The sequence below is a fragment of the Sorex fumeus genome, unplaced genomic scaffold (genome assembly GCF_029834395.1).
Source record: "Sorex fumeus unplaced genomic scaffold, SorFum_2.1 ptg000098l, whole genome shotgun sequence".
In the NCBI taxonomy this organism is placed as follows: domain Eukaryota; kingdom Metazoa; phylum Chordata; class Mammalia; order Eulipotyphla; family Soricidae; genus Sorex; species Sorex fumeus.
The window spans coordinates 88,256,547-88,359,246 of record NW_026606155.1 but is presented as its reverse complement, the minus strand read 5'-3'; the positions used below and the strand labels follow the sequence as shown (position 1 = coordinate 88,359,246).

Genomic DNA, 102,700 nt, shown 5'->3' with positions numbered 1-102,700 from the left:
CGCTGCTAACGGAACTGCTCAGGCAGAACCGGGAGGGGGAGCGCGCCCGCACCCCGGAGGCGGGGCTTACAAGTGCGCCGCTGGCCCGGGCGCCGGGGTGGAGCCGCCTGGCGCGCCGGGTGGGTGGAGCCGAGCGGGACGGGGTGGGGCTAACGGCTTGGCGCGCCGGCGGGGAGAGGAGTGCGGGGCGCTCGCCGAGGCGCGGTCGGGCTTTGCCCGGGATCCTCGTCGCCTCGGCGCCACCGCTTCCCAGCTCCTTGCCTGCACGTGGGAGCTGTCGCCGCCGGATCCGTCATCCAAACCCGCGCTCTTCTGGTTCCCGGCGTAGTCGGCGGCGGTTCTACGGGGGAAAGTCAGATTAAACAGGTTCCAACCCGGAGGGTGAAAGGGATCCATCCGTCCGGTCCCAGTGGAGTACCAAACTCCCAAAATTTCTACCACTGTTCAATCGAGGAATGTTGAAAAATGACGTGTTCGGAGCGTCCTAGAAGCTAGGAGTACACAGTAAACAAGTAGTTATGGACCCTGCGCTTCTGAGAGTCTGTTGAAGGAGATAAATTTATTGTGATACGGTGACTAGGAGTGTGTGGGTGTGTCTGTGTGTATGGTTGTGTGTGTATGATTGAGGGGAAGGAAAGGTCACCCAAGAAGATAAATATAGATGTATTGTGGGCTGGAATGATAGCATAGCGGCTAGGGCGTTTGACTTGCCGTGGTGGACTGGGGTTCGATTCCTTCCCTCTCCGAAAGCCGGGCAAGCTACAGAGAGTATCCAGCCCGCAGGGCAAAACTTGGCAAGCTCCCCATGGCATATTCGATATGCCAAAAACAGTGACAATAAGTCTCACAATAGAGACGTTACTGATGCCGGTTTGAACAAATCAATGAACAACGGGAGGACAGTGCTATACAGTGATATAACAACAAGGGTTGAGTGTGTGTGTGAGTGAGTGTGTGAGAGAGAGAGAGAGAGAGAGAGAGAGACTGAAGGGAAAGAAAGGTCATCCAGGCAGTGCTCAGCGCCACCCTGTGCTTGGAGCAACATGCAGTTTTGGAAATGGAACCCGGGGTCCACAGAGCCTCTCAGCTGTCTCCCTAACTCTCAAGTTTTTGGCAGACATAAGAGCACTTGAGGGTGCTAGTGAAGGTAGCCTGGGAAGGCTTCCACGAGATGACTAATTGAAGAGTAAAACAATATTGCAAAGAAGGAAGGGTGTCTAGGAAGTAAGATGGAAGAATCCTGAAGGAGAGACTTCATTGAGTGGAAGAATTTCTGCAAGCCAGGACTAGAAAAGTTAGGAGGAAATAGTGGAGAGAATCTGTGAGGTAAGAAAGAGAACCCCTGTGAATATGGCTTTTCAGTTTGAGTCAGGTTGGTTGTCTTCTGAAAGCATTACATACCAGAAATCCTGTTAGAACTGTAGTGAGTTGATTTATATCCTAACCTAAAACTTACTAGTGCAAGAATATAGTAATGCAGTATTTATTAAGTTTCCCCAGGTATATATTTTTGTAGCTCAGGGAATAAAAGAATCCAAAAATACTATTTGTAAATCAACAGTTACTAATTACCCAGTTACGGGGGCTGGAGTGATAGTACAGTGGGTAGCAGGTTTGCCTTGCTCAAGGCCAACCAGGATTTGATTCCCAGCATCCCTTATGGTCCCCCAGCACCGCCAGGAGTAATTCCTGAGTGCATGAGCCAGGAGTAACCCCTGTGCATTGCAGGGTGTGACCCAAAAAGCAATATATAATATATATATGTATATATATTATATATAACTGTGAGTTTCCAAGAAAAAAGCGTAAGGGCAAGAGAGACTCGAGCATTCAGTGGCCAAGAGCCGCCTCCTGAGGCTGGATCCCAGGCTGGTTGGTAGTCAATTTATTTCTCTCTCCTCCCAAGCGTAGTCTGATCAATCCCTTATAGCACAATTGTAGTCGTTATATATAGTATATAGTCCCACTAATCATAGTTCCTTTATCCCAGCCTACTTGTAGACTTCAAAGCCCTCTCCTTCTTTATCTGCTTCCTAGTCTCATCGTAGTCTCATAGTCCTCTCCCCTCTAGTCACCATCATCATCTAGTCCTCCTCCTCATCCTCACAGACCCTCTAGTCCTCAAAGTCCCAAAGTCTCAGTTCTCATCCTCCCCTTTCCCCTTATAGCATACTTTATATAGGAGTCATGAAGGGTGGGGGTACACGTAAGTGGGGTTGAACATTGTCATAACAACAAACAAAGGTAAAGCCACTCCTTCAGAGGAAATTCTAGGAGATTAATTCAAGGACAAAATCTCATCGAAGGGTTCAGCACTCCAGTTTACTAGGAGTTCCACTCAAGGACAGGGTTTCATCCAGCGTATATTGCTTTCTCCTTTCTTCCCCTAGTATGAACACAGTAAGAGATATATTAAGCTTAAAGATTGTCTCTTCCTGGGGACATCTCGCTATATATTCCAGACCATAGTCCTCAAGTCAGGTTTCCTAACCCCAGCAGGGTTCTTATCCAGTTAATTTCTTTTTAGATCATGACAGAATTTGTCCCATGACCATGCTCTTAACTTATGACACTTACCTTGTCTCCTTTTGATGTGAGAGTAGCTCTCAGCTTGCCCTGTGTGCATCCAGTACTTTTGTTGGGATCCTGCTTTTAGAGTGCTAGGAACTAAGGGCAACTAAGGCTTAAAAAGTAAATATGGATGCCCCGGAGTAAATATTATTTTGGACTCAATGAACTCCTATGTTACAAAAGCATAGCTATAGCATAGCATAGCACATATTCCTGTGACTATACAAAAAGGACATTGCTAAATAAACCATACAAATGACATAAAGGAAAGAGAAAAGCAATATGGGATTATTAATGCTTGAATGGAATTGGGTGTCCCTCAAGGGCACTGTTGTGGGAGTAACTCAATAAACATAAGCTCCCTGAGGGAGGAGCAAGGACAACCCAATGCTATCCAACATTACATCATTTGATTTTGTGTATGGGGGGTGGGGGGTAATGTACAGTATAGGGACCACGCCTGGGGCCTCACACATGCAAAACAAATGCTCTATTCCCAGTCTCCCCATCAATATGAAAAAATATCCCCAACCCTAAAAATCTATCTTGGCATCACACCCAGCTCAAGAGCTATCCCCTTTCCTTTGGGGAAACATTGTAATGTGAACTCTGGCCTCCTGTATGTAAAACAGCCTTTGAATTTTCCCTGTCCCTCCTCCCTCGAATGATTATTAGAATAACTTTCAAATCAAGTGAAAATTAGAAATATTTCTGGATGGGGCTAGAGAGATAGTACAGCTGGTAAGCTGTCTTGCACACAGCTGACCAGGGTTCCATCCCCAGCATCCAAACCAGATTATTCCTATTCAAACACTTAATCTCAAATCAGCAAATAAGATATACGTTAGGATTCAAGCTCTGTTCTGTATTTTACATCCCAGTATTTTACTGTCTCCTATGTGCAATCTAATTGTTAGGTGTTAAGTTTAGAAAGGCCTAAATGTTTTTGCAATTTAACATTTTAGCACTGTTTTTCAAAGATGTTAATCTTATGTTCTGTTTTTCACCTTAGTCATTGATGTTCAATGGTCTTTATTAGTCTCTTCAGCAATATAGTGGACTATTGTGAAGATAAATGAGATTATTTAGTGGAATCATTTAGCAAGGTGTTTTCCTTGATCCTTAAATGGTAGTTATTGTGATTAAGCTTTAGTAAAAACCCCATCTGAGATTTTAAAAAATCAAAGTCTTAAGAATATTAATGTAGCACTAGAGAGTTAGTACAGTGGGTGAGGTGCTTGTCTTGCATGTGCCTGACCCAGATTCCATCCCTGATCCCTGCCTCCCTGCCAGGAGAGTTTTCTGAGCTAAAAACCAACTGTCCAAGCAATGCTGGGTATGTGACCCCCCAAAAAAAATTTTAAAAAGACCAAAAATTAACAAAATAAAGAATGACTATCCACTTAAACTTTTCATTTAAAGTTTTTTTTCTTCTCTTTTGGTTTTTGGGCCAGAACTGGTGTCACCCAGTATTTAACCAGGGTCAGCCACTTGAGAGCATGTGCCCTACCTGCTATACAATCTTTCTAGCCCCATTTAAAATATTCTTTAGGGGGTTGAAGATAGTGTTAAGTAGCAGAGGACATGCCTTTCATGTGTAAGGCCCTGGGTTGGTTTGTTTGAGTGCCATATCTGGAGGTGCTGAGGGCTTACTCCTGGTTCTGCACTCAGGGATCACTCCTAGTGGGCTCAGGGAACTAGATGGGATTCTGGGGATCAAACCCATGTAAGCTGCATGCTAGGGAAGCACCCTTCCCACTGTAATATCACTCTGGTCTCAAGGTCCTAGGTTTTATCTCTGGAACTGCACAAATTCCTAGGTGTGAGCCTGGTGGTGCTGGACTATTGAGCCCAATCACTGCTAGGAGTGACACCTATTTCAAAAAACAGAAAAAAGAAAAACTATAGATTTACAGCTAGGGGGAAAAAAGAAAAACTATAGATTTACAGCTAGGGACGTGATTTAGTTGTAAAGCACATGCCTCACAAGCTTCAGGTTCTGGGTTGCATCTCTGGTACTATTGCCAGAGTTCAGACTTGGGGAAGGTACAGGAAGTCTCCCTGTCAATCCTAGAAATGTCTGTCAGGCCACACCAAGGTCTGTATAATCTGGAAATTAAATCCCTGTCATCCTCAGTCTCAGGGTAGCCAAGGAACCTAAGCTGGGATGATATTTAACTCTTTTGAGTCCTGAAAGAGATATGTGACCTTAACTGAATAGATACTGCCAGTCAAAATTTCTGGGAAGGTTACTAGCAGAGAAGAAATGGGCTGGACAGGGAGTACAGTAGGTAAAATGCTTTCCTTGCATGTGGCTGACCTGGGTTTGATCCCCAGTACCTCATATACACCTCCAGGAATGACCCCTGAGCACAGAGCCAAGAGTAAATCCTGACCACAGCTGGGTGTGACCCCAAAATAAAGCAAGAAGAACTAGAATAAATACCTGACAGCCCTTCTGAAGAACACAAGTTGCTTAGATAGCACACAATTTCCACTTGATCTGCCAAGAATAAGTATTGAAGGGGCAGAGGATAGTATAGCACATAGAGCATTTGCCTTGCATGCGGCCAACCTGGGGCCAATCCCCAGCACCATATATGGTTCCCAGAGCTTGCCAGAAATGATCACTGAGCACAGAGCCAGGAATAAACTTTGAGAGCACAGTTGGGTATGACTTAAAAATCAAAAACAAAAATAGGGAGTCTCTGCCACCCAATGTTTGGGAGCTGTGGATCTCATAGGACAGTTCTTTATCTTTGCAGAGGCAAGAAATGAAAGAAATGCTATTCTCATCCGAAGCCCAGGCGCTTGTTTTTGTCCTGAGAAATTGTTTAAGAGGATATTGTATAGCCAAAATCTGGAAACAAACCAAGTGCCCTAGAACAGATGACTGGTTAAAGAAACTTTGGTACATTTACACAATGGAATACTATGCAGCTGTCAGGAGAGATGAAGTCATGAACTTTGCTTATAAATGGATAGACATGGAGAGTATCATGCTAAGTGAAATGAACCAGAGCCGGATAGACATAGAAGGACTGCACTCATTTGTGGAGTGTGGAGTACAAAACAACATAACATGAGGATAGTAGATACACAGGACAGATAGATTGCTCCATGGCTGGAAGCCTGCTTCATGAGCAAAGGGGAGAAGGCAGCTGGAATAGAGAAGGGATCACTAAGAAAATGATGGCTAGAGGAATCAGTTGGGATCAGAGATGTGTGCAGAAAGTATATAAAGGGCCAAACATGATAACCTGTCAGTGTCTGTATTGCAAACCATAATGCCCAAAAGTAAAGAGAGATTATGTGGAATAATGTCTGCTATGGATACAGGGGGAGGGTGGAGAGGGGGGTATACCGGGGATATTGATGATGGGGAATTTGCACTGGTAGAGGGATGGGTGTTTGATCATTGTGTGATTGTAACCCAAACATGAAAGCTTATAACTAAATTTAAAAAAAAAAGGAATAGGATATTGTGGATAAATATCCACATATATAAATATCCACATATCGGGCTGGAGCGATAGCACAGCGGTAGGGCGTTTGCCTTGCACGCAGCCAACATGGCCGACCCGAGTTCGATTCCTCCGCCCCTCTCGGAGAGCCCGGCAAGCTACCGAGAGTATCTCACCCGCACGGCAGAGCCTGGCAAGCTCCCTGTGACGTATTCGATATGCCAGACACAGTAACAACAAAGTCTCCAATGGAGACGTTAGTGGGCCCGCTCGAGCAAATCAATGATCAACGGGAGGGACTTTTTTTTTATTGTAGATAAAAGAAGATAGATTATTGAACTACTAGTAAGCATCCAAGGTGTGAATGTGGGTGTTCTCAAAGGAAATTCAGCACAAGGTTGTGAAGCAAAGGTTTTTAAGGAGTGAGTTAACTATGGGATTGAAATAATGCATGAGGATGATTTGAGTGGCACTAAAGCTGCACATATGAGATCTACATGTTTGCTTAAAGGTGGCCTATATTATTAGCATCTGATGCAGTTAAGGTATAAGTAAGTGAATAGATATTTAGGACATAAAGGAGAAAAAGTGAAATTAGAGTCAAAAATCTGTTCTTTGCACACACTTCAGTAATCTACTAGAACTGGTTTTCAGAGTCCTCTCTTTTGGTAACTTCAAGATTGTTGATCTTGGAATAGGAGCAATAGTATAGCAGTTAGGGCATTTGCCTTACACAAGGCCAACTCAGGCTTTATCCCCAGCACTTGTATGGTCCCCTGAGCCCACCAGGAGTGATCCCTCAGTGAAAAGCCAGGAAAAAGATCTGAACACCGCTGGGTGTGGCCACCAAAATAAAAACCGTGTGTGTGTGTGTGTGTGTGTGTGGGCGTGTGTGTGTGTGTGGGCGTGTGTGTGTGCACGCGCGTGTGTGTGTGCACGCACGCGTGTGAGTACTTGGACTCCTAAATTATTATTTTTTGTTTTATGGGGAGGGATGTTTTGGGGGGGGGTTGTTTGTGTTTGGTTTGGTTTCTGGGCTGTGCCCAGTGAGACTTACTCCTGGCTCTGAGCTCAAAGACTCCTTGAAGGGCTTGGGAAACATTACAGGGTGTCAGGGATCAAACTTATATCAGCTATATGCCAAGTAAACACTCTACCCACTGTACTATCCCTTCAGTCCCAAGTTTCCTATGTTCTAACTTCGTAAAATAATCTCTCTACAGTCTTTGCCAATTTTGTTAAAAGCTCACTAGGCCTGATCTAGAGTAGTGCAACCTTTCTAGTGTATTTGAAACTGGATGCCAAAGTTGTTGAGATTTCCACTCTTGCAGGGCAAGCTCTTTGCACTGCATTTTTTTCACTTTTTAATTTTTTTTAACATTGTTTTGCTCTTTTTAATTTTTTGTGCTTGGGTTTCGATTATACAATGATCAGATACCCATCCCTCCACCAGTGCCCATTTTCCACCACCATGGATAATATCCCCCCACCCCCATCCCCCTATCCCCCCCCGTCTCTGTGGCAGGGCAATCCCCTGTGTTCTCTCTCTCCTCTTGGGTGTTGTGGTCTGCAAAAGAGGCATTGAGTGGCAAACATGTTCAGTCCATAGTCTACTTTCGACATGCATCTCCCCTCCTGGGAGGATCCTCCAAACACCCTTTCTTTGGTGCTCCCTTCTCTATCTGAACTGCCCTTTCCTCTAGGATACCCGGCTGGCCTCTAAGTTATGGAGTAATCCTCCTGGTGCTGATCTCAGCTATTCTTGGGTATTAATCTCATACTTTGTTATTTTATATCCCCCAGATGAATGCAATCTTTCTATGTCTATCCCTCTCTTTCTGACTCATTTCGCTTAGCATGATACTTTCCATGTTGTACCACGTGTATGTAAAGTTCATGACTTCATCTTTTCTAAGAGCTACATAGTACTCCATTGTGTAGATGTACCAAAGTTTCTTTAACCAGTCATCTGTTCTTGGGCACTCAGGTCTCTTCCAGTTTCTGGCTACTGTAAAGAGTGCTGCAATGAACAAACAAGTGCAGATGTCATTTCGACTATACATTTTTGCCTCTCTGGGATATATTCCCAGGAGTGGTATTGCTGGGTCAAATGGGAGCTCAATTTCTAATTTTTTGAGAATCGTCCATACTGTTTTCCAGAAGGGCTGAACCAGTGGACATTCCCACCAACAGTGAAGGAGTGTCCCTTTCTTGCCACATCCACGCCAGCATCGGTTGCTTTTGTTCTTTTGAATGTGGGCCAGTCTCTGAGGTGTGAGATGGTATCTCATTGTGGTTTTGATCTGCATCTTCCTGATGATTAATGATGTAGAGCATTTTCTCATGTGCTTTTTTGCCATTCGGATTTCTTCTTTGAGAAAGTTTCTGTTCATTTCATTGCCCCATTTTTGGATGGGGTTGGATATTTTCTTCCTGTGGAGTTCAACCAGTACTTTGTATATCCTTGATATCAACCCCTTGTCAGATGTGTATTCGGTGAATATCCTTTCCCATTCTGTAGACTGTCTTTGTATTTTGGTCACTGATTCTTTGGAGGTGCAGAAGCTTCTTAGTTTAAGATAGTCCCATTTATCTATCTCTGTTTTCACTTGCTCGGCCAGTGGCGTGGCATCTTTGAAGATACCATTAGCTTCAATGTCATGGAGGGTTTTGCCAACTTTATCTTCAATGTACCTTATGGTTTCTGCTCTGATGTTGAATTCTGAGCCTATTTTTTTGCATGTAGCCGTCCAGTGATGCCAACACAATTTATTAAAGAGGCTTTCCTTACTCCACTTCACATTACTTGCACCTTTATCAAAGATTAGATGAGCATATGATTGAGGGGAGATGTCAGTGTATTCAACCCTGTTCCGTTGGTCTGCAGTTCTGCCTTTGTTCCAGTACCATGCTGTTTTAATTATTACTGCTTTGTAGTACAGTTTGAAGTTAGGGAGGTTGATTCCTCCCATTTTCTTTTTCCCAAGAATTGCTTTAGCTATTCGTGGGGGCTTATTGTTCCATATAAATTTCAGGAGTGTTTGCTCCATTTCTTTGAAGAATGTCATGGGTATCCTTATAGGGATTGCATTGAATTTATACAATGCTTTCAGTAGTATTGCCATTTTGACAATGTTAAGTCTCCCGACCCATGAGCAGGGGATATCTTTCCATTTCCTCATGTCCTCTTTTATTTCCTGAAGTAGAGTTTTGTAGTTTTCTTTGTACAGGTCCTTTACTTCCTTAGTTAAGCTGATTCCTAGGTACTTGATTTTCTGGGGCACAATTGTGAACGGGATTGTTTTTTTCATGTTGCTTTCTTCTCTCTCACTGTTTGCGTATAGGAAAGCCATGGACTTTTGGGTATTGATTTTATAACCTGCAACTTTACTATACGAGTCTATTGTTTCTAGGAGTTTTTTGGTGGAGGTTATTGGGTTCTCTAAGTAGAGTATCATATCATCTGCGAATAGTGAGAGCTTGATTTCTTCCTTTCCTACCTGAATGCCCTTAATATCTTTTTCTTGCCTAATCGCTATTGCAAGTACTTCCAGTACTATATTGAAAAGCAGTGGAGAGAGTGGGCATCCCTGTCTCGTCCCTGATCTTAGAGGGAAGGCTCTCAGTTTTTCCCCATTGAAGATGATGCTTGCTGTAGGCTCGTGGTAAATGGCTTTAATTATGTTGAGGAAGGTCCCCTCTATACCCATTTTGGCTAGGGTTTTCATCATAAAGGGGTGCTGGATCTTGTCAAATGCTTTCTCTGCATCTATTGATATAATCATATGCTGTTTATCTTTTCTTTTGTTGATATGATGGATTATGTTGATTGATTTTCGAATGTTAAACCATCCTTGCATCCCTGGGATGAATCCTACTTGGTCATGGTGTATGATCTTTTTGATGAGTAGTTGGATTCTATTTGCAAGTAGTTTGTTGAGGATCTTTGCATCTGTGTTCATCAGGGATATCGGCCTGTAATTCTCTTTCTTTGTGGTATCTCTGTCTGCTTTTGGTATCAGTGTGATATTTGCTTCGTAGAAACTGTTCGGAAGTGTTTTTGATATTTCAATTTCGTGGAAAAGCTTAAAGAGCATTGGGAGTAAGTCCTCTTTAAAGATTTGGAAGAATTCACTAGAGAATCCATCCGGGCCAGGACTTTTGTGCTTGGGGAGACTTTTTATTAGCATTTCAATTTCCTTGATGGTGATAGGTCTGTTCAGGTATTCCAGGTCTTCTTGGTTCAGCCTTGGGAGCCTGTAGGAGTCTAGGAATTTATCCATTTCCTCGAGATTTTGATGTTCCGTGGCATAAAGCTTCTCAAAGTACTCCCTGAGGATCCTCTGAATTTCTGTAGTTTCTTTTGTAATGACCCCCTTTTCATTTCTGATTCGGTTTCTAAGGGTTTTCTCTCTCCCTTTCTTTGTGAGTTTTGCTAGAGGCTTATCGATCTTGTTAATTTTCTCAAAGAACCAGCTCTTGGTTTCATTGATCTTTCGGATTGTTTTTTGGGTTTCCATCTCGTTAATCTCTGCTCTGAGTTTTATTATTTCCTTTCTCCTGTTCGGGTTGTGCTCCTTTTGTTGGTCCTTCTCCAAGCTCTTAAGCTGTGAGGTTAGGTTACTTATGTGTGCTCGCTCCTCATTCCTGATTAATGCTTGTAGAGCTATAAATTTTCCTCTTAACACAGCCTTTGCTGTGTCCCATAAGTTTTGGTAACTCGTGTTCTCATTTTCATTCGTTTCTAGGAATCTTTTGATTTCCTCTTTGATTTCCTGTCTAATCCACTCGTTGTTCAATAGTGCACTGTTTAATTTCCAGGTGTTTGATTTAGTTTTCTGTTTTTGTGTGTGATTTACTTCTAATTTCAGTGCATTATTGTCTGAGAAGATTGTTGACACAATCTCTATCTTCTTAATTTTATGGAGGCATGTTTTGTGGCTCAGCATGTGGTCTATCTTGGAGAATGTTCCATGTACGCTTGAGAAGAATGTGTATTCAGCTTTTTGTGGATGAAGTATCCTGTATATATCTACTAAGTCCCTTGTTTCCCTCAAATGAAGTATGTCCTTGCTAAGCTTGAGTCTGGTTGATCTATCCAGAGGTGACAAAGCAGTGTTGAAGTCTCCCACTAGTATTGTGTTGCTATTGATGTCTTTTTCCAAATCTATGAGTAGTTGTTTTAAGTACTTTGCTGGTCTCTCATTAGGTGCATGTACATTTATTATTGTAAGTTCTTCCTGTTGTACAGATTCTTTGATCAATAAGAAATGGCCTTCACTGTCTCTTATGATCTTCCTCACTCTGAAATCAATGTGGTCTGATATAAGGATGGCTACCCCAGCTTTTTTATGGGAGCTGTTTGCCTGTAGGATTGTTTTCCAGCCTTTGACTCTGAGTCTGTGTTTGCTTTGACTATTGAGATGCGTTTCTTGCAGGCAGCAGAATGTTGGGTTCAATTTTCTAATCCATCCTGCCACTCTATGTCTTTTAATTGCTGCGTTTAGCCCATTGACATTGAGAGAGATTATTGTTATGGGATTTTGTCCCATTGTTCTGTTAAAATTTGGTGTATTTGAGGGGGCTTTCTTGCCTTAAAGTAGCCCATTTAGTTGTTCTTTTAACCATGGTTTTGAGTCTAAGATGTTCCTGAGCTGTTGTTTGTCTGTGAAACTGTGTGTTGTTCCTTCTATTATGAATGAGAGTCTTGCCGGGAAAAGTATTTTTGGGGAGGCATTTATTTCATTGTGTTTTTTCACTCTGTCCCACCACTGTTTTCGGGCCATGAGGGTTTCATCAGAAAAATCAGCTGTGAATTTTAAGGATGCTCCTTTGTAAGAGATTTCTTTCTTCGATCTTGCTGCTTTCAGAATTTTGTCTCTGTCTAAGGTTTTGGTCATGTTGATCAGAATGTGTCTTGGGGTATTTTTATTCGGATTTCTTCCAGCTGGTACCCTTCGGGCCTCCTGAATGTGGTCACAAGTTTTCTTCTGCTCTGGAAACGTTGTAGCAATGATGTCTTTGACAGTTTCTTCTTGATCAAGGTTTTCTTCCTGTCCCTCTGGGACTCCAATAATTCTTATGTTACCCCTCTTGGCTTCATCACGATCTTCTCTTGCCATCTGTTCTCGAACTGTGAGTCTCTTTTCCATTTTCTGCTCTTTTCTGGAGAGTCTCTGAACTTCATCTTCGAGCTCACTGATTCTGTTCTCAGCAGCTGTTACTCTGCTGCTGAGGCTTTCCACTGAGCTTTTCAATTCGCCTACGAGATTTTTCAGGTCTGACATTTCTGATTGCATTTTCGTCATTTCTGCCTTCAGATCCTCTTGTCTTCTATTGGCATTGCTTTCCATTGTTTCTTTTAATTCCTTAAACATCCTAAGTAGCTCCCTTCTGAATTCCTTGTCAGAGAGGTCGTCTAACACTACAGTACTGTTGGTGTCATCTGGGCTAGACTCTTCAATATGAAAGTTTGGTGGGCTTTTGCGTTGCTTTACCATTGTGAGAGGTGTGATTTAGTCCTTCACGTTCACTGTTACTATTCTGCTTGATATGCAGTGTGAGTTAAGATAGGCTTATGAGTTATTAGCTACTGTGTTTCTAGTGGCTGAGTTAAAATAGAGAAGTTTCCATCTAGGAAGGTAGCTTATGGTTCCTATGGCATACGTAGTGGGAAAATATTTCGCGGCCGCTTTAATGGCCGCGGCTCCGGAAAGAGTCCCTGGCACTGGGCGAGGAGTTGGGAACGTCTCCTGTTTGGAATTGGAGCCGTTCAGCTTTGTTGCCCAGAGCTGGGCCTCCGTGCCTGTCCCGCGCAGATCAGGGGTTGAAAACCGGCTTTCTAGGAGCTGGATCTAGCTGCGCATGCCCAGAGAGGGTCCCAGGCCCTTGGGGGCGGGCTGTACCTGTTTGGAATTGGAGCCGTTCAGCTTTGTTGCCCAAAGCTGGGCCTCCGTGCCCGTCCTGCACAGATCAGCTCACTTTTTAATTTTTAGGTAGGGCGTTCGCCTTACAAGCGGTCAACATGGCCGACCCGAGTTCGATTCCTTCGCCCCTCTTGGAGAGCCCGGCAAGCTACCGAGAGTATTCGATATGCCAGACACAGTAACAACAAAGTCTCCGATGGAGACGTTACTGGGCCCACTCGAGCAAATCGACGATCAACGGGAGGGCCTTTACCTTTACCTATTTTGAAATCATTCATTTTACCAAAGAATATACTACAAGAAGTTCTGTACACTCTTCATCTCATTTGTCATTTTCTTTTTTCCCCTTCTTTGCATTGCATTTATGCCAACATTTAAAAAAATTTTTTTATTAGTGAATCACCGTGAGGTACAGTTACAGACTTACAAATTTTTGTGCTTGGGTTTCATCATACAATGATCGAGTACCCATCCCTCCACCAGTGCCCATTTTTCATCACCAATGGTCCCAGCATCCCTCCCACCACCCCCACCCCATCCCTCCACCCTACCCCGCCTCTGTGGCAGGACATTCCCTTTTGCTCTCTCTCGCTTTTTGTGTGTTGTGGTTTGCAATAGAGGTATTAAGTGGCCATCATGTTCGTTCTTTCAGCCTGCATCTCCTATCCCGAGTGGGCCCTCCTAGCACCCTTTACTTGGTGGTCCCTTCTCTATCTGAACTTCCTTTTCCTCCAGCATGTAAGGCCAGCTTTTAAGCTGTGGAGTAATCCTCCTGGTACTTATCTCTACTATTCTTGGGTGTTAGTCTCCCATTATGTTAGTTTATATTCCACAAATGAGTGCAATCCTTCTATGTCTGTCTCTCTCTGACTCATTTCACTTAACATGATACTTTCCATGTTGATCCACTTACAGGAAAATTTCATGACTTCATCTTTTCTAACAGCTGCATAGTATTCCATTGTGTAGATGTACCAAAGTTTCTTTGACCAGTCTTCTGTTCTCGGGCATTCAGGTTTTTTTTCCAGATTTTGGCTATTGTAAACAGTGCTGCAATGAACATGTAAGTGCAGATGTCATTTCTACTATACTTTTTTGCATCTCTGGGATATATTCCCAGAGGTGATATTGCTGGGTCAAATGGGAGCTTAATTTCTAATTTTTTGAGAAGTGTCCATACTGTTTTCCAAAAGGTATTCCAACAATTCTTGATCGCTGAAATCTCTCTGTTCCATTCTCAGCTGTGCAGTAACTCCTGTCTTATAAGCATCAGTGGTCTTGCTCTGGCTATATTCAGCCCAGCCACTAATCATTCTCTTGTAGGAACCATTATATGGTTTTCTTTTTACTTTTTTTTTTCTTTTGGGACCACACAAAGGAGTACTCAACAGTTTACCCTGGTTTCTGTGTCCAAAGATCTTCCCTGACAATGCTCAGGGGGCCATATTCAATGCTGGGAGTTGAATCAGTATTGGCCCAAGTGAAAGATAAACACTAATGCCCTACTACCTCTTTGAGCCAACATTATATGGTTTTCTGGGGTCACCTCTCTGAATAGCATCCTCTTCTCTGATGCTCCATTTCACAGATTCCAATAACTTTAGTTGCTCAGTAAAGGATCTGTCTTCTTAGTTCAACACTTCAACTTCTTTCTATTAAAGGAAGCAGGCGATTGTGGGGCTAAACTGAATTTCTTTCAGAAATTTTATTTTGAAAACAGTTCGGAGTACTTTATATTTGTTATTACTAATCCAGGCGGGCTAGTCAAATTATTCAGCCATAGCCAGAACCAGAAATTGGCTCTAATATTTTTTGTTTTGGGGACCACACCCAGCAGTGTTGGGGAGCATTGTTTCTAGTAATTGGAGGACCAAGCCATGCTAGGGAATCAAACTTTGGGGCTCCTGGGCCACAATCATAAGATGGGAGGTAGGGCTCTTGCCTAGCACATGGCTGACCCTGGTTGATCCCTGAGCACTGAGTCAGGAGTAAGCCAGAGCACAGCTGAGTATAAACCCAAAACAAACAAACAAAAGGTCTTCTGCATACGAACCATGCACTTCAGCCCTTTGAGTTATCTTCCCAGCCCTGAGAGTTGTATTCCACCCCGCCCCCCATTCCTGTTCCTTTCATGGTAATTGAAGTTGTTTCAGTGACTTGGTTTTGCACATACAGCCGCTGTGCTGCTCATTTTATTGCAGTTCTCACCAGGGTAACATGTCAGGGTGTGGTGCTTGCATACAAGGCCTCGGTGCTCACGGTGGGTTTTATTCCTTCAGCTGTGAAACACTTTTATCCTAGAGCTTGCCAGGGCATGCTGCAGGGTGCCCACACAGGTGCTTGCCATGGTGCTCAAACATCTTTTAGTTGTGCTGCTTGCCGGAGGTTGCATCCTTTCTTATTAGTGTTCACAAATTACCTGGCTGTAGAGTAGCAGGAAACTGACTGCAGTGCTGAGGATTACAGATACAGAGTTGCTAGGCTCACACATGTGGTGGAACTGGTGACAACTAATGACTATGATTTTAATTTGGGCATTCTAAACCAATGAACTATTCATCTGGGTTCTTCTCTCATACTTTTATTATTTTTTTTTTAATTTTTTTGGGCCACACCTGGTGGTCATAAGGGTTACCCCTGACTCTGCACTCAGATTACTCCTGGTGGTGCTCAGGGATGTTCGGGATTTTGCCCTGGTCAGCTGTGTGCAAGGAACTTTCTCTCCCTTCTGACTATCTCATATGTATTTATATTTTGGGTTTGCTTGGTTTTGGGCCGTACCTGGGAGATGTTCAAGAGTTACTCCTGATTCTGCACTCAAGAATCATTTCTGGCGGTGCTTGAAGGACCATATGTGATGTTGGGGATCAAACCAGGGTCAGTTGAATGCAAGGCAAGCATCTTACCTGCTTACAAGCATCTCTCTGGCCCCAGGCTCTCAAGCTTTTATAAATTAAACTGAGTGTTAGAGCTTTGAAGGTTGATTAGAGCTTTGAAGCTTTACTAAAACCTGAGTACAGGGAATGTGTATTTTTATGCAATTAACAGCATCTCTTGTGTAAAACTTGATAATCCTAAATTTCTCCTTACAAGACCTTTTTTTGGTATGAGAGAATAAAGGTAATAGCAGAGGGGCTGGAGCGATAGCACAGCAGGTAGAGTGTTTGTCTTGCACGCGGATGACCCAGGTTCAATTCCCAGCATCCTATATAGTCCCCTGAGCACCGGCAGGAGTAATTACTGCAGAGCCAGGAGTAACCCCTGAACATTGCCAGGTGTGACTTAGATAAAATTAAAGCAAAACAAAAAACATTTACTTACGAGGGAAATCATCACTTGCCATATTGGCTTTTGGCTTATCTTGGAACTTATATCTCCTCACATGTTTCACCCTGGTGTTGTGATAAGTGAAACAATATATTTCCAAGCTTGAGGTTATTGAGTCTTAGACATCATATCTGGGTCATCAATATTCAACTGAACTACATCCAGTTCTAACATTAAAAATGTTTCTTATTTTGAGTTCCAAATAAAATTTCAACCAACTATCCCAGAAATGTAGTAGGTGAGGGAGCATTAATGGTCCAAATTGCATAAAAGTTAATGCAATCAAAACAAATTTAGTGCAATTAAAACAAGTACTTAAGGAATTAGAGATAGTACAGGACTTAAGATGCTTTTCTTGCATGCAGCAGACTCTGATTTGATCCCTGACACAGCACCACCAGAAGTGATCTGAGTAGAACCAGGGGTGAACAAAAAAGCAATAGCTGAAGAGATAGTATAGTAGGTAAGAGACTTACCTACTATACTGCTGTACTATGGCTCTGGCTTCCTTGTTTTTAGTGTCAAGGATCAAACCCAGGGCCTCATACATGCAAGGTATATTCTCTATCACTAGGATATGGTCCAATTATGTTTTTTTTAAACATTATTATCTTCATAATGTAACAAATATGTTACAAATGGGAAACCCAAAAGAAATACAATTTTAAGATTTAGAAAATACTTATTTTTTAAAATTTTTTAAGTCCTAATTACAGACCCTGAAGCACCTCTGGAGAGGTCTCATCCCAAACGAAGTGAAATAAAATTATCTGGTTCAAGTGTTTGCTTATATATTGTCTGAACTATATCTACTTGAATGTAGGTTCCATGTGAGTGGAAATTTTGTCTATCTTATCATTTGTTGTAGTCTCACTACCTGTAACAACAAATCTCAGTATTAGGACCCATTCAATGTTTGCTAAATAAACTAATCCTGTTGTAAACAACCCTAGTGTAAAAGTTTCCCTTTAACTCTAGTTTAGCTTAGCTTTAAATTAATTCCAAAAGTTTTAGTGTTGAAATGTAACTATTTGAATCACATGAGCATGATGTGTTATCAGAAACAGCAAAATAGTGAAACAAGTTTAATCTTTAATTTATTAGAACCCAGTAAGGGATGATTTTAAAACCAGTTTCCATCAAATTAACACTTAATTTAGGGCAAAAATACATTTAAAAAAACCTAAATCTTAAGGCAGAAGTAAAACATTATAAAACCAACATGTTTAATACAGATTGTAGAATGTCAGGATTTTAAGAGATTCACATATTTTATAGCACTAAAATGTTAATACAGTCAGAAATATTATCAATTGGTCCAATATTTTTCAGTTTATAAAATTTCTAGAATGCTAATTAGAGAAATTTTTCTCTAAACCAAATGATTGTTTTTATGACAAAAGAACTTAAGGCAGAAAAGTTTATGGTTTTCATGAAAATATTTTACAGTATTTTATAAAGTATTACTCTAGGAGTACTTTTTAGATTCATCTTCCTGTACTAACACCTGAAAGGTACACTATAATTCCCTTTAACGCAATTTAAAAAAAAAAGAATTAATATACCTATTCAGGGTAGGCCCTATTCTACTGATAGCAAAGGCTTACTTTTATATGGTAGAAAAAACAATTTTAGTAAATTACTTCATCTTTTCCTTGTCACTAAATAATTTCAAATTGTATTCTGAGAATTTTTTGTGCCTCCAAGAGGTGAACAATTGTTCTCACTTCTATACATTTGATTTTTACTAAAACCTGAGTATAGGGAATGTGTATTTATATGCAATTAATAGCATCTCTTCTGTAAAAGAGTTAACAATCCTAAATTTCTCCTTACAATTAAGACCTTTTTTTGGGAGGGGCAATGATAAGATTGAAAATGTTTTAAATTAGAACACAAGGAATTCTAGAAATTTTAGCTAGCTTACACTTTCTACTGAAAAGTGTCAAAAAGACAAATGCATTTAAAATAATTTTGTAAGTCTAGCAAATATGAGGCTTATGGGTTCTTAACTAACATATTAAGTAATTACAAAGATTCTTCATTCTTATTACAAACTTTTAAGCTATTTTAATAAAATGGCTGTAGAACTCACTGTACTTCTATTTATCTGTGCATTAATAAAAATCTGTTAAAACTCCTTATTTAGTACTTCCGAAAGTCTACTCAACACTAAAACTACCAGAGAAACTTTGAAATACTGATTGTAAATTCATTTCAAAGTTGATTTTAGCCTTTAAAAAAAAATCCAGCATTTAAATCATGAACATGTCCACCAATTTGAACTCAAAATATTAATATTTGAGCCAGTTCTCATCATAGTACTGGCATTATGTGAAAAAATAAAAAATCAAAAATATATTGTCAATCATGCATTTCACAACTTCAGGAACTTAAGGTATAACTTATAAATATTGTTATATCTTTGCAGATTATCTCATCCTCCATTAGACCTCACTTGAAAGATTATCTTCCAAAATATATCAGAATTCGTGTCAAATAAAAGCAGGGAAGGAATTCTGCACATGTACAGCCCAGTGTTTGGCAACCTGGTTCTTTTGTTTCTGTGACTATTCTAGGTCTAACTCTTGAATATTATGAGATGGGCGGGGGAGGGGGTGTCAATAATTCCAGTTGGGCTAGTAATAATATATTAGAATATAAAACTTTTTTCAGTGGAGGAACTGTTATCACTGTGGATATTCTATGTGCAATATATAAACTGTACACCCATATTTTCCTGTTTGTCCATCTGTGGAAAGAATTAAGATTTAAAAAATGTAAATTATACATTATTTTGCTTTAAATTCAAAGACTACAGTTTTGCTTACTTTTTTTTTTTGGCTCAACTGTATCATAACCCAAAGACTCTTCTTTGATAATATAATATGAAAAAGTTCACATATGTACATGGGTATTCTCCATCATTAATTTTTTTTCTTAAGTCAATCTCAATGTATCTTTACAATTGATGCAACTGTTCTTTACAACAAAAGTGAAAAACAACAAAGTAGAAATTACTCCATTTTACAGCACTTTCGGTTTTCCGAACTTTTCTTTTTAGACTTAAAGAACATCATTGAAACGTTGCTTTCCATAGTCGGCAGGGTCTATCTGAAGTTCTCGTTCTTCATCATCTGTAAGGAAAATGATTCTGTATCAGAATATTATTTTTAAAGTCACTCAAAGAAACCAAATGATGGCTCATGTTTTTTCTTAGTCTTGAGTAGCTTCTGTGTACTAGTTTATACCTTCTGCAAATGTGTACTATATCTTAGCTCTTGGCTAAAGAGCAAAAAGTCTACAATTTTGGAAGGTTACTTAATTTGAACAAATATTTTTATGATAGGGAAGAAGGAATGGAGGAAGGGAGGATGGAAAGCTAGATACAGTTAGCAAAATGTTAGGAACCTATGAACATTGAATTGATCCTTTTATATAATTTATTTATAAAGATAGGTTAGTCCTTTAGAGGTTAGGTAGAAACCATTCTATGTACATTTTCATGTCTTAAAGAATTAAGTAATATTGTTGCATAGTAAGACCTCTCTCTGTCTGTCTCTGTCTCTGTCTCTGTCTCTGTCTCTCTCTCTCTCTCTCTCTCTCTCTCTTTCCGTTTTTGGGCCTCATCCAGTGGTGTAGGATTACTCTTGGCAGTGCTTGCGGGGGACCATATTGGGTACTGGGGATCGAACCTGGGTCAGCCACTTTTAAGTCTGACCTGCTATACTATCTCTCCAGTTCCAGCAAAGTAAGTCCCTTAAAGTCACCTTCAGTAGCGCTATTAAATGAGCCCACATAATATGCTTAAGTTAGACTTAACTGGCTATAAATCACTTTGCTTTTTCTGTTTTCTTCTTGGTATTAACTGCCACTTGAGAAGTCTGTCTGCCTATAGCAATTATTCTCTTTATAATTTTGCTACAAAATGAAGACTACAAACTAATCAATGTTAAAAATATTAGGACAAACTTGTTTTCTTTGTTTCCTTTATTTGTGATGCTGGGGATCAACACATAGAAGGCAAGTTCTCTACTGTCAGGCTACTTCCCCAGTCTGTTTGACGACCCCGAGCAGTACAGAAGGAGGTCTCTCCCAGCAGTGCTAAGGAGACCAAGAGATGATGGGGATCAAACCCAGGTCTCCAAGTACTCTCTAAGAGGCTCTTTTTTATTGCTGTTGCTTCTTGTTTGTTTGTTTGTTTGTTTCTGGATCACATCTGGATATGCTCAGGGATCATGCCTGGCGGGTTCAGGGGACAGTAAGGTGTTGCCTGAATCCAACACAGGTTGGCTACATGCAAGGCAAGCTTCCTACCCACTCCACAATCTCTCCAGCCTCCTATCTTTGCCTTTAAAAAGGAAAATAATCACTGGCCTCTCTCCAGAAAGTTCTCCTTAGGATTCATGTTATAGGAACTTACCTATGGCTATAGACAAATTTTTGAGGGCTTTCCTAAATTCATTTAATTACTGAACTAAATGATTTACTAAATTAATGTAATCACTAAACTAAACAAATTACTAAATTAATTTAATTACCAAATAATTACTAAATAATTACCAAATTAATTGCACCATGGATGAGTAGAAAAAGTACATATATATATATATTTTTTTTTTTTTTTGGTTTTTGGGTCACACCTGGTGATGCTCAGGGGTTTCTCCTGGCTCTGTGCTCAGAAAACACTCCTGGCGGTGCTCAAGGGACTTTATGGGATGCCAGGGATCAAATTTGGCAAGTGTGCTCCCTGATGTACTGTATCTACAGACCTTACACACTTACATACAAGAATTCATAAAATTTTGTTAGGAAGATTTTTAAAGGAAGAAGTACTATCACTTATTTTAGTTTTTTTTAATTTATTGAAACATTTTGAAAGATGTGAGGGTAGAGAGAGAGAAAGAGAAGTACATATTCTAGAGAGAACACAGGCTTCTCAAGAGTAGAAATAAGCAAAGAAACATTGAGACAAGCAAGTGAGATATGTGTTCAAGGAAGAATATAGACTTTAGCAAGCCTCTAGGGGTTTTTAAATGAGTAATAACAAAGGTTTAAAACAGAAAAACTCAATTCTAGTCCTGTTTAAACAATAAACATGATTTAGTTCCTAAACCTCTTTGGATCTCTATTTTCTCAGTAGAATAACAATGCTTTACTGGTAGAAAAATAAAGTAGTACCTATGCAGGTAGTACTCAAAGTCCTCTACAGAGGCTGGAGCAATAGTATAGCAGATAAGGTTTTAGCCTTGCATGTGGCCAACCCAGGTTTGATCTCTGGCACCCAATATGGTTACCTGAGCACTGTTAGGAGTAATTCCTGAGTACAGAGCCAGGAGTAACCCCTGAGCATTGCCGGGTGTGACCCAAAAACTAAAAAAAAAAAAAAAATTTTTTTTTAAATCCTATACAAACCAAAGTCCTCTATAAACATAAGAGAATTTTACTGTTCACCTCAGCAAAATTTTAATATGGTGACTTCATATAGTTTTTTCAGAATTACAGAGGACTTTGGGGATGTTGCATTAAAAATGCCATTTGTTTTTATTAGTTTTAGGGATTTTTTTTGCAGTGTTGGAAATTTAATTACAAATACATGCAAGGCAAACTTTTAAGTTACATCCTTACCCAGCACAACAATTTCCTTCCTTGTTTATATCATAAACAGAGTCCCATTTTCATTGCATCTACTCTAAACAAAATTCAAATTTCTACCAAGAACCTCTTTGCACTTATCTATTAAGTATAATGAAATTACCTAAAAAAATCTGATGCAGAATAATAGATGATCAACAATTCATATTTTACTTCATTTCATATCACTTTATCACAGTATCACTGTCATCCAGTCGTTCATCGATTTACTTGAGCAGGTGCCAGTAACATCTCCGTTCATCCCAGCCCTGAGATTTTAGCAGCCTCTCCTTACTTGTCTCTCCCAATGATTGGAGGCTCTTTCAGGGTCAGGGGAATGAGACCTGTTATTGTTACTGTTTTTGGCATATCGAATCTGACACGGGGAGCTTGCCAGGCTCTGCCTGTGCACTTCATTTCATAAAGTAGCAAAATTAACATTAAATGAATGAAAGGAAATACAAAGTTTATAACATCAATTCCTAAATCCCCTTTTAAATAAAAGAAAGATCACCTTTATAGAAGCTCTACTAAGGAGCCAGAGTGATAGTACTGCCAGTAGGGTGCTTGCTTTGCACACAGCTGACCTGGGTTCTATCCCCAGAAACCCATATGGTCATCCTGAGCATTGTCAGGTATGATCCCTGAGTGTAGAGCCAAGAGGAACTCTTGAACACTGTTGGTTGTGACCCGAGAACAAAACAAAAAATAAGACAAACAAAAAAATTTCTACCAACTTTTAGGACAATATGACAGTGTGATCTGGGGCCAGAGAGATCATACAGCAGTAGGGCTGTATTAATTCATGAGTCAAAATGCTATTATTCTCTCCGGCAGGAAACCCAGAGACAAAGTTCTAGATTTGCTTTTGTTATTATTTTGTTCAAAAAACAACTATACATTGTTTACAGTGTAACATAGGGCTGAACAAATATTTTAAGTCATGTTCTTACATATAACAATTGTTAGGTAATTATATTTATTCCTATTTGACAGATGAGGAAATTCTGAGGTACAGAGTCAGGTCATTCACAGGGTCAAAGACCTCAGAAGTGCTAAAGCTAAGATTCAAATTGAGGTAATATGACTCCAAATTCTAAGTACTTAAGCACTAGGTTAAGCTTCCTTCCATGTACCTATTTAGTAATATTTTATACATTTCATATTTTAGTAAACAAAGTAGGAACTTCCATGAGATTAAAGGTATGGTTAGGGGGTGCTTGCCTGCCTTGCTTGTGGTCAACCCTGGGTTAGATCCTGATACCACATATGGTCCCTCAAGCACAGTCAAGGGTTGTTTGAGCATAGAGCCAGGAGTAGACTTTGAACACTGCCAGTGTGCCCAAACACTTGCCCCCTTCACACACAACAACAAAAAAGATAGTGAATAGAATTTAAAAAATACCCATCTCCTTATCATAATAAAGAATAAAAAAAATCAAAAGTATAGTAAGTATTGTAGAGTAATTTATTTTTCACACAACAGGAATCAAACTTAGGGCCTCAAACACATAGAGTATGTTATCTACCACTGGGTTACATTCCCAACCCCCAGAGTTAACAGTTAATTATAATAGTTAATCCTTTGACTGGGTTGCTAAGAGAAGCCAGAAAGTTATTTTTCAAGATTTTTATAAAATAATGGGGCTGGAGCAATAGCACAGCGGGTAGGGCGTTTGCCTTGCACACGGCTGACCCGGGTTTGATTCCCAGCATCCCATATGGTCCCCTGAGCACTGCCAGGAGTAATTCCTGAGTGCAGAGCCAGGAGTAACCCCTGTGCATAGCCGGGTCTGACCCAAAAATCAAAAATATGTATATAAAATAATTTCTTAAAAATACAAGAACTAAAAATAGGATTGTAAACATAAGAAAAATACACTTCACTAATCATACAAGAAAACACTATGCAAACATCACTGCTCCAAAAATCTAATTCATACAGACAGACATCAGTAAAATAAAGCATGCCCCTATTGGCAGAGATGTGGCCAAAGCCTCCATTTCATATTCATAATTTCAGAGACCAAAGCTAAAGTGTTCTTAGGTGAGGCCTCAATCTCAGTCCATTGCTGACGTCTCTTGAGACTTGACTTGAGACAGTTTGAGAAAAAGAATCCAAAATGCAGAGAGAACAGAGAAGAACCCCTACTGTTAGGAACCTTGGTAGTACATCTGGAGTGTATGAGCATAGAGCCAGATTCTCCATGGGGGAATCAACAGTAGCAGGAAAGATTCCATTCTCTTTCCTGGGTTTGAGCGAAGATGTGTTTCAGGCATACTGAAATTTGAAATAAGTTTTTCCACAATACTGTGTTATATATAACGATTCCTCTAGTCCACTGTGAATGTGGCCACAGGAATTTAGAACTGAGAAGGATTATCTATTCTTGTTCAGAACTCTCACATTACAGATTTAAAAAATTGTGGCTCAGAATACACAGCTAATTTCCTAATGTTGAGATTAATTTTTTCCCCACTCTATTCTACTGCATGCTTTGGTTACAAGTGCAAATTGGCTTAGGAACCATTATTTCTACATTGAAGCTATGAAGAAATACTTTAAAATTCCAATTATTTAGGGCTGGATTGATATTACAGTGGATATGTGCCTTACACAGGGTTGACCCGGATTCAATCCCTGGCATCCTATATGGTTCCTGAGCCCGCCAGGAGTAATTCCTGAGTGTAGAGCCAGAAGTAACCCCTGAGCATCACTGAGTGTGATCCCCAAAAAGCCATAAATAAATAAGTAAATATTTGGGCAACAATAAACATTTGGAATCCAAACAGTGAATAAGCTGGAGAACAGCCATAACCCTCTTCCCCACATTTTGACAGCTGGTACTATATTTCTGAAGAATTCTTGGGGGAAAATGCCTAAAATAATTTGGACCTTTTGTATTCCTTTTTAGTTCATCCAGACTTAGCCCTCTTTATTTTCAGGAGCTAATGTTCTCACATCTCTCTCTTCTCTGTGAAGAGTCTCCTTATCAGCTGCCCTATCCTTCTGCGACTAACAACTAGTGAACCTCAAACTGGGATTAAAAACCATTCAGTGGTAACCCCCAGCTGAAGTAAGTTTTACTTGTAAATCAGGAAACTCCCAAATATACCAAAACTTTCTTAGGTCACTAAGGATATTATTTTAGGTAATTGTCTTATATTACTTAAATAAAATAATTTATTTTCCTGTGAAAGAAAAGACAAGGAACTAATGAGGGTACTGAGGCTAAAATGAAAACGGACAATGGAAACTTGGGGTGTAGGAAGAAAATGATACAGGGAAGTGAGTGAAAAGTCACTGAAAATAAAAAGTACCCTATTGAAGAGCAAAAACATAATTTTTAAAAATAAAAACACAAAAACTATCGCCAGAGCAATAATATACGGAATAAGGTGCTTGTCTTATTAAGGTGCAGCACTTGGCTGTCCCGGGTTCAATTCCTGGCATCACATTACAGTCCCAAGTCCCAACAGATTGAACCCTGAGTGCAAAGCCAGGAATCAGCCATGAACACCAGTGGCTGTGGCCCAAAAAATAACAAACAAAAAAACACACAAGGAATTTTGGTAAAAGTCAGCAATTTAAGACAGTCAAAAATGGGATCATGGAAGATGGAACAGAGCACATACTTTGCCTGCAGAAGCCCTACATTTAATCTCAAACACTGTTGGAAGCAATACTTGAGAATGAACTGAGAGATTTTAAGCACCACTGTGTGTAGGTCTGGGGTGGGAATGACCAGGGCATTTTTCCAGTAGCTGGGACACTTGCTTTACATCAGCAGTCCTGGGTTCAATCCCCAGGATCCCATATGATCTCCGGCATCCTAAGCACCATCAAGGGTAATTCCCAAGTGCAGAGCCAAGAGTAACCCTGATGGTCGGTTGTGGCCCCCAAACAACAAAAAAAAAAACAAAAGTACCACTGGGTGTGACTCAACCTTCCACTTCCTCAAAAAACAAAAACAAAAATAAATTTTCTTACTGAAATTAATTGATCCAACCAAAATGTTAAAATTATTCAATAAGATGGAAGACACTCTTATGAAAGAAAACTGAAGAATATTTAAAAGTAAACCAAGCAAGCTTTAAGAAGTTAAATACCAACCAAAGCGAGGTGCTTGCTTCGCACATGGCCGACTGGGTTGCACCCCCACCCCCTTAGGAATGAATAACCCCTGAGCACTACCAGGTATGGCCACAAAACAAAACAAAACAAACAAAAAAACTCCCACTCATAAAACAAAAAGGCCAGAGATATAGTACAGGACTTTGGGTGTTGCCTTGCTTACTGCCAATACTGTTTCAAATTCCTGGCACCGCTTATGGTCCCTTGCCCATGGCCAGGGGTCACTCTTCAGCACATAGCCAGGACTTGCCCTCGATCAGGGATTAGAGTATAGAGATAGATCAATGGGCTGAAGTGCCTGCTCTGCACGTGGGAAGCCTGAGTTCACTCCCTTGCACAGACACACGATCTCCTGAACACTGCCAGGAGCAACTCCTGAGCACTGAGCTTGGAGTAGTCCCTGAGCACTGCTGGGTGTGATACAATCACCAAAAAAAAAAAAATTAAGTAATTATTTTCTTAGTCATAGAAGAATAAAAATTCAAAAAGAAAAGCATATATATTTATCAGCTTACAACTTTTACTACAGGCCCTGTGTGTGCTAAATACTAGGAGACAGGGAAATATGGAATAAGGAAAGAACACAAACAAAAGAGAGACCAATAAATGAAAATTTCTGTCCTCCAGAGATTAATTTTTTATATACATACATGAAAGGCCTTAGAATATTTTAAATAATTATAAATATCGTCCAAACAAATCATAGAAGCAATGAAAAATGGTAAGATTTATGAAAGATGGATGAGATTATGGAAAGGATGAATATAATCTATTTAATATGACTAAAACTATTTGGTGATTCTCTTCGTATATTATTATATAAGTCCTAGCATTTATTATCATTCTTCTAATCTAGAATATACTATTAAAACGATGCTGAGGCAGAAGTGGGAGATCTAGTTTCCCTTTTTCTGTTACACATGTAGCATCTTTCCTTCTGAGTTGTATAAAAATAATTCTTATACAAATCTAAATAAAGGTTAATTATTCTAAAAAAAAGGAAGAGATCAACAAATTACATTGAAAAGTATTTCATGCACTGGATTATAAATTGAGTGTAACACATATTAAATATATAAATCAGCTTTTATAAAAGAGAAGAAGCTCCACAAGTACTAGTAAATGATATAAGCAGGCAGAAAACAGGCCCAAAAAATCTGCAATAAAACAACATACTTTGAAAGCATGCATGGGTAGGGCTGCATGCACATAGGTAGATTCTGAACTTTCATGAAGTTAAAAGCTCAGAAATAACAGTTAACAAAGAAAATATGTTGAATCTGTGTATTCCTAAATATAAAATTTAAACCTCTCAGAAGAAAAATTCTAAAACAGTCTTCCTATGCTAACTGAGTAGTGAAATAATCATCTTCATATAGAGAAGAACATTCCCTTTGTGGTTTTCCTTATAATCAAAAGGCTGTCTCTCATTACTTGTACCAAGAATAATGAAATACTGTTAGATGAGAAATAGAGAAAATAATTTCCTGGTAGTATTTGTCTTGGATAAAATCTAGAGGTAGATCAATTCTAAAATTTCTGAAGACTCTTAAGTTTCAAATTTTAAGTGTATCAATTATGAATATAACTACAACAAAAAATTATTTGAAAAATTATTTTCAGATCTGTAGATATTATCATCATAAAATGGTTTCAAAATAAAACTGAAAAACTGCACAGAACCTCTTTGTATTACGATTATAGCTAAGTGGAAAAAAATTCTACACAAATTCAACCAAAAAACTTGGTGAGTTTCACGGTCACAGCATGGAGGCCAGGCCCACGCTCACCTTGGACGTCTTCCTCTCCACCATCACCATCTTCTTCCTCATTGTAAGCCAGCTCAGCCTGCTTGTCTGCCTCATACTCACCTACGTTACCATCATCCCCATTATAATCCGCCAGTTTAGAGCCATGTTGCGGATCAACAGGGGATTCATTCTCATCAAAGAATCGGCCTGTGAAGTAGGTAAAGGATTAATTCAAGAGTAAAGAGAGAAGAAAAGAAGGGACCTAAACTGGAGGCAGACCAGAAAGCAGACAAGTGAAACCTGGCAATTTCGAGGGTACTGGTTACAGAAAAGATAAACTTCACAGATGCAAAGCAAGAAAAAAAATGAAACAAGAAGGAAGACTGAAAATCCTTAAGAATTTCTGTTTTGTGCTAGCTTTAGTACTTATTGTCTATGGTCTGAATGTGTTTTTAAAGAAAGACTACCATTTTCAGGATTTTTTCCCCCTTTTTCAGGATTTCTTTCCCCTTACAGTCGACAACTTTTCACCTTTTTTTGTTTCTTCAGTATTTGGGCTATCCCTAGAGATGCATAGGTTTCACTCCTGGCTCTGCATTCAAGAATTACTCCTGGAGGTGCTCCAGGGATCATAGGGGATACGTGGGATTGAACATGGGGTCGGCTGGAAGCAAGGCAAACTGCCCTACCAGCTGCACTATGGCTCCAGCTCCCACCAACAACTTTTCTGGTATGTTCTTTATCCATTACCAAAAATTTTATTAGATTAATCCCTATTTGAAATTTGCAGTCATTTATTTTCTGAAATGCCATTTTTCATGAATAAATTATAACTTTTTGAAATAAAAATAAACAAGTACTATGCAGGCTAGTTTCTTTTTGGGATATGCTAATATCAGGGACAGAGAGACAGTACACAGGTAGGGCACTTGCCTTGCACACAGCTGACCAGCATTTGGTTTCTGGCATCCAAAATAGTCCCCCAAGCACTGCCAGGAGTAATTCCTGAGTGTCGAGCCAGGATTAACCACTGAGCATTGCCAGGTGGGTACCCCATCCCCAACAACAACAATAAAAATAAACTAATGTATCAGAGGGCTATCTTAAGTTCTTTCAGTAACAGTGTTTCACATAGCATGAATTTCCAAGGAGCGATAGCAGAGAAGATAAGCTATTAAAATTCCTAACAGTATGTGTTTTGAAAAAACACCCTAAATAATTCTTGTATGTTCTTTTCCATTTCCTAGCGCAGACATTTAAAGTCAATGGTATAACCTGCTCAAGAAAGTTGATCTACAGGTTGCTGTTATATTGCACAATTAGAAGTCAAGAAGAGCAACAGTGCAACTTCTATTATAGAATATTATTTAACAACAGGACATGGAATATAAGAAATTTTAGGCACATCTAAGATCTGACTCAAACACAAGTTAAATGAGGGCCAGAGAGATAGTACACATTTTGGAGTATTTGCCTTGTATACAGCCAACCCAGGTTCAATTGCTAGGGTCCCTTGATAACTACCAGGCACAGAGTTGGGAATAACTCCTGACAACCAACAGGTATAGCTCCCAAACATAAAAAGCAAACAAACAAACAAAAAGTAACTGAACTAAACAGTTCAATAGTTGTGTTTTGAACTCACAATAGTGGGTTTTGGCAGTAGAATAAAAAAAAAAAAGAGCACCTTGAATCAGTGACCTCAAGGACAAGGTAGAGAATTATCATCTAAAATAAAGTGGAGAAAGAATTAGAAACAATGAAGACAACATAAGGGATGTATGAGACATCATTAGGAGGAAAAATATGCATATCACTGGGATTCCAGGAGATGAAAGAAAGGTGAGGTATTGGCTGTGGAGGAAATAATAGCCAACAACTTCCCCAATCTAGGAGGAAGACATTTACTATGATCCAGGAATACTAAAGAATTTTAAACAAACAAACAAAAATACTAAGACATACTGTAATCAAAATGGCAAGGCCCACAGAGAGATACACACCTAGAAGCAAAAGCAGCTTTTGCTTTTAGGAGTCTATCTCACTTAAAGGAACCACCAAAAGACTCACATAAGATTCCTCAAATGAAAATCTACAGGCAAAAAGAGAATGGTATCATTAGTCTTAAAAGAAAAGAACCTCCAACCAAGAATCCTCTATCCCAACAGACTATGGCTCAGATTTAAAAGATCTGAAAAAAAAATTTTTCCCAAAAAATACTAAATGGTCTTCAGGTTCAAACAACAAAGCTGCCAGGACCATACTTGACACATATGGCACCAGGGGTTGAATTCATCACATACTTGCAAGACAAGTACTTTACTGACTGAGACATCTACTATCCTCTCCTCTGTCTTTCTCCCCAATTCTCTATTATTTTTCCCCATCTTATCTGTATTGTTTCGGGGCCACAACCAGTCAAGTGTGGGGAGTGGGATGGACATGCAGTATCAAGAGTCAAACCCAGGTACTCCCACATAAAAAGCATATGATCAACCATTGGAGCCACACCCTCCGCACCCTCTGTCCCTCTTTCATTGAACCCAGACTGCTTGGATTCTAATCCTGACTCAAGTATTTACACTAAGTAATCCTGAAAAAGTTATAAAACTTTTTTTTTTGGTCAGTCTTCTCAATAAAATGGAAATGATATCACCAACACCTGGGTTTGTTATGAGTTTAGGACAGCAACTGGCATGTGCATACAAACCGCCTCACGGATATCTATTAGTAGCATCACTATTTGTAGTAATATGACTACTACCACAACTACTATTATTATTACTACTATTTTTGAGTTGAAGTCAACTAACTGCTAATATTTTTTTTCTTCCTGAAGTCTTTTTTTGGGGGGTGGGGGAAGGGAGGGTTAATTCACACCTGGTTGTGCTCAGGGCTTAATCCTGGCTCTGTGCTAAAGAGACTATGTGTGGTACTAGGGATTGAAGCCAGGTTAGCTAGACAAGCAGCTTCACCACTGTACTCTCTCCTGAGAGACTGGAGAGGCTAGAGTATTTTGAAGCCATAAATTTAGTTATAAATACAACTGCAAATGTATTTATCACACATTAATATGCTTAGTTATCTAATATTTGTATGTCATTATAAATTCTTCCCCAAGTTATTGAGAATTAGCCTTTTATGTTCTGGGACCACACCCAGCAGTGTTTAGACCATGTGCTGCTGGGGACCGAACCTGGGCCTCCCATATGTAAAGGATGTACAACAGCCCATTGGACTTTCTCTAGTTCCTGAGGATTGACAGAGTATGAATATATATATACTAAATTACAAACACATACTAAGGAGTATTATGTGAGGATTAAGTTTTAAAATACAAGGATTTTCTATTTTATGTTTTTTTTGGCCACATCCAGTGGTGCTCAGGGAACACCATGTGCAATTCCTGAACCTTTTGTACTATCTATCTGGCCCAATTTCCTCCTCTTAAAGAACTAGTATTTCATTACACATATGTATTACTGCTTGGTGACTATCTAGGCTGTTTTAACCTTTTGATTATCTTCAAAAAATGCTATTACAGGGGCTGGAGTGATAGTACAGTGGGTAGGGCTTTGCCTTGCATGCGGCCAACTCGGGTTTGATTCCTCCGTCCCTCTCAGAGAGCTCAGATACAAGCTACCAAGAGTATCCCGCCCGCACGACAGAGCTCGGCAAGCTACCCGTGATGTATTCGATATACCTTGGGGCACCAGTAATAAGTCTCACAATGGAGACGTTGTTGGTGCCTGCTCCAGCAAATCAATGAACAATGGGAAGACAGTGCTACAGTGCTACACACTTCATTGATTTTTCCTTTTCTTTTTGTTTTTTGGGCCACATTTAGCCGTGTTCAGGGAATACTCCTGGCTCTGTGCTCAGAATCACCCCTGGCAAGGTTTGGGGGACCATATGGATGCCAGGGATCGAACTCAGGTTAACCATATGCAAGGCACATGCCTTATTTACTGAACTATCTCTCCAGATTTTTCTAATATAATCTGAAATCTTCAGTATTCCAGTTCTACTGAACTTTCTGATTTTACCACTGAAATCCCTTCTCTTTTGTTATTGCTTTTATTATATTAACACAATGCATATTCTTAAATTAACAACTAAATTTATCAACCCCTTTGATCACTCCTAAGTTCCCATTTTTGGGTGTAGCTGCAAAACAAAAATAGTAAATAAATTTAATACATAAGTTTAAGTAAATACACATTAAAATTTCTAAGGACTGTCCACAGAATTTGAAAAATAAGTGAAATTCTTCCCTAAATTTTAATTAGTAAAGAGAAATTTTTGCTATATAAAAAATTATGCCATGTTCAAATTCTTATAATGCAGTTTTCAAGTTCATAAATGGTACTATAAATTCATAATAATAAATATAAAATTTGTGCTTATTCCCATTTCTCGGATCGTCCCTCCAAACCAGGTTTCTTTTGTTATGCTAATGAGGCAGTTTCAGGATGTATCTAAGGGGGAAAAGTTGGTTTCCAGGAGAATCAACCATTATGAGAGGATTGGAACTATCAAGGATTTCAGGGGAGGGAAGAGACTACAGTGAATTAATCACTAATGGTCAATGACTTAATCACCTTACATCATGCCATTTAATGAGGCCTTCATTAAAAACCCCAAAACACACTGGGGCTGGAGCGATAGCACAGCGGGTAGGGCATTTGCCTTGCATGCGACAGGCCCGGGTTCAATTCCTAGCATCCCATATGGTCCCCTGAGCACCGCCAGGAGTAATTCCTGAGTGCAGAGCCAGAAGTAACCCCTGTGCATCACCAGGTGTGACCCAAAAAAGCGGGGGGGGGGGGAACCCAAAACACAGACTTCAAAGAGCTTCTAGATTAATGAATATGTGGAGATCTGGGTAAAGGAATGTGCATGGAGAGGACGTGGAAGCTCCTCAAGCTCATATCTTATCCTCTGCAACATCTTCCACTGGATCATTCCTGAGTAATAAGTTTCTATAATACATAAGTAATCTATTAATTGAATTATATTATGCCTTTGAGTTTTGTAAGCTGCTCTAACAGATGAATCAAGTGCAAAAAAAAAAAAGATCTTTGTAACCTCAGATCTACAGTCAGTTGGTCAGAAACACAAACCCTAATCTGGATTTACAATTAGTGACTGAAGTGCAAGGACTGTCTGGGACGACTGGGCCTTTAGCTGGTGAGATCTTAGACTAATAACAAGAACACTGTCAGAACTGAGTTGAATTGGTATCAGAGAATTTCTTAGTGTGAAAAAAAAACATATGAAATGGCTTCAGAATAACTTTAGGAATAAAGATAGGAATCATAAAAAATGAAAATTCTAGACATAGGTTAAAAATGGTGATATAAGGGTTACTACCAGTACAAAGTGAATGCTTAGCATGTATGAGGACTTTGGTTTGATCCCTCCTCCCCATCAGCCCCCCACCAAAACAAAACAAAGGTCAATGAGCAATGTATCAACTAAATGCCACCCAAATAAATAAATAAATATATAAACATGAATGAGAATACTGAGACAAATGTTTATCAGGCTAGAGAAAAATTAATTTGAATTGCCATAATTCAACTTCTGACTTGAAAATAAATACAAATTAGTGATTTCTAGAGAGGTAAATAAGGAGAAAAATAAGTGAAAATTGAGTGATAAACATGCCCAGGGGAAGGAAAGGTTATTTCTAATTTTATTTATTTATCTATCTTTTTGGGTCACACCCAGCAATGCACAGGGGTTACTCCTGGCTCATGCAATAGGAATTGCTCCTGGCGGTGCTCAGGGGACCGTATAGGGTGCTGGAAATTGAACCCAGGTCAGTAGCGTGCAAGGCAAATGCCCTACCTGATGTGCTATTGCTCCAGCCCCTATTTCCAATTTAAAAAAATAAACTTATCATAAGAATCAAGATAGATATATTTTAATAGAAAAAAGTACAATTTATGGCCGAGCGAGCCCCGCCGGAGGACAGCGCGGACCCCAGCCCCCAGCGCGCATCCAGCTCCGGGACTGGCGCGCACAGCAGCCCACCGGCCCCCTCCTCCAGGTGGGTGGGAGGAGCCCATCAGAGCCCCGCCCCTGACCCCAGACGCGCCGCCCACCGAGCTAGCCCCACTGGAGGACAGTGCGAATCCCAGGATCCTGGGAGGGAGTGGCCTGGGACTGACTAGGGGCATGGCCTCTAAGAAGGGGGCGTGGCCTCCTAAAAGTGGGCGTGGCCTGCTTCCGGGCGGGCCGCCACTTACGCGGCCACAGGTATATCACTCACTCCAAGCAATTTGGACCTTCATCCTTTCATCCTTTTCATCAACTTGTTACCTAATCCCAACCAAAATTTCTCACCTCTTCTACTACAATTCAACAAAATCCCACTCGCCTACTCCATTTCCAACAAAAGTTCTGTTTGAAAATAGCTATACAAGCTCAGTAGTAAATAGCAACTCCTCCAAAAGTTTTACTCAATGTCAATTATAAAACAAAGAATAACGCCTGATTGAGAAGAAGGTCAGACTCAGAAAGGTAGAAGAGGCGCATCTAGCAGCAACAAATCTGAACGGCTCCTGGCAGTCTCTCCTCACTCAACCAGAACAGTAGCAGCGAGTGTGAAGGACCAAACCACACTGGTCACAATGGTAAAGCAACGCAAAAGCCCACCAAACTTTCTTATTCACGAGGCTAGCCCAGAAGACACCAACAGTACTATAGCGTTAGACAACCTCTCTGACAAGGAATTCAGAATGGAGCTACTCAGGATGCTTAGGGAACTAAAAGAAACAATGGAAACCAATGCCAATAAAAGACAAGAGGATTTGAAGGCAGAAATAAGGAAAATGCAATCGGAAATGTCGGACATGAAAAACCTGGTAACCGAATTGAAAACCACAGTGGAAGGCCTCAGCAGCAGAGTAACAGCTGCTGAGAACAGAATCAGTGAGCTCGAAGATGAAGTTCAGAGACTCTCCAGAAAAGAGCAGAAAATGGAAAAGAGACTCACAGTTCGAGAATAGATGGCAAGAGAAGATCGTGATGAAGCCAAGAAGGGTAACATAAGAATTATTGGAGTCCCAGAGGGACAGGAAGAAAACCTTGATGAAGAAGAAACTGTCAAAGAAATCATTGCTACAACGTTTCCAGAGCTGAAGAAAACTTGTGACCACATCCAGGAGGCCCGAAGGGTACCGGCTAGAAGAAATCCGAATAAAAATACCCCAAGACACATCCTGATCAAAATGACCAAAACCTTAGACAGAGACAAAATTCTGAAAGCAGCAAGATCGAAGAAAGAAATCTCTTACAAAGGAGCATCCTTAAAATTCACAGCTGATTTTTCTGATGAAACCCTCAGGGCCCGAAAACGGTGGGACAGAGTGAAAACACTCAATGAAATAAATGCTTCTCCAAAAATACTTTACCCAGCGAGACTCTCATTCATAATAGAAGGAACAACACACAGTTTCACAGACAAACAACAGCTCAGGAACTTCATAGACTCAAAACCATGGTTACAAGTACAACTAAATGGGCTACTTTAAGGCAAGACAGGCCCCTCAAATACACCAAATTTCAACAGAACAATGGGACAAAATCCCATGACAATAATCTCTCTCAGTGTCAATGGGCTAAACGCAGCAATTAAAAGACATAGAGTGGCAGGATGGATTAGAAAATTGAACCCAACATTCTGCTGCCTGCAAGAAACACATCTCAATAGTCAAAGCAAACACAGACTCAGAGTCAAAGGCTGGAAAACAATCCTACAGGCAAACAGCTCCCATAAAAAAGCTGGGGTAGCTATCCTAATATCAGACCACATCGATTTCAGAGTGAAGAAGGTCATAAGAGACAGTGAAGGCCATTTCCTATTGACCAAAGGATCTGTACAACAGGAAGAACTTACAATAATAAATGTATATGCACCTAATGAGAGACCAGCAAAGTACTTAAAACAATTACTCATAGATTTGGAAAAAGACATCGATAGCAACACAATACTAGTGGGAGACTTCAACACCGCTTTGTCACCTCTTGATAGATCAACCAGACTCAAGCTTAGCAAGGACATACTTCATCTGAGGGAAACAATGGAAAAAAGGGACTTAGTAGATATATACAGGACACTTCATCCACAAAAAGCTGAATACACATTCTTCTCAAGCGTACATGGAACGTTCTCCAAGATAGACCACATGCTGAGCCACAAAACATGCCTCCATAAAATTAAGAAGATAGAGATTATATCAACAATCTTCTCAGACCATAATGCGCTGAAATTAGAAGTAAATCACACACAAAAACAGAAAACTAAATTAAACACATGGAAATTAAACAGTGCGCTATTAAACAACGAGTGGCTTAGACAGGAAATTAAAGAGGAAATCAAAAGATTCCTAGAAACGAATGAAAATGAGGACACGAGTTACCAAAACTTATGGGACACAGCAAAGGCTGTGTTAAGAGGAAAATTTATAGCTCTACAAGCATTCCTCAGAAAGGAGGAGCGAGCCCACATAAATAAACTAACCTCACAGCTTAAGAACTTGGAGAAGGACCAACAAAAGTAGCACAACCCTAACAGGAGGAAGGAAATAATAAAACTCAGAGCAGAGATTAACGAGATGGAAACCCAGAAAACAATCCGAAAGATCAATGAAACCAAGATCTGGTTCTTTGAGAAAATTAACAAAATCGATAAGCCCCTAGCAAAACTCACAAAGAAAGGGAGAGAGAAAACCCTAATAAACCGAATCAGAAATGAAAAGGGGGTCATTACAACAGAAACTACAGAAATTCAAAGGATCCTCAGGGAGTACTTTGAAAAGCTTTATGCCACGGAACATTAAAACCTCGAGGAAATGGATAAATTCCTAGACTCCTACAGACTCCCAAGGCTGAACCAAGAAGACCTGGAATACCTGAACAGACCTATCACCATCAAGGAAATTGAAATGGTAATAAAAAGTCTCCCCAAGCACAAAAGCCCTGGCCCAGATGGATTCACCAGTGAATTCTTCCAAATCTTTAAAGAAGACTTACTCCCAATCCTCTTTAAGCTTTTCCATGAAATTGAAATATCAAATACACTTCCGAACAGTTTCTATGAAGCAAATATCACACTGATACCAAAAGCAGACAGAGATAACACAAAGAAAGAGAACTACAGGCCGATATCCCTGATGAACACAGATGCAAAGATCCTCAACGAACTACTAGCAAATAGAATCCAACTACTCATCAAAAAGATCATACACCATGACCAAGTAGGATTCATCCCAGGGATGCAAGGATGGTTTAACATTCGGAAATCAATCAACATAATCCATCATATCAACAAAAGAAAAATAAAAAGCATATGATCATATCAATAGATGCAGAGAAAGCATTTGACAAGATCCAGCACCCCTTTATGATGAAAACCCTAGCCAAAATGGGTATAGAGGGGACTTTCCTCAGCATAGTTAAAGCCATCTACCATAAGCCTACAGCAAGCATCATCCGCAATTGGGAAAAACTGAGAGCCTTCCCTCTAAGATCAGGGACGAGACAAGGATGCCCACTCTCTCCACTGCTGTTCAATATAGTACTGGAAGTACTTGCAATAGCAATTAGGCAAGAAAAATATATTAAGGGCATTCAGGTACGAAAGGAAGAAATCAAGCTCTCACTATTCGCAGATGATATGATACTCTACTTAGAGAACCCAATAACCTCCACCAAAAAACTCCTAGAAACAATAGACTTGTATAGTAAAGTTGCAGGCTATAAAATCAATACCCAAAAGTCCATGGCTTTCCTATACGCAAACAGTGAGAGAGAGGAAAGCTATATGAAAAAAACAATCCCGTTCACAATTGTGCCCCAGAAAATCAAGTACCTAGGAATCAGCTTAACTAAGGAAGTAAAGGACCTGTACAAAGAAAACTACAAAACGCTACTTCAGGAAATAAAAGAGGACATGAGGAAATGGAAAGACATCCCCTGCTCATGGGTCGGGAGACTTAACATTGTCAAAATGGCAATACTACCGAAAGCACTGTACAAATTCAATGCAATTCCTATAAGGATACCCAGGACATTCTTCAAAGAAATGGGAGAAAACACTCCTGAAATTTATATGGAACAATAAGCCCCCACGAATAGCTAAAGCAATTCTTGGGAAAAAGAAAATGGGAGGAATCAACCTCCCTAACTTCAAACTTTACTACAAAGCGGTAATAATCAAAACAGCATGGTACTGGAACAAAGGCAGAACTGCAGACCAATGGAACAGAGTTGAATACACTGACATCTCCCCTCAATCATATGATCATCTAATCTTTGATAAAGGTGCAAGAAATGTGAAGTGGAGTAAGGAAAGCCTCTTTAATAAATTGTGCTGGCATCACTGGACGGCTACATGCAAAAAAATGGGCTCAGAACTCTGCCTAACACCATGTACAAAGGTAAGATCAAAATGGATTAAAGACCTCAACATCAGACCAGAAACCATAAGATACATTGAAGACAAAGTTGGCAAAACCCTCCATGACATTGAGGCTAATGGTATTTTCAACGATGACACGCCACTGGCTGAGCAAGTGAAAACAGAGATAGATAAATGGGACTATCTTAAACTAAGAAGCTTCTGTACCTCCAAAGAAACAGTGACCAAAATACAAAGACAGCCTACAGAATGGGAAAGAATATTCGCCGAATACACATCTGACAAGGAGTTGATATCAAGGATATACAAAATACTGGTTGAACTCCACAAGAAGAAAACATCCAACCCCATCCAAAAATGGGGCAATGAAATGAACAGAAACTTTCTCAAAGAAGAAATCCGAATGGCAAAAAAGCACATGAGAAAATGCTCTATATCATTAATCATCAGGGAGATGCAGATCAAAACCACAATGAGATACCATCTCACACCTCAGAGACTGGCCCACATTCAAAAGAACAAAAGCAACCATTGCTGGCACGAATGTGGTGAGAAAGGGACACTCCTTCACTGTTGGTGGGAATGCCGACTGGTTCAGCCCTTTTGGAAAACAGTATGGATGTTCCTCAAAAAATTAGAAATTGAGCTCCCATTTGACCCAGCGATACCACTCCTGGGAATATATCCCAGAGAGGCAAAAATGTGTAGCCGAAGTGACATCTGCACTTGTTTGTTCATTGCAGCACTCTTTACAGTAGCCAGAAACTGGAAGAGACCTGAGTGCCCAAGAACAGATGACTGGTTAAAGAAACTTTGGTACATCTACACAATGGAGTACTATGTAGCTCTTAGAAAAGATGAAGTCATGAACTTTACATACACGTGGTACAACATGGAAAGTATCATGCTAAGCGAAATGAGTCAGAAAGAGAGGGATAGACATAGAAAGATTGCATTCATCTGGGGGATATAAAATAACAAAATATGAGATTAATACCCAAGAATAGCTGAGATCAACCATAACTTAGAGGCCAGCCGGGTATTCTAGGGGAAAGGACAATTCAGATAGAAAGGGGAACACCAAGTGGAGGGTGTTTGGAGGATCCTCCCAGGAGGGGAGATGCAGGTTGAAAGTAGACTGGACTGAAAATGTTCGCCACTCAATGCCTCTTTTGCTGATCACAACACTCAAAAGGAGAGAGAGAACAAAAGGGAATGCCCTGCCACAGTGGCAGGGGGGGATGGGGGGATGGGGGGGAGGGATATTATCCTGGTGGTGGAAAATGGGCACTGGTGGAGGAATGGGTATTTGATCGTGGTATAACCGAGATCCAAGCACAAAAATTTGTAAATCTACAACTGTACCTCATGGTGTTTCACTAATAATAAAAAAATAAAAAAAAATAAAAAATAAAATAAAATAAAATAAAAATTTAAATAAATGAAAAAAAAGTACAATTTATTGCACCAATTTCAGCTCAATTACAAGAATATATGGTCAACATACAAAAATTAAGTTATTGAAGCCCAAGCAATAGTACAGCAAGTCGAGCATTTGTCTTGCATATAGAGGACCTGGGTTTGGTCCCTGGTGCTCCATATGGTCCCCCAAGTGCAACCAGGTATAGTTCTTGAGTACAGAGCCAGAAGTAACCACTGAGCATTGCTGGGTGTGGTCACCCCCCCCCCCCCCAAACAAACCAAACCAAAAATCAAGTCATTAATGGCAGGGATATAACTCAGTGATAGAACTCTTGCTATCTATGTATGGAGTACCTAGGTTCAATCCCTAGCATGGGGGGTGGGGGAAGGAAAGGAAAACACAAGCATTATTTTTACATGCTAACAATAAACAATCTGAAAAGTAAACAGCTGGATTTACACTAACACAAAAAATAATGGTTAGGAACATATTTAACCAAGGAAGCACAAGGAAGCACATACACTGAAAACTACTACAAAATTTTGCTGAAAAAAGATGCTTTACATCAGAAGAATTATTTCATATTGCTTGTTACAACTAAAGGGCTGGCTGATGATGTTACTAAAAAATACTCCAGGAGAAGAAAATTTGTGAAAATTGTTTAATCTAACCATGAGGTCATTAAGTCATTGTCTAAGGGTAGACTAAGTTGTTTGTTGCTAGCTGAGCCTGCTATGTTATTCTATTTGTTGAGCTTAGTTGACTTATATGTTACTTTCTCATCAAATTTGGTGTGTTTCTACTGGTGTGTCAGTATTGTGGAATTTGGAGGTGTAGTTCTGCAGGAGCTCCAGGATCTGTGGAACTGGGTCAAATGAGTTTACATGGTGGTGACTGTGGGATGGAGTTGTGGCTGCTGGGGCTTCTGGAAGTATGGGGAATGTGGGAGGTGGCTGCCTGCCCTCACCCTGAGAAGACTCCTGATTTTTCAGCCTGAAAACTGAAGTACCTAGAATTTTGGACATTTTGGTGTTTCTACAGAAATTATTTGTCAAACAGTGAAGTTTAGCCACTGGCATGACAGCAGCTATGGGGTGGTAGATGTGGCTAGTGGAGCTTTGGCAGAGTGGGGTCTGGGCCTAGCCACCTCCTAAGACTGCCCAAGAGTTTTCAGCTGGATGACTAATGTACCTGCGAATGTTAGCAGCATAGTTTGCATGTATTCTGATATTAGTTGTGAATCTGGGAAACTGGGCTGATGAGTTTACATGGCAGCAGCTGTGTAATGTGGATGTGTCTCCAGAAAAGTACTTTTGACTTATACATGTGAGTAATTAAAGTATGTCACCACAATTGATGTTCCCAAATTATTATATAATAGTTTGAACTAATCCACTGACTAATTAGAAAAGGACTAAGGGACTGGAGCAATAGTGCAATGCAATGGGTAGGGTGTTTACTTTGCATGCGGCTGACCAGGGTTTGGTCCCTGGCATGGCATATGGTACCCTAATGCCCTCTAGGAGTGAACTGGAGCAAAAAGCCAGGAGTGAACCCTGAGCACTACCAAGAGTGGTCCAAAAGCAAAAACAAAAAGGCAAATAAAAAAATAAGGAAAGAAAAGAGAAAGAAAGAAAGAAAGGAAGGAAGGAAGGAAGGAAGGAAGGAAGGAAGGAAGGAAGGAGGGAGGGAGGGAGGGAGGGAGGGAGGGAAAGAAAGAAAGGAAAGAAAGAAAGAAAGAAAGAAAGAAAGAAGGAGAGAAAGAAAGATTTGCATTTCCCTGATGATTAGCAATGTTGAACATTTTTTCGCGTGCCCTTTTGCCATATCTGTTTTGAGGAAGCTTCTGTTTTTTTCTTCTCCCATTTTTTTTTCTTCTCCCATTTTTCTTATTTCTTCTCCCATTTTTTGATGGGGTCAGAGGTTTTTTTCTTGTACAATTCTACTAATGTCTTATATATCCTGGATATTAACCCCTTATCAGGTGGGTATTGGGTCAATATTCTTTTTTTTTAAAATTTATTTATTTATTGAATCACTGTGGGAAAGGTCACAAAGCTTTCAGGTTTATGTCTCAGTCATGCAAATATCAAACACATTTCCCTTTACCAATACTTATTTTTTACCATGAAGAACCCCAATAAACCCCACCCCCCCACCCCTCCCCGTCCCTGTTTCAATAAAAGATTCACCACTATTATTTAGAGTTTACCCCCCCCCCCCCCCCAAATCAGACATGCTGAAAAAGCATTGTGAAGTGATTTGCTTTCTACAGCTGGGTTCAAGAATTAAATGTTGGTTTTGGATTTCTGCTATTTTACCTATTGAGGGTCAATATTCTTTTCCATCCTGTGGGCTCTCTCTGTATTTTGGTCAGAGTTCATATTTTTTGGCAGGTAACTGTCCAGTTTTTCCAGCAACACTTGCTGAAATCTTTCCTTTTTCCACTTTCACTTTTATTGCTCCTTGTCAAAGATGAAGTGAACATATATTTGCGAGCCTGTGACAGTATATTCAACTGTTTTATTGGTTTATTATGGGTCTATTTCTAGTCCAATACCATGCTCTTTTAATTACTACTGCTTTTTAGTACAGTTTGAAGTTGGGGAAGGTGATGCCACCCATCTTTTCCCCAAGGATTGCTTTAGCTATTCGTGGAGGTTTATTGTTCCATATGAAGTTTGGGCTTGTTTTATTTTTGAAGAATGTCATGGGTATCCTTATAGGGACTGCATTAAATGTATCTAGTGCTTTGGGAAGTATTGCCAGGGCGTTTGCCTTGCAAGCAGACAATATGGCCGAACCGAGTTCGATTCCTCCACCCCTCTCGAAAAGCCCGGCAAGCTACTGAGAGTATCTCGCCCGCACGGCAAAGCCTGGCAAGCTACCCGTGACGTACTCAATATGCCAAACACAGTAAACAACAAGTCTCACGATGGAGACGTTACTGGGCCTCCTCGAGCAAATCGATGAATAATGGGAGGACAGGACAGTGACAGTGACATCAGAAATCATCACTTGGATGAATTCAGAGACTTAACACTGTTCACAGGACAATACTCCCCAAAGCAATCTATGGATACAATTCTTACTAAGATACCTGCTTTTTAGAAGTAACAGACAAGCAGATCTTAAAATTCATGTGGAATTGTAAGACATCCCAAATAAAATAAACTTACAGGGGATAAAATTTCTGTGCATTAAAGTATATTTATCAGAAGAACACACATCCAGAGTGAACCCTAGTATTGGCAAAAATATTAGCAAATCAAAGGGTGGAGCAATAGTATAGCAGGCAGGGCACTAGTCTTGCATATGGACAACCCAGGTTCGAACCCTGGTATTCCATATGGTCCCTGAACGTGCCAGGAATAATTCCTGAGCACAGAGCCTGAACTAACCCCTGAGCACTACGGGTGTAGTCCCCAAATAAAACAAATACATGAAAAGATGCTTAAAGTCATCAAGGAAATGTAAACAAAAATTACAATTACCACTTCCCAACTATTAGGATGGCAACAGTTAAAGACGTTGAACACAAATGTTATATTTCATTTATAGAAAGGTAAAGGTAAAGGTAAAGGCCCTCCTGTTGTTCATCGATTTGCTCGAGTGGGCCCAGTAACGTCTCCATTGGAGACTTTGTTGTTACTTTGTCTGGCATATTGAATACATCACAGGGAGCTTGCCAGGCTCTGCCATGTGGGCGAGATACGAGATACTCTCGGTAGCTTGCCAGGCTCTCGAGAAGGGCGGAGGAATCGAACTCGGGTCAGCCATGTTGGCTGCGTGCAAGGCAAACGCCCTACCGCTGTGCTATCGCTCCAGGTACTCCTTTCATATAAAATATCCAGAATAAGTGAATCCATAGAGTCAGAAAGCACATTAGTTTTTTGAAGAATTACAGGTACAAGGAAATAGAGAGTAAGTGCTTACCAGGTAAAGAATTTTCTTTTGGAGAAACAATAATTTTGAATGTACTAAATACTGCTGAATTGTATACTTTGATAAATTTCATTTATGACAAGTATAATTGAAAAATAACTTACTTATAGATGTTGTGAGTTGGAAATGATGGGTTTTCATATGATATTAACCTACATCTTCCAGTCCTAAAAATTAGGTTTTTGGACCATACCTGGAGATGCTCTGGGTTTACTCCTGGCTCTCTCAGGGATTACTCCTGGCAGTGCTTAGGGGCCAAATATGTTGCCAGGGATCAAACCACGATTTGCAGAAGTCATATGCAAGGCAAGTGTCCTACACACTGTGCTGTTTCTCTGGGGTTCAATCCCTGGTATCATATGTAGTTTCTTCCCCAAGCATCACCAGATATGGCTCAAAAAAAAAAAAGACAAAATAAGTCTTTAATAAAAACTTTCTTGCAAAAAAAAGTTTGATACAAACACAAAAGTAATTAATCTCCTAGTTATTTGGCTAAGTGGTTAAAAATGATGTATATTCATGTGGCAAGGTTCTGGGTTCAATCTGGCATTATAAAACTAAAACAAACCAAAAAAAGTACAATAGACTTCATATTTAATTATAGTAAATTCCTACATAAAAATAGACCCTAGTAAAGCAATGACTTGTAATAGTTTTAAAGAATCATTATATTCTTAAAAGGCAAATATGAGCAGATCATAGAGAAATATACATAAGCTTTATTTATTTATTTTTGGATTTTGGGCTACACTGGATTATGCTCGGGGCTTATTCCTGGCTCTGCACTCAGGAATCTCTCCTGGCATGCTCAGAGGATTGACTGTATGGTGCTAAGGACTGAACCCAGGTTGAGAATGTTCAAGGCAAGAATCCTACCTGCTGACCCATCAGTCCAGCCCTATGTAGCTGAATATCTTTAGTAACACTATAAAACTGTTCAAGAAAAAAATCTCATAGTAAGTAATAGGAGCTATAAATGTAGGAAAGTAGAAATTTCAGTCTGGGCATTACACCTTTAAAGGAACATTCGAAGTAGAAGCAGAAGGAAATAATTTTTTGTTTGCTTTGCTTTTTGGGTCACATCTGGTGATGCTCAGGGGTTACTCCTGGCTCTGCACTCAGGAATCATTCCTGGTGGTGTTCGTGGAACCATATGGGATGCTGGGAATCAAACCCGGTCAGCTGTGTGCAAGGCAAACACCCTACCTATTATATTCAATTTGCTATTATATTCAATTTGCCTTACATGCAACCAACCTGGGTTCAATCTCCAGCATCCTATATGGTACCAGAGCACTGCTAGAAATAGTTCTTGAGTGCAGAACCAGGAATGACCCCTGAGCATTGGCAGGTGTGGCCCCACCCCAAAATCTCATGGTCATAATAAAAAAAATAGAAGTAAGGGGAATCCTTATATAATACAAAAGATATAGTTAATTATTATTGCTTAAGTACAATGTAATCTCTATCAGTGAGCAAATATATATGCACAATATGCATACACACAAACACATGTATATAAATATCACTGTCACTGTCACTGTCCTCCCGTTGTTCATCGATTTGCTCGAGCGGGCCCAGTAACATTGTGAGACTTGTTACTGTGTTTGGCATATTGAATACATCATGGGTAGCTTGCCAGGCTGTGCCGGCAAGATAACCTCGGTAGCTTGACGGGCTCTCCGAGAGGACCGGAGGAATCGAACTCGAGTCAGCCATGTTGGCTGCGTGCAAGGCAAATGCCCTACACGCTGTGCTATCGCTCCAGCCTGTATATAAATATATAGATATTATATTAATATACAACAATGGAGCTGGGAGATAGCTCAAGTAGCAGAGCACATGCTTAGCGTGTGTAAGGCATTGAGCTTGATCCCTGGCAATGCAGGTTGCTCCAAATGAGCACAAGCAGGTATAATCCTGGTAGTCCCCAGCACCAGCAAGTATGGCCCGATTAAAATTAAAACAATGTAAATATGATAGATGAAAATGTATGTGAATTAAATACATTTTAAATAAATTACTTTTAAATATGGGCTGGAGCGAGTGATAGCACAGTGGTAGGGCATTTGCCTTGCAGAAGCCAACATAGCTGACCCAAGTTCAATTCCTCCGCCCCTCTCAGAGAGCCCGGCAAGCTACCAAGAGTGTCTCGCCCGCACAGCAAAGCCTGGCAAGCTACCCGTGACGTATTCGATATGCCAAACACAGTAACAAGTCTCACAATGGAGACGTTACTGGGCCCACTTGAGCAAATCGATGATCAACGGGAGGACAGTGACAGTGACAGTGACTTTTAAATATTAAAAAATGTTAATCATGGTCACGTCACAGTCATCCCATTGTTCATCAATTTCCTCGAGCAGGCACCAGCAACGTCTCCATTCGTCCTATCCCTGAGATTTTAGCATGTGCCACATTGGAGACTCTTTTAAGGTCATGGGAATGAGACCCATCATTGTTACTGGGTTTTGGCATATCGAATACGCCATGGGGAGCTTACCAGACTCTGCCATGTAGGCAGGATACTCTCGGTAGCCTGCCAGGTTCTCCAAGAGCAAGAACTATAAACAATAATAGGACAATAACATTTTTTATTAAAAAAGTTAATAAAATACAGAAATTGATTTGATATTTATATATGTAATTTTTTAATGGAATAAGAATGAACCTCAATAGGGTCTTTTAAAAATAAGTTAGAGGGGGCTGGAGTGATAGCACAGCGGGTAGGGCTTTGCCTTGCACGCTGCTGACCCGGGTTCGATTCCCAGCATCCCCAGAGCACAACCAGGAGTAATTCCTGAGTGAAGAGCCAGTAGTAACCGCAGTGTATTGCCGAGTGTGACCCAAAACCCAAAAAGAAAAAAAATTAAGTTAGAGAACAATAATTTTCTCAAAACTATTTTCCAAAATTATTAATAATTACCCAAAGATCAGTATAAACAATATAGTAAAAAGTCATAAAAGTAAATGATACACAATGTAGTACAAACTATGTTTAAAAGAAAATCTTAATTACTAAAAATTATTTTATTTTGTTATGTCCTTACTTTAAACTTCTTGTTGAGAAAAGTTTTTAGCCTAATTGCTTGCTAAGATTTTGAGAAATATTTTTTATTTAAAGACATTATCATTCTTGTAAATGAAAATGTTTCTCATATAATACTTTGGTTAAGATACAGGAACATGTTTAAAAATACCAACGAAGGAAAGTCAATATATATATGCAAATTGATAGTCCTATAGATGCAGAAAAATGAATGGCTTTCATAAGACCAATAAAATAATATTTTGAAAATACTAACAAATGTGACTACTCAGTTCTCATGGTAAAACATCCACTATAAAGTAACTGCCTAAATACTCAATACTGCTGTGAGCAACTGTTGCTACAGAAATCATCACAAAAGGCAAGTAAAGGCAAACTGGACATTGTTTTTTCAGAAGTTAAAGAAAGGAAATCTTGAGTAGCCTTGAAGAAACAATCTTAACTACATATGAAAATTTAAGGGTTTTTTTTTTTTTTTGCATTTTGGGTCTCACCCGGAGATGCTCAGGGGTTACTCCTGGCTCTGCACTCAGGAATTACTCCTGGCGATGCTCAGGGGACCATATGGGATGCTGGGAATTGAACCCGGGTCGGCCACATGCAAGGCAAACGCCCTACCCGCTGTGCTATCACTCCAGTCCCAAAAGTTTAAGTTTTTAAGGAAGCTGACTTAAGAGACACTGTAATAGCTCAAATTCTCTCAACTATCAGAATTTTTCTTACACTTTCTGGGATTCTAACAATTACAGAATTTATAGATTCATACGCATTACCTATTTACCAAAATCAATGTAATTAAGCAGTCAAACTTCATTATACAGTACTCTGAATTTTTTCAGTTTCTTTCACTTCTCACCTAACACCCAAATGAAACAAGCTGCAATTAGAAGTAATGGAAAAGGAAGCAATGCTATGGTGGTCTCATAGGAATATATTTCCCCCAGAATCCATTTATCAAAACGATCTCGTTTCCCTTCTTCCTAATCAACATTTTCATTCGTTTGTCTAACAATCATTATCACTATCACTATCACCCTGTTCATTGATTTGTTCAAGTGGCCACCAGTAATGTCTCCATTCATCCCTGTCACATGCTAGTGTAGCCTGATGGCATATTTGGGCTCTTTCAGGGTCAGGGGAATGAGGACCATCATTGTTGCCGTTTTGGGCATATCGAGTACACCACGGGTAGCTTGCCAGGCTCTGCCATGCGGGCGGGATACTCTCAGTAGCTTGCCGGGCTCTCTGAAAGGGATGGAGGCCTTTGGGGCAGTCTCAAATCACCTTTACAGGTGTTCCCAGTTAGGCATATATGCGGGCGGAATACTCTTGGTAGCCTGCTGGGTTCTCTGAGAGTGAGAAGTAGACAATAAGAGGTCGCGTGAAATGCGGCCATGCTTCCGGGAGCTTGGTTTTATAGTTCCTGGATCTTGGCCGTTGATGGGGTTACATGGCAGTTGATGGGTGTATGTAACTGTCTAGCTACTGGAAGATGGGGGATCTGGGTGGACGAGGCCCAGTCCTGAACTGAGCAGGCTTGGAGATCTCAGCCCGGGTCCCACACACTTGGGTTCCTCTGCCAGTTCCTTCATGTGTGAGGCTTGTCTAATAAAATATATCTTTTTTCACTTCTCCAAAGAATTTTATAGTCATAAGAATAAAACATTAAAAAAATTAACTCACCTGACCTTAATGTTGGAGAACATGAGTAACATTCTGGAGTCTCCTTTAAAATAACTTTACCCATTTATAATATTTTCTTTTAAATTTTACAATAATACTTTCTATGTACGTAACTTTACACTGTGCACAATGTATATAATAAACATCTTAAAATTTTTAAACAAACATTTTGTGAAATCTTTTTAGTGTAATATTCATCAACTGTTTCTTACTTTGCTTCAACTTATGGAAATCACCAACTCTATCCCTGGAAGCATGCTTTAGTATATCTGCTTGAATTCTCGGTTCATTCTCTAACTTTGGGCCTGGAATTAAACGCTGAAGAACATTTGAAGGGTTCTGTTTTGAGGTACCAGGGTTTCCATTGAGGTTTACATGGGAATCTACAAAACAAAGACACCATAATGAAGTCATATTTTATGAAGGAATTTCACAAAACCTACTTTAAAAAAGCTAAGATACATTGTTGTCTCATGTTGGGTAGTCATGCAGACTTTTTCTTTATTCTAATTTTTTCTAATTAAATCTTGTGAAGTTTAATCACTCCCTAGTGTCTCCATTACTAAATATATATCTATTCATCAAAGGGATATGTTGGAGAAAGATCAAAATGAAAATGACACATGTATCTTTTACTTCCTACAGATTCTATACTGCTTTCAAAAAAATTCAAAATCCAGTAAGCCTTCTTAAAATTCTAATATCTGGGGGCTGGAGCGATAGCACAGCGGGTAGAGCGTTTGCCTTGCATACGGCTGACCCAGGTTCAATTCCCAGCATCCGAAATGGTTCCCCTAACACTGCCAGGAGTAATTCCTGAGTGCAGAGCCAAGAATAACCCCTGTGCTGGGTGTGACCCAAAAAGTAAAAACAAAAAAAAAAAATCTAATATCTGTCATTTTTATCTATACAGTGACTCACAAGTGTTAATTCTTTCCACCATGTCCCCACCTTTTTCTTCATGAAAACCTTGCTTTAGATTCTTATTACAATCAATCTAATCATAAAATCTCAATTTTAGGGAAACATTTCTATAAAATATAACAGAAACTTAGTAGAAAAAAAAAGATACACATTCACAAGTATAGAGTGTAATACAAGTGGATTTAATAAATTACATATGGCCTATCTCTGTAAGATAAATTTAAACACTCTTTGTTTGCTTTGTCCACACCAAGGGGTGCTCAGGGTTTACTCCTGCTTCTGCATTCAGGGATCACTCCTGGCAGGACTCTCAGTGGACCATGTAGAGGGAATTGAACCCAGGTTCCTTGAACCTTCAAGGAAACTGCCCTACCTGCTGTACTATGTCTATGACCCAAAATTAAACATAGTTTGAAAAGGAAAATTCTTATAGAGTAGTTGAGGTAAAATGAACTGTAGAGTGGTAAATAAAACTAATTATTCTGCTCTTAATTCTCCAGACAAGGAGCAGTTTAAAAATGACCATTTCTCCCTGAGATCTCATTAGTCACTTGAGACTAATGAGATAACATGAGATAATACAGCATTGACCAAAGAATAATTGCTACTTTACTATATAATATCATATTTTATTAATTATATAACAATGTATGACTACTGAACTGGTTTTCAAGTGGAATTTTAATAAGATACCAGGAGTCAGTTAAATTAGTGAGTAGGTTGGAGTGCATACTTTGCATGCTGAAAGCCCAGGTTTGATCCCTGACACATAAAGTCCCCCAAGAACTAAAAAAGGAATGAGCTTGGAACACCAAGTCAGAGTGATCAAAGAACAAACAACAACAAAAACAAAAAATGAAGGCTTCCTTCATACCTGGAATCAAATTTGAGGAGAGAGATTGTCCAGTTGGAAGATGGGAGATTGCTTGGTTATTTTCATATTGAGAAACAGAAACAGGAGGTTTCTTTAAAGCTAAAAGGGAAAAATAGATCTGTATTTATATTGACAGTAATATATACTAATCCTAAAATACTCTAATTTTACAATCCTTATCGCTGGCATATTGACTAATTTATGGTGACTGATACATTTTTGTGCTCAATAAATCTGGCTAGAATATAAGCTTTAGGGACACGAAAAACTCTGTCCTGTTCACCACTATATCCCCTATCCCCAGAATAATGCCTGACACAAAACAGTAACTCAACAAAGACAGAATGAATGAATGAATGAATCACTTCAGACATAGTGATTTTCAACAGTACAACCTTTAAGCTTATTGTCACTGTCACTGTCCCCCGTTGTTCATTGATTTCCGGGCCCAGTAACATTGTGAGACTTGTTACTGTGTTTGGAATATCGAATATGTCACAGGTAGCTTGCCAAGCTTTGCCGTGCGGGCGAGATACCCTTGGTAGCTTGCCAGGCTCTCGAGAGGGGCAGAGGAATCGAACTCGGGTTGGCCATGTTGGCTGCGTGCAAGGCAAACGCCCTACCCGCTGTGCTTTCGCTCCAGCCCTTAAACTTATTACAGAAGACAAATAAAATTTGACATTTACAGATTAGATGAAGCAACGACAACACACTACTCTATGCTGCTCAGGTTTTAAATATTAAATGTGACATGCTACAAGTTGAAATTTTAGTTCTAAAGAGGAAGAATTTTAAGTTTTGCACAAAAGGCATTACTAACAAAGATGTATTATTATCTTCCTAACAAAAATCAAGGCAAGGGTGGGTTATAGCTCCAGTGATAGAGCACACACATGGCATGTGAAAGGAGTTGTTTCATTTCCAGCATTGCATGTCCCCCTACCCCCTACCTGCTATCCCCTCAGAATCGCCAGAGCAGCCCAGTGGCCCCAGCTGTCTGGCTGGCCATTTCTGATAGTGCCCCATAACCGCTCCTAACACCATTGGGTGTGCCTTCAATTAAAAAATGGGGGACACAGAGAAATCATATAGCAGATAAGGCAATTGTTCTGTTTGAGAGCTATTGGGAGTCTGCAGATGTGGGACCTAGCTCCACATAAAGATTCTATGTTAAATAAAGGATTTCCTTACAGGAATGAAAAAGCAAGAAAAAAGAAGAAGCACTGCCTTGATCATTTGTTCATATAATACCTCTGCTTATTTTATAGGAAACAGCAGAGTTGAGTATTGTCTACAAGCTTAAAATATGCACTATTGGCCGTGTTGAGAAAAAGTTCTCAGGGATGGAGAGATGACTCAAGAGACTGAACATGTGGTGTTCAGTGCTTTCCACAGCATGCTTTCCAGATGCAATGTGGGGGTCCTTCCAGGGAGGGCTGGCACAGTCACACTGACAGTAGCTCAGGATGAATTGGTGATCAGAGTTGTGGGGCAGTGCTTCAGAGATGGTACATTTCAGGAGCAGCAACTTCTTGCACATGTAAGAGAGCATGGAGGAAAACTCAAAAATCTGTCCTTCCCACAAAAGTAATTTTCTAGTTTGCAGATTCTCTTCATAGTTGATGACAGTTTTTCCATTTTCTGTATGACTTGTAATTTGGCCAAATCATTCAGACTTGCCTGCAGTTCTTCAGAAAACACCTTCAGCTCCAGGGTATATTCTGGAAAATGGCATTTCCGCATTTTCAATGGAAACCAGGCTGTCTCCCTCTAATTCTATCTTGTTTTATCCACTAATTTTCAGATTATTATCCCATTTGCTCTAATACCCATCCTTGAGAGTTTCCCATTTTAGAAAGCTTAAGTTACACCAACTGGCAACACTGAAGTCAAATTTTCTTTTTGCTTTGTTTCTGGGACACAATTCACAGTGGTGCTCAGAGGCTACGGCCAATTCTGAAGACTGCTCGCAGTGGTGCTTGGGGAACCATGCAGTGGCCCCAAGATGATCAAACATGGCCTTCGGGCATGTGAAGCATGTGTTTTCCATCCTCTGAGCTTTCTCTTCAGTCCCTCCTTGATTTTTCTTGCTCTCACAGATAAGGCAGATTTTCTGGGCATTTTACTTCCAAGAGTCTTTATTTTCATAATAAAGAGATTCCACCAAGAGATTCCAGGAAAGAGGCTCATAGTAATGATTCAATTAAATTATTTTTTCTTTTGGGCTATCCAAAAGAGCCTTCCAAAATAAAATAAAATAATTCTTAAAAATTAGTAAGAAAAAATAGCAATTCAATTTAAGTACAGGAAAAAAGATGATCAGGTACTTCTGTATTTCAAGAAAGGTAGCAACTGAAACAGCCAATAACTAAATAAAGAGATGCTTAATATCACTAGTCCCAAGGCAAAGTCAAGTTAAAGTAAGACACTATTTCATAAATATTACAATGGCATGGGACTGGAGTGACAGAACAGCAGGTAGGGCGTTTGCCTTGCATGCAAGAATTGAAGACCCAGCTTCAATTTTTGGCATCCTATATAGTTCCCCCAGCACTGCCACAAGTAATTCCTGAATGAGGAGTCAGAAGTAACCCCAGACCACAGCTGAGTGCGCCCCCCCAAGTCTATAAGTAGTATATATATAATATACTATTCATATATTATATAACATACTATGTTATATAATTATGTATAATATATTATGTGGGCTGGAGCGATAGCATAGCTGGTAGGGTGTTTGCCTTGCACATGGCCGACCCAGGTTCGATTCCTCCACCCCTCTTGGAGAGCCCAGCAAGCTACTGAGGGTATTCTGCCTGCAGCAAAGCCTGGCAAGCTACCCGTGATGTATTTGATATGCCAAAAAAAAGAAAAAAAAAAGCAACAAGTCTCACAATGGAGACATTATGGTGCCCGCTCGAGCAAATTGATGAACAACGGGAGGAGAGTGATAGTGATAATATATTATGTATTATATAATATATATGCATATATATATGTATATATATTAGTAAAGTAAGTAAAGGCCCTCCCGTTGATCGTCGATTTGCTCGAGCGGGCCCAGTAACGTCTCCATTGGAGACTTTGTTGTTACTGTGTCTGGCATATCGATTCGATATATATATTACAATGGCAAAAAGTTAAAGTACAGAAAACCTGGATGTAACTGAGAATATAAACAGAAACTAGAGGGCAGAGCAATAGTATAGTGGGTAAGGAATTTGCTTTGCAAGTTCTGGACAAAGTTGGGTTCGATTCCCAGCATCCCTCATGGTCCCCTGAGGACTACTAGGAGTGATTCCTGAGGGTGAAGCCAGGAATATCCCCTGAGCAATCACTGGTATGGCCCCAAAATAAAAGAAAACAGAACCCCAAAAAAACTATCTTATATTACTAGAAGAGTAAACTGATAGAAGTGTGAAGCTGAAGATACTCCGTCAAGCAGGAATCTACTTTCAATTCCATATTGTTGTAGACAGCTTTAGAAATAATGTCCTGAGAATTGTTTATAGGTCATCAGTATGTAGAGTTCAAGATATCCTCAAGATGTGACTCAATAGTAGTATAACTTCCTTGTGTTTGTGTGTGAAGCCCCAGATTTGATTCCTAGTACCACAAAATTTTAAAAAAAAAGAGTTCCTCAAACCTCAAAGACTGGGTGGGTGGGTCTAAGTGAGTGCTAAATCCCTAGTCTCAGCAGCACCCTCACCTTCTCAATAACCTCAAAGAGAAGTTTCTGGAAACTCAGATGTGTAGAAGACATACACAAGAATAGTCAGTAGGGGCCAAAGAAATAGTACAGTGGTTAGGATATTTGTCTCGCACGCAGTTAACTGTTCAATCCCCAGCATCTCATACAATCCACCAAGCACTGCCAGGACTAATTCCTAAGCTCAGAGCCAGGAGTAACCCCTGAGCCTCAATGGGTGTGGACCCAAAACAAAAAACAAAAACAATGAAAGAAGGGTCACTATAGCCTGAGAACAGATGACTGGTTAAAGAAACCTTGGTACATCTACACAATGGAATACTATGCAGCTGTTAGAAAAGATGAAGTCATGAAATTTACATACAAGTGGTTCTACGTGGAAAGTATCATGCTAAGTGAAATGAGCCAGAAAGAAAGCGACAGACATAGAAAGACTGTACTCATCTTATGGGGAATATAAAGTAACATAATGGGAGTTGAACACCCAAGAATAGTTGAGATAAGTACCAGAAGGTCTGCTCCAGGGCTTGTAAGCTGGCAGCACATGCTGGGGAAAAAGGTAGCTCAGATAGAGAAGGGAACACCAAGTAAAGGATGTTTGGAGGACTCACTCGGGATGCGAGATGTGTGCTGAAAGTAGACTATAGACGGAACACGATGACCACTCAATACGTCTATTGCAAACTACAAGGCGCTGCAGGAAAGAGTGAGCAAAAGGGAATGCCCTGCCATAGAGGTGGGGTGGGTTCGGGGTATGGGATTTGGGGATGGGAGGGCTACTAGGATCAGTGGTGGTGGAGAATGGGCACTGGTGGAGGGATGGGTACTCGATCACTGTATAACTGAAATCCAAGCATGAAAGTTTGTAAGTCTACAACTGTATCTCATGGTGTTTCACTAATGAAAATAAACGGGAAAAAATAAGATTAAAAAAAATTAAAAAAAGAAAAAGAAAAAAGGGCCACTATAGTATTATTTGAAACAGCATAAAAATCAGGAAAAGCCTAATTGTTTATTATATATGCACATATGAATTATAGTATATTGAAATAATTGCAAATGTTTAAGAAGTCTCAGGAGCATAATACTGAGGAGGAAAAATTAAGTTCTAAAATAATACACAACAAAACATTATTTAAAGTTTAAAGCAGTATAGAAATCAATACTTTATGGTTTTTTAGCTGCTTACAAATGCAGTAAAAAATCCACAAACATACAGATCAATATAAACCAATCTCAGCACAGTAGTTACCTCTACGGAGGAAAAAGACTAGCATGGTGTTGTCTGGAGACATATGGAGGTTCTAACGTATACAGAATGTTTTATTAATCTAACAATAACATGAGAAACATCTGAAACAAATATGGAAAAATGTTACACTATTTGGGGGTTTTATATTTTGGAGGGGTCAGCAAAACCTCTATGCTTTCCTATCTTTGGAATGTCTCTTCATCTTAAAAGGTTTAAAAGCAAGCAACAGGGGGTATGGTGCCACCAGTAGGTTAATCTGTACCTGTGAGGCGAGTGCATCAACAGCCTGATGGCATCTTCAGACTTCCAGATACCCCAAAATTGCTGCTGTGCCTTTGGCCAGACCACAAAAGCTTGGGGCAAAGTTTACCAAGAAAGTAAACGGCCAAAAGTTAGAGAGGTATGTGGGAGACACACCCACAAACCACCTCCGGCTCAGCTATATAACTGGAGGCATGGCCTCTCTGATTCCTAATCGAACTGCTTAACGGCCATGATCCCAGAGACTCAGAAACAAATCTCAGAACCCAGTGGCTTTTGGCAGAAATGCATCCGGTCCCTGCAGCAGGTTACTGGCACCAGGCCACCCCAGGTGGGAAAAAGTTTCATGCCTTGTCCTATTCCCCCTGGCGGCTCAGTGGCCGTCATCCTCCAGAGGACACTGGACAGTCAGGTTTGGGCCCATAATGATGAGATATGTGGGGCCTCACAGGATGAGGGTGGAGCCAGCCCTTTTCATCCCGTCCCAATGAGACTCCGAGTTGCCGCCCACAAATGGCCACTCTGGCTCCTGATCAGACTGCTTACTGGCCATGATCCCAGAGACTCAGAAACAAATCTTGAAACCCAGCGGCTTTTGGCAGAAATGTGTCCGGACCGCACAGTAGGTTATTGTCGTCTGGCCACCCCAGGGGGGAAAGGGTGCTGTCTCTCCACCTGCTCCCCCTTGGCGGCCAGAGGCCATTAGACAGTCATATGCAGGGTCTCACGGGATGGGGGTGGAGCTGGTCCTTTATTCCCCACCCCAACAAGACCCCGAGTTGCCGCCCATGAACGACCTCTCTGGCTCGTGATCAAACTGCTTAACGGCCATGATCCCAGAGACTCAGAAACAAATCTTGAAACCCAGCGGCTTTTGGCAGAAATGCATCCAGTCCCTGCAGAAGATTACAGGCGCTGGGCCACCCCAGGTGGGAATAGGTTTCGTGCCTTGGCCTGTTCCCCCTGGCAGCCTCGTGGCCGCCATCCTCCAGAGGCCACTAGACAATCAGGTGTGGTTCTGCAGTGATGAGACATGTGGGGCCTCACAGGATGGGGGTGGAGCCAGCCCTTTCCTCCCCACCCTAACGAGACCCCAAGTCGCCGCCCACAAACAGCCTCTCTGGCTCCCAATCAAGCTGCTTAACGGCCATGATCCCAGAGACCCAGAAACAAATCTCAGAACCCAGTGACTTTTGGCAGAAATGATATCTGGACCCGCAGTAGGTTACTGTTGCTGGGCCAGCCCAGGGGGGAAAGAGTGCTGTCCCTCCACCTGCTCCCCCTAGGCAGCTCGGTGGCTGTCATCCTCCAGAGGCCACTGGACAATCAGGTTTGGGCCCTCAGTGACGAGACATACGGGGCCTCACGGGATGAGGGTGGAGCCGGCCCTTTCCTCTCCATCCCAACAAGTCACCACCAGCCCTTTCCTCTCTGTCCCCAAGTCACCGCCCATTAACAGCCTCTCTGGCTCCTGATAAAGCTGCTTAAGGAGTATACTGGGGTTTTTGGGGGTGGAGAATGGGCACTGGTGAAGGTACGGGTGTTTCACTGTATGACCGATACTTAAACCCGAAAGCTTTGTAACTGCTCTGATTCAATAAATGAACTTATAAAAAATGAAAAAAAAAGCAAAAAAAATTAGAACAACACACATTATTATTATTATTTTGGTATTTGGACCATACCCAGGGAAGATAAGGACTTATCTTTCTATGCATTCAGGGATCACTTGTGGTGGGATTTGGGTAACCATATTGTATGCCATGGACTGAACCTAGGTCAGTGATGTGCAACACAAGAGCCTACCCACTGTACTATTGCTCTGGACTGATTTGTGTTTATAATTTCCTTTTTTCTATTTACTTTGGCTTTGTGGTTCTGTTTCTAGTTACTTAGAGGTAAAATTAGGCCGTTTTTTCTTGTTTGATGCTGAAAGTCTGAATTGCTATTAAATTCCCTCAGTATAGTATGTAGCTTTTGTTATATTCCGTGTGTTCCAGCAGCTCATGTCTTCAATCTCATTTGTTCCTAGGAGTCTTAATTTGTTGTTTGATTTCTTCTTTGATCCAGTGGTTGTTCAATAGTATGTTGTTTAGTTTTCAAAAGCTTGTTATTTCCCTCAGCTATATTTTCATAGAAAAAATATTTATAGCATTTTGATCAGATAAGATACTTGATCTGACTTCTATCTTCATCATTTTTTTTTGTTCTTAGGCCAAACCTGGCAGTGCTCAGGACCCACTCCTGGCTGTGCTCGAGGATCAATTCTGGCAGGCTTGGGGGACCATATGGGGTTCCTGGGATCAAATCCACACCGGCTACATGCAAGGCAAATGCCCTACCCACTGTATTATCTCTCTGGTCCCTCTATCTTCATGACTTCTGGATATAATTGTCTCGTATCCGAACATGCTGTCTATCTCTGACAATGTACCATGTGTACTGAAGAAGAAGAATTTGACTTGGCTTTTGTAAAAAATACTATACACGTCAAAAAAGCAAAACTGCTCTATTTCTTAATTTGAGCCCATTTTTTTCATTATTTTTGTTTGTTTGTTTTATCAATTTGTTTAGGGGGAGTGCTAAAATCTATTATTCTGTTAATATATTTCCTCTGTACTTTTAATAGTTGCTTCAATAGAGTAGAGGCCATATACAACAAACCCACAACTAATGTATTCAAAGTGAAAAATCCTTACTTACCCGTGGGAAGATCTTCAACTTTTGCAATGTCATTCTCTTCTATTCCAGGCATTCCTGCATCACCTCCCCGTTTGATCTGATCTACTCAAGCAACAGAAGATAAAATATATTTCTCCTTAGACAAGTTGAAAATTGCTTAAAAAAATCAGCTTCTAAAGTTACTGGCAATGGGAGACCACTTTGGGCATACTTACAACTAAAAGACAACTCACTACTTGGTTTTGCGCCACACCAGGTGAAGCTCAGGGGTTTCTATACTCTGGGATCACTCCTGGTAATGCTCAGGAGTTTCTATACTCTGGGATCACTCCTGGAAATGCTCACGGGACCATAGAGGACGTGACTGGCTGTATGCAATGCAAGCATCTTACCCACAATCTCTCTGGTCTCCCACAATTCACTATGTATCAAAAGCTCCAAATTATAAACAGAACAATATGAGCCTATGGAAATTACATATATATGTATATATACATACATATTTTTCATTCATATTTGTTTCTATATATGTACATATACATATATATTTAGGGGACAATGTAGTGCTGGGGATCAAACCAAGGCCTCACAAATGTAAAGCATGCAATCTAGCCTTCTGAGCTGTCTCACCAGCCTTCAGGCAGTATTTTTTTATGAAAGAAAACTATTTACTTCAAAAGGAGAAAAGGAAAGTCGGTATCTTATTAACACAAAACAAAATCATAGTAATACCTTTCCCTTGTGAAGCATGATTGCTTGAGGGTTCTTCATTCTTATCTGCAACACTCTCAGCTTGTTTTTGAACATTGTTCGGTACTGCATAATTGCTTATGCCCAATTCAATTTCACCTTTTGATTGAACTTTGTGAGCCAGCTGCTGTTAGATAAAGATTTATAATGGTAAATATTTCTCAGTTGAAAACATTCAACCACGGATATGACTATAAATGGAATGTTCAGAAAGTTGTGTGTGTGTGTGTGTGTGTGTGTGTGTGTGTGACACATTTTGGTCCAAATTCCAAGCACATGGAGAAATGGAATATATATATATAAACATATATATATATTTTTAGAATATCTGATATGAAGGGTTTTGTGGGTAATTTTTTTGTTGGGTTTTTTTTTTTTTTGCTTTTTTAGGCCACACTTGGCAATGCTCGGGGGTTACTTCTAGCTCTGCACACAAGAATTACTCCTGGCAGTGCTCAGAGGACCAGTGGGATGCTGGGTTGGCCACTTGAAAGGCAAAATGCCCTACCCACTGTACTATCACTCTAGCCCCTGAGATGCCTGATATGAGGGCTTTTTTTTTTTTAAGTAATACTGTTAAAATTTCTAACTAAACAACCTAAACTATTAGACAGAGGTTATTCTCTTTGGGTGCACTGAGAGGTATAGCAGACAACATGACTGCTGAACACTGAGATTGCTGTGGAAGCCCATCATCAGGCATGTTCTAGGAACTGCAGGTACAGTGGCTCTCTGTAGGCACAGGTTAGGACTGAAGAAGATGGCAGAAAGCAGGAGGCACATGGAGCCACTCCACACACCCCCACCCCAACCACCAAATGTGAGAGATGACAAATGACATTGTCACCCAAGCAGAAACACCAAAAGGAGAAAACAAGCAAACTTCCTCCCATGTACATTGGCACCACTGCATAGTTAGTAAAGGAGATAACATACAGGCCCAGATTTCTTCCAACCTGTTCTAATCACATCAGCTCCTAGGGCAATTCATGGAAACTGAAATGGTTATACCTACCATTCTATTGATGAAGCAGTTTTTTCTTATATTGGTAAGTCATCTCTGGAAAATCGTCAAGGAGATAAGAACTCAAGCGCAGTGCTTGGGTGGCCATATGTGTACTTCTACTTACTATTATTTCATGCATGTATAAATGTCTTGTAGACGCTAAAGCACTATGAAAATTATTAGAAATGTTATAGAAATGATAGTGCTAAAATTTTACTAGAAATCAAAAAAAAAGAAACCAAAGTTTTAAGACGTTGTCACTATAAGACTGGAGAGATAGTTCAATCCTATCCTTTATATACTGGAGGCCCAAGTTCTATCCCTGGCACCATGAGGTCCACCAAGCATTAGCAGTGACCCTGTGCACAATGATCCAGGAGTAGCACAGTCATGAGGGTGGCCCAAATATTAAAAAATACAACAACAGTAACAAAACACTTTTTAATAATTTGTCATACAGGGGCCGAGCCATAATACAGTGGGCAGGGCATTTGCCTTACATACAGCCGACCCAGGTTCGATCCCTGGAATCCCATATGGTCCCCCACTGCCAGGAGTGATTCCTGAGTTCAGAACCAGGAGTAACCCCTGAGCATAGCTGGGTGTGACCCAAAAAGTGAAAAAAAAATTGTCATACACACACTGATGGCAGTATTTTTGACAGACGGGTGGCAATATTTCAATGTACCTGGCAGATAAAATAGACAAACTTTTCTGTGAGTCACAGTTTATAGTTGCCTTCAAAAATATTCTCTTTATAGACAGGTAAACAATTCTGAGGAAAAATAAAATAATACTATTACTTAAAAATACGGCTTTTCCAAGATCACAAAGCTCAAATATTGTGAAGAAAGGATTCAAACAATTGTCATTTTCATTCCCACATTCTCTGAAACCTTAAACTTGACTCAATTCTAAGAATTTTTGTGTGTGGAGAGAGGAGGTTGGTCACTAACCCCAGTTCTCTACTGGTGGTCACTCCTCACTGTGTTTAGGGGACCATACAGTGTCAGGGATTGGACATAGACTCACACATGTAAAGCAAGCATTCAGCCAGTTGAGCTATTTCTCCAGTCCTCTGAGGACTTAAGTGTTGGTTAATGAAAGTAATGGATAGTTAGTATAAAAAACTGACTCACTATAATGAAAGACCATTTCTATAATATTTTGGTTTTATAGCTGTGGATAAGACAATAAATAAGTCAGCAAACAACCGCTCAAAAATGCTATTCCACATTATTTTTTGGGTGGGGGTTAGACCAGTGTACTTCCTAGTTCTTGTGCTCGAGTCACTCCTAGCAGGGTTCAAGTCTGGATCAGTGGTGTGCAAGGCAAATGCCCTACCTGCTGTACTATTGCTCCAGCCCCCATAATAATCCACTTTAAAGAGTTAGCAAAGATGCCATTCCTATGATATAGTAAAACCTTTATGAAAATGGGCAACATTAAAAAAATATTTTTTGTTTGCTTTTGGGTAATACTTAGTGGTGCTCAGGGCTTACTCCTGGTTCGATGCTCCGGGATCACTTTTGGCAGTGCTCAGGTAACAACGTGATGCTGGAGATAGAACTCAGGTCTGCTGAATGTAAGGTTACGTACTTTACCCATTTTATTATCTCTCTAATCAATACTAAATTTTCTTTCTTTTTAATTTTTTTTTTCTTTTTGAGTCACACCTGGCGATGCACAGGGGTTACTCCTGGTTCTGCACTCAGGAATTACTCCTGGCAGTGCTCGGGGGACCATATGGGATGCTGAGGATCAAACCCAGGTTGACCACTAGCAAGGCAATTGCCCTACCCATTGTACTATCGCTCCAGCCCAATATTAAATGTTCTTAATAAAATAAGATGGCAACCTAGAGGCAATGCCAGCAATTTGTTAAGAAACATTTTTTTTTAAATTAGGTGGGTGGTTCTAACCCAGGGTCTCACATATGTAAGAGGCATGTGTGTTAAGTCTGAGCACATGCCAGGTCCCATTTAACTGCTTTTTTCAATTTATTAAAAAGAATTTTTTTCTTTTTGGTTTTGGAGTCACATCTAGCAGTGCACAGGATTTATTTCTGGTTCTGTAGATCATGTGGGATACTAGAGATTAAACCTGGGTCAGCAACATGCAAGGCAAGTGCCCTACTCACTGTACTCTCTCTTCCTCCCTAATTGTGGTGATTCTGAGGTGGTTTTTTTGGGTAGGAGGGGCAAACCCAGCAAAGCTCATGGGTTACTGCTGACTTTGTGTTCAGGAATTACTTTTGGCAGTGCTTGGGGAACCATATGTGATGCTAGGGACTGAGCCTGGGTTGTCAAGTGCGAGGCAAATGCCCTACCCATTGTACTACCCCTCTAAATTGTATTTTAAATAACCTTTAAATTGTATTTTAAATAACTTTTTATCCTGAAATAGCTTTAGATTTAAAGAAAAGTAACTGTCTTTCACCAAGTTTCCCTTAACACTAGCATCTTACATGGCATCGTATGCTTGCAAAACTAAGAAACCAACATAAGTACACTGTTATTAACTAAACTCCAGACTTTATTTATATGTCACCATTTTTTCCATTAAGTCTTCTCTCTGTTCCAGGATCCAATTCAGGATACTACAATGCACAATCCTTAGTCTCCTCAGGTCTTTAGTAATTTCTCTTCCTTTGTAGTAAAAAGCAGTAAATAAATAAATATGTCTGTGTTCCAATAAATCCAACATATAGAGTAAAATTAGAATTTCTTATTATTTTCCTGTATCATATTCTTTTGATTTTTAAATTATTTAAAATGTTTAAAACCAGGTCTCACTCATGGGGCAGTACAAGAACAGGTATCCAGTTAGACTTGGTGGGCCCAAGTGATAGTACAGCTGGTAGAGCACTTGTCTTGCACAAAGCTGACTCAGGTTCAATCACTGGCATCCCATGTGGCCCCTGAGGACTGCCAGGAGTAATTCCTGAGTGCAAAGTCAAGAGTAACTCCGAGCATCATTGGTATAGCCCCCAACACCACCCCACCACCACCAAAAAGAAACCCAAAACAAAATTGGGTATTGTTTTCTGACTTCTTCCAGAGTTAATCTTGTTTTGTTTTGTGCCACCTCCAGGAGTGTTTAGGGCTTACTCCTGGCTTTGTGCTCTAAGACAGAGCACTCCTGGCAGCCTTGTGGGACAAAATGGAGTGCCCAGGGATCAAACCAGAGTCAGCTGCATGCATGGCAAACGCCCTGTGGGCTTCACTACTGCTCTAGTCTCTCCTCCAGAGTTTATTTCTAAGCAGGCATATGCCTGGCTTGAAAAAACAAAGATGACTAGAAACAATTTGTTTGTTTCATATAACTAACACTGTGTTTGTTCGTATGGAAAAAAACCCTCAACTTTGAAAGAACCAACTTATAATAGTACATGTGAAGATTATGGTAAAGCAAGGTTAGGGGCTAGTGGGTTATCATAGAATGAAGTTAATTCTCTACACATGTTTTACCTTGTTCCATTTATAACAGGACAGAGGCAAATGAAAATGAAGAGGATGTTAGTTAATTAATAAAACAATCACTATAAAAGAGAAAAAAAAGAACTAGACTTGTTTGCTCTTTGAGAGAATGAAAGACAGCAAATTAATCCCATTACTTACATATAGACCATGGACTAACACAATTGCAAGAGCATATCTCTCTTTTCCTTCCTTCTGTGCTCTGCTATGCTGCTCTTTTGTCCAGTGTTGTCAGTCCTATCTTGGCCGCCCCCAACTATGCTGCTCTGACCGTTCACTTAGGCCTGTGGTCTTTCAGTTATCTGGCCTCAGATTTCTCCAAGAGAGGAATCTGTTCCACTTTGAAGATTCAAAAATTTAAATAGAGGAACATCTCTTAATCCCTGATGCTACAGCTAAGAACTTTTAGATGAATTGCTACCAAACAGCAAGATAATTTTTTTCTTTTTTTGCATTTTGGGTTACACTCCGCGATGCACAGGGGTTACTCCTGGTTCTGCACACAGGAATTACTCCTGGCGGTGTTTGGGGGTCCATATGAGATGCCGGGAATTGAACCTGGGTCAGCTGCGTGCAAGACAAACGTCCTACCCGCTGTACTATCGCTCCAGCCCCAGCAAGAGCTCCCCGTGACATATTTGATATGCCAAACACAGTAACAACAAAGTCTCCAATGGAGATGTTACTGGGCCCGCTTGAGCAAAATTTTTCACTACTCAATTTATATTTACTTTAAATCACAAGCCTATATAAACCAAGAGTAGTCAGATGAGATCATAGGATATTAAAAAAAAATAAAACTCAAGTCCCAATAGCTAGCAATCTTTAAACTTCCTTTATAACAGAATGAGAAACCTCAATGAGCTCATTGAGGTTTCTCGGGAGTTCAAGATGCCGCTCTGCTTAACGTTCATTGATTTAAAGAAGGCCTTTGATTCTGTTGAGACAGAAGCGGTCATTGAAGCCCTAGCCAATCAGGGCATTCAAGCCCAATACATCAGGATCCTCCGTGAGCTGTATTGCGGATTCACTACCAGGATCTCACCATTCTACAAAGAAGTGATCGTTGATGTCAAGAGAGGGGTGCGGCAGGGTGATACCATTTCACCGAAACTCTTCAGTGCCACCCTCGAGAACATCATGCGACGACTGGACTGGGAAGGAATGGGAGTGAAGATAGATGGTCGGCAACTACACCACCTCCGCTTTGCTGATGACATTGTTTTAATAACACCAAACATCAGCCAAGCGGCACAAATGCTGGCCGACTTTGACCGTGAGTGTGGAAAGGTAGGACTACAGCTGAATCTTACAAAGACAATGTTTATGAGAAACAGCCTTGTTCCTGACGCCCCATTCGCTCTCAATGGAACGACCATCTCCGAATGCAACAGCTATGTGTACCTAGGTCGAGAGGTCAACATGACAAATGACCTGGCACCCGAGCTGCGCAGGAGGAAGAGAGCGGCTTGGAACGCCTTCAAGAACGTCGAAGAAATAGCTAAGAGGACGAAGAACCTCCGGCTCCGGGCACATCTCTTTGATTCCACTGTTCTTCCTGCATTAACATATGCCTCAGAGACCTGGGCCCTACGCAAACAAGATGAGAACGCCATTCAGGTCTCCCAAAGAAGAATAGAAAGAGCTATGCTTGGAATATCACGTTTCACTCAAATGAGAGAACGAATCCGGAGTTCTGACATCCGTCGACGATCAAGGATCAGGGACGCTGTCTCATATGCCAAGGTGTCGAAAATCAGATGGGCTGGTCACGTAATGAGATTTAAAGACGACCGTTGGACTAGAGCTGTTACTGATTGGATTCCACGGGACGTCAAGAGACCGCGTGGCCGCCCACCTACCAGATGGTCAGACTTCTTTGTCAAGATCATGAACGATCGGTTTGAGGCCCTCCATGTTCCCGGAGCGAAGAGATGCCATTGGGCTACACTAGCACGCGACAGGGACAAATGGAGACGTTACTGGCGCCCGCTCGAGCAAATCGACGACTAACAGGAAGTTAAGTGAAGTGATTATAACAGAATCTTCATAATATCTATCAATTGAAACTGAATAAACTAATAAAAGAATTTACCATTTCCCAAACTATGCTACAGTAGTATTTTGTTTCAAAAAGTAGTTCAGAATAACAAAAACAAATGATACTTAAGAAAATTTTTTCAATTTAAAAAAAAAAATTCTCAAAAGCATAAAAATAGGAAAAAAATTTACGATGAAAAATTTTTTGTGGGCCGGAGTGATAGTACAGTGGTTAGGGCATTTGCCTTGCACATGGCTGAACCAGGTTTGATTCCCCAACATCCCATGTGGTCCCCGGAGCACCGCCAGGAGTAATTCCTGACTGCAGAGCCAGGAGTAACCCCTGAGCATCGTTGGGTGTGACCCAAAAAGAAAAAAAAAAGAATTTTGTTAAAATGCTATTCACTTTACAATCTGAGAAATATTAACTGCAGATTTTCAAAAGTCATGTATAAAAGATGTTTAGCTCAAAATTAAAATAAAATCTGAGGCTTTATTTTCATGTAAGTATAATTTGTAAATAAAACCATTGTGTTTTTTTCCACTCGAAAAGTTCATGATTTCTCTTGAATATGTCTCTTTCTCCCTGCTCACATCTCTCTAATTTTTTTCAAATTTTTTTTGCAAAAAAACAACCCCAAATAAAATATATACACATATATGTATGTTATATGCATATGTATACATATATATTTAAAAACACAAGTTAGTTTTAGACTGAGGCAACCTAGATAGTAATACATTTTTACAATGAAAGTTTCCAAGATTGGTTAGAAAACACACTTTACTTTTAAAATTGAATTTATTTATTATGATTATCTTCTGTTTTTGTTTTTTTGCCAAACCCAGGAGTACTCAGGGCTTACTCTGGGCTCTGTGCTCAGGGATCACTCCCAGGGAGGTTTAGAAAATAGTGGAAGTGCCAGAGATAAACCTGGTTGAGCCATATGCAAGGCAAAGTGCCCTACCAAGTGTACTATTGTTCCAGCGTAGATGATCTAAGTATTTTAAACATTTACCTTTTGTTCCTGCAAAAACTGGTCAGCTAATTTTTTAATATTTTCTTCATGTTGTGCTCTTAATTCCTTGATTTGTTGTCCACACTGAAAGCTAAATAAGAAAGTCAATCTTTTAGATTTATTATCTTATAATGCACACTCAAGTTGTCTAGAAATCAATGTATATTTACAAAGAAAAAGGATTTTATTAGCAGCAAAGTGGACATTAAAAAGTAGATCACAGTGAAGAATATTGAAAATTTCTGTACATGTAATGGAGAATAAAAAATACTTAAAGGCAAATTTAATAAAAACATTAAATGAAAACAATTATTTTAAAAATTACTTTTATAAATTGCATTTATAAAGAAAGAATTGCCAAAGTCAACTTCAATCATTAAGAGAAAATCACTTTAAAAAACAGACAGATAATGATGGTGAGAAGATGTAAGGTGGTGGGATCGGTGTTGGAATATTGAATGTAATAAATTATTGTGAACAACTCTCTAAAAATTAAAATTAAAAAAGAAACAAAACTGAGACAGATACAATCTAGTCAGAGATGAGAAGAGTCAGAATATAAGAGCTAATAAGGAAGAGCAGCAAATGTTTCACCCAACATTATTAAACACAGTAATAAAAGGCTAAACCATATGAAGAGTACAAATGGAATAAAAAATAGAGAAGACACAAAGTTTTCATTAAGAAAAAAATGTCAAAGATTAAAACATATAAGGATTGTAAATTTTCACTGGTCATGCAATCATATCAATTCATGTGAGAAAAAACTGTTAAACACAATACGAAATACTATTTTTCACTATTAAAAGTGGAAATCAAATATCCTATTTGCTTATATAAATTAAAATTAATATTTATTTAATGCCAGAAAAATTAAGTTAGAAATTTGGTGGGGCTCTGGAGAAACATCTGCAATATAAGCAAATACAATAATTTTTTTCTTTTTGTGGGGAGGGTTTAGGGCCTGGTGGTGCTCAGAAATTACATGAATGGCGGGCTTGGGGGACCACATGGGGTGCTGGGGATTGAACCTGGGTTGGCTGCAAAGCAAATACCCTACCCACTCTGGCCCCAAGTCAATACAATAATTTTGATAAGCAAACTTTCATGTGTATGGTAAGAGGATAAAAATCCCTAATAAAAAATTGTCTCACAAATTCCATGTTTGAAAATATGAGCCAGTGAAATTAAGAGTGAACAAATTCTCTCTTTTTTTGATTTTTTTGGATCATACCCAGAAGTGCTCAGCACTTACTCCTAGATATGTGCCATTCCATCTGGAGTCTTTCCTAACAAGGTTCAAGAAACCATATAGGGTGCAGAGGACTGAACTTGGGTCAGGTGTATTCAAGGAAAGCACCATTCCTGATATACCTCTAGCCCCAATTCTTTTTATTTTTATAGTTGATAAATTATTATGTGAGAAAGAAAAACTATGATGTTCTAGCTTTGAGGTGAGATTAAATTAAGAGTTCATGAGTTATTTGTCAGAAAAATATCTTTAAATATTTTCAATTTTCATCCCTACAGGTAAATGGAAAAGTATTAAATACTGTTAGATTGAAATTCATGCTTTAAAATAAGATAAGGACCAAAAATGCAGTTCAGTGGTAGAAAATTGCTTTGGATATACAAAGACCTGGGTACAATTTCCAGAATTATCAAAAGTAGAGTATGGCAAATGTTTCCAGTTTTTGGTGCATAGCCTTTAAAATATTTTTTTTAACCACAAAATGAACTAAAGGTTTAAGAAAGGTTTTTAGGGGCTGGAGCAATAGCACAGCAGGTAGGGTGTTTGCCTTGTACACAGCCAACCCAGGTTTGATTCCCAGCATCCCATATGGTTCCCCTGAGCACCGCCAGGAGTAATTCCTGAGTATAGAGCCAGGAGTAACAGCTGTGCATCACCAGGTGTGACCCAAAAAGCAAAAAAAAAAAATAAAGGTTTTTAAAGAGATTATTAGAAGAGGTTTTCGTTTTATCCCAACAAGTGTAAAGGAGTAAGGAAGGGAGTTGGCTAGTCTACGGATTTTTGACCTTGTTCCATTTACAACAGGATAGAAGCACAGAGCTTGGTCCCTGTGCCTCTCTGCAGACATCTCCCAGTGACAGTTTCACCTTAAGGATGGATGCCCCTTGAAAAGAACCAAAGAATCTTTCAGTCTTTGTCATTTGTAATTCAATAAAGCTCAGGCCTTTCAGGATGTTTTGTCTAACAGTCTGTTATATGGGAAGATTCACGAAGTACTGCAAGAAAAAAATTGGGAGGAGGGGTGCACATCAGCTGTGCTTATTCCTGGCTCTGCACTCAGGGATCCATCCTGGCTGGCTTAGGGGACAATATGGGGTACTAGGGATCGAAACCAGGTCAACCACGTACAAGGCAAACACCCTACCCACTGTACTCTCCAGCCCCTACAAGAGATATTTTCTTTTTTCCTTTTTTAAAAAATTGAATCACCATGAGATACAATTACAAAGCTTTCATGTTTCAGTTTCAGTCATACAATGATTGAATACCCATCCCTCCACCAGTGCATATTTTCCACCACCAATATCCCTAGTTTCCCCCCCTGCCCCACCCAAACCCTCCCCCTGCCACAAGAGTAGCAACTTCCCCCATACTTTCTCTCTACTTTTGGACATTAAGGTTTGCAACATATTTGCTGAGAGGCTATTACATTTGGTCCTCTATCTACTTTCAGCACACAGCTCTCATCCCAAAGAGATATTTTCTTTTTTTTTTTAAATGTAGGAGTACTGCTATTTATTCAGCCACTGATTAACTGATTGAATTGGGCATGAACTTCACCTTTTTTTTCATTTTTTATAATTTTATTTATTGAATCACCATTTGAGCAGTTACAAAGTTTTCAGGTTTAAGTCTCGGTCATACAATGAAACACCCATACCTACACCAGTGCCCATTCTCCACCACCAAAAACCCCAGTATACACCCATCTCACAACCTCCCCCTACCTGTGGGGCAGATGATTTCCACATTACTCTCTCTCTCTCTCTACTTTGATTACATTCAATATTTTGACACCAGACCCAGCATTATTGTTTGGGATTTTACCCCAACACTAAGATCTGCTGAAAAGGCAACAGTAGACAATTTGTTTTCTACTGCTGGTTATGAATAACATATGATATCGTGTGGCTGCAGTAGTGGCCGCGCGATTTTGAAATTCTGAAATTTTAACAATTAAATCTGGAGGGATTTCTGCCAAAACCTGCTGGGTTTCGAGATTTGTTTCTGATCCTTTTGGATCATGGCTGTTAAGCAGCTTGATCAGGAGCCAGAAAGGCCATTAGTGGGCGGCAATTCGGAATCTCATTGGGACGGGGAGGAAAAGGCCGGCTCCACCCCCATCCCGTGAGGCCCCACATGTCTCATCACTGAGGGCCCAAACCTGACTGTCCAATAGCCTCTGGAGGATGGCGGCCATCAAGCCGCCTAGGAGGAGTAGGCAGAGGGACAGCACCCTTTCCCCCCTGGGGTGGCCTGGCGACAGTAACCTATGGCGGGGTCCGGACACATTTCTGCCAAAAGCCGCTGGGTTTCAAGATTTGTTTCTGAGTCTCTGGGATCATGGCCGTTAAGCAGCTTGATCAGGAGCCAAAGAGGCCGTTAGTGGGCGCCGATTCAGGGTCTTGTTGGGAATGGGAGGAAAGGGCCAGCTCCACCTTCATCCCGTGAGGTCCTGCGTGTCTCGTCACTGTGGACCCAAACCTGACTGTCCAGTGGCCTCTGGAGGATGGTGGCCACCAGGCTGCCAGGGGGAACAGGCCAAGGCACGAAACCTATTCCCACCTGGGGTGGCCCAGCGCCTATAACCTACTGCAGGGACTGGATGCATTTTGCCAAAAAGCCATTGGGTTTCGAGATTTGATTCTGAGTCTCTGGGATCATGGCCTTTAAGCAGTTTGATCAGGAACCAGAGAGGCCATGCCTCCAATTATAAAACTGAGCCAGAGGTGGTTTGTGGGTGTATCTCCCACATACCTAACTTTTGGCTGTTTACTTTCTTGGTTAACTTTGCCCCAAATTTTTGTGGTCTGGCCAAAGGCACAGCAGCAATTCTGGGGTATCTGGAAGTCTGCAGGCGCCATCAGGCTGCTGATGCACTCACCTCAAAGGTACAGATTGACCTGCTTGCGGCACCATACCCCCAACAAAGAGATATTTTCTTAATGTCCAAAATATCATAGTAAAAGACTATGGCTTTCAGAGAAGAACAGGAAAAAAACAAAACAAAAAACCTGAATGGGAATTTTAAAGTCCTAAGCAAAGAAAAATAGAAGTCAAAAAGGAAAAAAAATAATTGTCCAAAACTGGACAAATATTCTAGATTCACATATACTTCTTGCATGTCTTACCTCTCATATTCTAATCTCTTTACAAGGTAGGTATTGTTCTTCCTGTAGTCCTGAAGCTGATCCTCTTGTCGAAGAAACTCCTGACGAAGTTCAGCAAGTTGTTCTATCCATAGAATGTAAGAATCAAAGGAATAAAGTTTACTCTAATGTTTCCTATTGAGAGATTATAAAAATTTTAAAAATTTTATGTTGCTCAATAGTTTTTATTTATACTTGCTCAGGGAGTTACATTATATATAATTAGTACCACAGATAATTGCTTTTATAACGCATAGATAATTTTATTTTTAAAGGAGGATAAGCAAACTCATTCAAAATATTTTTAAAATTATACCTTTTTCTTATTATATAGAAACATGCTAAGTTATAGACAAAGTACAAAAAGCTATCTACACAAATAGGAACAGCCTTTTTAGATATGCTGGCTATCGGTACAGAATTCAAAGTTTCTTTTTTTTTTTTAAATCCTGTTTGAGGGCTAGAGCAAGAGTATAGTGGTAGGGCATTTGCAATGCACATAACTGACTTAGGTGCATTCTCTGGCACCCCATATGATCCCCCAAGCCCACCAGGGGTGATCCTTGAGTGCAGAGCCAGGAGTTAAGTTCTGAGCACTACTGGATGTGGTGCAAACCAATCCCCCACTACCAAAAAAATTATACATATTATAACTTTTATTATATATAAAATTATATATATATATATATATATATATATATATATATAGCACTGTAGAACTGTCCTCCTGTTGTTCAACTTTTCACTCGGGGCAGGCACCAGTAACATCTCCATTGTGAGACTTGTTGTTACTGTTTTTGGCATATCGAATATGTCGCAGGTAGTTGTCAGGCTTTGCCGTATGGGCAACATACTCTTGGTAGCTTTCTGGGCTCTCCAAGAGGGGCGGAGGAATCGAACCCGGGTCAGCCTCGTGCAAGGCAAATGCCCTACCCGCTGTGCTATATTATATTTGATTTCTAACTTAGTTGCCAACCACTTTAGATACTATGTCCACATATATCAACTCCACTTTCAAATATAATTTCTGGACTAGGGCTGAAACTTTTAGACATAATGCATATACATGAATCACAAAAAATTCCCAGCTCAAGTTTAATATAGTTTTTGTTTGTTTGTTTTTGGGCCACACTCAGTGGTACCCAGAGCTTACTCCTGGCCCTATACTCGGGCTGACTAGGGGGAATGGCTGGTGTATCAGGAATTGAACCAGGACCCATTTACTATTGCTCTGACCTCCTGAAATATAATCTAAAAGCTAGGTCTGGTACTCCTCAGGGAATATTTAATCCAAGTCACTGGTCCCATAATTTCTAGTCATTTCTCTGCATCTTGCCCTACAAATAAATGCTGCCAGGTTTAGAGATGGTCTAGGGGGTTAGGACTTGTTCCCCATACACCTTACAAAGGGCTAAAAATCAAAATACTCTAAAGAACTTACAAAATTTAGTAAAAATCCCACAACCTTATGAAAAAGAAATAATAGGAAGAGCTGAACAGACATTTCTTCAAAGAAGACTTATAGATGTCCAAAAACTTTATGAAAAAGTCTTCATCACTTATCATGAAGGAAATGTAAATCAAAACAACAATGAGACATCACATCAGTTAGACTGGCACACATAAAAAAAAAAGCAGGAACTGGGGTCAAAGAGAGTACAGTGGGTAGGGTGCTTTGCTTTTCACGCAGCTGACCCAGGTTCGATCCCCAGCATTCCATATGATTCATGGGTGCAGAGCCAGGAATGACCCATATGAAGTATCAGGTATGATCTCCCCACCTCTACCTCCTCAAAAAGAGTAAAAACAACCAGTATTGAGAGGGATGTGGGGGAAAGGGAACCTCTTGATCCACTGGTGATGGTATACTGTCTGGTTCAGCCTCTATGGAAAACCATAAGGACACTTCTTAAAAAATTATCAAATGAGTTTCGATATAGTCCAGCAATTCCATATAACCCAGCAATTCCATTTTCTGATATTTACCCCAAGAATCCAAAAACAGTTATCAAAAAGATTAAATTATGCAGTTTGCTGCTATGGAACTAGTGGAATGAACTAGGAAGTATCATGCTGAGCAAAGAGGGAGAGGGGCAAATACAGACTAATCTCTTTCATATGTGGATTATAAAGAGACATAGTAAAGGAGTAACAAAAGGCCAACGGCAGCAGGCTCTGTAAGTTGGCTACAGAACCAAACTGAATTTGGCAAGAGGGTAGGATGATGGTATGGTGAGGAGCAGTGGAACGTTGGTTGGTTGAAGGACACTGACAACTCTGATGGTGGGTTTGATATTGGAACACTCTATGCCTAACCTAAAACTTACAGTACATAATTCATTAATCAATCATAATTCATTAATCAAGGAAACGTTTTTTAAAGTTTTTAGTCATCTTCTATCAGTTCATTTAAGTGAATGTTCATACATATGCATATTTTCATGTAGTATATATGAAACAAAGAAATCTGGAAAAAACCCAGATGAGTACTGAATATATCTGGGTTTCTTTTCATTCCAAGGGGATATAAAATATTAAGTTTGGAAGATCTTTCCAAAGCACACCTAGACCCAAAAGGATTGTTTCATCAGACAGAATGTAGTAGAGGATTTTCATTTGATGACCTCTCATTTTACGGCTCAGTTTGCTTTGAAAAACTGGTTTAACAACATTTCATTTCATGAACCCCATATATTACAAAGATTAAGACACATATCTCAAATTTTAATTTGCACTTTATTATACTAATGAAACATTAAATTTTTTTATTCTACATTAAAGAATAAATGTTTTATCACAAGAGGAGTTTTGTTCAGAAACTGTTATTCATTAGCAGTAAAAATGAAGAATTTCTCTTCTTTCTTTTTCTTCTTTTGGTTTCTGGGACACAACAAGCAGTCCTCAGGGTTTATCCTCGCTCTGCACTCAGAGATAGCTTCTGGTAGGCTTGAGGGAACATATGTGGGGTCATATGTGGTTCGATCAGATCAGGGATCAAACCTGTGTCAGGTGAATGCAAGCCACGCACCCTATCCCACTGTACTATCTGTCTGGTCTCCTGAGCTTTTATATTTAACAAACTTGTTGAAATATAATTTTCTTGCAACTATTTAATGTATATAAGTTGGCAAGACGAGTGCCTCAACCCCTATACTGTTTCTCTGGTTCCAATTTCTTAATTTTGGAGGATATTTGACATTTAGAGATTTTTATCTTTCATCTGTAATTAAGTTTCTTACCTTTTAAATGATGTATGTCTGCCATCTGATATGATATGTTGTTCTGAAGTTTAACCTAAAAATATTAAGTTTACATTTTACTAAAAAATATGTAGTTTTTGCTCATATGCACATTGAGATTGAAAATAAATGCAACAGTAAAAATATGGATTAAGTTTTAATAAAAACTTTTTAAAGTTCTGGTTCAGTTTTCAGTTTTTTATGTACAGAATTTTCTATGAACATTAGTCTTCAATCTTCCTGGATAAACTCCCAGGAGGAAGACTGCTAACCTATATAAGTAAACGTTTAGTTAAAAACAAAACAAAACAGACAAATTAATTTCCAAAGTGCTATGCCGTTTTCAACTACATTTTATGAACTTATTTATGCCATAAAAATTCTGGATGGACAAATATAAAACAATTAGAAAACATGAAAGCAGTCTAAAGGACCCCGTAGGCAAGATAGCATCTAAGACAGCACAACTGGGGCTGGAGTGATAGTACAGCTGGCAGGGTGCTTGCCTTGCATGTGTCCAACGGGGATTAGATCACTGGCATCACTTATGATCCCCAAGCACCTCCAGGAGTAATTCCTGAGTATAGAGCCAGGAATAACCTCTGACATTCCTGGATATGTCTCCCTCCCCCAAAAATAAGGCAATTTAAGAAATTGGCAAAAATAAGAAATCCAAAGATGATTGCTACCTAAGTATGATCAAGGATTATTTTGAATTAAGTAGGCATTGAAAGCTATACAACTGAAAGTATAACTGAAGTTGATCTTAGTTTATAGAATGTCTTATATTGAGAGCCTTCATAATAGAGCCTTTATTTACCTTTCTAGTCTTTTTTTTTAAGACCTTCCAGGCATTGCTCAGGTCTGAGGGTCACTCCCTGTGACTTGATACCTGACCTGACAGTACAGTGCATGAGCCAGGTAACAGTGCTGCTCAAACCCAGACATACTGGGGATTACCAGAACCATCCTCGCAGTGCTTGGGAGATCATGTGGGGACGGGGACTGAATGTGGGGTCTCATGAATACTAAGCATGCACCAGCTTTTTGAACTGTCTCCTCCCCAGAATCTCTAGCCATTTTTACCATCCCCCCGCCCCCACCCCTTTCCTCTCCTTTTTAGCTGCTTGGGACCGCTTACAGTTTCTGTAATGTGAAGTGTTTTCACTTCTAAGTTTGGACACATTCCTAAAGAAGTTAAGGCTTCTACTTGGCTGAACGCTATTCTTTCTGCTGGATTTATTTCAGCTATTCTCTTTTCCAGAAGCCTCCCTTCTTTTCCCCAAGACTGCATTTAACCTTTTGCTGTGTTCTTCCATCATGTCTGTAGAAGCCAGTAACAACATTTATTTTACTATTATAACTGCCCACTTACTTGACTGTTTCTCCTAAATAATAAATTTTGTAACTGTTTTTTCATTATATTACCCCTCTCGTTTCCTTTATCATGACCATAGTGCCTTCAGGATTTTTAATTTTATTTTTCATGAAACAATTAAAAAGGAATTCGTACATCATAAAATTTAATCTCTTACCCTCTGTTCTTCCCTCTATTGCTGTTGGTGGAATGATTCAGATTCACATGTTTGGTTTATTGGTCGCCTGTACTTACATTCTGTACTTAATGTTGACTGTACTTAATGTTCTGATTGTAGTACTTACACATCTTTTTTTAGTTGCAGTGGTCACCAGAATCTCACCGTCTATCTGTACTTGCACTCCTCTGGCTGTGCACTTGAGAGTTTACGCTGTGTTGTGGTTGGTGCTGGGATTCCCAGACAGCAGAGTGGTAGGGACTGTGCTGGGGGCAGCACAAGGGACTGAACTCAAGGACTTACAATTGAAAAGCAGGTGCTTTTACCCCAACGAGCCAACTGGGACCCAAAACTCACCCTTTTAAAGTATATATTTTGGTACTTTTAGTATATTCATTATATACTTATCACAAAGTTTGGAACATTTTTAAGCACCCTGAAATGAAAATGTAGGGCCAGAGTGATAGTACTGTAGATAAGGCAGTTTCCTTTAGCATGGCCATCCTGGGTTCAATCCATGGCTTCCCATATGGTCCCGAGTCCTACAAGGAATGATCCCTGAGTGCAGAGCCAGAGTCAGTCAGTTGAATTCTGCTGGGTGTACCCCAAAACAAAACAAAATAATAAAAAATTAAATAAATAAAAAGAAAATGTATACCCTTTGAGAAGTCACTTTTTATTCAATCTCTTCAGCTTCTAGAATCTACTAAACTATCTTCTGTCTCCAAGGATTTGTCTAATCTGGACTTTAGGCAAATTGTGTATTTTGTATATAAAATATATTGCATATAAATTACATATAAATGCAATAAAATTTGTCCTTCTGTGACCAACTTCTTTCACATAGCTTATAAAATGTTTTCAAGGCTTTATTTCTGTTGTAGCATATACCAGTATTTTATTCCTTTTCACAGCTGAATATCAGCATTATATTTTATTAAATATTTTAAAATTAGAGGATGCCTAATTAGTTGCCCTAATAAATGTGTTACTACGACTACAGTTATTTAATATAGTGCATTACGCCTACACAAATGGTAAACAATATTTCATGTTTCCAGACCTAATAATTTCTAGACTGTTAATTTCTGTGCTGTGCCAACACAAATCAGTGTTTTGTTTTCATTGAGTTAGTTCAGTTTTGGGGTTACTCCCAGACTCCTCTGAGTGCTGAAGGTTGAATATGGACCTCCCACATGCAAAGCATGTGCTCAGCCTTTTGAGCTACCTATCAGGCCCTGTGCCTTTAAATTTAAAAGACAAAAAAGAAAAGAAAAAGAAAAAGCAGTGAGGGTTCCTTTTCTGAAATACTCTTTCTTTTTATTTAAGTTCTGCGGCCACATCTGGTGGTGTCTGGGGACCATGCAGTGCTGAGGATCAAATCTGGGCTTCCAGCATGCAAAGTGCTCAACTTGTTAAACCACCTCTTTGGTATTGTGAATTTCTAAAAGTATTTAAGCAAAGTAATGCAGTTTAGCTTGTACTTGAGAAACTCAATCTGGCATTAGTACGATAAACAGACTAGAGTGCATTGTATTTCCAAGGAGAAAATGTTGGTCTAACAAGAGGTGAACAAACCTGTGAGTTAAATCTAACCTGCAGTTTATTTTCATAGATCAAAGGGTGGTTTTATTTTGGATTGGGAGGGCTAGTTTAGGCACTCAAAGGCTTAAGGGCCGCCCCAGTCTTACTCATCCCAGAGGTAAAGGCCTGAGGGTTTTAGTGCTTGGGCTTGCAGTGCTGGGACCCACTAGAACCACCTTTGTGGCTCTTGGGCCACTAAAGCTCCTTTTTTGTTTGTCTGTTTGTTTTGTTTTTGGAGCCATACCCAGGTGCACAGGGCTTAGTAACTCCTGGCTCTGAACTTAGGGATCATTCCTGGCAGGGTTTGAGGTACCATATATGGTAAAAGGGATCAAACCTGGGTTGGCTGTGCGTAATGGCAAGAACTCTACCCCCTGTACTATCTCTCCAGTTTACTAAAGCTACTTCTATGAATGAGGAAAAGTTCCAAAGAAGTCTATTTCATGAATTAAATGAAATTCAAATTACAACATCTATATACTTTTATGCATGTAAATTATTTACATATTTTATATGAATACTTGGGGACTGTGAGACTTTTATATCCTTATAAACAAACGGTTTTCCTTTTTTTTTTCTTTTTTTGGGTCACACCCAGTGAGGCTCAGGGGTTACTCCTGGCTCGGCACTCAGGAATCATAATCAATTCAGGCTGCTGGATGTGACTGCAACCTCACCTCTCAAAGTAAGCAATATAGTAACATTTGTGGGTTTAATAATCTACCAACTGGGCTTTGTGAGATCTTAGAACCAGTCCTTGGCACACAGTGGTGCTCGGGGAGCTATATGGGATGCCGGAGATAGAACCTGGGTCTGCCATGTGCAAGGCAAAAGTCCTACCCGCTGTACTATCGCTTCAGCTCCCATTTTTCTTTATAGAGGAAGGAAAATTCAATCTACAGATTACAAAAAAAAAAAAGTAAAGATATATAGCTAATTTTACTTCATTCTTATCACCTTAAGTCTCTTCAATCTTAAATTAGAAAATTAGAGACTTGATCATATGGCTAGAAAATGCCTTTTACACAAAACAAGATAAAGCCATAGTCTAAATAAAAGCTTTTCCATAATTCAAGCATAATAAATTTATTTCCCACCTCCATTCCTTTGCCATGTAAAGAGTTTTTCAATTAAATACTCAAAGCGTCTTTATTGTGTATTATTCCTTTGCCATCCCATGTATTATTCTTGTCAAACTTTCCAGCAGAATTCTCACAAAATTAAGTGTCTAAATATTATCACCAAGTACCAGTTCCCAATATCATTCACTTCTTATGAACACTAGGTTCATTGTGCTAGTTATCTCATTTTCCAAATGCCTTTGAACAGAGGTGCCAAGGACTGGCCCTAAGATCTCACAAAGCCCAGCTGGTAGATTTTTTGTTGTTGTTGTTGCTTTCTGGGTCACACCTGGCAATGCACAGGGGTTACTCCTGGCTGTGCACTCAGGAATCACTCCTGGCGGTGCTCAGGGGACCATATGGGATGCTGGGAATCAAACCTGGGTTGGCTGCGTGCAAGGCAAAGACCTTACCCGCTGTGCTATTGCTCCAGCCCTTCAGCTGGTAGATTATTTAACCCACAAATGTTATTATATTGCTCACTTTGAGAGGTGGGGTTGCGGTCACATCCAGCAATACTCAAGGGTTACTCCTGGCTCTGCACTCAGCAGTCACTCCTGGCAGGTTTGAGGGGTCATACAGGATGATGGAAATCGAACCCAGGTCTGCAGCATACAAAGCAAGTGCTCTATCTGCTGTACTATCTCTACAGCCCCAATATATTTCTCACTTTTAAAATCTAGATTACAGGAATCTATTTGATCTCTCTTACACACACACACACACACACACACACACACACACACACACACACACACACCCTTAAGTCTTATCCAGCCCAAAACACATTTTGATACCTTTTCACATGTTCAATGTCCTTTCAAGGAATTCTGAATGTCTTTACCTACCATAAAAATTCTTTATATTCATGCAAAATCTAAAAAATGTAAAGCAATGACTTCAGTTTTTTGGTTTTACTCTCATTCTCTATTACCACTGAGTTTGTCCATAAAGACTTCTCATACTTGCTGTCTCACTTTCAATATTTACTCCAATTCCTCTTTGATTCCACTGTTCTTCCTGCATTAACATATGCCTCAGAGACCTGGGCCCTACGCAAACAGGATGAGAACGCTATTCAGGTCTCCCAAAGAATAGAAAGAGCTATGCTTGGAATATCACGTTTCACTCAAATGAGAGAAAGAATCCAGAGTTCCGACCTCCGTCGACGATCAAGAATCAGGGACGCTGCCTCATTTGCCAAGGTGTCGAAAATCAGATGGGCTGGTCACGTAATGAGATTTAAAGACGACCGCTGGACTAGAGCTGTTACTGACTGGATTCCACGGGATGTCAAAAGACCGCGTGGCCGCCCACCTTCCAGATGGTCAGACTTCTTCATCACGATCATGAACGATCGGTTTGAGGCTCTTCATGTTCCCAGAGCGAACAGATGCCATTGGGCTACACTAGCACGCGACAGGGACAAATGGAGACGTTACTGATGCCCGCTCGAGCAAATCGACGATTAACAGGAATTTAAGTGATCAAGTAAGAAGTGACTCCCAATTCCTCAACTTTTTATTTTCTTTTATGTTTTTATGAATAATTTCTGCATTTAGCTATTTCTTGTTACTACTTCCACCATCTCATCTTCATAAGAATGCCTGGCTGCCCTTCTTATTTTTCTTCCTCATATTTTTAATTTCCCTATGTTTGAACATTATTGTGCTTATTTTTCATAACTACGAAACTTCTCGGGTATTGCTTAATCATTCTGAGTTCTTACTACTGCATGATTAAGAAAAAAAAAAGAAAGAAAGAAACATCCTTTCCCTACATCTGCTTTCTGGTAATTGGCCGTGCTATTAGGAATATTTTATTTTCCTTTAAATATATCTAGACAGCACATAAACTCTAAGTATTAAAACCTTATTGGGGCTGGGAAGGATTGGGCTCCAGCCAGTGATGGTCAGGGCTTATTTCTGCTCACAGTTTCCATCTTTGTTACTTTTAAACTTTTCCCCAAAATACCTTTATTTACAATATGCAAGAAAGATACCAAGTAATTAGTTTCTCTTTGAAATTTCTTTAGGGAGAAGAGCTAAGGGTATATCAATAGACAGATACATGCCTAATTTATCTCTTGATGAGACAGACCCCTAGCCAGATTAAAAAGAAAAATTCACAATGCTCAAAATTCCTTGCCCGGGTTCAGTTATATTGGGAAGAAATTTATATCCAGTCCTTTTTGGAAGGTGTGGGCCACACCTGGTGATGCTGATAGGTTAGGTTACTCCAGTCTCTGCACTCAGAAATCACTTCTGGTAGTACTCGGGGACCATGTAGGATGCCGGGGATTGGACACGGGTCAGCAGTGTGCAAAGCAAGCACTTTAACTGCTATACTATCTCTCTAGCCCCTAGCCCTTAAAAACAAAGCAAAACAAATTACAACGAAAACCTCCCACTTATCACATGCAGTTCTATATCCAGTAAGAATGTCACCATGCTCCTTTTCCATTCCCAAGGTTTATCATAAATAAAATTCCACAACGGATACTGTGTCTTGTATTCATCCTTGTGTGTTCAGTATCTGGCATACTGCCTGAAACCAATAAATACTTAGTAAGTGTTTCACAAATTACTCCCTAGGCTTTTAGGCTCCTTACTTTTGAAATACATGCTCTTCTTCTACCTTAAGTTGTACTTTATTCACATTTGTATATAATTCTAATTATGCTTTACCTCTCCTACAATAAAGCAAATTTGTTTTTCTTAGGATTAGCAGTCCATCGATAATGGGGTGACTATTTTAGTTCTAAATTTTTCCAAGTCAGTTTCATACAATGTTTACTCTCCTTCCTGAAATCTCTCTCTCTCTTCTCTCTCTCTCTCTCTCTCTCTCTCTCTCTCTTGCTCTCACTCTCTCCCTTTCATCCCCAGGTACTTCATCTATTTTTCTCTAATCTTTCCTTCTCCAGTACTTAAAACAATCTTTATTTTTCTACCACATCTTTCTGAAGCCTTTTAATGCTTTCTCCATCCCACATGGCTACTCTGAATTAATTTTGGCAGCTGTACCAGCTCAGTTTCTCTGCTTCTCTTTTCATTCTGGGACCTTGAAAATGGCTCAGTTGCGTGTGCTTCACTTTCATTAGGCCCTGTTCTTGGGCAATCTATGTAACTACAACCACTAATCCCAAAGGTTACATATAGCTGGATTTTTAAAGATACAGTTAGTTTCTGAATCATCTTTCTCCTGATCGACATGTTTTTTCTAGTTATATCTCATTCTCATATTGTTTTTACTATCCCCTATAACATAACTGCCTAACCTGCCTGATGCTCAGACTCACTAGGGCAGTTTTTTAAAGTACAGGGCTAGAAAAGATGGTACAGTGGGTAAGGGACTTGCCTTGCATACAAGTGACTTCTGGCACCCCACCAGATCCCCTGAGTACCACCAGGAGTCCCTGAGTATAGAATTAGGAGTAAGCACTGAGCATTGCCAGATGTCCTCCCCCGCAAAAAATAAATAAGTAAATAAATAAAAACATGTAACCCTTGGGTTGGAAAGATAGTACAAAGGGTAAGGTGCTTGCCTGTCCACCCTGGTTCAATCTTTGGTACCATACACCTGAGCACCACCAAGAATTATCCCTAAGCCCAAAGCCAGGAATAAGTCCTGAGAATTGGAGACAACATTCCTGCTCATACATACTCCCCTCCACCAAAATCATAGGCATGGGACATAGTATGGGGATTAGGCACTTGCCTGCACAGCCTGGGGTTATTCTGAAGTGCAGAGCCCCTGAGCACTGCTGAGTGTGGAACCAAATCCAAAAATAAACTAAACTCAATCTGAAAAATATCTTCGAGTTTCTAAATAAACAAAATACCAAATTAGGTGTACTCTGATACACTTCAAAGATACATCCTAAAATGCAAGAAAGGTAATTATTTGATAATAATACTTTACATTAGAATTTTATCATGTCCTCTAGAAAAGGAATATATGTGGATACTACCTATTGTAACTCTAAAACATATTTATGTATGCTTTGGTTTATGAACCAGTACAAAATTAAATCAATAATTAATTATTTACAGTCTATAGGATCAACTCTCTAAGGGTTTACAAAGTTTCAATTATATTTTTATAGTCAATAAATTCATAATATGGCACCGTCAGACTTTCAGATACCCCAAAATTGCTGCTGTGCCTTTGGCCAGACCCCAAAAATTTGAGGCAAAGTTTACCACAGAAGTAAACGGCCAAAAGTTAGGTATGTGGGAGACACACCCACAAACCACCTCCAGCTCAGCTATATAATTGGAAGCACGGCCTCTCTGGTTCCTGATCGAACTGGTTAACGGCCATGATCCCAGAGACTCAGAAACGAATATCGGAACCCAAAGGCTTTTGGCAGAAATGCGTCCTGTTCCTGCAGTAGGCTACTGGCACTGGGCCACTCCAGGTGGGAATAGGTTTCGTACCTTGACCTGTTCCCCCTGGCGGTCTGGTGACTGCCATCCTCCAGAAGCCACTGGACAGTCAGGTTTGGGTGCAGTGACGAGACATGCGGGGCCTCACGGGATGTGGGTGGAACCGGCCCTTCCTCCCCATCCCAACGAGACCCCGAGTCGCTGCCTACAAACGGCCTCTCTGGCTCCTGATCAAGCTGATTAACGGCCAAGATCCCAGAGAATCAGAAAGAAATCTTGAAACCCAGCGGCTTTTGGCAGAAATGCAGCTGGACCGGATACACGGTGGCTGCCGCCTCAGAGCTTATAGGAAAGCCAGGCATGAGCCTGCAGTGACAGGGCAACTGCAATCTCATGGGAAGGGGGGACAGTACCTGCTCATCCTTCACGCCCTACCGAGGTCATAAATTGCCCCCCACGAGCGGCTCTCTGGCACGGCCATGGCTCCAGAGGCAAAAGGACTTAATCTAGAGCTCAGCAGCTTATGGCAGAAAAGTGAATGGACCATGCATTAAACTATGGCGCCATGCCTCCCCAGGAGGGAAAGGGTGTTGCTCCCTTCTGCCTTCCCCCGCTCCCCCCGCGCCCCCCCCCCCCCCGGCAGCAAGGTGGCCGATGCCTCAGAGCTTATAGGAAAGCCAGGTATGAGCCAGCAGTGACGGGGGAACGGCAGTCTCATGGGAAGGGGGCTGGTATTGGCTCGTCCTTCACGTCCTACTGAGGTCAGGAGTTGCCCCCCGTGAGTGGCTCTAGGGCACAGCCATACACCAGACACACAGAAACCAATCTTGTAAAAAAAAAAAAAAAGAAAGAAAGAAAGAAAGAAACCAATCTCGTAATTATCTGGCTCTTTGCAGAAATCAAAAATCATTATATGATTCTCATAACCAGCTATAGAAAACAAAGTATTTCACAATGCCTTTTCAGCAATTCTGATTGTTGGGGGAGGAGGGAATTCTAAACAATAATGGTGCATCTTTTGTCAAAATAATGAATGTAATCAATGTAGAGAAAAGTTAAGTAGAAATCATGTGCCTTACAGGCATTGGGATGGGTGGGAGGGGGTATATTAGGGTTCTTGGTGGTGAAAAATGAGTACTGGCGAAGGGAAAGGTGTTTGATCACTGTATGACCGAGATTTAAACCTGAAAACTTTGTAACTTTTTCCACAGTGATTCAATAAATAAATATAAGAAGAAAATAAATAAATAAATTCATAATAAAAAGTTGGGAGATATGAGGCCGGAGAGATACAGTGGGTAGGGTGCTTGCCTTGCATGCAGCCAAACCCAGGTTCTATCCCCAGCATTCCTTATGGTCCCCTGAATCCCCTGCAGTGATCACTGAGCTCAGAGCCAGAAGTAATCCTTAAGCACTTCCAGGTGTGGCCCCAAAACCAAAGCAAAAACCAAAACCAAAGGTTGGGAGACAATTACACTGGAAAACAGATCCAGGGAGAAAGTGAAAATATAGTAGTGGTTAGGGAGCTTTCACTGCATGTTGCCAATCTGGGTTCAATTCTCCATACCATATACTGTGCCCTGTGCCCTGCCAACAGTGATCCCCGAGTGCAGGGCCAGGAATAAGCCCTGGGCACTGCTGGGTGTGGCCCAAAAGGAGAAAAAAATAGATCCAATGTAGATATGTTCATACATTTATTAACTGAATTAACTTGGTGTGAACTAAAGACTAACTTTTAGGCAAATAAAGATATGAACTCAGCCTCCAGAACCACATGTTCCCCCCAAATACTGCTAGGAGCAACCCACAAACATCAAACAGGACGTAACCTCTGAGCACCAAAGAGGATTAACTAAAAGACACACACAAAAAGGTGGCCTCTAGCCTCAAAAACATCTTAAACATGGGGCAGGAGAGATAGTATGAGGGTTCCCCAAGTGCTGTGAGAGGTCACTGCTGAGCACCAAGCTAGGAACAGCTTCTGAATATTTCTTGTGTGGTCCCAAAATCCCCAAAACAAAACAAAATGGTCTCTGAGGCAGGTATTGCCCTGGTTAACAATTACACTGTGCTTAGCTGAAGACTCCATTCTCTCCAAGGATAGTTCAGACATGGACCCTGTAAGACAATGTGGCTTCAGTCCAACAGTGTTGGGGACCACCAGGGCCACCCCACTGGTGCTCACGTACCTCCAGGGCTACACCAGACAGTGCTGGGGTGGGGGGAAGCATGTGGTACTAAGGACAAACTTTGGGTCATCTTTCTCCGCAGATCAAAATAATGCTTTTAAGTTTAATTTTATTACAATTCTTCAGTTTTCCAATCTTACAAGAAAGCATTTAGTCTATCATCAATAAAACATTATATTAGCTATGGACTTCTAAGAGATAGGCCCAAAAAGATAGGCCTTATGATGCTGAGAATGTTGCTTCTGTTACTATTGTGCTATGAGATTTTTAAATATTGTTTTGCTGGGAGTTTTAATCCTGAATAGGTGTTAAATTTTGTAAATTTATATTCTACAAAGATTTCCAATCTCACCACTTCTGCTTAAGATTACACTGGAGGTTCTAGCCAATACCATATGGTAAGGAAAAAAATAATAAGAAGCAGCAAAATGGAAAGAGGAGAAATGTCCTTATTTGCAGATGGTTTAATTGTGTACAGAGAGAATGCTAAGAAATTTACTAAGAAACAAGCAACTAGTAATGAGGTTTGGTGGCTTTTTTGAATCAATGTTTTAGAATTTTTCAGACTCCAAAGAGAGCAGAACTAATATGAGACCTAACACAGGTAAATTACACAAAAATCAATAGCATTTCTATAAACCATACTACAAGTGGAAAGGCTGGAGCGATAGCACAGCGGGTAGGGCGTTCGCCTTACAAGCAGCCAACATGGCCGACCCGAGTTCGATTCCTCTGCCCCTCTCGGAGAGCTCGGCAAGCTACCGAGAGTATTCGATATGCCAGACACAGTAACAACAAAGTCTCCAATGGAGATGTTACTGGGCCCGCTCGAGCAAATCGACGATCAACGGGAGGGCCTTTACCTTTACCTTTACAAGTGGAAAATAAAATTTTATTTTTTAATAATATTAAATAGGAGAAGTACTTGGGATAAAAATCTTGTCTTAAATAACTGAAATTATAAAATGCTGCAAGAAATTAAAGAATACCTAAAAAAATGAACATAATACTGTAGCACTGTTGTCCCGTTGTTCATCAATTTGCTCAAGCGGTCACCAGTAACATCTCCATTGTGAGATTTGTTGTTACTGTTTTTGGCATATTGAATACATCACGGATAGCTTGCCAGGCTCTGCTGTGTGGGCAGGATATTCTCGGTAGCTTGCCAGGTTCTCCGAGAGGGGCGGAGGAATTGAACCTGGGTCAGTCGCGTGCAAGGCAAATGGCCTACCAGCTGTGCTATTACTCCAGCCCATACAATATTCATAAATTAGGATAATCAATATTTTAAAGATTCAATTTATTCCAAATAGACTCATACATTTGTTATAGGCTGAATTCCTAGAAAGATATGTTAAAATCCTAATTAAACCTGCCATTCATTCCATTTCCTTACTTGAAAATTGGGTCTCTGCAGATACAATCAGCCAAAAATGAGGTCAGTGCTAGATTAGGGTATCCCTTAATCCAATATTACTGGTGTCCTTATAAGAAAAAATATAATTAAGGAAGAGAATGTCATGTGAAACACACAAATAGAGGCTGAGTTCTGCTGTCAGTAAACAAAGAACTCCTGAGGTTATATATCACTTTGGAGCCCAGCCCCCGCAACCCTTAATTTTGGAATTGTCTTCTCCCAAACTGTGAGAGGATAAATTTCTATTGTTTTATGCGACTTTGTTTATAATGCTTTGTCACAAAAGCCCTAGAGAATGAATATATATCAAATATTTGAAAAGTTATTTGATGGAGTGATTCCTGAGTACAGACTCAGGAGTAAGCCCTGTGTTCCGCCCAGTGTGATCTCGAAAACTAAAAAAAAAAATATATTTTTTACTTGATGTGTTGGCTAGATAACTACTCATATAATTTTGTATGTTTTAATATATCTCTAATATATATATAAATTATCAGACTGGAGAGATACGACAACAAGTAGAGTGCTTGCCTAGCACAAGGCCGACCTAGGTTCAATCCCCAGCACCAGCTATGGTTTCCCCAAGCCCACCAGGAGTAATAACTGAGCACAAAACCAGAAGAATGCCCTGAGCACTACTGGGTGTGGCACGCACACACACATACACACACAAAATGTTTATATAGATATGTATATACTTATACATATCTATATAAATATTCATATAAATGTTGTGTTTCTCATTTTAATTTCTGGGAAGAGCTCCTTGGTATTTGGAATCAAATATACCTGAGCTTAGAATTCAATCAATCTCTTACCTCTCTTAAGCTATTCCTTCACCATAAAATAAAGAAAATTAAGTACATAAAAGTCTGTCCTGTAGATTTTGATATTTAATAATATTAGCTGCCCGGGGCTGGAGTGATAGCACAGCGGGTAGGGCGTTTGCCTTGCATGTGGCCGACCCGGGTTCAATCCCTGGCATCCCATATGGTCCCCCAAGCACTGCCAGGAGTAATTCCTGAGTGCAAAGCCAGGAGTAACTCCTGAGCATTGCTGGGTGTGACCCAAAAAAGCAAAAAAAAAAAAAAAAACCAACTTTAATAATATTAGCTGCCTTCTTTTCTGGTAACATTGATATACTTGAACTTGAAATCTGGTCTTGAATTACTCTCTTAAAATCTTAAATTGACAAAAATATATTGAGAATTTACTTTGCAGGAAAGGTTTTAGAAACATGTCCACATGTCCCATTTTGAATTTTTTTGTCTCCCTATCCTTTTTATTTCCCCACCTTTAAAAAAAATTCCCATTAAAGGAGAGAGTAAACACATGAGTTCCTGTGGAGACTATAAAACGGACTAAGAAATGAGAGCTAGGATTTAGTAAAGAAAAAAAGATACTCAAAGAAATTTCATTAAGCAAAAGCTGTATTTTGCAGATGAAAACTATTCATTGATATGTATGCATATATATGTATGTATGTTTGTAGCAGTGCCAGGGATCAGAACCCTGGAAATCAAACATCTGAGGTATACACTCTACCACTGGAGCCACATCCCTGGCTCTTGTCCCCTTCTTCCTCGACCCTCTCTGTTAGCAGAGAATTAACATTTCCTTTGAAAACCCAAGATTCTCTCTAGGCATAGGCATTGGAGTAATTTCATTTTCTCAGAGTGCTACAGACTAGGTTCCCTTTAAAAAACCTTTTTTGCGGTGGGGTGGAGGGAGGGATGTGGGGAGATATACCTGGCAATGCTCAGGAGTTACTCCTGACTCTGCACTCAGAAATTACTCCCCTGGCAGTGCATGGGGGACCATATGGGATGCTGGGGATCAACCCCAGGCAGGCCTCATGGGAGGTAAGTGCCCTAACCACTATACTATCTCTCTGGCCCCTCCCATTTTAAAAGTTCTCTCTTTTGTCCTACTTTTCCTGGCCAGGCATTGCCTATGAACAATGTTGACTCAAAGCTTTTCAAGAATTGTCTGCCACTTCTGATTTTTTTCTTTTTGGTAAAACTGGGTGCTTCCTCTAGGAATGACTTCAAAACTTATTTCTAGAATGTCTTTCCCATTTAAAATTATTTAATCTCACTTTACAATGCCAGTTCTGTATAATTAACTTAAATTCAAGTTGGGGCACTTAAAAAAATACACGTTTACTGTAACAAAGACCTAATTGAGGACCAGAGAGATAGTTTAAAGGGTCAGAGTACATGCTTTGCACACAAAAGTCCAGGTTTGATTCCCAGCATTAATGGCTCTTGGAGCATAGCCAGGAGTGACCCCCGCCCCCCCCCCCAGCACCAATGGGTGTGGCCCAAATTTAAATAAAGAACTAAATAACTAACTAGAAGCTTTCACTCTTAAATTTAACTCTTTGTGTGTGTGTTTTTGGGTTTGTTTTTGAGACACCTCTAGAGGTGCTCTGGGCTTACTTTTGGCTCTGCACTCAGGGATCAATCCAGGCAGTGCTAGGATACCATTGGGGCGCTAAGGATCACACCCAGGTTAGCAGCTTACTCCTGGTTCTGCATTCAGGGATCACTCTAGGCAGTGCTTGGATGATCACAAGGGGTGAAGAGGATGGAATCTGGGGTGTCTGTGTGCAAGCCAAGTGCCCTGACCATTGTACTGTTGCTTCAACCCCTTAACTACATGTGCATTTCATACTGCTAATTTCCTAACTTCCTCCATGAAACTTTTCTTCCTTAATTTCATTAACACCTACTTTCTCTCGCCTCTACACTCAATGATTTACATACCCTCCTTGTTCATCTCTTTCCCATTTTCTTTTATAAATGGGAGGAAGGGTTTGAGTCACACCCTGTGGTGCTAAAGGGCTACTTCCAACTCTGTTTGAGGACTGCTCCTGGTGGTGTCAGGGACTGAATTCAGGCCTCCTGCAAACAAAGCATATGTTCAATTCGTCAAGCTATCTCCCCAAGCCTTGGTTTAATTTCTTTATTCATCAGATATGTTTGTGCTTCCATTTTAGGTCAGTTCTTATGCTACATGCTGTGAATACTCAGTGAATGAGATAGACAGAGCATGCATGATTATGGCGCATTCAATTGAGCAGAAATTATGAGGGGAAGCCCTAACCTAGCATAGGAATTTAGAAAAAGATGTTCTTGAGAAAGTCTTAACTGAGTACTAAAAAAAGATTAGGCTTTAGTGAGGTAAAGAATGGAGAGAGGCTTGGAGAAATAAAAAACTTAGAAAAAATTTAAAAGGTTCCAGATTTAGGGCACTATATATTTCAAAGCACAGAATGGGGAAAGCATGAAGAGTTAGACAATCTAAAATTTCAGTATATGGAGTAAAGAAAGCTAAAGAGAAAAAGATAATATTTGATAGTTGAAGTCAAATTGAAAAAAATATTTGCAGGCTGTTAAAAGTAACTACTCAAAATAATTGAGTGGTAGTTTCTTCACACAATTTGTATTTGTGTGTTTTGGTTTTATTTACAAAATTTATCTTATATATAATAAATACACACACATATATATATCTATATACTGGGGGGGTTGTTTTGTTTGGAGGCCACACCTAGAGGTGCTCAGGGCTTACTTCTGGCTCTACACTCACTCCTGGCGGGGTGCTAGGAATCAAACCTGGGTTGGCCACCTGCAAGACAAGCATCCTATTTGCTGTACTATCTCTCTGGTTCCCATAGCTTTTATATTTAACAATCTCATTGAAGTATAATTTTCATGCATCTATTTAAGCATACAAACAAGTTGGTGATTCTGTCCTTGTTTTGGACAATACCAGGCAGTGTGCAGGGGCTTGATGCTTGAAGATCATTCCTTGTGGTATACAGGGGACCATAACCTGAGATCAAACCTGGGCATCCTGCATGCAAAACATGCTCTCCTGCCTGTTAAGCTATTTCTCCAGCCCCTAGATATGGCATCTTTTATTAATGACTCAAAGTTTCCACTTGTCATCCCTCCTCTCTAATTTCTATCATTATACATTAGACTGCTTTTTCCTAGATTCACTGTCACTGTCATCCCGTTGTTCATCGAATTGCTTGAGCAGGCCCAGTAACATCTCCATTTTGAGACTTGTTGTTACTGTGTTTGGCATATTGAATACTCAGGGTAGCTTGCCAGGCTCTCCGAGAGGGGCGGAGGAATCGAACCTGGCTCTGCTGGGCTAGCTGCGCGCAAGGCAAACGCCCTACAGCTGTGCTATCACTCCAGTCCTAGATTATGTAATAATAAAGTATACACACACACACACACACACACACACACACGTGGGGTCACATCAAGCAGTACTCAGGGATCACTCCTGACAACGCTCAGGGAACCAACTGTAATGGGACTGAACCAAGGTCAGATGCATGCAAGGCAAGTGCCTTGTACTACCTCACCAGCCCTCTAAAGTGTTTACTTTTGAAGGGAACCTTTCAAACAACACTCAGGAAATTAAGGGCCTCTAATAAGGATACTCTTGGAGAGCCCGGCAAGCTACTGAGAGTCCCGCCTGCACAGCAAAGCCTAGCAGGCTCCCCATGACGTGTTCGATATGCCAAACACAGTAACAATCATCACAATGGAGCCGTTACTGGGACCACTCAAGCAAATCGATGAGCAACAGGACAGTGACAGTGATAACAACAAGGATACTATCAATAGGTTTAATGCTTGGGTCCAGCAGTATGGGAGGTTACCAGGGCTACACATGGCAATGCTAGGGAAAGAAGGAGGGGGACGGGAGTCATGTAAATATAACTAATATGATAGTTACGTATAAGTCTTTGTGTGGCCATGTTTGATTTTTTCTTGGATAAATACCTAGAGGTGAAATGGCTGGGAAGATCTATATTTAATTTTATATGAAACTGCTCAATTTTCCAAAATCGTCATAGAATTTTTTAAAATTTAGCCACTGTAAAGTTAAAAAATATTCATGATTGGATTTCAGGCATACAATAACTCAACACTGATTCTTTCACCAGTGTCCAATTCCCTCCACTAATGCCCTTCCACCCCGATTTGTCTCTTATCCACCAGCCTTCTTCTGAAGTTATATGTGTGTGTGTGTATTGTGTGTGTATGCTGTGTGTGTATTGTATGTGTGTGTATGCTGTGTGTGTGTGCTGTGTGTGTATTCTGCACTGTGGTTTTACAGTATTGTTGCTTATTGGGTTTCATATAACAAACATTTCACTAACTTGCAGTGTCCTATCATTTTATACAGTTACCAAGAATATACAGGTGTAGTTAGTTACTTTATATCCACAATAGTACTTGTATTGTCAAACTTTAATATTAGTCACTTTAATGAGTGTACAGTAGTGTTTCATTGTGGCTTTCATTTGAATTTTCTTTTTTCCCCCCCCCCCCCCCATATTTTGGTCACACTGTGATGCTCACTCCTGGTACTATACTCAGGAAATACTCCCCATAAAGATATCCAGTTATTGGGGGTAGAGAAGCAGCACAGAGTGGTAAGCCACTTACTCTACATGTGGCTGACCATGGTTGAATCCCTGGCCCCACATATTAACCCTCAAATATTGCCAGGAGTGACCCCGAGTAGAGAAGCCAGGATAGAAGCTCAATACCACTGGGTGTGATGCAAAAATCCAAAGTCCCAAACCTATTCCCAATATCCAGCTGTTTCAACATCTTTCCTTATTAAATTGCCTTAGTGGATTTGTTTTGTTTTGGGAACCACACCTAGGTGTGTTCAGGGCTACACCTGGCTCTGTGCTCAGAGATTAGTCCTGGCAGGCTAGAAGGATCATATGGAGTGCAAGGCAAACACCCCACCCACTATACTACCTCTATGGCCCTGAATTAGTGTTATCAAAATTCAAATGGCTATGTATCTGTACTGTAACCATGTTCAGCTGAGTAATAGAAAAATTAATACTACACTCTCTTGATTACTATGTCTTTCAAGGGAGATTTTATGGGGGCCACATTTGGCTATGTTCAGGGATTACTCCTGGCTCTACACTCAGGAATCTCTCCTGTCAGAGTCAGGAGGCCATATATGATGCTGGGACTTGTAACCAGGTGGGCTGCCTGCAAGGCAAGTGTCTATCCCACCATACTATATCTCCGGCCCTACAATGTCTTTATAAGTTTTTAAATCAGGGAGAATTAGTCCTCCAACTTAATTTTTGTTTTACATACACATACAGAATTGGTTTATCAGCTTCTTTTTTGTTTTTGTTTGGGGGCCACACCAGTGATGCTCAGGGGTTACTCCTGGCTCTGCACTCAGGAATTGCTCTTGGTGGTACGTGGGGGCCCATATAGGATGCTGAAGATTGAACTCGGGTGGGTCATGTGCAAGGCAAACACCCTACCCAGTGTACTATAGCTCCAGTTCCTCAGCTTCTTAAAACAAAAAAGTCTGTAAGCATATTTACTCAATATTTTCTTTGCCAGCATTGTCTTTACAAGTTATAACACAAACTGTGTCCAAAAGCAAACAAAACTTATTCCATCATAATTCTGAAGGCTAGTAGTCAAAAATTAAGTTGTCTTTAGGGCTATTCTCTCTTTCTCTCTCTCTCTCTCTCTCTCTCTCTCTCTCTCTCTCTCGCTCTGAAGGCTTCGGGGAGGATCCTCCTTTGCCACTATCTTGGCTTCCAGTGGCTGTTGGCAATCCTTGATGCTATTTTAGGCTTATACATAAATTATTCCATTCAAAGCCTCCAACTTCATGTGGCCTTCTTTCTTGTATCTTTTTCATATCAATGTCCAACATTTTTCTCTTTTTTTTTTCCTTTTTGGGTGGTCACACGCAGTGATGCTCAGTTACTCCTGGCTCTACACTCAGGAATTACTCCTGGCGGTACTGGGGAGACCATATGGGATGTCAGGCATCGAACCCGGGTCGGCCGCGTGCCAGGCAAATGCCCTACCCGCTGTGCTATCACTCCAGCCCACATTTCTCTTCTTAAGAACATACAATATTGATTGAGTTAAGATACTTACTCCATAATCCAGCTAACAGTTCACTGGTTTTAGCACTTAGGGCTATCAGTAACTTATAAGGGAAAACTAAGTATGATCCTCCCTCAAGTAACTTAAGATTTTACTGGGCAGAAAAGGTCAATGCATAAAGCTATTAGTAAGAAATGAAAAACAAAATAATGTGGCTCAAACAAGATAGAGATAGATAGATAGATAGATAGATAGATAGATAGATAGATAGATAGATAGAATATAAGTAAGAAAATACATGTTCCTGGTAAGAAGTTCCAGGAAGTTTTATGTGGAATAGAAATTGGTGAAAAGACTGTTATAACAGATGCACAGAAAGAGGCAGGGGCTAAGAACCAAGTGGAAGTAATAAAGGTATAGAAGCAAATTAACATGAAATATAAAGGCAGGCGGAGAGGCAAAAGAAAGGCAAACACCTTTTACGAATACAGTTTGAGACTGAACACAAAGGTTGATGGAACCACTTCATGGAGAACCTTCAAGGTTAGACAGCAAGATTCTAACTCAATGCAGTGAGTGATTTAGCCACTCAGAGAGGAAATACCAAGTTTGCTTAAAGGGGGAGAACTGACTGAAAGAAATAATATAAACCATGATAAAAAGGGGCTGGAGTGATAGCACAGCGGTAGGGCGTTCGCCTTCCAAGTGGCCAACATGGCTGACCCGAGTTCGATTCCTCCGCCCCTCCCAGAGAGCCCGGCAAGCTACGGAGAGTATTTGATATGCCAGACACAGTAACAACAAAGTCTCCAATGGAGACGTTACTGGGCCCGCTCGAGCAAATCGACGATCAACGGGAGGGCCTTTACCTTTTACCTTTTATGATAAAAAGATTAGTTAGGAAGGCTTCCTCTAAAAATACAATTCTGTATTCTACAATCAGTGTTCAGAAAAAAAAAAATTTGGGGGGGGGTGCACATCCCTAAGCTTGCTTAAGGCTTACTTCTGGCTCTGAACTCAAAGATCATTCCTGGCAGGATTTCGCGGACCATATCAGGTGCCAGGAATCAAACCTTCGTCACTCACATGCACGGTAAGCACCTGCCTTCTACTATGTCTCCATTCCCTGGAGTTTTGTTTGTTTGGGGCCACACTCAGGGCTTATTCCTGGCTCTGTACTAAGGAATCACTTCTGGTGAGGTTCAGGGGACCTTACTGGGATGCAGGGTATCAAACTCAGGTCAGACACAAGCAAGGCAAGTACCCTAGCATCTGTACTATCGCTCCTAGGCACGTGAACGAGTGAATATGAGACAGTGAAAGAATCAAATATAATACTAAAGTTTTGAATGTCAGTCTTAATAATGGTTGCATAACATTATTAGAGGGATCAAGGTAGAAAGGAATATAGCCATGGAGTGGTGGAATGAGTTTTGCATGATTTATGAATAATTTGAAGTAGCAATTAACACATAGTTAGAACTTGGCTAAATTACAAGGCAGAGAAAGAAAATATTATTTTGTGTAATACATTCAACCCATAAAGACTGATTCTCAAATTACAGTGGAAAAAGTAGGCTGCAGAGAATAAGTCAAACACAGGAAGAATTAACTAAGTTTAACTAGAAATAGACCAGGAAACGAAAGAAAAAAAGTCAGGAGAAAAAAGACAGATAGGCTGAAGTTGTGACTGGATCTTGGCAGGAATATTAAGAGCCCCGTTTCCTGGAGGTGGGACAGAAATAAGGAAGTAGTAAAAATAATAAAATATAAATTATGACACTTATCAAATGTTTCTCTTCTTTACTATGTGGCAAATACATCTAAGCATTGAGGAGTGGTACTCAGGACTTACTCCTGGCTCTGCAGTCAGGGGATCACTCCCGGGGGATCCAGGAGTGCATGGGCTGAGTTCATGGGTGACAGTATGCACTAACTGGGTAGACCATTATAATACCATTCTAATCCAATTACATAAACTATAACAGAAAAATGATTATAAAAAAGTCAACTAAATTAAAAATGATGCTAATAAGACTCAATCCCAATCCACTAAAACTGTACCAAGAAGAGGAAGAGATGCACAAAGGAAAGAATATGCTCAAAAGAAATAGGAGGTGAAGAGAAAGCTGGTAGAGGATAGCCTGCAAGTCAAGAGATATGCCCCAGAAACCAACCTACTGGCACTTGAACCTTGGTATTGGGAGACTCCAGTATGTCAATTTCTGTGGTTTTAAGTCACGAAAGGTCCCCTCCCTCTGATAGAATCCTTTAGGGAGAAGACAAAAAACAAGATATATTTTGAGGAACCTCAAGGAAGTGAGGTTTATTTCAATTTCCTTAGACACTGATATGGGTGATTTTAGCTTCCTTAAAGAATTTATGTGCTCTGACAGTCAAGTAATAGATTATAAATGACTGGCAAGAATAATAAATTGTTAGATATACAATATCACCATTCTCACTCCTGTGACGCAGAGATTCCTAGATATTCAAAGGCAGCCTGACAATAGCAATGAGCACATCTTAGTACCTAGATCTTGTCTCTACTACCATTATCCAATAAAAGGAATCAACTTTACTTAGACAAATGGCAAAAGATTCTAGGACCAAAAGGAAATATACAAATGAACCTTGAAATACCCTAGTAGGAAAAAGTGAGGAAATGGCATGTCACAATGTATTTTGCCCAAGGGTAACAAAGAATCAATTGAAAGAGCTTCCCAATAACCAAAGCAGAAACAATTTTGAGCAACAAAATATAGCATTATTGGATTATAACCAAAAACTATAAAATAAATATATAGTAGTTTTACTGGTATTAATGAAGGATTAAATAAATCAATAAATGGGAAAAAAGAGAGAAAAGTCTATGTATAATAAGTTACAAAATTTACGAAGATACCTTATCCTTAATAAGATAAAGCGTAACTTCCTACTTATAGGTGTGGCTGCACATAATAAATTTCTTCAAAAAGCAGAGCATAGAAGGGAGAAAAATACTTTACAGTGAAGAAATCTGACAAACATTACCTTCAATGCAGATGATCAAGGTTGACATCAGTTTTAAGTCACTTTCAGATATGATACAATCAGAATGACACTTTTACCTTTGTGTTTTTCCACCCAAAAACTATAAACCCAGTCTTATCTTGAGAAAAGCATTAGACAAATCTCATTTGAGGGCCATTCTACAAAACATCTGACTGGTAATCTACATAAATGTAAAGATAAAATCTGAAAACTGTCACAATTAAAAGGAGTCTTTAAAGAAACTAAGACAAAACATAAGGCTGGATAAGACCCTAGAACAACACAACAGAAAAACATGAGGGGAAAACTGAGGAAATCTGAAATAAGGGCTTTAGTTATAAACAATTTATCAAAATTCACTCATTAATTGTGATAAATATACTACACTACTCTAAGATGAAACTTCTAGTTTCTACCTTTTTCTAGGGCAGGGTGATGGATCCAAGGACTGGAGCACATGCTTTCCACACAGGAGCCCTGGGATCAATCCTTGGCACTGCATGTGATACCACAAAAAGAAAATTCTCTGCAATATTTTTGCAATGATTCACAGGTCTAAAAATGTTCTCAAATAAAAGTTGATTTAAATAAAATAGAAGATTGCCTGAAGAGGGACTGTGTGTCAATACCCTCTATGCATATATTCCACCTAAGGCAATTCAGTAAGGACAGTGGGACCTTGGGTACATAAAACTGGAAGTAAAGGGCTTACAGGGGTGATGCCTCCAAAGGATCCTGGTTTCCAAAAGGTTCTGAAGGAAATGCTTAATTAGGCATGCAATCACAAATGTTAAGGTAAGGACCACTCAGGATTCCCAAAATCTCAGGCATATTTAGTGTCATTACCCACATTTCCTTGAAAACTTCTAAGATTTAACCTCAGACACTAACTTAGCAATGGAAGTTGAATAGTTAGGACTCAACTTTTCTCAAATAGTTGAATAGTAAGCTGTAATTAAGGAAATCTCAATTTGTTTAGTTTAAACAAGAAAAATTTCAATCCCACAAAACAAGTGTCAATATTCTATTACAATATTCTATTTGGTGCTTTCAATGCCTCAGTCAATCCTTAGTTAACTCTCCTAGCCTCTGATTGCCTTGATTTCAAATATAATATGCAGAAGCAGCATTATCTGGGAGAGGCCATCTTTTCAATATTAACTTTTTTTGAAGAGTATCAGTCAGGTATATTTTAGATTGATCTTCAAGATGAGTTTCTCTGTTGCTTTCTAATAATTAGACTGGGGACTTCGTATCCTAGGGAAGAATGTATACCAAACTAAATAGTGTTTGCCTCCAAACACAAAGAGTAAGCGTATGGAGACCACCACTACGATAAGCTACAGATAAAACTTGGAAAGATAGAGCCTACTGCTCAGGAGACATTAACCTGAGCAAGTCTATTTTAAAGTAGAGGAGCTATTTTTAATAGTCTGCTTGTTTGGGGGCCATACCCAGTGGTACAGGGGCAGGGGGAAGGGACCATCGATGCCCAGCTTGGTTTTCAAGGGTCTGTGTGGTGTCAGGGATAGAACCCAGGGCACTCACATGCAGAGCATGCACGCTAGCCCTTTGAGCTACCTCGCAAAACTCCCAAGCCAGCAATTTACTTTCTCCAACACTATCATCCTCAGAGGAATTTCTTGGGGGGTAGGGGGGCACACCTGCAGTGCTCAGGGTTTAGTCCTGGCTCTGCACTCAGGGATCACTCCTGGAGGGGATCAGGGGGAACATATGAGACACAGAGAATTGAACCCAGGTCCAAGGCAAATGCCCTACCCACTATACCATTTCTCTGGCCCCACACCCAGAGGGATTTTTCAATCTGTTGCAAAACAAAGTTTCAAGGCTGTTTTTGCTACAACTTGACTTGTTCTGTGTGAAGCTTGATCCTTCTTAACAAAAATGTGATTTCAGATCTGTACAAAACCAAGGTTAGCTTATGATCTCCATTTTACGGATGAGGAAACAGGTCCAAGTAGTTAAATAACCTGCCCTAAAAATCACAAGTAGAAACTAAATTATATCTGTAATCTTCAAAGCTTGGAATGTGTGATTTACCAATATTTTTCCAGATATCGAGGGACTAATACAAATCAGAAACATTTGATAGACAAATTTCATCTTTAGATGATCTAGACCCTTATTAAGGGGTCAGAGAGATTATATAGGGTGTAAGGTGCTTGCCTTGCATGTCACTGACCCAAGCTGGATCCTCAGCAGAGCATATGGTTCTTCCACATCCCCAGAACCACCAGGAGTGATCTCTGAGCACAGAGACAGGAATAGTCCTGCTCATTTCCAGGTGTAACCCAAAAATAAATTTAAAAAAGGACAACCCTTTCTATTAGTAGCTTAGCTCCTCCTCACGAATCCTAAGAGCAAGCATGCCTAGAACATTAGGTCAAAATATAAAATTGATATTAAAGAGACACAAATCTGTGAGCCAGGTGCACAGAATATTAGCCAAACAAAAGGTAGTCAAGACAAGTAGGACATTTCCCAAATCAGTGTGCTTTGCTAAATTCTACATTCCTTTTGAACCATCATAACAGGTAAGCCATAATAATGGAAATCTGTATTCAAATTAACTTAAACACTAAATCATTCTAAATTTCCATACTGACAGATTTCTCTATCCTATACAAGCAGCCATTTTATTTATTTATTTTAGTTTAGGGGCAACACCCAGTGATGCTCAGAGGTTACTCCTGGCTCAGCCCTCAGGGATCAATCCTGGAGGTGCTCAGGATATCATATGAGGTGCTGGAGAATGAACTCAGGTCTACTGCATGCAAGGCAAACACCCTACAGGCTGTACTATCTCTCTGGCCCCACAAGCAGGTATTTTATTGCATTTTTTTTTTCTGAGAAGGTGGGAACACTCTATAGTGCTTAAGGGACCATGCATAGTTCCAGGGATCAAACCTGGGGCTCGCAGATATGAAGCATGCACTCCAGGCCTTTGAGCCCTCTTTCCCCCAACCCCCAGAAGCATTTCTGAACTTCAAGAGGATACACTAAAACTATTTAACAGTTCCCTCCCACAAAAGGTAAGTCTTTCTATTTGTTTGTCAACAATTCCTAAAATTCTGTTTAACATCACCTCGAAAAGCACTATTCTAAAGGTAAAACAGAGGTTCCAAAACAGTTTATTATGAGGTGGCTAGAGGCGGGGGCGGGAATCCTTTGAAGAATATAGTAAAGAAGGTAGGAGATGGGCAGGAGAAATGATTCCTTAATGCTGAGACAGGAGTAAGCCCTGAGCACTGCCAGGTATGGCCCCCAAATTAAAAAATATTAAAAGGAGGTAGGACAGAGGTCCTGGGAGATGGCTCGGTGCAAAGAATTTCATCCCTGGTGCTGCTATGGAGGTTGAGTGAGTCCCAGCCAAGGGCTCTGCTGTTTGTGTGTGGAAGCTCCACTGTAATCCCCAGTGCTACGGTGATTTCCTACACCACCACAACCAGGTCCCTCAACTGAAGGCATGTGACCCTGGGCAAGCACCACAACCCAAAAGTTATGTGAGCACAAGGCCGGGAAGTGCAATATCCCTATGAGCACCACAACTGAAAAAGTGAGACCCCAACAAACAACCAACCAAACAGCAGGCATGGGGTGTTAGCCTCAGTCATGCAGTAGCAGCAGCAGCAGCAGCAGCAGCAGCAGCAGCAGCAGCAGCAGCAGCAGCAGCAGCGAGACAAAAGGAAAGGAAAAGAAGGGAGGGAGTAATAAAATAGAGAATACAGTATCAAGTGCAGCATAACAGAAACAAGAAACCAGAGAGTTTCCAAGAAGCTAAAGACAATAAACTAAAGCAAACTTCTGAGACAGTAAAGTGAAAAGCTGAGTACTGCCAGGAGAAGATCCTGAGTATAAAATTTGGGGGGGTGGGGGATATAACAAGGAAAACTGTCACTTGGGCTTTTCATGGGAATAGCTTTAGTAAAGTAGGAAAGAAAGGATGGCAGACAGAAAAGACTGGCATTATTAGGGTTTAAAGAAGAAATTGATAAAACATTTCTAAACCAACATTTGGAGTTTAGCAGTAAAAGTATAAAAGGGAAAACAAACATTGTGTTAGTTGGGAGAAGGGATTACACGGAATAACAAAAAAAAAATTTAGTACAGGGAACAAATTCATACCTGATTTAAACTTAGCGTGATAACCTACTGAAAACAACAACAACAAAACAATTGGAATATAAAGTACTAGAAAAGATTTATCTTGGAGCTGGAGCAATTGTAAAACAGGGTGCTTGCCTTGAATATGGCCAACTCTAGTTTAATCACTGGCACCCCACACAGTCCTTGGAGCCTTCCAGGAGCAATCCCTTAGTGCAGAGCCAGAAGTAAGCCCTGAGCACTGCTGGGTATGGCCCCCAAAAGACATACTTATCTTTTTGAATTGGAGGTAAGAGGAATGTGAATAATAATGCATAAAGGTTCCAAGTTCCAAGTCCAAAGACTTATCTGAACATTCTAATAATTTCATTAGTATCTGCCTCCACCCAAGAGAACTTTTCAATCTGAAGAATTCATCATGTAGTATGTGTATAAATCTGCTATCTCTTGTCACTCATGAATGTCTATCTATATTATATAGGATGAAAAGGCATTTCTGGAAAAACACTGGTGGGTCTCAAGCTTCATGAAATTGGAAGGTAGAGGCTGGTAGACAATAAGAAAGTTGGAAACTTCTGGAGATTTTAATTTTTAATTATTTATTATATATGATTTTGATATTAAAAAACTGTAATTACAATAGAAACACACACACACACACAAAACAATGTGAAGGTTACCAAAGGAAGGCCCAAAAAAGGAGGTATTTACCTAACTCATCCAGAAATTTTTAAGATTGTTATACCAACAGAAGTTGCATAAGTCATAAACAAATATAGAGCTCCCAGATATGCTAGTAAGAACAAAGACAATTTAGTAGCAGACAGTTACATTCAGCTTTAAACTTTTCCATATAAAACACTGTATAGCATACATCTACATAAAACACCAAATCTAATAGCTACTTAGGCATACAAAATTTCATTTTTATTTCAACAATAACGAGGACGCTGGCATGAAATTCTATTTGGAACATATTTTTAGATTCTACCCTTTTGACTAATTTCATTAACAATTCAAATTGAGTACCTAATTTTGAATTACTACCTTCAAGTCACAAACGCAGCTCATCTATGGCTCCCATCTAGCCTAATTTATCACAAAAGGCATTAACAGCTAATTCTTTAATCCATCGCTTTATTTAGATTTAAGGAAAGTCTTGCTGCTTTGACAATACAAATGGTGACCACCTTGAACAGACAAGTTAGAGAAAATCTCCTTTAAATTAATACTGATCGGGGTGCAAGACATAAGGAAGAGGCAACAAGATCCATATCAAGCCTGGCAGTTTCCAATCTGTCCTTCTGTGAACGGAAGCCGGCCACATGATTACTACTGCCAGCTCAGCATCTGAGCTCGGAGAAAAGGCGGCATCCACAAGCAGGCCACTCATGAGAAACAGAACTCAAGGCCAGTTTCGTCCGCAGAGACTGATCGGGAATTGGACAGTGACAAACCTGGAAATTTCTATCAAATAAGGCCGGTGGCCTTAAGGGGCGCCTCCAGGCTGTAATCCTGGAAGACACAAGGCAGTCGCTGGGAGCCAAGACCGCTCCCCCGCCCCTCCAGAAGCTGGAAGCAGCCATGGGCGTTGAAGGGACAGGGCTCGTCCTTACCTTGTCATCCTCGCATCTCTTCCCCAGGCCTTCCCTCGCCTGCAGCCGGCTGCTGAGACGGCCATAGTCAGCCTCCTTCAGGTCGATCTGCTTCTTGTGCGAGTCCACTAGGAGCAAGAGGTCGGAATTGCGCTTCTCCAGGCGCCCGCGGGCCACCTCGGTCCGCTGGACCTGGCTCTGCAGCTCGGCCACTTCTTCCTGAAGCAGGACGTGGCGGGAGGAGATGCTCCAGTAGTTGAAGGCCAGGGCGACAATCACCACCAGCAGCACCACCAGAACGAAGGACGGCAGGCGGCCGGCCCGCCGGTTGGCCCCGAAACCCACCATGGGGCCGAAGCAGGCCGTGCCCAGGGGCCGCACGCCGACACCTGCGAGCAGGAGCTCGGGCCTCGGTCGCCGAGCGGCCCGGGGGACGCGGCCCCGAGCCGGCCGGAGCTGGAGGCTGACCGACCCGCCCGGGGGCGAGCCGGAGAAGGGGGCGGGGCCGCAAGCCTCAGGCCCCTCCCCGCCCCCTCCGAAAACCGGGCCGAGCGCCTTCCCGAGGCTGAAAAAGCACAAACCTGTACTTTCGGCAGGAACCCGAGGATCCGGCCGCCCGCACCTGCGGCCCGCACCTCAGGGCGAGGGGGTGGGGAAGGGAGCCGGCGGAGGGCGGGCTTCGCCCTGGCTCCGCCCACCAGCTGGGTCCGGGGCGCCTAGGGGGCCATTTCTTAGTTTCCGCCGACGCCCCCCTCTTCTCGCGAGAGAGTGGGCTTCTCTCCCCCTTTCGTCTTATCTCGCGAGGGTTATATCAGTTAGG

General features: G+C 40.3%; 1 protein-coding gene across 2 annotated transcripts; it reads right to left on the bottom strand.

Annotated features, from left to right (window-relative positions):
- Positions 1-17,368: 17,368 nt before the first annotated feature.
- GOLM2 (golgi membrane protein 2) lies at positions 17,369-102,424 on the bottom strand. Of its 2 annotated transcripts, XM_056133867.1 has the most exons (10): positions 101,902-102,424; positions 73,974-74,028; positions 70,717-70,819; positions 66,334-66,424; positions 58,772-58,916; positions 58,061-58,141; positions 50,136-50,234; positions 48,550-48,720; positions 27,848-28,015; positions 17,369-19,425 (listed from the first exon to the last, which is right to left on the bottom strand). In XM_056133867.1, exons 1-10 carry the CDS (start codon positions 102,226-102,228, stop codon positions 19,355-19,357), a joined length of 1,311 nt encoding a protein of 436 aa, XP_055989842.1. In that variant the 5' UTR covers positions 102,229-102,424; the 3' UTR covers positions 17,369-19,354. The 2 variants fall into 2 exon arrangements, with proteins under 2 accessions (XP_055989842.1, XP_055989843.1); XM_056133868.1 differs by lacking the exon at positions 27,848-28,015.
- Positions 102,425-102,700: the final 276 nt, after the last annotated feature.

Coding starts and splice junctions, on each gene's coding strand:
- GOLM2 (XM_056133867.1), bottom strand. CDS start 102,228: ATGGTGGGTTTCGGGGCCAACCGGCGGGCCGGCCGCCTGCCGTCCTTC. Junction 58,917..66,333: donor AGTTTTTGCAGGAACAAAAG/GTAAATGTTTAA, acceptor TTTATCTAACAG/CAGCTGGCTCACAAAGTTCA. Junction 58,142..58,771: donor TCATGCTTCACAAGGGAAAG/GTATTACTATGA, acceptor TTGCTTGAGTAG/ATCAGATCAAACGGGGAGGT.